The sequence below is a fragment of the Diceros bicornis genome, chromosome 11 (assembly GCF_020826845.1).
Source record: "Diceros bicornis minor isolate mBicDic1 chromosome 11, mDicBic1.mat.cur, whole genome shotgun sequence".
In the NCBI taxonomy this organism is placed as follows: domain Eukaryota; kingdom Metazoa; phylum Chordata; class Mammalia; order Perissodactyla; family Rhinocerotidae; genus Diceros; species Diceros bicornis.
The window spans coordinates 43542454-43664349 of NC_080750.1; the positions used below are offsets into that span (position 1 = coordinate 43542454).

General features: G+C 36.7%; 1 protein-coding gene across 1 annotated transcript; it reads left to right on the forward strand.

Moving 5' to 3' along the window:
* Nucleotides 1-60228: 60228 nt before the first annotated feature.
* On the forward strand, nucleotides 60229-121693 carry GUCY1A1 (guanylate cyclase 1 soluble subunit alpha 1). Its single transcript, XM_058550244.1, has 10 exons — nucleotides 60229-60518; nucleotides 60666-60739; nucleotides 91906-92273; nucleotides 97591-97652; nucleotides 101082-101140; nucleotides 102722-103431; nucleotides 104818-105303; nucleotides 108840-108983; nucleotides 113793-113947; nucleotides 121469-121693. The coding sequence occupies exons 3-10, from the start codon at nucleotides 91953-91955 to the stop codon at nucleotides 121668-121670; spliced, it is 2139 nt and encodes a 712-aa protein (XP_058406227.1). The 5' UTR covers nucleotides 60229-60518; nucleotides 60666-60739; nucleotides 91906-91952; the 3' UTR covers nucleotides 121671-121693.
* The last annotated feature ends 203 nt before the right edge of the window (nucleotides 121694-121896 follow it).

A 121896-nucleotide genomic window follows, 5' to 3' on the forward strand; every position in this document is an offset into this window, starting at 1 on the left:
CTATAAACATAACTACAAAAATTCATCTTATCTGCTAAAACCTCTAAACTATTGTGCTAAAGCTACTATGTGTTGGTGTGGATGTAAGTGTGTGTTAAGACTTTATTTTTTAGAGCCATTTTAGGTTCACAGCAAAATTGAGGAAGGCACAGAGATTTCCCGTCTACTCCCTACCCAAACAGATGCATAGCTTCCCCATTATCAACTTCCCCCACCAGAGTTGAAATGTTGAAATGTTTTTTCTTCTCTGACATAGGCATTTAAAGCTGTAAATTTCTCTCTAAGCATTCCTTTTGCTGTGTCCCACACATTTTCATATGTTGTTTTTTATTCTGTATCAGTTCAAAATATTTTCTAATTTCTTCTTGATTTATTCTTTGACCAACTGGCTATTTAGAATATTTCAAATATTTGGGGATTTTCCAGATGTATTGCTGTTATTAATTTTTATTTTCATTCATTTGTGCTAAGATAACATACTTTATATGACTAGAATCTTTTAGAATTTACTGATAATTGTTTCATGGTCCAGGATACATGGTCTACATTGGTAATGTTCCATGTGTACTTGAGAAGAATGTGTATTCTGCCATTATTGGTTGGAGGATTCTATAAATGGCAATTAGATCAAGTTGATTAACAGTGTTGTTTAAGTCTTCTGCGTCTTTACTGATGTACCATATCTGTTTTATCACTAATTGAGAAAAGGGGTGTATTAGTCTTTGATTAAAATTGTGGGTATCATTAGTTCTCCATTCAATTCTATCAGATTTTCTTCAAGTATTTTGAAGCTGTAATATTAGGTGCATAAACTTTTAAGATTGCTATGTCCTCCTGATGAATTAACACTTTTGTGATTATGAAATGACCTAGTTTGTCCCCGACAAAATTGCTTTCTCTGAAATCTTCTTTGTCTGATATGAACATAACCACTCTAGCTTTCTTCTGATTTGTGTTAGCATGGCATGTATTTTCATCCTTTTATTTTTAATTTATTTGTGTTTTTATATTAAAAATGCAGGTCCTGTAAGCAGCATTTAGTTGAATCTTTCTTTTTCATGTCATCTAAAAATCTCTGTCTACTAATTCAGGTTTGAATCTCTCAAGTCATTTATATTCAATATGATCATTGATGTGTTTGTGTTTAGATCTACCATGTTGTTATTTGACTTCTCTTTGTCACATCTGTTCTTTGTTCCCCTTTCCTCCTTTTGGACTAATAGACGTTTTTAGTATTATTATGTCATTTTTTCTCCTTTGTTGGCTTCTTCCCTGTAACTTTGTTTTTCAAGTAGATTCTTTAGGGTCTACATCAGGAGTCAGCAACCTACAGTCCATAGGTCTAACTCAACTCACTCTCTGCTTTTGTAAGTAAAGTTTTAGTGGAACACAGACACACTTTTATTTACTTATATTGTCTTTGCTACAATGTCTTTGCTACTCAGAGTTGAGTACTTCCAACAGAGACTATATGATCAGAAGGTCTAAAAAATTTGCCATGAGGCCCTTTACAGAAAAAGTCTGCCAAATCCTGGTCTATATTACACATCCTTAACTTATCATAGTCTACCTTTAAGTAATAACATACCACTTCACTTATAGTAAAATTCTTGCCACAAAATACATCTATTTCTCGTCTCGACTTTGGGTTAATATTGTCATATGTTTTATTTCCACGTGTTCTAAAGCTCCCAATGCATAGCTATTTTATTATTTTTATGTTTATTTTTTTTTCTGAGGAAGATTAGCCCTGTGCTAACATCCACGCCAGTCTTTCTCTATTTTGTGTGTGGGACACTGCCACAGCATGGCTGACAAGTGGTGTATGAAGCCAAATCCATGAACCTCGGGCTGCTGAAGTGGGGTGCACCGGAGTTAACCACTATGACACTGGACTGGCCCTGCATAGCTATTATTTTCCCTTTAAATAGTCAATTATATTTTTAAAAGATTTAGAAATAAGAAAAAATATTTTATTTTCTCCCATATATTTACCATTTCCACTGCTCTTCTTTTCTTTGTATAGATCGAGACTCCATCTCATATTATTTTCTTTCTGCCTGAAGGACTTCCTTTACCATTTATTGTAGTACAAGTCTACTGGTGACAAATTTGTTCAACTTTTATACATCCAGAAAAGTCACTTTTTTAACATTCATTTTTCTAAAGATATTTTTGCTGGGTATAGAATTCTAGTTTGACACCTTTAGGTTTTTTTCCCTTTCAGACCTTGAAAGATGCTGTTTCTGATTTACATTGTTTCCAATGGAAGGTGTTGTCATTTTTTGTTCTTCTGTACCTAATGTATCTTTTCTCACTGGCTGCTTTTAAGTTTTTCTCTTAATCATTGTTTTAAGCCATTTAATTATGATATTCCTTGAGATAGTTTTCTTCATGTTCCTTGTACTTATGATTTTGAACTTCTTAGACCTGTGTTTTTATAGTTTACATTGAATTTGGAAAATTTATACTACCTACTCATCTCTCTCTTCTCCTTTGGGGACTCTGATATCACATATTTTAGACTTCATGAAGTTTTCCCAAAGCTTATTGATGCTCTGTTCACTTTATTCACTCTTTTTTTCTGCATTTCATTTCAGAAACTTTTTATTATTATGTCCCAAGTTCACTAATCTTTTTTTTTTTTTTTTTTTTTTGGTGAGGAAGATTGTCCCTGAGCTAACATCTATAACAATCTTCCTCTATTTTATATATGGGATGCCACCACAACATGGCTTGATGAGCAGTGTGTAGGTCTGTGCCCAGGATCCAAACCTGGGAAGCCTGGGCCACCAAAGTGCACCATGCAAACTTAACCACTATGCTACCGGGCTGGCCCCACCAAGATGACTAATCTTTTATTCTGCAGTGTCTAATCTTCTGTTAATCCTATCAAGTGTATTTTCATCTCACATATTGTTTTTTCATCTCTAGAAGTTTTATTTGGGTGTTTTTTAATTTTTCTGGTCTCTCTCGAACATATTTCCTCTACCTTCTTGAATATATAAAATAGTTACAAGTCCATATCTACTAATTCTATCATCTGGTTGTTTATAAGTTTATTTCTATTGATTAATTTTTGTCCTAGCTATGGGTATTATTTTTCTGTTACTTTGCATGTCTCTTACTTTTTTATTTGATGCCACAAATTTTTAATTATACCATTTCCTGTGTAAATATTTTTGTATTACTATTAATATTCTGCAGATATGTTCTGCAGTGCAGTTAAGGTTCTTGGAAACAGTTTTATACGTTCAATTTTTGTTTATGTGGGCCCAGAGTAGCCTAGAGTCTTAAGCAAATTTTACTTTACTATTGAGGCAATCCTCTTCTAAGTAATATACGCTGTGAATTAAAAAGTCTTTCTACTCTATTTATTGTGTTGAAAACACAAACAATTCTCAGTTCTTTGTGAGCTCTAAGAGTTAAAAGTGGTTATTTCCCTAGCATCCAGTAAAGTGTTCACATGCATGAGCTGATCAATACTCAGCTGAAAATGAGGAGGGGCATCTGCAGTTCTCTGGAATTCTCTCTCTCTGTGCAGTTTTCTTCTTTCAAGTACTCTACAAGATCTTAGAGCCTCCTTGTCATTCCCAGATTCTCAACATGTCTCCTCAGCTCAGGGAGACCACAAGGCTCTCGGTTCTTTACCTGGGTTCTCCCTCCAGTCAGTACCCTGGAGCAATCACGGAGTTAACCGTGTTAGTTTCCCTTTTTTCAGAGATCACTCCCTTGTGCTGCCTGATGCTAATCTCTGAATACCAGTATTTCATATATTTGGTTCTGTGTGTTTTTTCTGAAGGGAGAGTAAATCTGGCCATACCACATATGGCTTTTAGAGTATGTTTTTAACATTTTGAAGCAATCTCTATATATTTTGCTTTTATTTTTATATCACCTCTATAAGGTGTTTAAAGGGAAGATAATTATGTTCACATTTAACCTTGGAGGAAATTTATACTTATCTATGATCACCCCATTCCTTTAGTGGAAATGCCTGCCCTGTAACCTGGTACCCTGCATCTAACTATAATTTTTCTCTGAACAACCATGTCAAAAAATGGCCCTTTTACTTTTAAAGGTAAATACTTGGGGATTTTTAAAAATCACTCATATATGAAATAATTATATGCATAACTTTTTCTTTAATGCTTTGTTAAATTATTTCTTCTAAACACTGTTCCCATTTTCTTTTCACATCAAAGATTGAATTATTTTCATCTGGAGCTAAAAATTTCCCAAGGAGTTGAAAGATATATAAAGGTAGAATTGACAGTATATTATTAGTGTCATCTTATCAAACACATCTTTCAGTCTGAACTTTCTGCAGCTGACTTTTGGTGTACAAATTTACCGCTAAGTTGGGGTACAAATATCAGACAAAATTTCCAAGGTCAATTTTAAAGGAGGAATTGAAAAGCAAGTTGACAAAAATATATCATCAGTAATGTTTCAGGAAAAGTGATGTGATTTTTTTCAACATAATTTTTAAATTTTTTATTATAAATATAATGCATCTTACTTGCTAAAAAGATTTAAAATACAAATAAAAAAGAAAAAGACTAAAATTACCCATAATTTTAGAATTTCTGAAATTTCAGAATTTCAGAATCAGAAAAAACTACTACTAGCATTTTGGTGTATTTCCTTCTGGTCTATTTTTCTCTATTCATATAGAACTTTATATGTTTATTTTTATTATAAAATAATGTTGTAGTTAAATTAGACATGTTTTGTAAACTTTTTTTTCTTTGCTTTAATATCAGCTGATAGGCTTCTAATAGCTTCAGTTCTTCCTTTTTAGAATCTAATACTTATGTTATACTTGTGCAAACATCTCTTCTGTTTAAAACCCAGATGTTTGTCACTTGCTTGTATTCCTAAACCTGACCCTAAAAGGAGCGAGTCAAAAGTTTAATAAATAGAAAAGTAATTGTTACTTAGAAAGAAAAAAAAAAAGACATGCTCAATATCCAAAATTTTAGTCTGTACTCCAAACAAAACATTCAAGATGAACAATTATCTGTGGTTAATCAACTATTTGTTGAACCAATCTTTCCTTCGGAGGGGACAGTTTTTCTAAAGCTTTGTTTCAGGGATTTCCCCTATTGGATTTTTCACAAGGGACTCGTAGAAATATGTTGGCCACACCTAGACCCCAAGAGATGTTATTCATGGACTAATAGCCCACTAGCCCATTACGCTCACAGAAGGTGCTAAGGTGAAAGATGTTACAACGGCAGAGAGGGAATCAAGGTGGCAGCAATAGCCTGTCAGAACTCATAAGTGTTCTGACCTTATAAGAATGAAGAAAACTCTCATTACCCAATAATGTGTAAAGAAGACAGTACTAACAACATACTTTCCAGCATGGATGGAGAATGAGATTTTCTAATAAATAGAGATGCATTTTTTTCTTCTGTGTTTCCCAATCAGCCAGACCAAAACAATCACCTGGGGCATTTGTTAAAAATCCAGATCCTTCTCTCTACCCCAGAACCACTGAATCTACATCTCCAAGGAAGACTCTACTTTTAACAAATTCCCCTCCCCCAGGCAATTCTCAAAGTATTAAACTTCAGCAAATAATGTGGTCCTAAAACTATATTGAATGCATTTGTCTCTGCTGATTCAGAAAAGGCATTTCACAATCTTGCTGGATCCTAGCGGAAGCACTAAGAACACACATTATGGAAATTGTCAAAAGAGTAAGCTTTATGGTATGTGTTTTTTTTTGCTACAAAAAAAAAAGAACATATATTATGATGGAATTATGTAGGTTATAAGAAATAGAGTGTCCGGTTTAACAGATGATTTTTAATAGAAATTTCATGTATGGTTGATATTCAGGTCATTTCAGGGTGTTCTATAGCACTCACACTCGGTTTATGTTGGTTAGCAAAGCACAGTTGTTATCAAACTCTAAGTTGTCTCAGATAAATTTATTTGCAGCAGTGGTGTGAATCACGTATTTTGTTTCACCATCTCAATGATTTGTGCCATTTCTTACAAAATGACTCATATTACTTTCCTGCTAACCTGAGCCAAAACTCCTTCAGGGAAAAGCCAGTTTCTCTATGAAGTAAGTAAACTCCTCAACAGAGTACCATAATCAGATTTATTAAGGGATGAGGAGAGTGGCAGCTAAAAGCAAATTAGATCTACCCATTGGTGTAAGAGAAAGATACAGAAATACCTCCTGTGGTGGATCATCAGAGTGAGACGAATGCCTCACAACATCAGAGATGTAAAGTAAGAACTTCAGAAAAAAATTCTTTCTTATGATAAATTTGCCTTCTTCTAGGTTCCCAAGTGGTAGCCTGGGAACAGTGCAAACGGGCAGCCCTAAATCTTGACCAGCTCGCTGCTATTTTGCCTGGTTACTAACAATTCAAGAAAGTCCAGGAATTACTGATTGCAATTCATTACTTTTCCTGTTTGGGGTTTTTTTTTTTTTTCCCTTTTAATAACCTTACCCATTCCTACATTTTAGTTCTTACATAAGATTGTTTTCCATTTCAATTTCTTTAATAATTATATAAGTCAATATGTAATATAGTAATTAACAAACCATTAGTAATATAAGTATCTATTAGAACTTGCTCCTGTTTATCTTTTAAAGTGCATTTTATTTCATAACACTGAAAGAGGAGAGTACAGCCTGTGAAGCTGATTTTTCTTCCAGTAAGGAAGTAGCAGGATGAATAATAGCATTGGTGGGTTAGCAGGGCAGAGTACCGTCTGTGCTACAAAATGAGTTGCCAAATTTGGGGATACGTGTTTTGAGCGTCTGTATCTTTGGCTTTCCTTCCTCTAATCAGTAAACTGACTAAAAGCAAGTTGCATATATTTTCCTTGAGATAAGGTACATGCTTTGATACTCTGCAAAAGAACAAGGAAGACAAATTCATTATATGTCGTTTCATTCTATCTGGCATGCAGATGATAAGACTCCTGTTTTCGTGAATTATAAAGCCTCAGTTCTGCTCTTGGTTTTGGGAGCCTTAAACAGTCAAAACTTTATCTCCATGACCCCTAACTCATCCCTATCCTTGAATAGTTATTTTCATTTTCTGTTTATTTTCTTTTATTAATTCTTTAAGCATAATAACACCAATGACCTCAGTAGCTATTTTGTATATATGCCACATTGGCACATCTTATTTTGGTACATTGTATATATCTTGGTACATGGTACATCCTCTCCTGTTACTTTGGGGCTATGAATTAAAATGTGCTAAAGTTTTCAAAGAATTCTTATTTTGTCTGGTATAAGATGAAAACTTGAATGTATTATTGTGATGTGTATTGTCTCTATCAGGAAAGGACTGGATGGGCATCTAATCCATTATTTCTACAAAACTATTCTGAATAATGTCCATTATAAATCACTACAATAAGTAACTCACCAAACTCAAATGAAACTAACCACATTATTGAACCATATCAGTCCCTGGTATGCCTTACCTAAGTCTGACTTAGGGCAGGGATGGCAGTGCGAGTAAGAAGAGGCGATGATGGCAGGCTCATACAGGATGAACTGTAGAAAGACTTCTAATCACGAATTTACTTTAGTAGAGGTCAGCCAAGCTCTGTCTCATTTATTAAGGAAAAATAATCCTGAGAGATAGATATTATCATTCCCATTTTACTGATAAAGTTACTGAGGCTAAGTGATGTCAAAGGATTTATAACAGTTCAGATAACTACTTTGTGAGAGAGCTGGGATTGGAACACAAATCTGTCTGCCAAGCACTTACTCATTTTTTTAGATAAGACTTAAGAAATATTGTTTTCTTATCAAGTCACAATTATTAATATCTAATACTGTCCTTCAGTCTACATCATAAAACAGCGTCATTGCCGTTCTACTCTCAAAATGTACATTCGTTAATTTCCTTAATTATGAAGTGACTTATCCTATAATATCATCACTTACAAAATGAAAGTTGGATTTTAAATCCCCAGAAGCAAAAATTTATATTTCTTATCATTTTTTAAATAAAAAAAGAAATTAATGATATCATTATATTCCATTCTATGTGCAAAACCTGTATTGTTACCTAATGGACATTCATATGGAGTGGCATGGTAGAATTACCGTATATTTTGAACTTTGTAACTAACCTTGAAGGTTGTTAGTAATTTATTTCTCTTAGGAAGTTTTATGCAGTAAAAAGCAACCAAGTTAAAAAAAAAACAGACTGGCAAGAATATATCTCTGATTTTCTTTAAACGAATTCTTCTTAGAGAGAAGGCATTAGGGTCAACTTTGGATGTTAAGTCTTTTGAGAAATCAGCCTGACAGTGTATCACAGTATTAGAATACTAGGGGCTATTTTTGGAGATACTGCTGGTGAACTTTCCTCCAGATTTAAAGAAGCAATCTCTACCCCTGCCTCAACTCACAGCTCCTTCAGCTGTTGGAGAAGACAATCTCAACCACATCTGCCCTGGCCCACCATATGACACTGGACCCTCTGGAGCCTCTTCTCCTACTGTCCTTTCCCCTGTTACAATGTTTCAGCCAGAGTTGTCCTTATCATTCTCCAGTCTGTTAACCTCCTTCTTGCCTCAGAGCTTTTTCATAGGCTGTTTTCTCTGTCTCTAATGCTCTTCCCCAGATTTTAGTAGAGCAGGCTTCTTTTTGCCATTTTCAACTTAATATCAGCTCCTCAGCAAAACCATCCCTGAACACCCAACCTAGAGAATCCCACCATTATTTGTATTACATTGCCCAGTTCTTTTCCTTTGTCATGCTTGACTTTTTAGATTATTTACTGCAATTTTTCAAAAGATTTCCCAGAAGTAGTGAAAAGTCATCATCATATCACAGAATGTAAGAATTGGAAGACATTATCTAGATCAAAGGCCTCGGTTTCAGATCAGTAAACTGAAAGGCCTAGAAACAGAAGTGGATCATCCAACATCACTCTGTTGGTTAGCGTCAGAGTCACTCAGTCCAGCAACCGACCTTCTGTCTCATCTTTGTATATAGAAAGAGCCAAAGAAACTACACTTTGCTGCTTAAAGGAAGAAAAAGAACGCAATCAAGTAGGTCATTGCATGCAGTCCTGTCCTGGGAGAGTGAGGGAGATGCAGCCTTTGATGTAAACTCTGCTTCTTCTAACACCCACTCAAAGCTCATCAGAACCTAATTATCCTTGTTAGATATCATCTAACTCATGGGCTACAAGGGGAAAGGGAGAAATTAAAACTCTCAGAAGCGTTAAAAACTATGGATCACGCAAATGAGACTGAGAGCAAAGAGAGTATGAGAAATATGAAACAGACAGCTGTTCCAGATCTGAGGGCTCACAGACATTCAAGATTCAAGAGTTACAGAGATCTCTCAATGTCAGGCTGATGGAAGAATGAAAGGGTTGTGACCAAGACGGGTGAGAATGTTCCTTCCTTGTCAATAATCAACCAAATATTATTTTTAATCAATAGAGTTATTGATTCAGGGAAGAAAATATATTTTCAGAAGTATATTATGTTTATAGATGTACATTATGTATCATAATCACATCTATAGCTTCAACTTTTTGTGAAAATAAAAATGAAACTCAGAATTAGCGCACATGGAAAAATGAGCATGCTACATCCTGTCATTCTATACTTTCCTAGTTAATTAGGGTAAATTGGAATAGCTAGACCATTTTTCATTTTCTTCTCCTCTTGTGCTTTCTTCAATTGGGTGATGGCTAGGCCTAGGGTGAATAGACAGGTGATTTAAGGGGCTTCAGGTGATTAAAAAGGAGCAGCTAAGGTAGAGGTATGCAGAGGGGTCCAGGTCCCAGGGCCAAGCAGAGCAGAAGGGCCCAGACTGGAGGTAGGGACAAGTGTGAAAACACTCTTTGGTCTCACTCACTGGTGTGTGGGGCAGAGGGGCGGGAAAGGTCATGAACTTACTGTTCTCAAGTGCTTATTATGTGCCAGTGGTTATGTTGGGTGCTTTACAAATTCTCTCTCATTTGCCCTCACTACAACTCTAAGATGTGGAAAACTCAAGGCTTAAATCACATGCCTGAAATCCCACAGCTTGGAAGTGATAGATCTGGTATTCAAATCTAGTTATGTCTGGCCTTGTGCTTTTCTCTATTCAATACTGACTCTCAATAACAAAACAAAGAATGGATCTTGGGTTTTTACATCCTCAATACCAATTCCAACCTGGTCTCAATAAGCAGCTTTTAGAAGAGAGAAGGAAGGACAGAAGGGAGGAAGAAAGGAGGGAGGGTGAGAAGGACACAGATATGCAGTGAAGAGACTTAAGAAGAGAGTAGGAAAACCTTGAGGACCCGACAACCAAAGGCAGAGCCACACATGTCCAATCAGTTTACACTTGCTTTCTCATGATGAGGATCTTCTCCTCTGGGCCTTAGCTTGGCAGGTTTCTGTTGTTTCCTATATCATTAATATCTCTAGAAGTTGCAAATTAGTGATTTTCTCATTATCTCAATCTTTTCACAATTATTAGTTGGAATACTTAAAAAAAAAATTTCTGTCATTAGCTGGTACTAGTTGGTTACTCTGACACTCTTTTGAAAAGGAAAAGCAGGAAAAGCTTAGAATTATCATGCTTTCTAGGTGACTGGGCTCCGAAAACTTTGTGCTTTCCAGATCTTTTGAGCAAGCAGACCATTATATGACCACCATCACCTCAAGGAAGCCAGCCACAGCCCTCCTGGCAGCCCTAGGATCTTATGTCTCTGACTCTAAAGCCTTTGTTTTCTTAGAACACAAACCACAGTAACGTGGGCATTTTCCTAAATATGTCTTAGGTTTTAAGGCATTGCTAGATACACTAAATTATTTTATGTAATTCATAGAGAGTGTATAATTATGAATTTGGCAGAGGCTTATGGAAGAGTTAAGTAAACAGAGAGGATTTTTGGTTTTTTGCTGAGGAAGATTGGCCCTGAGCTAATATCTGTGCCAATCTTCCTCTCTTTTGTATGTGGGTGGCCACCACAGCATGACCGCCAATGAGTAGTGTAGGTCCATGCCCAGGAACCGAACTCGGGCTGTCAAAATAGAGCATGTCAAACTTAACCCACTAGGCCACAGGACTGGCCCCCCAGAGAGGGTTTTTAATATGCTCACTTCCTGATAGTGAACTGCCTCATATTCTACAATATATTTATACAAAGGAGTCCCACAGTTTGGTGACCACTTAGGAGGACACGTCCACCCAGTTAAGCATTTTCTCCTTTGCAGTCTAGCCTTGAAAACCAGTAATTGGATGTGATTTCTCCATCCCACCCCTACTCTCAACGCAATGGGAGTCTCCCACGTTCCTGTCAGGCAATGTGTTTGCTCACAGGACTTGCCAGATTGTTTTCCTTAATCAGTGTTTCCATTTGTTGCAAAAGTAAATCAGTGTCAGCACATTGACAATGGAGACACGCTCTTAAATTATTTACTAAAGGTTGCTTAATTACAACAAGATCAACATGCTCTCTGAAATATATGCTCTAGAAACCAATTTCATCGTGGACACTTTTTCCATTTGAGTTGCTGTTGTGTGTGTGGTTGATAGTTTTCCTGCTGAACACAATTACAATATTTTTAATACCATGTTAATTCTAAAACAATACGTCATCAATCTTGAGTGTATAAAGATTCAGTGTTGGATGTTAACTAAACTTATTGTGGTAATCATTTTGTAATATATACATATATCAAATCATTATGTTGTGCACATAAAACTAATACAATGTTATATGTCAATTATATCTCAATAAAACCAGAAAAAATAATTTAAAAAATGATGCAGTGGAATATCTACTCTTACAAACATATCCACTACCATTTTTTGCCTCATATTTTCTCCTGAAACTCTGGTAATGTAAAAATGCCAACATAATAAATGAATTCTATGTATATATGCATTGAAATAATCATCATGTATTTATACTTTATTTTAAAGAAATATCTGCTTTCAAAAGGGACCAAACTAACCTTATTTACATGTTTTTCTGATTTTTTGTGACTTAAACAAATCAAAGCAATGGCTATACTCTGAGAGATGCTGGTATATTCTGTCATGTTTTATAAGTATTAAAATATGTTTGGTTTTTTTTTTTGGTGAGGAAGATTGGCCCTCAGCTAACACCCATTGCCAGTCTTCTTCTTTTTGCTGAGGAAGATTAGCCCTGAGCTAACATTTGTGCCAATCTTCCTCTGTTTTGTATGTGGGACACCACAACAGAATGGCTTGATAAGTGGTATGTAGGTCCACGCCCTGGATCTGAACCTGCGAACCCCAGGCCACCGAAGCAGAGTGCATGAACTTGACTGCTACACCAATGGGCCAGCCCCTTAAAACAGGTTTTTATGGATGTGAAATATTTTGGGATTGTTTATTTAAATTATGATGCATTTATAAGATGGGATACTATTCAGACAATAATAATGGTAATAATAACTAATTAATATAGCCCTTACTATGTGCCAGGTATTGTTAACACATGCTTTACATATAGTAACTTATTTACACATCACAGTAACCCTTTGAAGTGAAAGAACTGAGATGCAGAAAGATTAAGAGACTTCCCAAGGTCATACAACAGGTAAATCATGCATTGGGATTTGCACCCAGGTAGTTCAGCTCCAAAGTCTAAGTGGTTAAGCACTACATCATGTTGCTTCCCATCTGAAAACACACTGCAGGTAAATGAGGAACCATGTAAATATATTCACGATCTCTTGTTGAGGGAGCAAAGCAGTTTACAAACCAGTATCAGATCAATTATTAAATACACAAATACATCTATATATTTGTATATATTTACACGTATATATGTATATACACATGCATAAACACACATACACATACATAGATACAAAAAGAAAAAAATTGGAAGATTATATTATATACCAAAAGTTTAACAGAAGTTGACTCTCAGTGATGGGATTATCAGTGATTATTTTCTTTCTTTAGAATTTCTGTATTTTCCAAATCTTTTAATCTTTTATCATAAATATGTGGTTAATTTTATGATTTTTAAAATGCTATTAAAAAAAATTTTCCATGAGAGGACCACATACTCTTTTGTTTGTATTTTGGAGGTTCAATTGTATGTTACTAAAATAATAAAATAATATACACATAGTAGCCCCCAAACTTAGCAATTTCCTCTTCAAACCTCTTATAACTTGCTAATGCAATCATTGTATGGCAGCGTCCAATGGGGAATTCTTAGTTCCTCAAGGCTACTCTCTTCTAATTTTCATTAAATGCCTTAGCCTTTTCGCTTCTTCTTTCCATCTGAGGCTGCCATTATCCTTTGTTTCTCTGGCGGTTAGCAAGCTTTCAGCCCCCTGTCATGTCAAAGGAAACTTCTCAGTCTCCAAAGCTACATTGTACAACATGTTAGCCCCTAACCATTCATGGATATTTAAATCTAAATTAATTAACACTAAATAAAATTAGAAATTCAGTTCCTTAGTCACATTAGCCACATTTCAAGTGCGCAATAGCCAAATGTTACTAGCAGCTGCCACATTGAGCAGTGCTGCTCCAGTGGCATGGTGAATCATGAGTCTTCTCTTCCCCTCCTATTTATGCTGGCTGGTTGCAGAAAGTGAATTTTCAAATCCTGGAATGTGCTTCCTTCCTTGCTCTTGGAGCCACAAATTGCTTCTTTTTTTCTTTCTGCTTTTCTTTAGCCTTGTCCAAGCATCTAGAAATAACAGAGCTCTTCCACTGCAAAAGATAATGTCTTGCCAATGGTCCATGTGGGATTTACAGATGAGATTTTCATTCCCCTGCAAGCATAATTTCTGCTATTTATTTTGCTGAAACACCATATGTCTCCTTCTCAGTTTTGAACTACGTTACAGAGCACTATTCACTTAAACCTTGGAGGAACCATGCCCAATCACGTCAAGGAGACATTCCCAAGGTTTTGACTTAGGCAACTGGAGAGATAGTGTCTTTGAATTGGATGTACCTTGGCATATCAAAGTTAGTAAAGCCAGAGACCCACATTAGAGATAGCAGAGATATCATTTGGGGACTCATCAGCTTACAGCTGGTAATGGCGGCAGCTGTCATGGATGTGGTCATCTGCAATAAGGGGAAGAAAACTTACTTTGCATGATTTTTATAGAAAAGAAATGAAATGATGTATGTAGTTATATGCCTAACACATAGTTTAAAAGATGGCAAAAAATAAAGGGGGGGGGGCTGGCCCCATTGCCTAGTGGTTAGGTTCGGCACAGTCACTTCAGTGGCCCGAGTTTGTGGCTTCAAAACCCAGGCGTGAACACACACCACTCATTAGCCATGCTGTGGCAGCAACCCACATATAAAATAGAGGAAGATTGGCACAGAAGTTAGCTCAGGGCTAATCTTCCTGAGCAAAAAAAAAAAAAGCTAATCCCTGAATTAGTAAAGAATTATGTTCAATAGGTAATGACAGAGATAGAAATATGGAAGTTTATGCAAATTAGAGTTTTATTTTCTCATGTAACAAGATGAGAGGTAAGCATTGGTTCAGCACCTTGATGAAGTCCTCAGGGACCCAAGTTTGCTATCTTTATCATTTAACTCCCATCTTGAAGATCACAAGACAGTTGCGGGAGTTATAACCATCACACACATTGTAGCAGCAGAGCTTCAGGTGACCCATCAGGAGCCCTGTGTTCTGGTGTTCACACCCTTATACAATCCCCTCCGGTGAGTGTGTTTAGGACCTGGGACTTGCTTCTAACCAATAGCATATACAAAGGAGAAGGGGTGTCACTCCCATGATCACGTTACCTTAAATAATGCTCCATCTGGCCAGCAGACTGACTAGAGTCTTCCCCTTCACCTGCCTTGACGCAGCAAGCTGCTATGAATTAAGCAGCCACATTGGAGAAACCCATATGGAAAGGAATTGTGGGCAGTTTCCAGCAAGAAACTGAAGCCCTCAGGCCTACGGTTGCAAAGAAATGAATTCTGCCAACAATCTGAGGGAGCTTGGAAGAAAATGATCCCCTTGTAAACTGCTAGTGAGATTGTGGCCCCAGCTAATACCTGGACTGAAGTCTGGTGAGCCTCTAAAGTTGAGAACCCAGCTAAGCTGTGCCCGGACTCCTGACCCAAAACAACTGAAATAATAAACGTGCATTGTTTTAAGGCACTGTTTGTGTTAATTTGTTATACAACAAAGATAACTAATACATCCAAGGAGAGAGCATGGAAGGGAATGAGACAAAAGAGGCAAGCACCATATATCTTTACCTTGACATCTCACTGAACAACTTGTGTAAGTCACATTAGCCATAATTAATTACACTATCTATGAGTATCTATCTATGTGTCGATCTGTGTATGTACGTATGTATCTATCTATTTATCTATCTATGTTTTTATCTGTCTACCTATGGTTGCAAGTGGTGCTGATAAATGAAATCTTACTAAGACACAATCCCTCAATGAATACATTCAGGATTCTGTTATCAAAGAAGAGAAGGGAAATATATTGGGGGGAGCAAAGAATGAGATGGCTCCACAGAGCCTTCCTGTCTTAGGTCCCAATTTGTCTTCTTCCTTATAAAACTAGCTCCCCATCCAAAATCTCCACACAGACAGAGATGGGAAATGGTAGTATCCTCTCCCTGTAGAAATATGTTTTCATATTGTCTTGGCCCCAAGTATCAGAAAAAGTAAGACTTTATATTCTAATAGGGCCCACCCTCGCTTCCTGACTCTGATTTTAACTAGACTGCGCAGCTCACATTCTCTCTCATTCATAACCACCAATTAATATGTACATGGAAGACCACTGAGTAGATGATTAAAAACTTTTTCTGAGTAGTGCTTCTGACAGGAAAGAACATAAACCTGACATCTTACTAATGACACAAGAATCTTTAAGTCAAGTTCCACTCCTCCACCTCTCTCTCATCTTCTATCTCTGCATCCATCACTGGCTGTTTTGAAATAATGCAGTTAATACAGCGGGATTCGTTCTCAGAGGTGACACTTCCCGTAAGAGATGAGTTTGAACATAGCTTCTGCCTCCTCATATTAATAAAAAAATAAGCAATTTACAATATTAAATATAATCCTAAGCTTTTAATTTTAATCCAAATCTCAGGTGTGGAATCTTACTAATAATCAAAAGAATATACAGGCATGTATTTTTGGTTAACAGTCTATCTGAATTTTTAGCAACTCCATGCAAAATTTGAGGACCTAATCTAAAATCATGGAGAAATTGTGGTTCAAAGAAGTTTAAGTTTTTTAACCTCTGTAGTTCTCAGTTTCCTCATTTGTAAAATAAAGAATGAGAATCCATATTATCTAATGTAACCGTGAGTCTGTGATCAATCCGATTTTATGAAAAGCTTATCAGAACCTGCATTTTGTATCTGGGCTTGGATGACAACCATGAAAGGAATGTGAGGTGTCCATTTCTGTGGTCTGTTCTCAAAATTAATGGGAAAGACTGAAGGTAGAAAAAGCTCACATCATCAGTTGGAAAGCAAAGGGACATGTCGTCTGATTTTTCTGTGCCTGTAAGCATACACAGGAATGCATGCTGATGCTAAAAGAAGAGGGTGGCTTGAAAGGACAGGGAGGCAAATCAGAACTTGTCAGTAAGATGATTTGAAGGGAAATGATTTTTGGAAGATTTATAAGACTGGATAAATATCATTGAGTTTAGGAGACACAAACAAAATTCCCTCTACTATGAGGTGTCCATGGAATCTAGATAGCTATGCTGAGGTGGGATAGTCTCCGCTGTCTTGCTGAAGTTTGAACACTGGCACAGACCAATTTCAACAGCCACTATATATTCCAGCTGTTCTTTTTTTCTCTTTAAATATACATGTCGTTTAATTTTTCAACAAATTATTTGCTTGGTATTTATTAATTTAAAAAAGCCATAGTGATGGCTATAATTTAAATGTCATTTTTTATTTTTTTCCTGATAAGATCTAACTAGTGTGAGAAAACTTTTGTTAACGCGTATCGGTAAATCAGACTGGGAGAAAATGTCATTTTTTTGCCAGTGCCAAAGTTCTTGATCACAGATACAAGACAACTCTTATGTTCTTATGCCAGAGTTTGAAAATATTCTGTTTATTTTTTGGCTATGACTGATCAAGACCAAGTTTTTCATACAAGAATGAAGGCAACTTGCCGATGAGGATTTTGGATCAAATTTAAATGTTTTCTTAAATTTGGAAAGATTTTTTATGGGCATTGTAATGCCTATAGTATGCCACTTCAGGGTAGAAACTATAGATATCAATAACTATGTTTTCAATTGTTTATTACTAAATCCTTGTAAGATGATTATGGATCTGACGTTAAGCCACAGTACAAGTAAGCTGCTTTACTGCTCATGTGCAATTTCCTTCTCTATTCTTACTCAGAATAGGATGCCTTATGTGTGTGAAGGCAAATCAGAGGCCTCAGATCTCAGCTCATGCTTCCCCTTAGCTATAGGGAGAATGTTCTTTCTCAGCAGAGCAAGGTTCCTGGCAACTGAGCCACAATTTTTTAGTTGTGCTGTTTAGTTTGGAAACATACCTGTTAAGTAAGTGCCCGGACCCACATACCCAGGACAGAAGACACTCTGGGAAGCCTGCCCAGTCACAGACACCCAGAGGATTGATGAGATGGTTCTCTCATCCTCTCCTCTCCTCACCTCTCCTCTCCCTCTCTGTGTCAAAGCCACAAGGAGTGGCACCATCCCCAGTGGGAAAGGTGTCCAGTTTCCGTCTTCTGCGATAGCTTCAGCCAACAAAGTTCTACAGACAAATAACTACTCATTCTTCTAATCTCTGCTTCTTTTATTTATCCTTTTTCTTCCTTTTTTTTCTTTTCTCATTTCCCTTTCTTCTGTGTATTTTCTTCTTTTGTTTTCCTTCCTCTTTTCTCATTTAACATTCCCTTTCTCCTGTTCTCTTTTCTCACCACACATTTCCTTAGCTCTACTTTCTTTTTCTACTCCTGCTCTCCATTTTATCTTTCTTTTTCATAACGGACTTCCCTTTTCCTTTCCTTCTCTTCTCACTCAACCACTACAGTAAGGCGGATGCCATTTAAAAGACTCATGGTCTCAGCCAGCACGCACAGAAATTCCAAACGAACTGTATTTAGAGAATTCTAGTTCTTCAATGGTGGTTACTAAAAATTTAAGGTATATCAGAGAATGTAAAGGATTGGGTGGCAAATGCTATGTTTTACTATGAACTTGCCTAGCTCTTAGTCCAGTAAGGTAACTAGATTTTTCTCCACCTAATGCTGTGGTACTTAAGCTTAGACGCAAACCTGTAGAACATTGGCCATGATTGTCTCTGACTGACTTGAGGCTTCCCACCAGTAGAAAAGTCCCAGAGACCTGTCCTGTCAGAAGAATGGTGAGAATATTTGTTAACTTTAAATTGCACACTGCAATTTTTACCTTGGTTTAACAAGTGGACACATTCTAACAACAATCACCAGATAAATAAACTATGGTAGTTCTATCTTGCATTGGCATTGGAAAGAAGATTGGAGAGTCAGGTCACAATGAGATTCCAGAGCCTGCAAGCACATACCTACTAATTACATAGTTTCCTTTATCTGCTTCTCTGTATTCAGTAAGAGCAAGATAATATCTTCACGCTAGTCTAAAATTTTCCACTGAAGGAATTTTCTGTTTTAGCATTGTTAACTGCCTCTTTATAACACCTACTTTGTGTTGTTCTAAGATTTTTGATTAAAGTTAATGTTTATTAAATCTTTTTCATGGCAAGGATTTTAATGAGGGATAGATATTATTCAGGTGGCAAAAAGTAGTTTGCACTTCCTTCTAAAGAAAATGTATTTTTCACAAGAAAGAAGTAAAAATTCAAACCACTTAAACTAATTTTATTTTCTTTTACTATCATTCAAAGCACATTTTATCTTCTGAAGTTTAAATTCCTATACTGACTGAAGAGTAATATTTTCTATCATTTCAAAGTTGACAAAATTAGAAGTCAGCTATCTTTTAAACCCTCTGTCTGAAGTGTATATACATGAAATACATGAATTACACAAAATCAACATAGAAAAGAAATTGTGTCTCAGATTCTCTTGTGAGTTTCATACCTGCTAGAAGAGTCAGCAACCTGCTTTTAGAACGAAAACAGTTGCAACTTCTCCATTTTTCTATTTGGTAAGATAAACACTGATTCTAGACAGTTAACTATAGATTTCACTACTTATTAATTTTCTTCTCTTCACTCAACTACAATTTTAAGTTTCTTCTGTTTATCCCAACTGAAGTTATTAATTTTATCTAAAAAATTCTTTAGGGGGCCGGCCCAGTGGCGTAGTAGTTAAGTTCGCATGCTCTGCTTTGGCAGCCCGGGGGTCGTTGGTTTGGATCCCGGGCACGGACCTATGCACTGCTTATCAAGCCATGCTGTGGCAGGCATCCGTATATAAAGTAGAGGAAGATGGACACAGATGTTAGCCCAGGGACAATCTTCCTCAGCAAAATGAAGATGATTGGCAACAGATGTTAGCTCAGGGCTAATCTTTCTCACCAAAAAAAAAAAAAAAAAAAAAAATGTTTATCAATAAGTTAATCCTGAAATTGCATTATTTCAATGAAGCTAACACATATTATAAAAGACCTGATCCTTTTGCACGTTTTTTAGAGCAGCGACGTGTGAAGCCTAAATAAAACATATTGAAGGAAGATTTTTTAGTAGGAAAATGTGCATGGCTTGTTCATTCTCATTAAATTGTTGACTTAGGATCTGATCTGAACTACACATTCACTGCCATTTCTGTTTGCTTTCTGTCAGAGGACAAATAACAGCAAAGGAAAATAAATATATCCAATCCTTTCCAGAAACATCCTGAACTTCCTAAAATAGGGTGAATGGACTATGGGGAAAAATTATTAGCTCTTGGTCAAAGGAACAATTAATTCAAAACAGATTTAAATAAGGGCAGCCATAAGGCATTGGGTTGGGAAGAGGAAAAGGAAAAGAAAAAATTGTTTTGTGTTTCAAGAGAGTTTAGGAGATTTCTTTCAAGTCTAAAAATCACAACCAAAAGAACATAAAGCTGAACCAAAATAACAGCACTATGGTTCTTGGAAAAGAATCAAGACTTTTTTTCAATAAAATCATCAGTACATCTGAAGGATCTACTATAGCAACAATCCTATAATATTTATATTGATGTTGCAATATAAAGCAGTGTATAAATTGGACCAAAGTCATGCTAAAATAAGGTAACACAGCACATGGTTGACCACAGGAAAGTCATTTTACAGTGTAAGCTTTTATTAATAACAATATAAATACATATCATCAAAGTGACACTTTATTTAAGACGGAGCAGTTATTCCCACAGTTTGGTTTCAATAATTTACATGGTTAAGTGATTCCATTTTGAGTCATTTTCTTAATAAACAAGAATGTCGAATTAATGTAGTTCATATTACAACTAAAAAATCTATGTAATTTTATAAGAAATGGTCTATTCCATTAAGAACCTTTCCTAGGGGCCAGCCCAGTGGTGCAAGCGGTTAAGTATGCGTGCTCCACTGCGGCAGCCCAGGGTTCACCAGTTCGGATCCCAGGTGTGCACAGACACACCGCTTGTCAAGCCATGCTGTGGTGGGGTCCCATATAAAGTGGAGGAAGATGGGCATGGATATTAGCCCAGGGCCAGTCTTCCTCAGCAAAAAAAAAAAGAGGAAGATTGGCAGATGTTAGCACAGGGCTGATCTTCATCACAATGATATTGTGCATGTACACAAATGCATTAGGTGCTAAATGCATAATAGACGTATTACATTTCATCTGAAAAATATGATGTCTGTAAAACCATACAAACATCTATGAAGAAATATATTATTTCATTTCAAATATATGATCTCATTTACTTTGTAAATATCTAAACCATTTGTAAGAAAGGATACATCTTTGGGTTTTGATAACAATCTATATTAGAATTTCCAAATTAATGGAACAAAATAGAAAAAAGTACTTGAAACCATAAGTTATATTTAGGTATTTGTCAAGAAGCCAGATTCCATGGGTTTTGAATATCTGACCCTTTGGCATCTTCCCACATAATCAACCCTTTAACCCAGACTTGGAGTAAAGGGAATACAGTATTTTTTCCCTTCTCTGTTTAACTTGGCTTAACTTTCTGTAGAAACTCCTCTTTCCCACAGCCTAATTCCAAACAAACTGTAATGTTAACAATACCCTAACTATGGTTAATTCAGTTATTTTGCCAGTTAAGCTAATGAAAGGCCAACATTATATATTGTTTCCTTTTTAAGTGAGAAAGTAATTAAAAATTTCAACCTAAGATTGAACTGTATTCTTATTAGTGAATTTCCTTTTTTTCCTCTCCCACTGCACTTAGGCAAAAATTCTCAGTCATGGGGAGATCCTAACAAAAAAGCCATGAAGGAAATAATATCATATGATCTAGAAAAATATATCTTTTCCCTTCATAAGTAACCAATAGGTAATAGAATGCTATAAAATGGACCACGGACAAACTCTTGAAATTATCATTTTTCCAAAGTAAATTTGGAAAAGTTAAATGCCTTGTTGCTTTTCTGTAGGCCTCAGAGAGAAAATATAAGAAATAATTATATTTCCTAAATCAGGAGAGAAAAAAAGTGAGGAATTTATCTGTGATGCTTTTGATAGAAATGAAAGAATAGCTAGGGGTTGAAGAAGCAAGACAGCCTAATCCCGCATAAGGTAATTGAACAAGACACTGTTGGAGGATGGGTTATTTCAGCTTTGCTCCAGATTTGCTTTGTTCATTTGATAGAATAGCAGTAACCAGAAAATATGTCAAAAGTCTCCCTTAATGGGGCAAGGGTTTGGGGGCGGGGGAGTTCTGGGATTGCAGATCTGTAGACATAACACTAGGCAAGCAGCTGGCTAGTCTCTGTGTCAGCATTTTCCAGGTTGGGGGTCAGTGGAACACTAAAGTCCCGTAAAACATTCAGATGTGCCCACAGTGTGGAGGAGGGAGGTTGTGGGTAACAGTGTTAGTGATTACATACGATTTAGAAATGCTATTAATTTATTAGTGGTTTGAAATTTCACTGTGCTCAACAAATGGTTTAGCTTTGTTTAATCCAACTTTTCCCAAATTTACTTCAGCAAAGAACTTTCCTCTCTGTCCCTCCCCGTGCACACACACATGCATACACACACCAAATCCTTAACAGCCCACGGGACATAGGTGTCCTACAAAAATACATTTCAGTAAATGATGATTTTCATCATTGTCAGTTGTTTGAACCAAAGATTGGATGTATTGGTGGAGAAGGAGGTAAATACTAAGGACTTTGGAAATCTCAGTATATATTCAGTGGTCTACCACTATTGATGAAGGCTAAGGAAAACTCAAAGTCTAATTCCCATTTTCAGGAACCTAAAAATGAATCATGTAGAAGCTTAACGTTCAACCATTTAGAGTACTCTATGCTGACTGGCAGAAAAATGGAATCTTTTCCATCTTTCTCTGTATCCAAAGCAGATATCTAACATTCTTACTCAAGCTTGGGTAGTCATAGAGACCACCATTTAAAGATTTTTCTTTCTTTCTTTGCTTATCTAGTTAATTGACTTTAAGACCTCCTCTAGGGCATTAGATATTTCCTATAACTGTAGTCCCTCTTCTTTCCCAGAGAAAATTAGTTTTCCCAGTTTTGATAGGATCGTAAGAGCAAAGCCTGATCCTTATTTCAGTCATGAACATTCCTAACTGCAATTGATGTAAGTGGCAATTCTGTTTCATATAGAACATAAAAATGAAAAACAGACCCTGGAAAGATTTATTTGATAAGCCTTGTCTCTTCCTACACAGTGTAATATGGAATAAATGTCTGGAGAGGGCAGAATTGGAAGGATATTGAAGATATGATACAGGAAAGAGTGTAACCCATGAAAGCTTTTGTAGGACTCCTCTGACTTGGAATTGAGGTATTTTATTGCTCAATCCTGTAGTTTCCAAGAGAGTTATAAAATGCCATAATTATAAGCCATTGTTTTTGGTCATTTTGTTTTCTATATTATCGCTATACCTTGAAGATCCAAAATGTGGCTGGGAAATGGGCAATCCTGATACTAGTAACAAAAATATCCATTTTTTATTGCTGTTGGAGGAGGCCAGGAGAACCACATTTAAATTAACATAATGACCGGAATATAGCAATTATTTAATGATGCTGTTAAAATTTTATTCATGTCGAAGTTAGAGGAGTCCTCACTCTCATTACTGGAAGATACTAGAAGGCTACAAAGTAGAAAAAAAGAAAATAAGGTGCATGTAATGAGCATTCATTTAGTAGACAGTATACTGAATACGAGTTCCTGATTTGTTTCTTCATCAGCTCTATGACTGTGGGATCAAGTCAACTAATCCTTCTGAAATTCTGATATTTTATTTCTAGACTAGAGACAATAATATCTCCTATCTTATGACATACGGTTTTGCAGAAATTTCACCATGATGAAGCATATTTTGAAAAACACAGGTTGCTATATTTCTTTAAGATAGTATTAAACCATAGCTTTTTGACAAGTTTAGAACCATACCAAATGGCACTTTTTCCTTTTTACCCTCATTATATCCCCTTGACTTAGTTTGGTCAAATAGCACAATGTTTAAAATATTCAGTTCTCAGAAGAAAGCTTTTAAAGGAAGTGAAGAATTTGTTTAGTCTCAAAAGTCTTCAAACTTATTTCTATATGTGTAGTATCTTGGGTCATTAAATGATAATTGTCATGTACAAAAACAATTTACCATTACAAAAATTAGGCTTTTCCTAAGCTACTGAAAAAGAAAAGCATGGCTAGTTTTACCAACTTATTATATTCAGAGCAACTACAAGACCCTTAAAAAAGTTTCTTTAGCATCAAATATATTTAAAATTTTGTGTGATAGTATACATATATACACACATATATATAAATTATATATTAAAGCTAATATATAGATGCTAATTAAATATATTACATATTAAGCTAATCTAATGCTAAAAGCATCCCACTGAAAGGTAAACATTCCATATTAGATGCAGAGATTTTTAATGTTAGTCTGTTTAGTAAACTTCAAATTTCACAATTTGTAGAGGTGAGGAGATTACTACTTATTCCATCCCTGGAATTTTTGTGTAGTGAGTTGAAATTATAGAAACTACTTACATATAAGTCACATAATTTATATATTTTATATAGGTATCATCCATCCATTCATTCCTTCACTTGCTCACCAGTATTTATTGAGGATTTACCATGTGCCAAGCACAGTGCCATGTGGTAGGAATAGAACGTTGAACGAACAGACAGACTAGGAGTTCCCGTGAAGCCATGGAGTCTACTCTGCGTATATATCCATGTATGTTGACTTTTCCTGTCAAGAAATTAACTGAAAGAATCAATGTTCCCTTTTAGTGTTTGCTTGATTTTAAATTCTATAATTCGATAATGCCATTTTTTAAAATCTTCTTTGAATTTACTTCAAATTAATTCAAAATATATTTGAAAGATAAAAGCAAACAACAAGTCTTTTATGGAACTGCTAAAAGCAATGTTTTGTGAATTTGTTGACAACTGTGAAATTTGCTAACCATCCCCCACACAATATGGCTGATCTATCTCTAGTAATGGCAAAGGAAGAAAATTAAAGCTATTCTATATTTATTCATATTGCCTCTAAAGCCCTATATGATCAAAACATGATTTCTGATGCAAAAATAAATGAGATCTGCCAAAATATGTCAAGAACACTAATCAGTACACCAACAATGATTTTCACGGACTAGATCAGCATATTTCTCGTATATATCTCTGCCTAATCCCAGGCAGAGTTTTCAGCTGTCAAAACTGTTTCACAATTTAGGTATCTAGAAGAACCAGGAAAAATTGCCCTCTTACACAATAATCATGGGCTTACTTTCATTGATGTTTGGGTTTATGTCAACAATAGTGCTGATCAGATAGGTTAACGGCAGCAATTTGTTGATTGGTTTTTCCTGGTGTAATATAATTTATCTCAATTGTGGGATCAGTACAAATGAGGAAGATAATAGTAAAAACCCATGACATTGTTGCTTATGAGGGAAATTCATTCTATTCATTTCAGTGGCTATAATGCTTTCCTTCTCCACCTTCAATCATCCTACCCCTACTAACACACTTTGTTACGTATTTGGTTGATTTACCCTAACTGTGCCATGTTTGATTTTCTCATATTTCTCCCCATGACATTTGTACCCCACCTCTCACACATGTACATTCTATCCATAACCCACAGTAATTTCAAATTATTCACACATGTCTGTATCTACAGCATCCTTTAATTCACCAGATACTCATTCCCTGATCCCCTATAATGTAATGTCTAATCTTCCATAGGCTATTGAACTTGGCCCCTCCAAGTTCATCTTCATCTTTAAATATAGCTCCTCGTCCAACCTCTTCATCTTTAAATATAGCTCGTCCTCCATCTTTGCCACCCCCAGTACTACTTGCAGAAGCCAATACCTGTCTAGGCTCCCAGAAATAATATGAAATCACTCTGTGTGTCAGACAAGGTGCTTTGCTGCAAGCAACAGAAGCTGGCACTGGCCATTTTAAATAAGAAAGAGAATTTTTAGCAGAATGAGGGACCTCATGGTCAATGGGAAGCTGAGGTCCTGGCCAGAAAACCATCAAAAACAAAGGGATCTTGGCACAGAGTTTACTTACTGACAAGTTCTTGTGACTGGAGCAGTCTGATATTCTCACACTCCAGACGCTTTGCTTAGTTCAACCTTCAAGCTTCTGTGTGTAGGAGTCAAAGTCTTACTTCTTCAAGTAAGAGTCAAAGTCCTAGAGAGAGCATGTAATTGGACAAGCCAAATACATTTCCATGCTTCCCCCGACCTATAGTCTTGACTGTTTCCACAGAATCTCTCCACTCGTGGTTTCCAGGAAGCTATGCAACTGTTATTCAGAGAAGGAGAACACCTTTGTATGCATCTCTTCTGCTTCTTTTGCTAGAAGTGCTAATCGTAGGCATAGCTTCATCTCTCTTGCCTGTCTCCACGTTTTCTCTTCAAAGTCAGACTCAATACTTCTAGAATACCTCTCCCAGTCTACATCATTCATTAACTCTTACTTTTCTTCTTCGTTTTTTTTAATCTCCACTTCCTTCTGGATATTTCCACGTGGATGAATTACTGTCACCCCAGATTCAATAAGTTTAAACTTAAGTTTATAATCTTCCCTCTCCTCCCTCCTAAAAATGTTAATACCACGTTATCCCAGGCGCGTATGTACAATCAGCCTTCTACCAGGCTGAAAACCTTAAGTTATCTTTAATTCTCGGTAAATTACTGCTATAGTTCCTATGCTCTCTTCCAACTTGTCCATCTGAGATATCAGTTTATTTAATTTACTATCCATTAGTGACCCCATGTGCAGAATGCCTGGGCTCTGCAACAGGTCCACTGATGGGCTTCATTTAAAATGTCAACAACAGTAAATCCAATGAGGTTCAGAAACTATTTGAGAAATGGGCACTGTTAATAGAAAGAGAGAAAAAGAGAGGAAGGAAGGAAGGAAGGAAGGAAGGAAGGAAGGAAGGAAGGAAGGAAGGAAGGAAGGAAGGAAGGAAAAAAGAAAGAAAGAAAAAAAAGAGAAACAGAGAAAGGATAAACAGAGAAAGAAGGAAAAAAGAAATGAGGGAAGGGGAAGAAAAGAAAAGAGAAAAGAAAAAGTAGGATGGTGTAAATAAATGAGCATTCAATAAAAATTTGAGAGACCTAGGTTCTACTTCCATACTTTTCACTAACTACCACTAGTAAACCATTAAACATCCCCTGGCTTTCAGTGTCTTCATCCATGAGATGAGTCATTAGTCTGTGTGGCAAAAGGTCTTTTCTAGTCCTAACACTTTAAGACTTTTCTTCAGAAGTGCCTGTTTACCAGAGTGTGACATTCAAGCTAAATTATCAGACACCCCTAGAGTCAAGTAGAGTTCTCAAAAGGCCCAAGTGGTGCTCAAGATTGCTGGAGGGGAGCGAAAGAGCATGTGCTTTTCCATTCTTCCCTTTCTAAGAAATCAGCATCTGAAATACTGAGCCAGGGCTGGGATGCAGTATCTGAAAGCCTGGGTCAATTACAGGATAGGGCATCTCTTGCCCATGGGCTACAATATGTGGCACAGAGGGGTAATCCAAGATATCATCTTAGGAAGAATTTGAATCAGAAACCAACTAGACCATCCAAATGAATCAACAATCTAAAGGGGTTAGGCAGAAAGGAGAAAAATATATATGAGGTGGACAGAGATTCTAGGATATTTCTTTTAATAGAATTTTGTCACAGGATCTTCACAGCCTCAGGCTAAAATCTTTAACCTGGCTCTGTGTGTGTGTGTGTGTGTGTGTGTGTGTGTGTGTGTGTGTGTATGTGTGAGTTTGGGTAGAGTATTAAACATAAAGGCTAAAAAGTGATGGGCTAAAATGTTAGAAAATGAAGGTGAAATATATAAATTATTCTTTTAATGCTTTCAACACACTTGATAGCGAAGGGAAAAAAATATAAGTATTAGCAAAAGGAAAGTATAGATTGGAAATAAATATGTATTGAAAGCCTATTGTATCTATGACACTATCCTAGAGAGCCAGCAATATACAACACAAATATGGACCTAAAACTATGCTGTGATTTTAATGTAAAACTTAAATTATCATAATTCTAAACCAAAATTATGCTAACATCTTTGATAAAAATATATGTAATAAAGAAGAGAGTGTGTACATCAGCCAGGTTAAGGAAAATGGTGATTTGCCAAACCTCCTTGTAACACTGAGTTATAGGTCTGCCTGAAATTGACTGACCTCCTTACTATCTCACATCTGTGACCCAAGGATAAGTTGTCCTTCATGGCTCGTAAAGTTGTTACTGGGGCATGACAACCACAATGAAATTGAACACAGTCAAGGGACTCGTAGGACAAAAATATGGCCTAAGCTATAGTTTATGACTAAAACTTTTCACAGAGCTGTGTAGTTTGCAAATGTGTGATAACAGAAAGTGAGACTGATGCATGTTAGAGGTCAATGACAGCAAAAATTTTTCTTTTAGTGTTCCACCTGTCACCATAGCAAAGAAAATTTCCAAGGACGACTGTTGTTCACACAGCTCTGAAGCTGAAAACTTTCCACAATATTTGGGGATGTGAGAACTGATTTGACTACTTTTTCTTCATTTATTTATCATTCATTCATACAACATAGCTATTGCATAACATTTATGCACTAGGTACAAAGAGATAGGAATAAAATGATGAAGAGGAAAGACATGGGCCATGCCCTGACAGAGTTGACCATCTAGTAGGGGACACAAGCAATAACCAAATAATTATGATGCAGTGCATTGAGTGTCATTATTATGGAAAGTACAGAGTTCTGTAGAAACACAAGAATTGCACCCAGTCAAAGAGTTAGAAATGGATTAGAAGAGCGTAAAATTTCAGCTGAGACAATAGATAGGAGTTAGCTGGGCGAAGAGGGAGAAGAAGACTCTTCCAGGCAGATGTATCAGTAAAAGTAGGCTACGTTATGCTGAGATAACAAAAAAGGTCTCCAAGTCTCAGTGGTTTATACCTACAAAGGCTTATTTTGCTTTCATTCTGTGTGTCCTTCATGGGTTGGCTGAAGCTCTGCTCCATGTCTTCTTTTCTCCAGGACACAAGAAGTTAAATCATCCTCCATCTAGGAAACTGCCTGTGTTATGACACAAGACAGATAAAATGTTGAAGCACACAATGAATGGCTCTTAGAGCTATTACCCAAAAGTGACACATGCCACTTCTGCTTACATTTCACTGGGCAAAGCAAATCACGTGGCCAAGTCCACAGGGCAAGTATGTATAATCTCCCAATGGGCAGGGAGGGACACCGTATTGACAAATGGACTTAATAGCAGAAGAATGAAACCATTTATCAATGATATAAACAAAGGAGTAGACCCAACACAGAACTTGGGATAGTATAAGACTTGAAATGATTTCAATACAGCTTGAGTTTCGATGATGAGGCAGAAAGTGATCAGGCATGAAGCTGGGTCAGCGAGCATGAACCAGAGTAGGCAGTCTCTACAGGCTACATTATCATAAACGTTTGGGTAGCCCTTGATGGTTGACTGATGTGTGGAAACTGGATTGGAGAGACAGCAGATGGAAGTAAAGGGGGCCAGTTAGAAAGTGTGGACCTTAATCCAGGTGAAAACTCACGAGACCTGAATAAAGGCAGTAGGAATTGAAAAAGCCAATGGGATTTAAGAGGTGTTTGGAAAATTGAACCAGCAGTGATTGGAGAATGCCTGGATACGAGGGATTAACAGGGAAGAAAGTAAGGATGCTGCCCAAGTTTTGTTCAGTTCGGTAAAGGGTGGTATCAATCCCAACACAGAAAACACAGAGAGGGATCAGGTTTAGGAATAAGATGGTAAAATCCATTTGGGGCATTTTGAGTCTGGCTCTCCTGCAAGGTATTCTAGTAGAGGCATCCAGTAGGTAGGTGTACATTTAAAGTCCAAAGTTATGGAAGAAAGGAAATCTGATGTAGATATAAATACGGGAGTCGCAGAATATAGATTGTAAGCTAAGCTAAGGAGTGACTGACGTCACCCAGGGCCATGGTATCAAAGGAGAAAGGATAAAAAGATCATGCAGCACAACACTAATATTTTTCCTGTGGAGATATTTTCTATGGCTTTTATTAAAAGCATATCTTCCCATACTTTTATTACTCTGTTGGTAGAGGAAGGGCATTCATTCTTAAAGAAGAGTCATAGGTTTTACTTCCTCAGGATATCCCACAGCACTCAACATGAAGTGGTCAGAAGAACAATTAAGCAGTGAGTCAGACAGTTCGGGTTTCAGTTCCCAGCTTTGCTCATGGCAACCATGTGTCCTTGGAAAATCCCTTAATCAGCCATGTCTTAGAGGTCTCATTTGTGAAACAGGACCATGAACACCTCTGCTCCATACTAAAGGAGGTCCTCAGGACTGCAAAGCTGAATAATATAGGTGAAAGCTCTTTGGAAACTGAAAAGTGTCTTTTAAATACAAGTTGGTATTATAGTGTTCACTCTAGGAGGGGAAATTCCTAAATCTATTTTGAGGTCTCATAAAATATGGAGAAAATAGAAAGTCCTTTGCCAAACCTCATGAAAGCAAAATTGACAACATTTCTGACATGACTCATTCTTCCTTTGAAAACCAACTATCAGATAAGGGTCAGCTCCTTTAAAATAGAAACTTAAGAAAAATAAAACTTTTACTGAGTTTTTTCAGAGTGAGACTATTCTTTTTCATGTGGCTCATTTTGGAGGTGTCATAACTTACATATGAGTTAGCCCTTGGCCCTAATTCTAACCCTAATCTTTGTTTTTTTCTCTTCAGGAAGATACATTTGAATGGTGACAAAATAGTTAAATTTTCTAATTATGTCACCAAATTTTCAGTGACCTTTCTTGTAGAGCCCTCGGTATTAACCAAAAGCTTTGAACTTCCTTATAGTTATAAAAAAAACTAATTCCAGAAGACTTGTCCAGAGACAAGAAACCAGGAGTTAGAGTGTTTACACTGCCAATGGCCCAGTGAATGTGTTTCCTATAACTTACATTTTCAGACAGTAATTATGATCTCCTTTTCAACAATTTTTATTTATTTAGATTACAGCCAAACTTCACTGTCATTATTTATATGTTTTGTCCTTTTAAACTCCAATTTAAAAACACTGTAGTACCCACTATCCAAGCAGTTTATAAAAAATTTTGGACTCCTGCTGGTGTGTTAAGTTTTATTTTAAGCATTCTGTCAAGAGTAGGACTTATGCGTTCAGCTTACTAGAATCTCTTCATTTTATTTTCACAACCAAAAAGTGCACCAAACATGAAAACATTATGAAAGTCATCAAATACTGAAGAAAGTACTGACTATGATTTAGAGAGAAAAAGAAATAAAACTTTCCCTACACATTTAGTTAAATTTAAGTTTTGTAGAATAAAATGTTAAATATATATTCAGGGACACATAAATAGTAGAATTTTTTTTGTACTTGCAATTAATTTCTAAGCTTTATTACTCTAGGGATAATAAATATTAGGTACATGGGCTATCACTCACCACCCCCACGCCAAACATCACTAATCTATCATTAGATACTTTCTAAATGAATCCTCAGAATCTTTCTCAACAGAATGCCCCAGGCAGCCACTTCCAATCGCTTAGAATCGGCAAAGAGGATGAAATCTATTTGCCACCTTGAGGCCAACAGTCTAGAGAGGTGATAAATAACAATAATCAAATGTATTTCATCCTACTTTATCTATAGTAGATATATCTTGTATGTGAATTTTATCTTCGAGTGTAAAAAAATCTTCCTTGTAACTTAATTTATGCTATAAACACTAAACCTATAGGCAACTGCCTATTTTTGTTTATAGGTATTAACACTACTTATGGAATAATAAATTATTACTGTCCTACCAGTACACTCTCTGTCACCCTTCACTACCATCCAAAAACAGTGAAGTGTTTGCTAATTGTTAATCACTAAATGCTCATTTAGCAATTATCACTACATTCATTTCAAATAAACTGTTCATTTAGGAAGGGAAGAGTATATTGACTTTAAGTCTTATGCAAACTTTGTTTTATCACTTCCATGACTACAGCCTATTTTTTTATATCTCAGCTAATCTTTTCACTACTATTTGTAAAGCAATAACAAAATGGACATTTATTATGCACTAATGTGGAAAGTTATCATTATTCTTCTAGACTAAATCCTTTTGCCTCTTATTAAAAGGCATTTTCCTCTTTTTTACATCCTTTTGGACTCTTCCAAATGAAACTCCGCTAATTGCATTGTCAAGTCACACCATGTAGCTTTTGAGATCGTGCAGATGTGTGTTGACAAAATAGTTATTTCAAACTTTGTATGTGGCTTTGAAAAAAGTGTTTTAATGACTAGGAAAGATTTGTTAAAGAGAACGAGTTGATGGTAAGCAGCTGTTTCTGTTTTAAACATTCCATCTGTTGGACCACATTTTATCTCTCTCCCTTTTCAAGTCAAACTTCAACAGATTCATCTTAGTCATTGTTCATTTAATAGTAAATGTCTGGTGGGGTACAGTTTTGATATTTGTAATAAGCAGGTTGGTGAGAATTATATTGCTCCTCCCGGCTGAGTGCCTTTGGCAATTTTATTGTAGTGCACAGTTCTTAGTTGACAGCATGAAATAGACTTCCAACCGCTATGGAAAAATGCAATAATATCTCATTGTCTATAGCACTATAATGTGAGATCTTAAAAATGCAGTTCCTGTAAAAACACATCTGAAAATATTGGCTTCAGAAGTGTGTTTTGTACCAATACATAATATGTCTCTTTGTAGAGAGTCCACATTTAAAACTCATTTTGAATCAATTTAACAAGTCCTGGCTAAGAAAATCTTTTATGGCTACTTATAAAAGGATCCTTATGTAAAAAAAAAAACTAATAATAATAATAATTAAGATAAATTGTTACTTGATTTTTTTGTCGTACATATGTTTGTGATAATATAGTAATTAAAATATATTTAGTCTATTTACATAAATCACTACTTAAACATCTTGAATAAACAGGCTGATACATTAATTACTTCACTCACTATTAAGTGATTTCTATCAGCAATATTTCCTAAAAATATACATGCTTGTTCTCACAAATACCCAACACTTCAACCACCTAACATATCCCTCTTCTCTCACCAGATTTAGAGATACAAAGGCAGTAAGACACAGTCTCTGCTTTCAAGGAGTTTATAGTTTGGTGGAGCTTAAAGTCAAATAATCAATCTGTCAAAATACTTATTTTGAGCAAGATTCATTCATCTATTTAATTTGTTTGTTGACAAAATAAATTAAACAAATCAGCCTGCTATAAAGCATTGAGTAGAGAGAATTTTATAGATTCTACTATAGAAAATATTCTACCACCCCAGAAAGGTTCACAATTCATGAGCTGGATAATAGCACTTTCAATCTCTCTTGAATAACCACATATTTCAAATGAGAATTAAAATGACTTATGCTATAATTGTGTGGCATTGATCGGCACCAGAGAGCTTAAGAGGTCTCACTTCCAATATTCGAGCGTATTGGTCGGGGAAAATGTCTGTTCCCTCTCTCAGAACCAGAAATCAATGATTTGAGGTTTTCTAAATTAATTATATGACATGCTGTCAAGATTTTATTAGATAACAATAGAACTAGTAAAATGTCAGTACACAGCAATCATTTCAGCAAAGAACTATTTAAAATTTAGGTGAAAAGTTTTAATATGTTCACAGATATATATGAGTAGACCACAGTCAATAATTTGATTTCTTCTCAAATGATATTCTCATCAATAGATCATAGAAAACTAATCTAATGAATGAACTTAGAACTGTCTGGGATCCAATACTGGTAAATCAATGATCAGTAACTTGTTATTGACATGTCACATCATATCCTAGGAGGGCCTACAGAGACTCCATGTACAACTATGAATTAAACTGCACAATTGAATGGTACATGTGACTGGTACTCCTGGAGTTGTGCAGTGTACAACTTTGTACAATACTTGGCATCCCTGAGAGCCTGTAAATGGCTTGATATTAATGTTCTGATCAACAGTTTTGATGATAGAAAACGGGATAGAACAACCATGATACTATTTTCACTTTTATGTCAAGATTGGCCCTAAATAAAATATCCCTAAGTTTGCTAAGAGCAGATTTACTTTGTCCCATGTCTGTCCCATTCAAGGTGACTGCACTAAATGAGATAAAAGTTCTAAATTGTGGTTGTCAAGATCAGTAGAGAAGTGTGTTCAAAATTTTAGTAATTTTAGCAAAAGACTCAAGTATGTGCAAGATTTGCTTGAAAAATTAATTAGAGTAAATTCAAGGTTATCCCTACAACAGTATCACTCTCATCTTCATCTCAAAGTGTTTTCTTGAATAGGAAATGAGGAATGACATCATAGTTAGCACCCTTAGGACTCCATTGACCTGCAACCTCTCTTGTCTATCCCTCAGTCCTTAACAGAGGTGGACCCATGAGAATGCGTGGCTTGGTGCACATCATTTTCTGCATTAGGCAGACAAAGGAAGACCAGCTCTATTCTGAAGAATGCATTGGACCCTTAAATACAGAATAGTCAACGGAAGTTCAGACTTTTGTTTGAGAATGAGAAAGTGAAAAAAACTTTGAGAACCAGAGTAAAGGGCAACAGATTTGCATCGGCAGCTGTTTCTGGCCTGACTCAACGCTCCCTTTGGCCACCTTTCCATGATTATTTCAAAGTGAGACCCCAGACAACTGGGCCGCTCACCTCAGTTAAAGCCTAAAGGGAATGAATTCAACGTCAAAGTTCTAATTCTTGAGTGACTACATAAGCTTTATTATACTCATCCATTCAATAAATATTTATTAATTCCTAATGAATAAGACATAGTACTTATCCTCAAAGACCTCATAGTCAAATAGTGAGGACAGAGGTAAACAAAATATTGCAATATTTTATCTTAAGTCCTAAATACATATATGAGCAAAACAGACAAGCAACATGCTCAACTTTTGTTCAGGATTTAAGCATAGAAAGGGAAGACTTCATATATGAGAGAAGGTTAGAGCAGGCAAGGGAATGAGATCCAAAAGAATGTCAATACCCCTCTTGGCCTCTCTAATCTCTGGAGTATATGAAGAAGAAATCTCCATAGAAGGATCTGCAAGAGGCTGAGGCTGGGCCTTCCTCACAACAGAGTCAACTTTACCTACATCCTGGAGGTGGCAATGCCTTCTGGGAAGAAGTACAGATGTATAAGAGAGGAGAGTGCAACAGGGGTCCAAAGGGGATATAGAGATAACAGAATGTATCTCTGATTCCTCCCTGGACCACTGTGCTTTTAAACACAGATCAAAGTCGGAGGAAGTTGTTCTTATACATTGCCAAGGCCACTATTTCTTGCGATCTCCACAATAGCTACGTGCATTTCCTTCAGTTCTTCCAACATACTATATTTCCTGTGCTCAGGACTCTTGTATATACTGTTCCTTTTGTCAGAAACACTCTTTCTTCCCCAACACTCCATTCAATTCCCATGTGCACTTCACATCTCAGCTTCAACTTCACTCCCTCTGGGAGGTTCCCTCACTACATCTCCACCTGTGAAGATCAGAGTCTCCTTTATAAGTTTTCATACTTCTCTGTATTTTCCTTTCATAGCACTTAGGATATTTTTGATTATATATGGCTATTGTTTCCCATCTTGTTAACTATGAAGCAGCGGGCAAAATATTAAACTGTTTTGCTTACCATTGCATTTTGTTAATGTTGTATTTATTCTAGACTTTATTTAATAAATAAAAATATACAGTTGAATCAATTTGAAAAAGTTATCACTGACATGCTCCTTTGCTGTGTCTCCTTCAGTGATATCCTCCATTTCTGAATCTCAAAGTGGAATACTCAAACCAGATGTTTTAGTTCTTTTCCATTGCACTCTCTATTCTATAATCTCAAATACCCAAAGGAAATGATCTTTGCTTTTTCAAGAGTAGGACTTAAGGGAAAAATCCTTAGTGTCTACTTTTTCATCTTTGCTGTTGTTTTGATATATCTAACTTGGCAGTTATAAAAATTTTCTTCTGAGAAAGAAAAGACCTCTGAGCCACAGGCCCTTCTAATGTGGGATGTAGGAAATTTCTGTTATAAACAGAGGAAGTCAGATGTTTCCTTTTCCATAACTTCTAAGAAAATTATTACTGCTAACATCTATTCCCACCTAAGAATAAAAGTAATTTAATACAAATCCAAGAAAATTTCTCATCACAGAAATTGATTTGCTTCATCTAGAGAAACAAATGTTAAACAACATTCTCATCAACTCGATGGGGATATTTGCTGTTTGTACATAATATAGATAAGTATACTTAAGTTACTGATGAGTCTATACCATTTTCTGCTAATGCAAAGACATGATTTTATGTTTACCAAATATTTGAATCTTGTAGTGATAACTAGATAGTGAATCTTTGTAGAAGGAACGGAAGGTAATAAAGTCAAACATTTGCACGGGCTTTATAACTGTAGGTGTTGAGTCTTCCCATAAAATTTGTAGGCCAAATTTAGCACTTTTGAGAGTATAAGAGGATACTGAGTAACTGTATTTGTATAACTTTTGAAATGTAATAAGACAGTTTTAGCATATTATGAATATATATTTCTTTTCAAAATATATCTATTTTCACAAACTTTTTCTTTATGATTTAAAGGTAACATCTGTATAAATTAAAGCAGAATGATATTTTAATCTTTTTTATATTGATTATCTTGAAAATAACGTAAGTAGAACTCTCAGTTTCAGCTCTGACATATAAAGAGCTTGGAAGTTTTCACTTCCATCTTTACAAGAAGAAAACGTTGAACAAATTGAAAAACAACTACCTTTTTTTGGTCCCACCAGAGAACTGAGGTGGAATGGCAAAACTACAGTCCCCAAATATAGAGAGAGAGGAGAATCCAGAGAATCACAGCTAAGATCTGTTTACCAACAGCAGACGCCACTGGAGACATAAACAGGTAGGAATATTTAAATGGTAATTTTGATGAATTTCTGGATGCTGAGAATGGACTGGGTTGAGCTTGAGAAACTTCTGCAGGCCACAATCTTAGAAGGGTCCCCACACTTTGGTGAATTTTACTTCTAGGAATCCTGCCAGGTCATGGTGAAGATCCAAGAAAAATGTCCTTCTGGCTCTGGTAGGGGGAGAGAAAAAGAGATCATTGTGAAATATGCCTAGTGCCTTCTCCATAACAAAAGCCTACTCTCCAGGAAAAGGGCTTTACCAGGATCTTATCTTTTCTGGGGGAAGTGCATTCCTCCCACTCCAAAGTTCCTGCATAACCTAAGGGAGGAACAAAAGCTATGCCACTGGAGAAACACTGGTGAAAGTCACATCCCAAAGCCACAGGCCCACTAAAGACTAAGATTTAATCATAAGATTATAGAATACTTCCCTTCTGCCGTATCTTACCACCACACCAACAGGGTTCTTGTAGAGCAGTAGCAGATTACAGCTGAAATTGCTGCAAGATGCTGACTCTGAGAAGGAGTACTTAGGGAAGCCCAGTCAAGAGAGGAGATTAAAAACAAGAACACTAAAGAAACTTGAAGCCTTTGGCACCTACAGTTAAAGCAAACACTAATCACAGTCCAATGCCTATCATAACATAAATCCTCACACTAAAGGTCTATTTTCCTCAATTTCTATTACCCAATACAACTTGTCCAGGTTTCTGCAAAAATTATAAGGCATTCTAAAAGCTGAGAAAAAACAGTCTGAAGAAATAAATCAAGCAGACTCACATATGACACAGATGTTGGAATCATCAGACCAGGAATTTACAATAATTAAAATTAATATGTTAAGAGCTGTAATGGAAAAAGTGAATGACATACAAGAACAGATGGGTAATGTAGGTGGGGAGATGAAAACTCTAAGAGAGAATCAAAAGAAAATGGTAGAAATCAAAAACAGTGTAATGAAATGAAGAATGCTTTTGACTGATCCATTAGTAGAATAGGACTCAGCCAAGGTAAGAATCAGGAAACTTGAAGATAAGTCAACGGACTCTTTACAAACTGAATGTAAAGACAAAAAAGAATGAAAAAACAAACTAGAACATTCCACAACTCTGGAAAAATTACAAAAGGTATAACATATGTATAATTGGAATACTAGAAGGAGAAAAAAAGAGAGACCAGAGCAGAGGAAACATTTGAAGTAATAATGGTAGAACTTTCCAAAATTAATGACAGACACCAAAACCATTGACCCAGGAAGTTTAGAGAACATCAAGCTGGATATATACCAAAAAATCAACATCATAGAATGAGTTAGATGTTCCTTCTGCTTCTATTTTCTGAAAGAGATCATGGAGAATTGCCATCATTTATTCCTTAAGTGTTTGGTGGAATGGATAAACTGTGGTCCACTCACATAATTGAACATTATTCAGCAATAAAAATTAATGAGCTATCAGGCCAAAAACGACATGGATGAATCTTAAGTGCATATTGCTAAATGAAACAAGTCAGTCTGAAAAGGTTACATATTGCATCATTCCAATTATACAACATTCTATAAAAGGCAAAATTATAGAAACAACACAAAAACATCAGTAGCCTTCAGGGGGAGGGTTGAATAGATGAAGCAAGGGGGGATTTTAGGGCTGGTCTGTATGATATTTTAATAGTGAATAACATGACACTATGCATTTTCAACACTCAGAAATTTACAGCAAAAAGAGTGAAACAACACATGAAAATTATAATAAAATCATTTAGGAAAGTGAGAGAATCCCAGAATGAAATGCACAAAGTGACAAAATAATCTAACTATAGAATAAATGTTTGAAAATACCTCACTGAATGAGATCAGGGAAACATGCTGACCTAAGTAACTGTTGAAGTGAGTGGAGTCTGTAAGAACTGGCAAAAGAAACTACATAAGTATTATACTTTAACTGATAAAGTTGTTTCCTATGGAGATTAGGATTAATAATTCTGATTCTGTTATATATGTATACTGGAACTGAGCAATAAAGCAAATGGATGGCAGATGGAAGGAGCCAGGTTTCTCACTGTTGGAGAGGGAGGTTACAGGTGAGGAAAGGGAAGAGGCTAGTATGATCCACATGGTAATGGATCAGAGCCAGAGACATCAGTATAAACTCACGTTTAGCTTACTAAAGATACAGATGGCTACATATGGAAATATTAATAGATATGAGTGTATACAGTGGTTAGTATGCACATATATATTTCCTCGTTGTGTCAGCTGAGGGGCCTAAAAACTGGTAATACCCCAGTACTAATGAACAAACCTAGCACCAGATCTTGGTTCTTAATATCATTCTTGAATAAAAGGAATCGAGTCTCCTTGAAGATGACTGAATCCAGGACTGAGGCAAGAAATATACATGACAACATTAGCTTGTAGTATCTTGTACTGCCAGAAAGTAAGAAAGTACTCAAAAAACAAAACAATGGATGTATGGCAACAGGACAAATGAGTCATCTAAAAAAGTTCCCGATGGCCAAAGCTGGAAAAATTCGTGCTATAAGATAAAGTAGTATAGGATTATAGCCCAAAGTATAAAATAAATGTCCGTGAGTCAACATTGGTATACATAATTTACCTAATAAATTAAGAGACAAATCTCTCATATAGAAGAATTTCAAATAATTGCTGTAGATACTCCAGCCTCAAGGAAGTACAGCATAATTCCCCACTACTTAAGTGTGGGCTGCACATAGAGAATTCTTCCACACTGTACAGTGAGGAAAGGGGGTTAAAAGTGTACCTTTTAAGTGGGTAAACCTGACAAACACTACCTCGACCAGGTGATCAAGGTTATTATCAACAGTGATGTCATGTTGATAGTATGTACCCTTGATATAATGTGACAATAATGGCACTTTGCTTCTGTGGTCTTCCTTCCAAAAACACATAACCTCAATATAACCATGAGAAACACACCAGACAAATCCCAATTGAGAGACATTCTACAAAATACCCGGTACTTTTCAAAACTTTCAAGGTCACTAAAATAAGGAAAGTTTGAGAAATTGTCACAGCCAAGAGGAACCTAATGAGATATTACTGAACGTAATGTAGTATCCTGGAACAGAAACAAAAAGACAGTTAAAAGCCAAGAAACTCCTAATAATGTACAAACTTTAGTTAGTAAGAATGTATCAATATTAATTAATTGTATCAAATGTGCCATATTGATATAGAATGTTAATAATGGGAAATTTGATGTGGGGTATATCAGAACTCTGTACTATCTTTGCTATTTTTCTATAAATCTAAAACTGTTCTAAAATAAAAATTTTATTTACAAGAATAGCGTAACCAATATGCAATATCACTGGTATACAGTCACAAGCTTTAGTCAATTTTGTGTCTATCTCTGTTTCTATTATCATGTTACTGGATAGCTTGTGAAGAATTTGTCTTTTTAATATGCTATTTATTACATTTAATTCTTTATAAAATTGTCTACAATCTTTTTCAAAGCAGCAGTTTATAGTCTGGGAACACTAGTTGCCCTTCATGCTTTCCTTAATAGGAAGATATCAGTTATACTGCATCTGAAAAGAGAGATGGATTATCACTGATCGTCTTTCAGATTATCCATGTTAAAATGAAAGGTTTTTTTATTGCAATAGGACACGTAGTACTATAGGGCAGCATAACAGAAGCTGTAAGCACAAAGTAAGGGCTGTCAAACCTATTCCTGATTATTATAATGCAACTATTAATAATAATACTACATGTTAAAAAATTAGAACACCATACTAATGCTAATCCAGTTGTAACAAAGAGATTACAGGTATAAACAAGAATAGTCACAGGTCAAGTGGGGCACTCCTGGGTAAACCAGCACTTGTGATCTCTCTACTTTTTAATTATCATAATTAGTGCTGGAAATGGACTCTCATTGGCAAATTCTATAGTATTCAAGATATGTGAACTGTTTAAAATATTATAGGGACATTTTCCACTCTTGCCTGAACAAACCCTAGATTCTCTAAGGTGGTGCTTGAAACTTGATCTCTAAATGGCTCTGTGTCCAACACAGCATCGGATTCTGGTCGTCTAATGCTGACTACAAGGGGCAGAAAAGTCTGCCTGTAGAATAAATTTACAAACGTCTCCAGTGAAACTTCCAGGCAAGGCGAGGTAGTATCTCATAGGAGTGAAGAGAACTGGAACGTCATCAAGCTTTTATACCAGTTTATATAAACTGTTTTGTGTTTGTTAGCTAAGAAACATTTGTTTAATAAATATATGTTTGTGTCACAGAATCTGGATGAGATTTGATTTCATTATAACCTGTGGTAAGGTTGTAGAAAAATGGCTGACCTCCACCTACCTCATAAGAGAACCTACAAGGTATGCATGACCAAAATGATTTAAGTAGTTTACAACAATAATTTTTAATGACATTTCCCTTCTGAATAATTAACATATCAATATATCTGAATATGGGATTTATTCATTCAGCTGAGCCTTAGAGATTATGCTGTCAAAATGCCTTATACAGAGTTTTAAGAATAGAATTATGAATATCATTGGAATAAAATCTCATCCACTCATAATGTAGTGCTTCAAATCTTATGTATAATTAATCCTAGTAAAATACTTACAATCTACTTACAATGTATGTGCACAACTTATTTTTTGCATTAACTACAGTAGGATATACTTGGATATTCTTGAATCCTTACCTAGAATTGTTATGGAGCAGTTTTCACATTTTCCAAATATGGACTGGTGTGTGACTAGTACAAAAGGTTATAGAATTTTCAAGTGCTTAAAATTTTAATTCTTCCTGCTTCAAAACTCTTTTATTCCATTCTCAACAATATCCCTTGGAAATTGGCATAGTACATTTTCAGATGTTGGTGCTGCAGGACCTGCTTAAAATGGATGTCTAATATCTTCAATTGTCAGCACAGAGGATTTTTAGGGCAGTGAAAATACTCTGTATGATACTGTAATAATGGATACATGTCATTATACATGTGTCTAAACCCACAGAATATACAATACCAAGAGTGAACCCCAATGAAACTATGGACTTTGGCGGATTATGTGTCAGCGCTGGTTGATCAGTTGTAACATATGTACCACTCTGGTGGTGGTGGGGAGGTGTTGATAATGGGGGAAGCTGTGCATGTGTGGGGGCAAAGGGTATAGGGGAAATCTCTGTGCCTTCCCCTCAATTTTGCTGTGAGCCTAAAACTGTTCTAAAAAAACGAAGTCTTAAAAAGTAACTTAGGGGCCAACCTAGTGGCCTAATGGTTAAGTTCGGCATGCTCCACTTCAGCGGCCCAGGTTCAGTTCCCAGGCACAGACCCACACCACTCACCAGTGGCCACACTCTCATGACGACCCACATACAAAATAGAGGAAGAATGGCAACAGATGTTAGCTCAGGGATTATCTTCCTCAGCAAAAACAATAATAATAATTAATTTAAAAAATTATCTGGGCCAGCCTGGCAGTGTAGTAGTTAAGTTTGCACGTTCCACCTCAGTGGCCCAGGGTTCACAGGTTCAGATCCCTGAACCTATGCACCACTTATCAAGCCATGCTGTGGCAGACATCTCACATAGAGTAGAGGAAGATGGGCATGGATGTTAGCCCAGGGCCAATCTTCCTCAGCAAAAAGAGGAGGACTGGCAACAGCTGTTAGCTCAGGGCTAATCTTCCTCACCAAAAAAAAAAAAAAAAAAAAAAAAAGAAAAAAGAAAAAAAATTGTCTATCATTCAAATTCTAAAATAATAAAATTTTCATTCAAGATCAATGATTAGCTAAACAAGTATAGGTTAAATAACATTGCTAAACATAAAGGCCTCTTTGTTTAAACCTTCAGTCAAAATTAAAAATATGAGGTAAAGGCATTTATTACTCTGAAAACAAAATTATTTATATTTTAAGAACTGACTTTGAGATGGTCTGTGGAAGACATTTTTTGGATCTAGCAATATATATAATCTCTGAAGATATGCTTTTGGTATAGTGATGTCCCCTTCACATCCAAAATGCCAGTTTTTATAAATGGATATGACTGCCAATTCTTAGGGGATTTGTCATAGGTCCATTTAAAATTCTTCCAATAGCATAAAACACATCAACTTTGGATTTTTTAAACCAACTGAAGAAAACCTATTTGGAACAAAATTTATGTCAGGAAAAATAAGTATTTTATGGGATTTATTTTTTTCCATTCAAAATTAAAGTAGTATTTTTGAATCTCACAGGAAAAATTACATTTTAATGACACAGACTACTCTTACTCGATTATATAATAGCATGTCAGTGATAAAATGTGTGCTGCATTTTAACCAGACAACAGAATGTTAACTTATTCTCTTTTTGAGAAGTGACTCCCGTGGAAGCTATTTTCTCATATATCCCTTATTTAGAGTTCCAAAGTTCACAAAAATATCTTTACCAGCACTATTTGATTTTAGCCTTGAGGTAATCCTTTGAAATAGATGTTATCATGGTCTCCACTTTGCATATGGAGCAACAGAGGCTCAGATGGTGACTAGTTCACGGAACCTGCAGAATGAAGGTGCCTGCTAGTGTATTGTCCTCTACACCACATTTACTGAGTTCCAATGGTGTACTCATGTTGTGCCAGCAGCTCTAGGGATCAGAGATAAACAAGACATGCTACCAGACCCTCCCATGATCCAGGCCTTTCCATCCCATAATTAAGGATACAGTAATCTCCCCTTGTCCTCAAGGGATACGTTCCAAGACCCCTAAGAGATGACTGAAACCATGGATAGTACCAAACCCTATATTTACCTACTATGTTTTTCCTTATGCATACATATTTAGGATAAAGTTTTATTTATAAATTAGGCACAGTAAGATTAACAACAATAACTAATAATACAATAGAATAATTATAACAATATACTGTAATAAAACTCATGTGAATGTGGTCTCTCTTTCTCTCTCAAAATATCTTATTGTGCTGTACTCACCCTTCGTCTTGTGATGATGTGAGATGATACGTGGCCTACGTGATGAGATGAAGGGAGGTGAATGAAGTGAGCATTGTGACAGCGTTATTTTCCAACCCGGGTTGACCAGGAGTAACTGAAATCATGGAAAGCAAAACCGCGGATAGGAGGGACTAAGATATTCTTTACACTGAGCTGGGGCAAGCAGAAAGGACATTGTGCAAGTAGAAATAACACCAGCTCCTTCAGTGATCATCAGGCCAGGCTGCCAGAGCAGGCTCGCTCCTTCACTACTGCCCAGTGCGCAGGCTTCTGCAGTGCTGGTGTAGCGGCCCCATCATTTCCATGTGGTCATCCTATTTTCAGGCCTTAGTCCTATGCCTGGAGCAGGTAGCCATGTGGATCCCATAGGACAGCCTTTGTCCACAGTATTCCGTGAGAGATTTAAGCCCTCTTCTGCCATGAACAGCATAACTAGTATCATTCAAGATGCCTAGGAAAGAAGAGAATTCATTATATACAAAGGATAATTTAGGGCCGTACAGCTGAATTCTCTCCCAGCTCCAAATGAGAAGAGCGACAAGTGTAGATTCTCTGTTCTTCAGGCGAGGGGGTGTCAAGACAACCTTGGGTTTATCTTTTTCTTTTCTTTTTCTTTGTACACGTTAGCACAGGCCAAAACAAAAAATGATTACACATTTTTAAAAAACTAGACTCGACTTTGAAATGGCAAGGTTCATATGAAGGAAATGAATAGGTCTAGAGAGTTTTACAAACCTATTTTATTTCCTTTTCAGCTATCATGTTTGACACATCCTATTTTATAAGTGTTCCAAAAGCGTTGCACGGAACTATATTTTGTTCCAAAAACATTGAAAACTCCCCTTGGGCAGGAACTAGCTCTGCTTCTTTATACCCTCTAATGGCATATGCAGAGCCACACTGCAGCATTTTACATAGCATGGGTTCTGAACAACTGTTGTTCACAGACTTGCCTGATTTGGTTTTATTCCAAAAATTGGTATCAATAATTAATTAGATATTTATAATGGCAACATTATTATAGCTAATAATTGTGCTTCAATTTCCCCATGAGGAGTGTTGCTAATGCTAGAAGAAATAGTTCTTTCGTAAATATGTAAGTTGTTTAAAAACAACTATGGCTTAAAAACAATAGCAATCTTTGACGCAGCAATTATATTTCTGGGAATTTATCCTTAGTAATTACTCATGAATGTTTTTAAGAAATCTTTAGAGCAATTAATAGTAAGGAGAATGTGATCCCACTTTTTTAAAAAAAGAAAACATGTTTTGATTTTTTTTGTATTATTTGAAGTTTTTACTGTAGGCACATGCATGAATAAAATAATAAAGATGTGTCTGCCAAAATATTACACAGGTTTGCTCTAAATGGTGAATGTTACACGAGGTTTTAATTTTTATCTAGAGTTTCTCTATACTGATCATTTTTTTCTCTGATAAATGTGTTACATTATTATTAAATAATAAATAGATGTTATATTGAAAATTTGAGGTTATATTGAAATTCTGAGATGGTTAAATTGTATTATCACAGTTACAGAATCTTAGAGATGAATGGGGTTGAGTTAGAGGTCACCTTTCCTAAATTCCTTCCCAGCATGACTCAGCATCCCTGACCCAAGGTGAGCCAGCATCTGTTGGAATTACTGCCAGTGAAAAACTCAGACGCTCTGTGCTCATGGATTATGATTTTGATTATGATTTACTATACGAGAGATTTTCACTCCGGTAGAAACCACTTCATCTGGAGAGGATCTCAAAAACTGATTATCCCAATAAAATTTGTAGAATTGAGGTTGAAATGCTTTCATATAGACCAAAAGATATTAAAATAATCAATAGCAATTTTAGTAACCCACTTTTGGCTTTTCCACCAAATTTAACCACAAATTTTCCCTCATTGGCATATAAAATTTGCTTGATATTTAAAAGAGTTGATATAACTACTTAAAAGTTGAATAAGAGAGGGTTCCAAAGTTCACTTTAATAGAAATGGCCAATTTACCACAACTCTGATTATAAAATCAACTGTTTGACAATGACTGCTATTTAAAGTGCAGAGGAAAATGTTGGTAGTCTCAAAGAAAATAACATGAAAGAAATAACCCATTAGTCTGGCTGCCTGGTAATACATCGAGGGAGAACATGATTTTAAACAAGAACTATTAAGAAAACTATTGGAAATAATTGTAACCAGGAAAAAAAAAAAACCTTACTTCAAAGAGAGTTGCAGAAATACACTTTAAGAAATAAATGGCTGTAGACGAGTTTGGCAAAGTTTTGGTGAAGTTGATTATTTTATTGGAGAAGGTGCTAATTAAACAGACACACATACCTATATAAAATACATATATGTTATATATAATGAAGTTGTATGTATTATATAGGAAGTTCTATATATTTACATATATTGAATTATGTAATGTATACATAATATATTGTTTTACATAGTGTGTGTGTAGAGAGACAGATACAGAGACAGAGAGAAAGAGAGACGGATAGAAAGACAGAGACAGAGACAGAGACAGAGAGAGAGAGAGAAGAGACAGAGAGCTGTGAGTCCAAAAAGAGTTTTACAACAAGTGGTTTGTGAAAGAAATAATATCGATTAGTCCATGGTGAACACAGTACCACTAATTTGTTTATACTGTTTAAAGAACAGCAAATATGGTAAGAGTATATATATATATATCTACACAGATGCATGAAGAAACATATTAATATAAGTGGAAGTATAAGAATAAACCAAACTTTGTTATAGACAAATTCTTTTTCCAAGATTTCTCTGGTTCAGTATGGCTAATTAGAATTTTAGGGATTTTTAAAACAGGAACTTTATACCTAAAAGAAATATATAAGGAAATTATTTATTTTTAAATTATAGAAAAACCAACGTATTCTGAAAAATAAAGTTTAGTGCCCAGATATGACATCATCATAATTTTTTACATTTTAACAAAGCCACTGTATAATTATTCCCCATTTTTCACTTTGAGTATTTATTTTTGTATAAGAAATATATTTTAATAATCAGCATATTCATTTTTAAGGGAAAAACTGGTCTTTTAATCATTTTTTTACTTCTGCTACACTTGTTTATGTGAAGCTGATTAATTTCTTTAAAGTTATACTCTGTGCAATTAGACTTCTTGGGATGACATTGACATTTTCAATGAAGAGACAGACTAAATGAATTGAACAGGAAAAGATAAAAATTAGGTTTTATTTCCATTGCCTGTGTACAGCACAAAATGAAGGGATAATTTTATAACACTATCAATATTGCAAACGGCATAATGGTTAATGTGTTTATGACAAGACAGTCCTGAAAGCCTTCACCAAAACTTCAGGCAAAATGGAGTTTACATAAAAACTGTCCAATTGTTGAAAACTATGATGTAGTGGGTTGAACTGTAGCCCCCAAAATATAGATCCACCTGCAACCTCAGAATGTGAACTTATTTGGAATAGGGTCTTTGCAGATATAATTAAGGTATGGATCTCAAGATGACACCATCCTGGAGCGGGGGGGAGCTAAATCCAATGACAAATGTCTTTATAAAAGAATTAAAAGGACAAGACGTGGAGACACAGAGGGGAAAGCCTTGAAGATGGAGGCAGAGAGTGAAATGATGCACCAACAAGGTAAGGAAAGCCAAGGATTGCTGGCAGCGAGAAGTGAGGAGAGAGCCATGGAACAGATTCTCCCTCAGAGGCTCTGCAAGGAACCAACCCTGCCAACACCTTGATTTCAGACTCTTGGCCTCCTGAACTGTGAGAGAAGAAATTTGTATTGTTCTAAGCTACCAAGTTCGTGACAGTTTGTTATGGCAGCCCTGAGAAACTAATACCTGTGGTGATTCTCAGTAGAATAGACAGTCTATAGATTTAAGATTCTATAGCACTTATGTTTAGGTTGCATGGAATACCAGTGAAGTTGAATAATCATTATCTAAGAAGAGGTCAACTGACATTTAGCTTGTTCTCTTTTTAAATATCTAAAACAAGAGGATGTTCTAAAGGAGATTTCCAGTTATCTTAAGGCTAATGCTCATTTGATTAAATTTAGTTGACTAAGATGAATGTTGGGAATCTGAGTGAGTCAGTTTTGCTCTCTGGACAGCTTAAGCCTTTGAATAATTGTTATACCTCCCTGTTTGTGTTATGATGAGCAAGCTTTGCCTCTCAATACGGTGAAATTCATGTCCTATGACCTAAAACAAAAGTTAGAGCATTCTGATAATTGTTTTATCACCAAAAACACATGCTCGGTGCCAAGCACTCACTCAAACCTTCCACAATAATCATAGATATTCATATAACACCTTAATATATTCACTATGAATTCCTGACTGTAGGAGGAGGAAACATGAGGAAAACCTGAAATTAGGGAAAGCACTGGAAAAGCTGAGCTACGGCCTTTCCTGAAAATAACAGAAAACCTTTCTTTCTTTACAGCAGTTAAGACATAAGTAGAAGATGAATTTCAATGCTTTGTATAACTGTTCAATTTACTAGGAAATTTAAATAATCCTTAAGAGAATACAGCTGTAAGAAGGTTAATGACTTAAAAAGGTTCATTCTACTCAGTTATGCAATAAAACCAAGGTTAAATTAAGCAAGTTCTAAAAGTAAAGTTTACACTGAAAGATGGAAAAAAGAAAATTTAGACTGAACTAAGAAACTTATTTGAATTATTGTTTAATAATTCAAGTTAACAATTGCCCCTTGTTCTTTTACTGAAGTATTGCATTGTTATAGAAAATGCAAAAGTGAATTTAAAACATGCTTCTTCTTGAATTACTTAATGTTTGTAATAATCACTACTCTTTCCCCTCTGAAAGAGAAGCTTTAGTGAAGACGTACAACGTATTATCCTGTACTGTTGAAAGAATGTCTCGTGGAAGAATTACCTACCCCTGAAAAGATTGAATTGTAGAGCAATTTTTACTCCATCCACCTTAGCCGTCCCAAATCGTGCTTCCAAACTGTCATGGAAACTTGACATCCCATACTCTATTATAATATTTATCTTATAGAGTCACATTTATTTTCTTATAAAACTCACTTTTAACAAGGAGAATTATTGTTAAATATTTTCCTACTTTTAAAAGACTCTGCATCATCTTTGTATGCTGGTTGAGTTCATTAAAACAAGATCGCTTGGTTAATAATAAGTATGTGAATTGTCACAAAGTTGATGAGTAAAATTTCCTTCTTATGACAAATGTGATTTATAACTGTAAGTAAACAAGTAAAGTTTTCTACAAAAAATGTATATTCTTAAAATTATATCTCGATATCCTTGAAAATATTGAAACAAATACTTCATATAATAGGAACATTCTTTGCCTCTTTTAAGGAATGCAATTAAAATGGAACAGCTTTTTGACATAAAATACAGAATAAATATAAATTAAACTTGTTATATGAACACAGGTATACAAATGCTTTCTAGCCTAAACAAAGGGTAATGCTTATCCAGTACTTTGCTTTACTTCTTCTCAAAGAACTGTCATCAATAACCCTCCCCTTACAGTCCCACGCCCATCATCCTTCTCTGCTTTATTTTTCTCCATAGCACATATCACCATCTGACATCCTATATATTTTATTTGTTCATCTTCTTAATTGTCCATCATTGTAGGAGTACCGTGACAACAAGGATTATTGTTTTATTATACTATTGAGGCCCCAGTTTCTAGAACAGAGCCTGATGTGTGATTGGTATTCAATAAAAATATTTAATGAATGAGTGAATCTGAGGGAGAGTTTTTTCATTTTGCTTGAATGTCGATAAACAGGAAAAAAGGGAGGGGGCTCTAATTATGGTAAGAAAAAAACAGAGCATGCATATTTTAATTTTGAATAAGTCCTTATCCTATTTGACTATTCCTCCAACTGTGCTCTTCTTTCATTGTCCTGCTATGGTCACCATAAGCTTTAACTAATTTGAAAAGGGCAATAATCAGCCCAGCACTGAGTATTATTCTCTCTCAGGGTTTCTCATTAAATTCCATTGTGATTTATAGCTTCCATAATTTTAATCAAGAAGAATTCAATTTGGGAGTTGATAATTTTGATATTTCAGGCGAATAGTCTAAATATATAAAAAGTTCCTTCTGGGCTCGCCCCATGGCTTAGCGGTTAAGTGGCACGCTCCGCTACTGGTGGGCTGGGTTTGGATCCTGGGCGTGCACTGACGCACCACTTGTCTGGCCAAGCTGAGGCCGCGTCCCACATACAGCAACTAGAAGGATGTACAGCTATGACATACAACTAGCTACTGGGGCTTTGGGGACAAAAACGGTAAAAAAAAAAAAAAAAGAAGAGGAATGGCAATAGATGTTAGCTCAGTGCCTGTCTTCCTCAGCAAAAAGAGGAAGATTGGCATGGATGTTAGCTCAGGGCTGATCTTCCTCACCAAAAAAAAAAAAAGTTCCTTCAAATAAACTAAGAAACAACACTAATACTTCAACCAAGGGCAAAAGACATAAACTGACTTTTCACAAAATAAGGGGTAGTGGTAATGATAATGACCCAGTAAATACATAAGATATTTAAAATCGCCTATAAAACTAATGGAATTTGAGATTTACTTTTCATGAAAAATGTCTAACATAAAATAAATCTCTAACAAAAAATAATAGCAAGCATGTGGGACATCCTTTGTACAAAGTTGTTAAGATTATAAATTGATGAAAACTTATGAAATGACCTGACAAGTGGTATTAGTAACCATAAAATAATTCATTTTCTAGGATACAAATTCCTGGGAAGGTATAAAAGAAAATATAAGGCATGTGAACAAACCCATTTATTTACAAAGTTGTTTATTCATTTTTAATTATCTGTTGCAAACAGCTTCAGTTGGTTTGCAGCCTGCCTCTTTACTCTCCTTATAGTGTCTTGATGAAAATAAGTTCTTAAATTAAAAATAGTCAAAGTTTAGCAATCAATTCCTTTGTTTATATTTACCCTAAACATATTACATATTTACTATTTTCTCTGCTCACTCTTCTATCTTGGCTCTTAGATCATCTCACTGGAAATACTGTTTTTCCAACATTTTTTCTACATGTTTAGAAATTCTTTTATTGAAGATACGTCGGTTGTAAAAGGTTTAAGATCACCATTTCCTCACCCACCTGCCAATTCTTGAAAGTCAATTTTGCTGAATATACAATCCTAAATTGACAGCTATTTTTTTCTTGGCACTTTCTAGCACTTTGAGGATAATAGTCTATTTTCTTCTACCTTCAATTGTTTCTGTTAAGAAGTTAGCAAAATTGGCAATCAATCTAATTGTCATTCCATTGTAGATGATCTTAATTTTTTTCTGGTTGCTTTTAAGATCTCTTTATTTTTGGTTTGGTCATTTTATCAAATACGTTTATAAGTGGATTTAAAAAAAAATTATTTATATTTCTTGGGAATTGTTGCACTAACAACAGGATGAACGACTGAATTAAATTCTGCAAAACCTTAACTGTTGTGCCTTTTTTGTGTGTGTGTGTGTAAAGAAGATTAGCCCTGAGCTAACATCTGTTGTCTATCCTCCTCTTGGAGCTGAGAAAGATTGGCCCTGGGCTAACATTGTGCCCATCTTCCTCTACTTTATATGTAGGACACCTGCCACAGCATGTCTTCATTAGCAATGTGTAGGTCCACACTCGGGATCCAAACCTGCAAACTGCAGGCCACTGAAGCAAAGCACATGGACTTAACCACTATGCCAGCGGCCAGCCCCTTGTTGTGCCTCTGAATATTGTCTTTACTAAATCTCTACTCTTTCTTGATAGTATCCTTCATAGTTAACCACATCTTAGCCTGTCCTTCATATATTCATCCAACTCTTTGTCTAAATTCTGGTTATTTCTTTAGACCTATTTTCCAGTTCATTAATATTCTCTTCACTTTTATCTAATCTGCTATTTAACTCTTCCATGAGATTTTGTTTTTTCATTATTATATTTTTCATTTCTGGAAGTTCTTTTTTGTTCCAGTTTCAAACTGGTCAAGTTTTATAGTCTGGTTCCTTTCTTATACTATGAATACATTTTATTTTAAAAAATATATTAAACATACTGATTTTATATTGTTTTGAATAATTTTTTACTTTTACAGTCCTCTTAGGTCTGACTTTTAAGTTACTGAGTTCTTCTTCCTATCATTTATGGTGGCATATTTCCTCGTGTATTTGATGACTTCCTTCTTACAGGCTCACTTTTCCCGGGACTTTATCTGTCAAAATTATTTGAAGCCTTTCTTTAAAGTGGATTCCTCCCCATGAGGATTTGTCTTTGCTTCTGCCAGTCTCCTGCAGCATTCTCAACACATGACCACTTTAAAATAAATGTTCTGCCTATTGATTTTTAACCCACTGAGTTTGTATGAATTTCCAATCCAAATCTGTGGAGGTGCAGGCTTGGGATCAGGAATGCACGGAAGAGACTTGCTCCATTCTGAGTCAACTCCTAAAGAAAGAAAGTACCTAGTGTGAAAATACCCCCCTCCAAGATTTCTAGTATGTTGTCATTTCCTATTCTATTTGGTTTTGTCTTCTATCTCTCTTACATGTCTTACCCAATACCCCAAGCTCCTGCCCGCCAGTTACTGGCAGATGACCTCAGAGCAATTGCCAGCTACCGTGCTTGCTTACCAGTGAAGCCCTTCTTTCTTATTGTTTCTAGTCTCAGCTTATTACTCTTTCTGGCCATCCAGCCTGGTTAAGTCTTAAAATTGTTTTTAAATTTTTATCCAGCCTTGTCAGATATTCTGTACTGGGAAGGGTTTCTCTGCACACCTGCCATGGTGTTGGAAAAGGAGGGCACCTTTTATTACTTCTTTACTTATAATCAGACCAAAATAGAATACTCTAAAAAGTAATAAGAAAGAGATTTGGTCAGACACTATTTCCCTTAGGTAATATTGTCAACTGTTTAAACAAAGTATTTTATAAATATAAGAGCAGCAGCCATAACTGTCCTTTTCATAAAATGAGATTTCAACAAGTTTGCCTCTGCAAAATTTGCCTTTTCTTTATGTCAAAACAGAGTTCTCTTTACTTTGAAACTTGAATCAGTTTCTTTTTTTAAACCACGGTAAAGGATATGCTTTTTGGCCCCGCCTGGCAAGACTATCATTTAAGGGTCTCCTTGGCTGCCTTTTGCAATTTTGAGATGTATGTCCTTCGTGCCTCACTTTTCCCAGAAGGAGAAGCATACGTGAAACACAATTATGGTAAACTCTAAAAAAAGTCTTGGCATCAGAAGGAAAGTGAAAACCAGAAGCAAAATTGATACCCATTCACTAGTTGTTTCTGGCACAGACTCATTAGCTCGTTAGTACAACACATCACCAGTTGATGAGCGTGCTGCATTAGAATAATGGAAATTACCAGGCCTTACTCTCACTGGGCTGCTTAGTGAAAGGAACATTATTTTTCTCATACCTTACTTTGAAGTTTTAAATTATAAAAGTATAACACAGGAGGCAGAAAATGTTTTATCTGTTACAATATTTAAAAGGAGAGGGGCCACTTTACTAATTAAAGTATACTTTTCACTTCTTTTACTATTATTTAAAAATTTACAAACATCTCTTTCCATACAGACAGCTGTCTTACCTATAGGTCAGTAGGTTACATTGCCTTGGAATGTTTCTCTTAAAATTTAAGGCCTCATAGATGTTCACGTATTTATATTCACATATAAAAATTCTTCTCATTTTGATTAAATGCTTTCCTCTAAAAGTGATATTCTATTAAGGCTGTGATTTTTTTTTTAACTCTATTTCAACTCAGCTATGCAGGAACCTTCTGAAATAGTAGATTGTCACCCTGTTGAGAAAGATGCTTGGGAGCTTCAACTACAGGGGCTCTGGAGCTGTTTATAAGCCCAGTGGCTAGAGATAGAAAGTGTTAAAGAATTTTCAACTTTCTGTAAAAGGCGTTCATTTAATCAATTATTACTTTTTAACATGCCTTTCCATGAAAGGAAGCATGAACAAGTCAATCTTCATGACATTCAAAGAATTGGGAGAAAGGTACCTGAGTGTATTTTCCTTAACATTTTCTTCTATAAGTAGCTTTATTGAATACACTTCCAGTTCTTTGCCTACCTGTTTCATTAATCTTCCTTGCTTCTTCCCTTCCTCCCTCCTTCCTTTCCTCCCTCCTTCTTTCCTTCCTTTCTTCTTTCTTTTATTCCTTCTCTCTCTGTCTCTATATTTCTCCATCTTTCTCTCTCTCTTTCTATAAATGCATAATTAAATGGAAACAGACTACTTTTATTTAGTTAACCATTCTCTAGGAAATAAAGCTACTGAAACTCATGTGCTCCACTGCTCACTTGGTAGCTTAACTAACGTCAAGCAAAGAAATTAAGAGAAGATATAAACAGTTTAAAATGCAAGTGTTGAAAACCCAAGCTTATTATGTAATGGTGTCAGGAATGTGTACCTGCCCAAGGACTTCTTTAATAAGACAACTTTACTACCTTGAAATATTTAGTGTTTCTGAGTATTATCTTTAACCATCAGAATGATCTACAGATGCTTGTTAAAATGCAGGTTCCTGGGACCTGCCAGATTCCAAAGAATCTGATTTAATAAGTCTGAACTGGGGGTCTTTATTTTGCATAATTAAGAAGTTCTTTGCAGAATGACCAGAGTGACTCATACCCCAGGGTGATGAGCCAGGTGGCCTGAGTTTGAATCTTGCTTTTGCCACTTGCTAGCTGTGTGATTTCAGGAAAGTTACTTAATCTTCCAATACCTCAATTTTCTCATATGTTAAGCAGATATAATAATAGCTTACCTCAATAATATAAGCTTACTTCAAAGATTACTGGAGGAAACAAATGACCTAATGCATATAGTGCTTAGAACTGTGTCTGGCACATATTTAACATCCTATGTTAACTATTATGATTTTATCTGGACAATTAAAATGTTAGGATCCCAGAAAAGAATTCACTCATCATTCTTTTAGTAACTTTTGTTGTTGTTGTTGATGTTGTTTTCAGCTCTTATTTTAAAATCAACTTTATTGAGATAAACTTACATACAATAAAATACACCCATTTTAAGTGTGCAGTTTGATGAGTTTTGATAAATGCGTATACTCTCATACCCATACCACAATCACAATATGGAACTTTTCCATCACCCAAAAAGTTCCTTGTGCCTCTTTGCTGGCCATTCCCCACCCTGGCTCCAGGCAACTATTGATCTGCCCTCTGTCATTACAGATTAGTTTTGCCTTTTCTAGAATTTCATGTAAATGGAATCATGTAGTATGTACAGTTTTGTGTCTGGTTTTTTTTCTCAGTATAATGTTTTTGAGGTTGACCTGTGTTGCTGTGTGTATTAGTAGCTCCTTCTCTTCTATTGCTGAGTAGTATTCCATTATATGAATGTACTATAATTTGCTCATCCACTCATCTGTTGCTGGACATTTGAGTTGTTTCCAGTTTGGGGTTATTATAAATAGCTCAAACAACTTCTTTGTTGGCAGCTGGCAATAGTTTTTCTATTTAAAAATCAATAAAGTAAAAAACTCAGAAAATAGAATGTCTTTATATGGCTAACTATTTTGGAAAGCCTAGAAATCTTGTAAAAGCAGAATGGGAGGTAGGGACTAAGCTAGAGAAGAAAATGCAATATTGAAAACTAAGTGTGTTTTTGAGCTAAGTCAGAATAAGAACTTAGCCCATAGCTATGGACTCTTTTTTACAGACATATCTTTGTATGGCTGAACTGTTCTTTTTAAATTTGTCAAGTTTTATTCATGTAAAAAATCTTTTACTGGATAGAGTAGACATAGTTACCTTTGAACAAGTTTCTCAAATTTTTGTTTTGCAGTATCTATTACCTCATTCATCGTTGGGAATTTTTATGTTATTGTCTCCACCCTATGTTTTCTTTTCAATTTCCTTAAGTCAATGAAATTGTAAGTTATTCCCATGAGGAAGCATTTTTAAAGCAGCATTAAATATACTGAGGTCTACAGGGCACCATTTTGGTCTCCTCTTGAAGCACAAACAATTTATGGAATACTAGTGCTATGTAATGATAGCAGAGCTAAGAGAGTCAATATAACTATTACTTCAGAACATAAACTAAGAATATGTAGATCTGTTGTATCTACATATTCTTACATTTAGCAGAATTTTCAATATGAGAATCAATAAAATCTCTCAGTATCACCAAAACACAAGGACATTAGGTTTACCCACAAAAGAATGGCATGGCATCTTTCGCAATCTAGATAAGCTGAGGATTTCCTAAATCGCCAAGTCCTGGTTCTTTTTCTGCTTAATAGTTTTTCTTTCAATCTCTCTTTCCTCTCACAATTTACAATAAGCAGCAAGGAGAAGCCAGGCCATGCCTTTAACACTTTGCTTAGAAATTTTCTTTACAATTTCTGCATACTGGCAGACTACAATTCAGCTAAGTTCTGCCACTATATAATAAGGATATCTTTTCCTCCGGTTTCTAATAACTGTTCTCAGTTTCATCTGTGCCCTCTTGTGCAGCACTTTTAACATTCATATTTCTACCAGCAGTCCCTTCATGACATGTTAAGTACTGTCTAAGATGGTATAGGTTTTTCTCTACCAAGCTTCAGATTCTTCACTAGCAAAGTTAACATCCATATTCTTTCTAACAGTGCATTCAAAGCACCCTAAGCTTTCTAAAAATCATGCTCCACAAAATTCTTCCAGTCTTCGCCATTTCCCTGTTCCAAAGCTACTTTCACATTTTTAGGTATTTGTTACAGCAGCACCCCACGTCCCAGTCCCAAAATCTGTATTAGTTTCCCATTGCTGCTGTAACAAATAACCACACATCCAGTTACCTAAAACAGTACAAATGTATTATCTTAGATTTCTGGAAGTCAGAAGTCTGAAAGGAGTCTCACTGGACTAAAATCAAAGTGTTAGCAGGGCTGCTTCTTTTCTGGAGGCTCTAAAGGAGAATTGGATTTCTAGTCTTATCCAACTTTTAGAGGCTGCACACATTCCTTGGTAATAACCCCTTTCCATCTTCAAAGCCAGCAATTACTGGTCAAGTCTTTCTCACATTGCATCTCTCTGACTCTGACCTTGACTATCTTGCCTCCATCTTTCATTTATAAGGACCCTTGTGATTACAATGGGCCAGCATGGATAATCTGGGACACTCATTCCATCTCAAGGTCAGTTGATTAGCAATCCTAATTCTATGTGCAACTTTAATTCTCCCTTGCCGTGGGGAAATTTCATATAACATATTCACAGGTTTCTGGGATTGAGACAAGGACATCTTTGGGCTGGGGGTGGAGGGCATTATTCTGCCTACCACTCTATTTACCACTAACAAACATCATCTGTTTTGACAAAATATAGTGAACAACATTTCCGTCACCATTAAAATCTCTTAAAGTCCAAGCTGTTTCATGAATGTCTATACGAGGACCAGAAATTTAGGGACTCCAACCTCATATGGTCGCTTTTCCTAATTAAAACTTCACATTCCACAAGACACATTTTGGAGTGCTAACACAGTCCCAATAATTATGAGTTACCAGTGTAAAATTTTCTAACTAGATGTGCTTAAAACAAATTGAAAGCAAACAATCTTAAGAAGAAGAAGAGGAAAAAAGAGTAATAAAGAGGAAAAAAGATAATGAAGTTTATCTTAACTTTCTTGTGTTTGACAAGTTATCCTGATTTGATAAATAGTTCAATCAGTGGTTTGTTTGTTAAAAAATAAAGTGAAGTTGTGCCCCCAACATATTTAAAAAAAAAAGGATACAATAGTGTGCAATGTTCCTCTCATTTCTTCCCTCCTGCTGCATTGCCCCCTCTCCCTTTCTCTCAATTCCCTTTTGTTTATGAACTTGTGGTTTTGGTTTTTGAACTGGACCAAGAAGCCAGTGGAAATGAAATTGTTAGTTCCATTACTTTATTTGAACTGATAAGGCAATAATATCCCAGAAAAAAGAAAGATGCTGGTTCTAAAAATTCCTAGGTTTAAACAGATTCATACAACCCATTTCCAGGTCTAGTATACTTAATGAGTTGATTGTAGATAAATGTTTCCCAAACTTTACTATACATAGGAATCAACGAGGATTTTGTTAAATGAATATCCTGATGCAGTAGGTTTCGAGTGAGGTCTGAGGTTCTGTATTTCGGACAAGATCACAGGTCACGCTGATGCTGCTGATACACAGAGCACACTCTGAGTAGCAAAGAGTCAGAACACATCTCTGGTTGCCATTGTCATTTGCAAGTATAAAAAGAATACATATTTGAATGCTTTTTGTCTATGGCCATACCACTCTGAACACACCCGATCTCCTTTGAATGCTTTTGTACTGTTGTCAATTGTGGGTACAGGAAAAACAAAGCATCTTGAGAAGAAAAACTTGAGCTTTCCTGTCAGAGCCTTTCTGCTGGAGCTTTTCTAAGAAGACAACCGAGGATTGCTTTAAACTGAATACTTATCCTTGTTAACATTTTTAAGTTGTCATGACAACTTTATTATTCTCAGTAAAGTGGAGGCAAGTAGATTTTAACCTACACGTCATCTATAAGACAGAAGAACGGACCTGGAAGACGATGAAATAGTCAGGTATTCATTTATCCATGCAATAGTCACTTTACAGAGTCGCCATTATGAACCATGTTCATTGCTAGGCACTTAGGCTAGAAAGATTACTTCCCTAACAAAAAGGAACTCTTAGTATTTTTCAGCAGGTATCAAACATTCAGATTAGAGAATGTCTCTCACAATCACTGTTTGGTGGTTCCAGCACCCTAGATTGGTTGATTTCCCCATATACCCCAATGCCTGATATTAACAAAGGATGGGAGAAGGCAAATACAAGACACTTTCTAGCTGAGAGTTTATCCCTGGTAAAACCGAATAGCCCCTGGTACAAATTATTGAGGTTAACTGCAGTTCTTATCAAGGAGTTTGGTGTGCTATAGGATTTAAGGATGGTAAAGGCAGAAATGAATGCGTTAAGCAAGTCATGTTCCAGGATGAAAGGAATACTGACAAGAGCAATGCCAGTAGAGGAAAACAATAACAAAACAGTTTTATCCAAGCCTACAATGCATGACAACTAGAGGACAGGCAAATGAGGCCATTTGGACCCAACTTATCTTTTCACATTAGCTTTGTATACTTTTTTTTAAATTTACTTTGCGTTTCTACCAAATGACATCCCTCTCTGTCTCTTGAATATCAGTGTCATGCCATCCCACCTCCATGCCTTTGCTCACAAGTTTTTTTCTGCCTGAAAAAAACAAAACAAAAACAAAAACTTCCTCAATTTCAATCTTTTCCCAAAGATCAGCAACATTTTAAGGCCTAACTCTAACACTGCTTTATTATGAAGTATTTCTCCTATCAGAAGATAGCTCTTCTTCCTCTGTGCTTTCTTATCATTAAATTTGTTTTTTAAAAAATAGTAAGAGATCCTCTTTCAATTATGCATTACTGAGTATTTTTTTCTAATTTTCCTTCTAGGTCTTAAATTCTCAGTACTCTGAGGACAAAAGCCCTACTGACCTAGGAGATTATCATAATTTGGTAGTAGAGAAAAACAAGGTTTCAGAGATGGCAGAACCAAAAAATGCAAACTTAAAGCTCTGAACTTTTGCCTGATACTAAGGTAAAGTTTAGTTAAATGCCTTTTTCCCCCTTATTTAAATGTCTTTTTTTCTGCTTATTCTAATTGATGTTTGCCATGAGGAGAACATAGTAGGCAAGGCTGGAGGAAAAATTTGCAAGTGTCATGAGCCTAAAATGGGACCAGATTTGGTAGGTTTGGGGAGAAATATAGGAATTGGAGATAATCATGGACAATTTATCTGAGTACCTGGGTTTGAAGAAGGATCACATAATAACCATGATTAATTGCGAATTCACAATGAAATAGCATAATGAAATTTTTTTTTTTGAAGTCAGAAAGGTGAGTCAGAAACATTAATAACAACTTATTTTCCTGTGCTGGAATACACACATGCACACACACCCAACAAATAGAATTCAGTGTACTGAACCAAGCAGAATCAGGGCCTTACTGGAAAGAGGTAAATGTTCTACAACCATAGAATTGCATTTGCAAAGGAGTAGATTTGCTTTAAACCTGAAAAGCAGGATAAGAAAACCATCAGTGCAGACATAACTTCCCAGCAGGAATGGTGGTGTTTTTAACTACAGAAAACTACAATTTTTCCGGACCAATGCATACTAGAGAAGATTTTTTTTTTTAAGTGGGCCAAATTTTCCCTGAGTTCCCTCCCTCTCTTTTCTTTCTCCTCTTTTGTCCCCTTGCCCTCATCTCTGCCTCCACGCTGTAAGTACTGGGATGGCAATTGGGTAGATGGAGGGGCCAGGACTCAGTTCCCCTGCTCTAGTCTGGGCGTAGTGGGTGGGACCCAGCAACGTGCTGGTTTGCCACAAGCAGGTTTCTATGCAGTTTCCCTACACTTTCGCTGCGTGAGACTCGAGGCAAAAAGCCGAGAGAGGCCGGGGGAGCAGCCCCAGGCGAACGACACCTGTGGGAGACGGAGCCCCGCTAGCAGCCCAGGGCCCCGGGCCCCGAGTGACTTCACCATGGTGCGTTTTAGCCGCTACTTTCTTTTTCAGTCTCTCGGTGCAGGGAAGAGGAGGGTTCTGGAAAGAAGTCGGATGCAGTAGGGAGAGGAACTGCAAGGGATCCTTTGCGGGTCACCAGAGAGAGAGATACGGAGACAGAGAGAGACCACGACGAGAACTGATTGTTTCGAAGCAGCGCGGGGACTCCGGTTTGCGAGGCACGTCGCGTCCCGCCCAGCCTGTTGAGCAGGTAGACAGCAGTGAGGCCAAGTGTGAGCGTCGCTGCCGCGTGTGCAGCGGGTGCACTCGCGCAGGGACCGACAGGTGCCACTGCAGGGTCCGTTCTCCCACCCACCGCCTCCCGCCGTTGACGCCCACTCTCTTTCTGCGTTCGCAGTGCGGATTTGCGAGGCGCGCCCTGGAGCTGCTGGAGATCCGGAAACGCTGCCCCGAGGTCTGGCAAGCCACCGAGTAAGTGGTCGCTGAGTACCCAAGCGGGTCGGGGATCCCCAGAGGGACAGCCCCTCTCCTCGGGCCCCCGGCCCGGGCTCATCCGTCTCCCCCCGTGGGAAGCCTTCCTTGCGCTCCCAGCTGCCCAGCCCCCGGGGCCCGGGGCCCGGTTCCCACGCTGGGGAGGAGCAAGGGAGCAAAAAAGACGGCGCCCGGGGTCCCGGCTCGGGGCCCCGGGGACCTGCGGCGCCCGAGGGAGGAGGACTGACGCAGGGTGGGCGCCGGGCCGCGCAGGGTCGTCGGCTGCGCTCGCAGGGCCTGGGCGTGAGAACGCGGGGGGCGCGCCGGGGCCGCTGCTCTCCCACGGCCCGGGCTCCCGGGCAGCGGCGTCGGCCAGCCCGGCGCAGCGCCGCGGCCTCCGGCGCGCGGGAGGGCGAGCTGGAGCAGCAACCGGACGCCCGGACCGTGGAGCCAGCGGGGCTTGAGGCCGCGCCCGGGCTTTAGCGCAACTTCGTCCCGCCGGCTGCTGCGTGGGTGAGTGATTCGCCCTCCTCGAGAGCAAACAGCTAGGCTCGCTGGATTGCTTAGAGAAAGCAGCCAGCAAACTTACAGTGGAGCTGCTCGGGGGCTCGACCGAAGAGTAAGTGTGTATGTGTGTGTGCGTGCGTGTGTGCACGCACGCGTGTTAATTACTGCTTGGCGATCTAATTTCTGTTTTCATTGTGACTGCCGCACTTTGGGAAACGGTGAGCAGAGGTCACTACCATCTTTACGCGTCGGATCTGTGCCGGTACTCGGTAGGCTGAGTAGCCTCGCTGTGACATTTGTATGAGGGGCTGCGTTGCAATGTGGTCATGTGATTTCAGGCTATGGATTTCGTGCGTCTTTCTTTTGCTCACTTGTTTTCACATGGTAGTTCCTTCATTTTGCACTTGACAGTTTACATCTTCTGAAGTAAACCAGAAGGTTGTACATCTCACTTAATGGTGACTGGTCGAAGGCATCTTGATTTCCAACATTTTGGAAACCCCTCTGAGTTTGAAATAGAACAGATCATATATATAGTGTATTTTTAATTAGAGCTTCATTTATGACCTATTTAGTAGTGATTTCTCAGAGTTAGTCCTCTGATGGTGATCTCATTAAATGTCTACTTACTAGAACTAGTCTTAATAGGAACATGGTTAACTCTCTGGTTACATGTAGACAAATGTTGAAGCACTTTAATCATTGATATAGATTTTTAAATCTTGGTTCATAATGTAGAACTAATCTGTTGCTTTTCCTAAAATGGCTATATTTTTTTTCTTCATCAGTGGTCATTTCAGGTACTATATTATGAAGAAGGGTAAAAATCATTAACAACATAAGGTTATGAATATCTAAATTTCCAAAAGAAACCCTTAGTTTGTCAAGAAGCCATATAAACTTTATTACTCTTTCAGTGGAGGTTGTCTAGTTCCAGACAACTCGGTCTGTGGATCTGCTTCCAGAGGCCATGAAGTCCCTGAAATTGTATTCAAACTTTTGAGTGGCTGCATTTTTAGGGAAATAGTCCAGAGTCCTCAGATATCCAAAGAGGTCTGTGACCCAATAGAAAAATAAGAACCACAAAGTTAAAATATATAAGCTACACTTTTTCTTGTCAAAACAATAGACTCTCTATATAAAGCCTGCAGGCATAGAATAGTGGTAGGAAAAATTCTGGAATAATTAAATAGTGTTATGATAATGAAACATTTCATATAAAATAGACCCACTTATATGTTTTTAAATGTATTGGTTAGGAAACCTAGGTAGGTGAAGTTTTAGTAAAAATTTGTAATGAATAAGTGGGAATCTTCTGTTTCTTCTTGTACTGTAAGATTTCTGTCGAGTTTGACAGAGAAAATAAAAATTATATTTTTCTTTCTTTGAAACCCAACATAAATATAAAGTACTTATGCTTGGTGTGGTGTTTCATAGTGTATGAATATAAATAAATCCTTAAAGGCTCTGTTTCTGGATATCCAGGTATAAAGTAACATCTAAGACAGTTTTCTATCCCTTAGAGAACACAGAAAGAACTGTAAAGGTATTTTATTTATATCTGGCAACACCAAAGGAAAACGAAATGTGGAAAAAGAAATGAAGGAAAACTTCACAATGGTTAGTACTTATATCTCTTATAAGTATGGTTTATTAAATAATCTTGTTTTAAGGCATTATTTTGAAAAACTGTTTTAATTAATATTGTACTAAAACCTAAAGAAGTAATTGATAACTATAATTAAATTATTTCTATTATGAATAGGGCAATAAAATATTTTTGTGACTAAATGTCAGCAGTTTTGTCATCACTTTTTTTTGATAAAGATATTGCATAACCTTGAATTTTGTCAGAAGCCATACAAGGGAAATTAAATTCTGTATTTATAGTTGTAGGTTGCATTTGCTAACAATTAATATGGGTGTAGAGGGGAGAATATTTATTTTTTACAAGTTAGTTTAAAACAACATATGTACCCAAAAAATCTCTAATTAACCTTTTTCCAGAAATAAATAAAAATCAATTAGCCTTAAGAATGAATCTCTCCAGGTAAAGAGAAATGGAAAGGTAAATCAATATTTGGATAAACCAAACCAAAAAGTATGTTACTGATGGAAAAAAATTTTGGAATAAAGTAGTTATTCAGAATATTTTCTATATGTCAGATTTGCCAGGAAGTTGCTGAGCTTTTCTTTTACTTGCTAGAATATACAGCTTTTATAGCACTGATTTTTATACTGCTTAATTACAAATATTTACCCAAGCGACTTTTCTTAAACATTACTATTTATTACTTTTGTATTAATTGTATAAAAGATTTTTTAAATTGTAACAGATATTTTTCTTTCTAAAATATTAATAGTTTCAATGGTTTTTAGTCTCTAAGCCATCTAGATTTCTTCAATATTCATTAGGTGCCTGTGCAATAGTTTTAAGTATCTCCATCTTGACTTGATGCAAGAAGAGCTTTTGGCAATTTTTAGGTCTTTAGATGAACAAACTTAGTTGCCTACAGACTAGTTGACTTATTTGGGGGTGGAGTAATTTTTTGGCTATCCTGAATCATATTTGCTTCTTTTATTTCTCTCGAAGCGTTTAGAAGTGTCTGACCTATTTGATATTTTTTTCTCTCCCCTGAGTTCAGGCCAACAGGCTTCATGTTCCTATAGCCTTGAGGCTTATAGAGTATGAATAGAATTATTTGCAAGGAGTGAAGAGTTTAGGCCAGCTCCCCTCCCAGCCGACAGTAGGCGAGAATGACTACCTTATAAAACTTGAGGGGCTCAGGGGCATGATCTCCCCTTGCCACAAAAATGTGATTCTTACTGCTTGTAGTTACTAACTTCGCTTACCTGGAATGCTTTCTAGCCCTTTATAATCTTTTATCAAAATGAAGCCTCCCTGTCAGAATATCAAAGGCAACTCTAATTAATTAACTCACATACCACCACCTCCTTCTCACCATAGCAGGAATTAGCAGGAAGCCAACAGAAGACAGTTGCTTTGAGAGTGAAGTTGGACAGACCAAGGAAAAGTTCTTTTCTCTTTTTGTTACTGAGGAAGATTTGCACTGAGCTGACATCTGTTGCCAATCGTCCTCTTTTTGTATGTGAGCCACTGCTGCAGCATGGCCACTGACAGAAGAGTGGTGTAGCTCCTTGCCCAGGAATTGAACCCAGGCCGCCGAAGTGGAGCATGCTGAACTTAACCACTAGGCCACTGGGGCTGGCCCAAGGAAAACTTCTTAATCCTGACACTTCTTCCAGGTCGGAGCCATCTACATATCTCCTTCGCTATGCCACGTTACATTGCAAGTACCTGTTTAGATGTGTGTGTCTCCTACCAAACTCAACTCTTCCTCAGGACATTCATCATTGGATTCACAGTGCCTGTCATATAGTGTCTAATCAGCTTAATTTTGTTGTCTTTGTAATTGATCGAATTAAATTTTTTTATGCCTTGATGTTATAGGTTGTTCTATTCAAGAGTACAATTTAAAGAGTGCTATTTGTTTTGCAATGACCCTACATGGAATATTATGGTCTTGTCATACAGAGACACTTCTGTGCTCTTCTCTCATATGGCTTGCAACCTGTTCAGAACTGCTATTATTTCTGTCACCATTGCCCAGTTACCCTTTGTCTTTCTAAGTTTACATCCTTCACTAGTGTTACTCTCTCTCCATTACCAGTGTTTATTGACCACCTGAATATTCCTCTTTCCTTGGAATCTAAAATAATGGAGGTTTTTCTTTCTACACTTTAATCGGCTGTCCTGAACAGGACTTCGTTCAGCATCTACACATTTGGCTTTCACGGGAGCTTAACCTGCTCTGCTTCCCCTAGGGAATCCACTGGTGTTCACCCACCTGGGCCTTCTTGTCACTCAGAATTGCCCCAATGGAAAAAGCCGAGAATCTCATATTCCCTTTCTGACCACCACCTCCTATCCTTCCAATAATTCCACTCGCTCACTACTACCCAACACCCTCTTCTTCTATTATTGTTCCTTGGCTACCCTCAATTTTCTCATGTCCTCCTCTCTTTACTTACCGCTAATCTTGGACAGCAAAATCCAAGCAACTCTGCTCCACTCCTCAAATCTCTTGCCACTAGACCTACCAGAAGCTGCCTTCCTAATCTCTGCTTCATTTTTAATGTCTACTTTGCCTTCCTTGCTGTGGAATTTAGCTGGACAAGGTGATACAACTGCATCTTTTGGCCAACTACAAATTGGTTCACTATAACTTCAGATTAAGGAATGGTTAACAGTGATAGGAAGTTTCTTTATTCTATCTTGGTTAATGCCATATCAAATTCTTCATAGTACATGTTCTAGATTTTTCCAGGTTTTCCAGTCCACCCAAATTACACTTAACTCTTTTCATTCTTAGCAGATGACCTTATTTTCTAATTCACCGAGAATATTAAGATCGCTTTAGGCAAACTCTCAAGATTCATCTTGAACATAGGAGGCATTTCTTTATCTGACCTGTTTTGAACATAAGAACTCTTCTTATATTGAACTACACTATTTGTCTCTATAATACTCATATCTTGATTTTTACCTTTTAGAGTACTTAGACAAAATGCTTCTTTATATAACAACTCTTGTAGTCTCTATGATAATATTCAATTCCTTCAACTCATCCTTACTTGGGATGGTTTGAGAGTCTCATTATCATCAGGGAATTTCTCCTTTGGACGCACTCCTGTTTTTCTTAAAATGCGGTCCAGAGCTGAACGTAGAGGAGTGGACTAATATCATTGGGTATATCGGGTTGTCCCTTCTGGATACCATGTAGTAAATCATCCTAAAATCTAGTCTGCTCTCCCCTCACTTTTCTTTTTTCATCCGTACTACACTGTTTAATTATGCATCTTTTTTGCATGCTCTTCTGCAAATATACTTCTTCTCCCTAATTGTAAATTTGGTCACTCAATTTGGGATTTTTAAAAATACTTACTGCAATTAAATTTAATGTTTACCTTTAGATAGCCTGTAGTTCCAGAAGGTCAAGATATTTTTGGATTCTGATTTCATGATACAGATTAACCATTCTTCCCAATTTAGAGGCATTAACAGATTTGATCAGGATACAATTAACATCTTCATCCAGGTAACTGTGTAAAATGCTGAACTGGAAGGACATTCAGCATGATCCTAGACACTTCCCTTTTGCTTTATGTGAGTCGGTGAATTAGTCCTCTTTATAAGGTTGTTCAACCAGTTCTATAGTGAAGTAACTCTCTTTCCTGGGAGTTTACATTCCTTTGTGTGGCCCAGGAGTATGCTGTGACAGACTTGCTCACATTCCTTGCTGAAATGCATTTCCACTTTCTGCAGAATAGATATCAAGTAACCCTATTATAAACAAAAGGAAATAACACTAGGTTAGTTTATAGTGACATGTTCCTTGCGACCTCTCACTGGCTTGCAGGTGACAACACTTCACATTTTGAGTGCTCACATACCATAGTTTTAGGAATCTCTTGGGAATCGTGCCTGGAGTTAATGTCAAACTTTCTAGGCTAGAGTTGGTGGAATCCACCTTCTCTATTTCAAAAATTGAGACAATGATTGGGTTCTTTGTTCTCTATCAACCCTTTTCTTCATCATATTTTTAAAGATGGTTTTAACTATGCCCTTATCTCATCCACAAATGCTTTCAGTACTTTGTAATGTAATTTCTCCAAATAAATGGATTTAAACTCATTTAGAATATTTAATATCATACTATATCTTGGGCCTTAAATTTGTTATTTTGACTTTTGTCTTACTTTTGCCAGTGTGAATATTATTTTCTTGAGGAATGGAGGTGAAACAAAACAAGAATAGAGTAGTTCTGCCTGTCTAGTCATGCACTATTATTTGAATTTCTTCATCCCCCAGCAGTCAATGTAGTCTTCTTATACATAATAAGAATGCCATTATCACCACTTTGTCTGGCAATAATAAGAAGTAAAAGAACATATTTTGAATTTATAATTTTTGAAAGCTTTGGCTTATTTTATATTTTATGACACTCTTCTCAGAGGTTCAGTCACTTTTTTGTGCTTCTCCCAATAAAGTTTATTATGGATTATGTTTGTCACTGAGGGAGATCCAAGCGAAGTTTATGACACAGTCCCTGACTTGAGGGAATTTAAAGTCTGCATGAGGAGATAACAGAACCCAGAAATAGTCTCAGAATTATACATGTCAACACTTAACAATGCGCCTAATACTTGTGGTGCAGTTTTTATGAGTTCTAAAGAACTTGAAAGAAGGGAGAGAGTACTGCTGGATGGAAATATTGAAGAAGGCTTTCTAAAGAAGATCTCACACTTAGTTGAGATTTTGTAACAGGACCAGGATGTCGGACTTCACAGGACCTGTAGGATTTAAATGTAGAGAATAGTGAGAAGAGTGTTCTAGGCAGAGGAAAGGAGCACTGCAGGAAGCAGGTGAGTGTGTGTGTGTGTGTGTGTGTGTGTGTGTGTGTGTGTAACCAAGATATGGAGGGAGAAGGGGTGACACCAAGTCTTCTCAGGCCGTAGCTTTGAAGTATTCCTTTGTGGAGGGTGTGATTGCCTCTCCTTCCTTTTCTAGATTCCCTTTCCCCTTGCTCCATCTTTGGGATGCCCATACCTACTCATCCTTTAAATCTCAGGCAAGGCTCTACTTCTCAGAAACTTTCCCTGATCTTCCAAGTCTGAACTGAGTGTCTTGTTATGTTTTCCAGCAGCTCCTTGTATTTCTTCTATCATAAGATCATACCATACCACAATTGCTTGCTGAATTTTCTGTTTTCCCCATTAGACTGATACTCTGTGGGAGGAGGTACCGTCTCTATTTACTTCGCATCCTATTCACAGACACCTAGTAGAAGTGCTCCATGGATCATAAGCACTCAGTAAAAATGTACGATATGATATGGGCCTGCTTGGAGCAATGAGGCTATGTTGGGGAATATTTATAAAAAGATTTAAGGTAGAGTGGGTTTAGATTACAAGACCAGCATGTCAAGCTGAGTCTTTGCTTTTTTAGGTAATATGGAACCTTTTATTGTTTATTTTGAGTTTGGGGAAAGAATATGCGACATATGTATTACTTTTAATTAGACCTTCATAAATCAATTCAAAGTATTCAGTTTGATATGCATTTCCAGACTTAACTAGGACATTACTTGGCTTCTTACCTTACATCAGGTGTTTCCATCTTTGAGGTTGAGAAGCTCTATAACTTTAATACTGTGTGTTTTTGTTAGAGAAGTTTTGTTATTTTACTAGTCTAATTTTGTATGTATGTACTGAAATTGTTAGGTGCTTATTGTTCTCAATTTGCAATCATTTTGCAGCTTCAAATATGCTCTATTATAAGTAGTTAAATGATGTGTGGTTTGTATTACATATTAAATTAATAAAACGTAGGACAAGGAATTTCAGTGTTTCATTAGTGTAATATAAACTTTTAAGTTGTGTAATTGTGAGCATAAAGTTTAATAAAGATAGCACCATGGGTGAAATATTTAGAAGGTTACAAATGTAACATGGAAAAGATTTGGATAAGCAAAATAACGTTCTCAATACTTGATATATCAAGATTTAGAAGAAGATATTCTTACACTGGAGAAGCACTATAAATTTGTAAATGTGATTAGCAAAAGGCAGTCCTCCCAGTGAAAACTCTTTGGGTAAAATTCCATTTTATTTAATGTTTCAAAATATTTGCAACAGTAGCGTTCCTCTTTGTCGACCTCTACTCCAAATAACAATTTCATATTGCACAGCATCTGTTTCTGGTTCTTTTCTGTGGTAACTACTCAGAGTAATATTCTTAAGCTCTTGCTGTGTTGTCTTAGGCCAAAAAATTCAGCAGTGGTATGTAGGAGAGCTGTGGTATTTCTTGATAGAGTTGGCTAGCAAATTATCCTAATTGAAGTTACTGCCTTTCCCCTCTCCTTTTTTCCCCACTCCGTTGGACGCTGTAAGAGTTTATCTTGACTTAGACTGGGTTACCACCCGGAGCTCACCTGCTGGCTTGGCCAAGGGCAAGAAGGTCATAAAGGAGGGGTATCCCAAGGCCACCCTCCACAAAAGTTTCTCTCCCACTGGTCCTGCCCCATGGCCTAAAACTCCTTTGGATTGTATCTCTTGGAGGCCATGGGATAACTGTTTTGTCCAGAGGAGCAGCACAACCTTGTTTGCCCAATAGCAAAAGGCACTTTTATTATGTTACCTTCTGCCTTCAGTCAAGAGCATGGTACGTGGACATAACATTTTAAAGTTGAGAGAAAAAGGTAAGTGAAAGACCCAGCATATGGGGCATAGATAAGAAAGGTAGATATAAATAGGATACATTGGGCAATAAAATGGTGCTCAAACAAGAAAAAGAAGGTCAAAAGAAAATAGAGAATGTCCTGAAAAGAGCTGTTTCTTCACACTTTTGTTCCCTATTACTAGTTTTCTTCATTGCTAATGTAGAAATGTCCTAACTGGGGGTGGCTAGGACATTTTTCCTCACCAGCATGTTGTGGCCTTGATTATCTGTCTAAATCAAACCAGAGTAAAATTGGTTTAGTTATTTTTATCTTAATATTGGATCTCTTTCAGTGCATAGTAGAAATTGGTAGCTGCATGTTGTCACAGTCATTTTATACACAGTTAAATGATTATGATTCTTTGTATTAGCTTCCCTTGATGAATAATCGTTGGTCAATGTATCAAAAATTTTTGCTGCATGCCACGTGTTAAAGACCATTTTAAGTGGTGTAGGAATCATGGGGTGTGCATAACCTCAAGCGGGGAATCTGACAGCCATACTTTACTGCCCTACTCTGCCGCCCAATGTCTTGATCATTCTCTTGTTTGAATACCATGTTACAGCCGTATTGTCTTCACTATAATTTGTCATCATGCTCTATTTTGCTTCTTGTGTTTTTGTCTTCTGCACATATTTTTCTGTGCCTTGGAAAATGAGCTTCGTCTTGTTTTCAATGCCTTGCTATTTCCTACTTTTTCTACAAGACTCAGCTTAAGCGTCATTTTTTCGAGGAAGCATTTACCATGTTAGGGTTAGAGGCAGATTTTCTGTGTCCCCATGACAACGTGTCATGATAGATCACACTGAACTGATTTTGTGCATTTTTATTCTGTCTACCCCTCAACCCCTGCTTGAGACACTCCATAAGCATCTAGTGTTGGCTTGTTTTTATTTGTCTGTTTTTGTTTTTAATTCCTGAAACCTCATCCCTTCGAATGTAGTAGTAGATGCTTAATAAATATTTCTAGCATATATGAAAAAATGAATGAATGAATGGTTGGATGGATGGATAAATTCAGGAAGGAAGATTAAAGAGTCTAAGGGACAAACAGGTATAGTAATTATAAAGAAAGTTCCTGGAGAAAGCATTTTGTGATGGAATCCAGAGCAGAATATAAGCTTTAAAGAGGAAAGACATTGTCTTGTCCAATATTGGAGAGAAGGATGCAATGGCAGATATAGAATTGGTGTGATGTTTAAGGTAAAGCCCGCGGAAGAGCTAAGTGATGTTATCCAAATGATTAATATATTAAAACTCAAAGTATATAGTCTGAAAGCAGTAATTATGCATTTCGTAAAAAGAACCCGCAATCATTATATAGTTGTTGGAAATAAAAAGTAATGTTTTTAACATTTAACAAAATTCAGGTTGTTTGGGTTGAAGTATATAAAAAAATCCAGTCTTAAACTGATATACTATATATATAGTTGAAAAGGGAAGAATGGCATAATAGTGTTTTCGTAATTGTTGATATTTTTGTTATAAAAATTTCAAAATTTGAGAAATGATTATTTCTTAAAGGTTACTTGCAATGTGGAATCTGAAACCATTAAAATCTTTTGTCCTGTGAATGGATTCTTTATTCATTCATGATTTTGTAGCTTCATGGTCATTGAAAAATGCTGGTTCAGTGAGCTTTGCAGATCTTCCACATGTGACACACTTCACACTTTATTATACAGTATCAAAAAATCATAGTCATTAATATCGCCACTGATCTCATCAGGAAAGTTTTAAGTGTTTCAAAGTTGTCAAGCTCACCATGGTAGACGTAGATGGAGCATATGTTGGTTGATAAAGTCTCCCAGTCTCTTCTTTTTAAGCCAAGAAACCATGCTTAAATATAAGAAAAATATAAATAAATTTTTCTTTAAATTAAAATAGATATTATTAAATTCTAAAATAATAAGAGTTTAAGTGAAATGTTAAAATTCAGAAAAGTTAAAATATTTAAAATTACTACAAAACAAAATAGCAAATTGTGGTTACTTCTTGTGTTTGCATGTAGGTGCAAGAAAAACTTGGGAATTTCAAAATAATGGTTTATTGGACAATAATGAGGTTACAAAGATTATATAGCAAGTATAACCAATGATAGCTAGGAAGAGCACAATAGAAGATCTGAGAAGAAACTGAGTTAATGCCTGAAAATACATATATTTATACCCTAAACCTGCTACCTTACAAAATTCTACATAAGCGCACATTCCATTAGCTGTTAGAATGATGACATTGTTAGTGGTCATATAGCCGCTGGAAAGCTGCATTGTATACTTCTGAGAGAACAGAAGTGAAAAGAGCACATCATATCTGAGTACTGTTATGACAATAGTTCTGACCTTGCACATCCTATGAAAAGGTCTCAGGGCATCCTCAAGAGTTTAGAGACCACACTTTGAGAACTACTGCTTTGGGTCAACTATGACTTGAGCAAAGTAACATAAAGGTGCTAGAATAATTTTATATCTAATATCGAGTAGTAATAGTCAACATTTATTAAGCACATACTGTATTCCAAGCATTGTTAAAGCTGCATTACCTTTATTGAACTCCTTGAGAGATGTTCTACTCATCACTTTTGCAGATGAAGAAACAGAGTCACAAAGCAGAAAAGTAGTTTGCCTAAATGTTATACATTGAGTTAGTGCTGGAACCAGTGTTTGTAGCCAGGCAGGGTGCATCCTCTTAAATACTCTGCTTTACCACCTTTTCTGCTTATATACAAGTTTTTCTGATGGTTTGTAAATGATTTTGTATATGATCAATAGCATTTGTTTATGCAGTAGCTGAATTATACTATATAGCATAATGAGTTTGAGAGTTGGGTTTCAAGGGCCTGTGAACTTCCAAATAAAACACATAAAACAAGAAAAAATTAACACATTTGGAAAAATTTTGATAGAAATTCAAAATGAAAATAAAGTATCTCTAAATTTTCCACCAATCTGAAGTTATGATTGTAATGTTTAGAAAACGTGTGGGTTTTTTTTTTTCTTTTTTTTTCTGTATTAACTCTTGAAGAATATTTTGTTGGATATATAATTTAAGATAGATGGGGGTGCTTTTTTGTTTGCTTTTCATTTTTTCATTTCTGCCTTAAGCCCTTAAATTTTTGTTTCATTATTTGCTAGTTTCCGTTGTTTGGGTGAGAAGTAAAAAATAGTATTATTTACCCCCTCTTCATTATGTTCCTTTTTTTTTCTGGCTGTTTTTTTTTTTTTTTCTTTTTATCTTTGAATTTCAGAAGTTTGATAACAATACCTCTAGCTGTGATTTTCTTTGTATTTATCATGTGTGGGGTTTGCAGAACTTCTTGGATCTGTGGATTAATGCTGTTATCAAATATGGAATATTCCCAGCTGTTTTCTGTTCAAATATTTCTTCTCCTTCCATTTCTTCTCTCTTGTTTTTTTCTGGGACTCTAAATACATGTATGTTAGACCTTTTGATATTATTCTACAGATTTCAAATGCTCTTCTCTTTTTTTGCTCTTTATTTTCTTTGTGTTTCTGTTGGGGTTATTTCTATTAAACTGACTTCAAATTCACTACCTCTGATGTTAAGCCAATTAAATGAAATTCTTTACTTCTGATATTATATTTTTTATTTTTAGCAGTTCCGGTTGTTTCTTTTTCTTTACTTTCCGTTTCTCAATGCAAACTCCCTGTTTGTACACGCTATCCAACTATGCTACTAGATTCTTTAATGTAATTATCATAGTTATTTTAAAGTTTCTGTCTGATAACAACAACATCTGGGCCATTTCTTGGTCTGTTTCTATTAGCTGTTTTCTTGACCATGAATTCCTTTTTTCTTCCTCTTAATATGTCACATATCAGGGTGTGTGTATCATGTACCATACATATATATTAGGCTGCAAGCGTGGAAGACTGAATCAATCTAAGTTTCAGGGCTCCTCAAGATTGTAGTCTATCGTGCAGCAATTAACAGTTTGATAAAAGTTTAACCAGCTTATCTTGACCCCTGTCTGTGGGAGATTCTGTCACCTTACACCACTTCATCTGGGATAAAAATAGCCATGGGTGTCATCTCTCCTGGGGCTTGTTATTTTTTTGTTTATTTTGGAATCTAGTTCATTTAGGTTTCTTTGAGTCTTCAACTGAGTTGATTTTCTTTTTTAAACAACTTGGTAAGGTATAACTTATGTACAATAAACTTCACATATATAAAATGTACAATTAGATAAGATATGACAGGTGTATACACCTGTGAAACCACCACCACAATCAAGATTAAAAACATTTCCATCACCCATAAAAGTTTTCTTGTGTCCCTTTCCAATCAGTTCCCCCATCCTCCTCTGTCCCCAGGCAGTCGTTGATCTGCTGGTTTCTGTATTTATAGATTTGTTTGCAATATCTAGATTTTATATAAAAGTAATATTACAGTATGTGCTCTTGTATGTGTGGTCTCATTCACTCAGTATAATTATCTACTTTATTGCACATATCTGCTGAATAATAGTCCTTTGCATGTGTAGATGTACAACGTCATTTTTATTCATTCACATGACTAAAGATATTTGAATTGTTTCTGGTTTGTGGCTATTACACATAAAGCTGCTGTGAACATTTGCATGCAAGTCTTTATTTGAACCTGTTGTTTACTGTTCTCTTGGCTAAATACCTAGAAATGAGATAGCTGGGTGTATTATGGGGCATATTTAATATTTTCAGAAACCACCAACTGTTTTCCAAAGCGATCATATGTTCTTACATTCCCACCAGCAGTATATGAGAATTCTCATTAGTCCACATCATCACTAACTCTTGGCATTGTCAAACTTTTAAATTTTAGACATTTTAATGGGTTTTGCCTCATGACTAATAATATTGAACATATGAAGAGATATTTATTGGCTATTTATATATCTTCTTTAGTGAGGTGTCTATTCAGATCTTCTGTCCATTTTTTAATTCAGTTGTGTGTTTCTTTATTTAGTTGTAAAACTTTATATATTCTGGATTTAATTCCTTTGCTGATATATGTGTGGCAAATGTTTTCTCCCTGTGTGTAACTTGTTTCTCTCAATGGTATCTTTTGAAAAGCAAAAGATTTTTAAATTTTGATGAAGTTCAGTTTATTATCTTGTTTTATTTTTCATGCTTTGGTTTTCCTATTTAAATATCTTTGCCTCATACAAGGTCACGAAGATTCTCTCCTGTTTTCTTCTAGAAGTTTTATAGTTTTAACTTCTACATTTAGGTCTGGTGCATTTAGAATTAATTTTTGTGTATGATATGAAGTATGGATTAAAATTAATTTTTTTCCATATGGATATTGAGGTGTTCCAACGTAATTTATTGAAAAAGCTTTTCTTTCTCCATTGAATTTGTTGATACATTTGTTGAATAATTGAACACATAAGTGTGGATCTGTTTCTGCACTCTCTATTTCATTGATTTCTATCATACTCCTTTCAAACCAATACCAAAATTTTTGATTACTGTAGCTTTATAATAAGTTTTAAATTGGGTGTATAAATCTTTTAGTGTTGTTTTCTTCTTTAGTATTGATTTAGTTATTCTATAACTTCCATTAAATCTTAGCATCATTTTGTCAATGTCTACTAAAAAGCTGGCTGGGATTTTGATTGGGATTGCATTGAATGTACAGACTGTTTAGGGAAAACTGATACCTTAACAATACTGAGTATGATATATTTCTCTGTTTATTTGGCTTTTTCTTAATTTATCTTACCAATGTTTGTAGTTTTCAGTGCAGAAGTCTTGCAAGCCTTTAGTTATGTTTATTCCTAAGTATTTCAAATTTGGTGGCATTATTATAAATGGATTTTTAAAACTATCATTGCTCAATTGCTTGCCATCAGTACAGAAATTACAGTGGACTTTTGTATGTTAGCCTTGTATCCTGCAACCTCACTAAAATTACTTCTTAGTTCTAGTTGTTATTTTGTAGATCCCTTGTAAATTCCTACATAAACAATTTTATATACATATAACAAACAGGGACAGTTTTACTTCTCTGTTTCCAATCATTTTTCCTTTTGTTTCTTTTTCTTAACTTATTGCAATGGCTAGGATCTAACTTCAGTATGATGTTGATTAAATGTGGTGAGAGGAGGCATCCTTGCCTTGTTCCTGGTTATAGTGGTAAAGCATTCAGACTTTCACCTTAAAGTATGACTTTAACTGTAGCTTTTTGTAGATGTTCTCTGATAGATTTTTTAAAACTATGACTGTGTAACCTGTCAACCTAGTTCTCATTATTAGAGTTGGAGTGGGAATCTTGTGATTTTCTACAACCTAATCAGAAGTGAAAGACTCTGTACTTTGACTTTGTTTGAGCTACCTTTGTACACTGTGTAGTATTTCTATTTACAGAAAGATGCCAATATACATAAATAAAGAACAAGAGACTCCTATCCTCAAAATCCTTCTTTCAAACTTGCTATTTCTCAATCCATTGGCCTTAATATAATCTTTACCATTATACTATAGTATTTCCTCACCATAACTCTTTATTTCCTTTCATTTTACTCCACTATTCTTATTGAAATTTTTCTCATGAAAGTCATAAATATCTTTCTAATCTAAAAGTCAAATGATATTTTCTCAGTCCTCCTTCTATGGACTGATTTGTGCACCCCCCCACCCCCCCAAATCACAAATTTATATGTTGAAGCCCTAATCTCCAGTGTGATGGTATTTGGAGGTGGGGTCTTTGGGAGATAATTAGGTTTAGATGAGGTCATCAGGGTGGGACCCTCATGATGGGATTAGTGCCCTTATAAGCAGAGACACCAGAGAGCTTGCTCTCTTTCTCTCTCTGTGCCATGTGAGGATACAGCAAGAAGATGGCCATCTGCAAGCCAGAATGCTAGACCTCACCAGAACTGGACCATGCTGGCATCCTGATCTTTGATTTCCAGCCTCCAGAACTGTGAGAAAATGACTCTCTATTGTTTAAGCCACCCAGTCTATGGTATTTTGTTATGGCAGCCTGAGCTAATACACCCCCTTATCCTCTTCAGATTCTCAACATAGACTTTTTTTGAACATGTGTCCTCTTCTGTTTTCAGTCTCATCATATTCTTCTGATTGCTGCTTCTCCATCTTAGTTGTAACATGCTTCTCCAATTCTTAAATATGAATTTTCCCCTGAGTACTAAGTTTGGCCATCTTCTCTCTCTACTTGCAGCCCTTTGACATTGAATAGTTTGAATTAAACTCTTGACTTTAATAGCTTCCTCTATGTAGAGGACCACAAATTCGTATCTCAAGTCTGCTATACCCTCCTTAATTAAAGACTCCAGTTTTCAAGTGCATCTCTATCTAGATGTGCCACTAACAGTTCAAGATCCGTGTATGCAGAACAAAATTAACATCTCTTCTCGCAAGCCTACTTCTGTTACTTCTTTCTATTAATGACACCATTATCCTTCCAGACAAACCTCAGAGTCATCTTGTTCCTCAGATCTAGTCAGTTGCTACATGAGGCCAACTTTAATTTTATAATATCTCCAGTACCCATCCTTTCCTGCCCCTTCCCACAACTTCCTTCTTTCCTTCTATTCACTTACACTGTTCTCCCTCTGTGGCATGCCCTTTTGCTAAAGTCATTATGTCCAAACTCTTGTCATTTTCAAAAATAAGCTCAAATTCCATACATCCCAAGAAGCTTTCCCTGACCATCCTTTTGCTACGTCTGTCTAAAAGTGATATTTCATATAAACAACATTAATCCTCTATCTCTACCTATTCTCCACTTTTTATTATAGCCATTTAAGAAAATTCAATATGTGTATATCACCCATGCTAGACTTTGAAGACAATTAAAGAAATGAATAGTTTTATTCTCTTCAGAAGCTCAGCAAATATTGATTGAATTATAAATGAATTTATTTATAACTTGGTATAAAACTTTTTTCAAGAAGCAAGACATTTTATATACTCCAATTTAGCCTCATTTTACTTGTATCTTATAGGTTTTTTTTTTCTTTGCCTGTGTTTTGCCCTGTATATTGCTTATAGTTAATAGCCTAATATTAGTGTATTTTATTGATGGTAGTTAATAATATATTTATTGAATGCCCAATAGTACATGATACTGTGCTCAGTGCATCTGATAAAACAACAAACTATAGGAACCATATATGGTTTTTCATTTAGTTAATTTCACAGTGAAGTGGAAAAGGAGGCTAGGGAATTACGTGAGCATTGTTGGCCTCCTCAGCAGGCCTCAGTGAACTTCATACATTTCTATGTATAGTAAGATTTCTCCCTTCCAAAAAAGATGAACAATAAACAATAAAAGTAGTAAAGTAGAAAAGGAAAATAAGTGATAAAAATAATAAAAATTAAGTAAAATAGCTAATAAAATAGAAAAGGGAAATATATAAGAAAACTTTTTGAAAAATTTTCTTCTCAAGTTGTGTATCATTTGCATATGTGTATTTGTGTCTGTGCATACAAAAAGTCCAGGGAAAATAAAGGGAAAAGCTTGAGTGAATTTGTTAATAAGAATTTAAGCTATATATAACCCTTCCATGTTTATACCAGATGACTTCAAGCCAGTAGTTCTTTTAATTTCAGCATAAAATAACTTATTGGAAGTCCAAAGTTGGAGAAATTGTGATCTCCATTGGCTGGCTAGTTTAAGGCTGGAAACATACCTAACTTTCAATTAAGTGACAAAGACAGGACATTGAATAAGGTTATTTAGAAAATATGTTTATGGAATTGCAAAAGGACTAAAGAAAGCTTCTTGAGAAAGTGCAAACGGTGATGAGCAAATCCAGAAAAAAGCCCAAGGAAATATTTTAGAAACTGTAGACAAACAAGACAGTTTTACAGTGTGTATTGTTATTAATGTGATATGTAGATGACATGTAAGCCTCTGATTGGACTAAGGTGAAGTATTTATAACTTTCAAATGATTAAGTGTGGAACTTGAATTAAAAGTACAAGGGTTAAATTTTTCTCAGAGCGGTCCCTGTGGTTCTTGGGGGTCCAGAAAAGGAGGAGAGCTTCCCAGCATTTCAGCTGAAGAAAGTGATCAGACTATACTGGAGTGAATTCTGGGCTGGTGCTAAAACTGCCTGAGTTCCTGTCTGACCACAATACCTCACGAGTGTTGGGGTTTGAGCCAAGTCACTAAAATCTGGACTTCTGTTCTGTCATCTGCAAGTGGGAAAAACTGCAATAAATAATCTCTAACATCTCCTCTAGTTCTAAACGTCTGTTATGTAAATGCCTGTGTCTTTATGTTGACTTTTATGTAACAGAGATACTGAAATGAAGAAGAAAAATTGTTTGGGGTTTACTGGGAGCAGGAAGGTTTCTTTTAACTTTCCCTGTTTGAATCAACTAGAGGTGAGAAAGCATTGAAACAATATGGTTGTGATTTTCGATTTAATGGGAAAGAGCTCAGCCTTTCTCAGCTTGTTCTTGTGAGCATCCAAATATACACCTGCAAAGTACACGTTCAGAAGGAAAAATTCATTTCTGGTAATGATTTTTTCTAAATTAATCATTATGTAAAAATTCAGAATGAATTAAATTTGCGTTGGACTTTGCTGCATTTCTTTCGCTGGTGTGGTTCCAGTATAAGCATCAAGGATCTGTGTCCCAATGTCGGTGACAAAAGGTCATTTTCTCTCTCAAGAATCAGAAAGGTCTGTGCTGCCGAACTGAAAACTCAAGAAGGCTCCTGACTGCCCATCAGCCTAACCAGTCGGTGGCCTGTGACCCCAGGAGCTTCCAGAGAAATATTTTCCCCTGGGTCTTCAGGAATGGGAGTGTTGGATGAATTGTAGAAGAGAAAATCTTCTTCAAAATACAACTCTCTTCTGTGTTAACATTAATTTAGCTCTTTTCTTTCACTTTTATTAGACTTTTCCCTAGGATTTTAAAAGAAAATTTCTCTGAAAAACATACTTTCTCATAATTTATTCCTCCACTTTACCATAAAGATCCTTTAAATGTGTCAAAGACACCCACAGCTTTTCTAGTTGTCTTCTAATTCTACTTTGGTTCCTAAAACCAGAGAGCCTCAAAGTAAAATTTTGCAAAATAGAGCCTCCTTAGAATTTACTAGGACCCTGAAAGGGTCTCTCATACCTGCATTTCCAGAATATCTGGGTTTCATTCCCTCAATTGACATGCCCAACAGTCTCACCTTCTATTTTCTTCTGCCTTCTATTTTAGCAGATAAATTCAATCTTTGTTTTCCCAGATTATATTTATTGGTGGAGGAATCTGAGTAATAATCACTGTGATATATAAAAAGCCCCTCATTTCTCAAGGCCACCCCAGAGTATTGGGTCTGTAATCAGATAGGCCTGAGTTCATTTCCTGTTTCTGCCACTCACTAGCAATGACCAAGGACAAGTTACTTAATCTGTGTTTCAGATTCTTCTTGTGTAAAAAATACTAAAATACACAGACGCAGACACAGACACACACACGCCTTTCCCCAAAGGATTGTTGTGCACATTAAATGAGGTAATATAGGGGCCGGCCTGGTGGCACAAGCGGTTAAGTGCACGCGCTCGGCTGCGGCAGCCCAGGGTTCGCCGGTTCAGATCCCGGGCACTCACCGACGCACCCCTTGGCAAGCCATGCTGTGGCGGCATCCCATATAAAGTGGAGGAAGATGGGCATGGGTGTTAGCCCAGGGCCAGTCTTCCTCAGCAAAAAAAAAAAGAGGAGGATTAGCAGATGTTAGCACAGGGCTGATCTTCCTCATAAATAAATAAATAAATGAGGTAATGTATGTGATGTTTTGTGCAGCCCTCTAAAGCAGAGGTCAGCATACTGATTCTATCAAGGACAAAACAGTAAATATTTTAGGCTTTGCTGGCCACGTGGTCCTTGCTGCAGTTACTCAACTCTGCTGCTGTAGCTCAAAAGCAGCAGCCACAGGCTATACCTAATGAGAGAACTTGCAAACGTAAAAACTCCTGTTTTCCTTCTACTATCAGTACTTTACTTCTGACACCAAATGTGTGTTTTTTCCTCACCAAGCAATTCTCCAACACCAGTTGAATGTCCTACAATTTAATTCAATTCTGACACCTACCTACCTAGAGTTAGTGTCAGATCCCATAGATTAAGGGCTCCATTCCACAAGACTGTTCCCACTTGCGACACCAGTCACAAGTCTGGGCCCCCAGTACTTCTGACCGACCAGCTCTAAATTGAAGGTTCCCATGACCCCCTCCTCGGTTGAAGAATATGCTGGAATAGCTCACAGAATTCAGAAAAACAGTTTGTTTAACTAGATTACCGGTTTATTATAAAAGGATATAACTCAAGAATAGCCAGATGGAAGAGATGCATAGGGCAAGGTAGGGGGAATGTACTCGGAGCTTTCGTGCCCTCTCTGGGTATACCACCATCCCAGCACCTTCATGTGTTCACCAGCCCAGAAGCTCTCTCCAAAACCCCTTCAGTTAAGGGCTTTTATGGAGGCTCATTATGTAGGCATGATTGATTAAATCATTGGCCACTGGTAATTAACTCAACCTCCAGCCCCTCTTTCCTCCCCAGAGATCTGAGTGGGACTCAAAGTTCCAACCCTCTAATCACAGGGTTGGTTCCCCTGACAACCAGCCCCCATTCTAAGGCTATTCAGGAGCCCCCAGCCACCAGTTACTCGTTAGCATAGAAAAAGACACTTATTCGGTTTGGAGATTCCAGGGGTTTTAGGAACTGTGTGCCAGGAAACAGGGAAAGGGAGAGGGTGGGCAGAGACCAAATATATATTTTGTATTATGTCACACCATGGCTGCGTTCCAATGAAAATTTATGTATGGACACTGAAATTTGAATCTCATATAGTGTTCATGTATCATGAAATATTCTTTTGATTTTTATCCAACTATTTCATAATGTAAATCCCATTCTTAGCCTGAGGGCTGGACGAAAACAGGCAGCAGGCTGGATTTGGCCCACAGGCTGTTGTTTGCCAACCCCTGCTTTAAAGAGTCCTGAGTGTGTAATGTTCTCCTCATTACAGTCCTGGCCCAGTGTAGACATCTCCTTCACTGCCCACACCTCCACCATTGATACATTTGTTCCTGTTCTCCTTGGTTTTCTCTCTTTGTTGTTTTCTGTGTGGTCGGGCCTACACTTCTTGATTAATTTGTTCTTGCTTAGCTTGGGTATCCATTTCCAGCAGGGCTTACAAGTCTTAAGTTTTCATGGCTCTATTAGTTTGTGGTCTTTTTTCTCAAGGATCTTGAGAAAAATTCCAAGGGCTGGATTAGAAGAATCATGAAGGTCATTGTTGTGTCTTCTTCCAGAATCTTCTTTCCAAATATGACAGGTTAGAGCCCAGATAATTTGACTTTCCTCTACCATAGAGTGAATTCTGTGCTTATAATGTCACCCTTCATTCCCATTAAGGATGAGGCCACCTTGACATCTCCTCATTTTTCAAAATGTTAATTCAAATGCTCCACAAGTGTGACAGTCAATCCCAGAATCCATTTAACCCTTGTCACAAACCCCTACATCTCCTGTTTTAATCAGACTCTGGGTGACTTACTTTGATTTCACAAATATCCTAAAGTTAACATGCCTGTTAGTGTCTCACCTCTCTGAGCTCATCACCTAAACCTTTCTAAAAAATAAGTAAACATTGAGAAGTTAAGTAGATAAAAGGGTTGACCTTTAATTAATATTGGGAAGAATAGTTAGCTTTAAAAGTAGTGATTGGAGACAAGATTCTTTGCATAACAAATACTAATCATTTGTCAATCTAGCATTCTAGGAAAAGAAAATCATATACCATAGAATTTCTATTTCAGCTTGGTTGTTACGAGTTTACTTTGTTTAAAAACTTTCCACATTGGGAATAATGTGGAGTTATAGAAAATAGTATGTACTCCAATGACATAAGGCTTGCTTGATTTATATAATAGATTTGGATTAATGAGTAGAAAAAGAGATTTCCAATCTAACATTAGTCTCTCGATTTTTATTCTAATATTTTATTAAAGAAATCTGGCATGCAACTTCTTAGCTAATGGGATTACATAAGATAAAACCAAAATAGAGTCTTACTGCTCTGGGCTGTGCTGTAAACTCTATTATTTTGTAATTCAATAAAAGGCACCCTAACTATTGACATAGATATTAATTTCTTGGTATGCATTAATGTTCTTCAAGTGGAGAATGTTTTCTATATTTGTAGGACACTGAGCACCTGCTATATATCAGAGTTCCCTTGGCTTTGAAAAGTGATAAGAAAAAGTGTCATAGGTATAAAACATTACTGGATCTGAGAAGATAGAATAAATTTGTTAATCATTTATTTAGTGAGTCCTGTTAGCATGATTCTCTTAGAGAATGACTTTGCATATATTTTCTCTAATCCTTCCAAATCCCTGTTTCATCACCATTTTACCATTTTACCAGTGAGGTAACAGAAACCCAATGAAGTTAAGAAACTTGTCCAATGTCACACTACTGCTTAAGTAGTAAATTTTTTTTTTAACAATTCGAAACTTTTATTCATAGGAAACTTATGCTAAGAGAGATAAATGATCTCTCCATGGTCACATAGCTAATGATTGGATAAACCAGATTAACTTACTTATAGTATTTTTACATGTAAACAACATGATATATGCATATCATCTACTAAAATATGCTAAGATGACATTAGTGAGATTTCAGTTAAACCTACTTTACAAGAATATCAAGTTGATAACCAATTTTTGTAGATACAAATGGGAATATATATCAAAGGCCTTAAATATTTTCTTCCCCTTTTATTATTTATTTTGTTTATTTATTTATTGAAGTATAATTGACATACAATATTCTATTAGTTTCAGGTGTACATCATAGGGATTGGATATTTATATACATTATGAAATGATCACCATGATAAGTCTAGTTACCATCTGTCACCGTAGAAACTTATTACAATATTATTGACTATATTCCCTGTGTTGTACATTACATCCCCATGACTCATTTATTTTATAACTGGAAGTCTGTACCTCTTAATCCCCTTCTCCTGTTTTGCCCACCCCCCAACCCCTCCCCCCTCTGGTAACCACCAGTTTGTTTTCCTGTGTCTCTGTTTGTATTTTGTTTTGTTTGTTTTATTTGTTCTGTTTTTGAGATTCCACATATAAGGAAATCATGCAATATTCATCTTTCTCTGTCTAACTTATTTCACTTAGCATAATACCCCCCAGGTCCATCCATGTTGTCACAAATCGCAAGATTTCATTCTTGTTTTAATGGCTGAGTAATAGTCTACTGAATATATACCACATCTTTATCCATTCATCTATCATTGGACACTTAGGTTGCTTCCATATCTTGGCTATTGTAAAGAATGCTGCAATGAACACAGGGGTGCATATATCTCTTCAAGTTAGGGTATTCAACATTTATTTATCACATATTGGGCGCCAGGTACTTTTTTCAGTGCTTTATATTTATTGATGTTTACTTTCACAACACATTTATGAGAAAATCGCTGTGAGTTTCCCTGTTTTTCAGATGAAGAAAGTTGAGGTGAAGTTAGGTTAAGAACTTGACTAGAGTCACAGAGCTGTCAAATGATGGAGGCAAGAAGCAAATGGTCTGTACCATCTGGTCCTGGAGCCTGAGCTCTTCGTGCTACACTAACTCCACTACCTCAGGGCATAACTGCCCATGGCCCCTACACTTCTGTGGACTGATCTCTCCAAATCATGAAGTCTCTCATACCAATCATCATCTGCAGGTGTATGTACATATATGTATGTCAGCTACTTAAAAAATCATCATTGCAGAGGAGGGAAAATAAGTGTGTGTGTGTGTGTATGTATGTATATGAAGTCAAAGTGCTTCCAGTACTTTCTAACTGGCCAAAATTAACAAGAGGAGAAAATGGAAACTTGTAAAGTCATTAGTCATCAGTTTCATTATGCCACTTAAATGAAATTTATCAGTTAGCTCAACTGTTTAATCCTCATGGATTTGTTTTCATTTTAAAAGTTTCATCAGGTTATATTACCTAAATCATAATGAAGTCTGAAGAGTCTTAGAGAATGTGACCTTATTGGGTGTTTTTCCCAGGTAGTTAAGTAGGCTTTTTATCTTACTTGCAAATTTAAATCAAACATTGCTAAGAGTACAGACATTTCTGACATATCACAAAATATGTGTTTCTGAAAGACCTTATAGGCTGCAAAACCATGCACTAAAAATAAAAGGACTTATGGGAAGAAAATGTGTTAGAGTGAAACCAGTCAACATGTATGAACACTAATGAAAGCAATAACAATCTTAGAAAATACACAAGCTTGGTTAAAAAAGACAGGTTGAATTCTATTGTATACTGAGCTACAGAAATTATAGGCTTGATTTAAGTGGAAAAAGGGATGGTGGCTTGATGAGAAGGGACTATAAGAAAGTGCTGAGCCTTCTGAGTTATGGAGACAAGGGAAAAATATAGGAAAACTGTGTAATAAGAATTTCCAAGACGGGAAAGGCATATGGTCAAATTGAGCTAAAAGGAAGAACATAGGATGGATGGGGATCTAGCATAACTGCTACTTTATACTGACATTATTCTCCTGTTTATAATTGCGTATGAGCCAAATTCACGTTAGAGAAATACACAGCATTTATCTGAAAATAGATAAAAACAAAATGGCCTTTTATAGGGTAAAAAGGAATTACATTTCTCCCTTAACTCCTTTCATAATAATTATTATATTTTTAGTAAATATATTTTTAAAAGATTAAGTCTCTGTAAGGAACTATTTTAGCAATACCACATGATGGGAATTATAGAAATGGCTACAGCAAATTGTTTTATATATTTCAGGAGCAAAATATTGAAACATTTATCTTATTTCCTCATGACCTGCATGAGCTACTATAAGAAATAAGGATATTTAGGGGGCCGGCCTGGTGGTGCAAGGGGTTAAGTGCACGCGCTCCGCTGCGGCGGCCCAGGGTTCGCCGGTTCGGATCCCGGGCGCGCACCGACGCACCGCTTGTCAAGCCGTGCTGTGGCGGCGTCCTATATAAAGTAGAGAAAGATGGGCACGGATGTTAGCCCAAGGCCAGTCTTCCTCAGCAAAAAAAAAAAAAAAAAAAAGAGGAGGGTTGGCAGAGTTAGCACAGGGCTGATTTCCTCACAAAAAAAAAAAAAAAAGAAAGAATGATATTTAATTTAAAGAGATCCTAACTGCATGTGTTCAAATTTCAGTGATTATCATACTGGAGAGGTTTAAAAACATTGATATTTAGGATTTATAGTCCCAAAGGTTTTGCTCTTTAATAAGTTATAAAACGTTCTGTAAACATTTTGATATAAGAACTGAGAATCATGAAATGCTAACTCTTAGAGTTAAAATCTCCCTCCTACAGAGCATGCTAAACTTTGCTATTACTTCAAAGATGTCACAGAATTGCCCCCTAAATCCAATAAAAAAGGTTGTGGATCACATTCACCTTATGTTTTTTATTTTTATTTTTTTGGTGAGGAAGACTGGCCCTGAGCTAACATCTGTGCCGGTTTTCCTCTATTTTGTACATGGCATGCCGCTGCAGCATGGCTTCATGTGTGGTGTGTAGGTCCACGCCCAGGATTCAAACCTGAGAACCTAAGGCCGCCAAAGTGGAGCACGCGAACTTAACCATTACACCACCAGGCCAGCCACTCATCTTATTTTTAATAAAAAATTAATGTAGTTTATTAAACATAATTTTTATCCAGTACTGTAGCTTTCGTGAGGCGGTTGCCATCAGGAGAAAGGAGGATCCCTGGCGTTTGTGGTCCCTAGAGGGGACATTGCCATTGCCTTTAGTGTTGACCTCTTTGTTTTGGGAGGGTTACCTGTTTGGGAGGGGTACCTGTTTGGGAGGGTTACAAAACCTTAAGATACGGACCCTCCACTCTTCTCAAAGACAGCTGGAGACACCTTACACTTGCATACAAATGCAGTTTGTTGGGAAGGTGCATGCTCTGTTCTGTAATATAAGTTGGAATCAGCTTTCGCATGTCTGGCCTTTTGAAGAAGGAAAAATTGCTTTCCAGAAGGATATTCTAACAGTAGAATTGTAGCCCTCCACCTCCTACAACGTGTTGTGTAATATTGAAAACCCAAAATCTGGGCTTAATTATGGCTAAATAACCAAAGCCATGGGAAATGTATTATGGTCTGTTCTGATTGCTCTCCGTGGACCCTAGTCTTTCCTTGGCTATGATGTTGAGAAGTAAAGTCAGAGGAATGTGCTCTCCCTTTCCTTCAGCCTCATGTCTAGGCAGTAGCCAAGGCCCGTGGATTCTCTCTCTGAAATACTTCTGGAATTGATCCACTTTTTCATCCTTAGGGTCAGTATTTTAGTCCAACCCAGATCAGCCACCTGTCCAACTCTGACCCATTTCTCACGCTGCATTCCAAATAATCTTTTAAAAATACAATCTAATCTGTTCACATTCTTACTCCTTGGTCATTCAGTTGATTGCCCTTGGAATAGAGTTTTAGTTTGTTTAACGTGGTTTAAAGAACCCTCCAAAATCTGGACCTCTGCGTGTCTCATCTCTCACCATCATCACCTTGCTCTCCCTGACCCCATGCTCTAGCCAGACTGGAATTATTTCAGTTCCTAGAACATAACTAGGTCTGTCTTGACTTCCAAGTTTGTGCTGTTCTCTCTGGAACTCTGTTCACCTGGCTCAGGGTCACACGTCAGCTTGGATGTCTCTTCCTTCTGGGACTGGGTTTCGATCCCTGATTTGCGCTCCTGGAGCACTGTGTGCCTCCTACTTTTGTAGCACATATCACATTTTGAGCTGATGTGTCAGAAATCATTTCCCTACTGGATTGTAAACTCAATGAGGGCAGGCAGTGTCCTTTATTCATTGCTCTGCCCTGCATCTAGAAGAGTGCCTGAAACATATAGGCCATCCATAAATCTTTGTTGAATAGAATGAAAAGTGACTAAATAAATGAATGAATGAAGTAGAAGGCAACCCAGTATATCAAAGAATCTATAGGAGTGGAGACTATAAAAAAGAAAATGCAAATGGCAGGGAGAATTCAAGTATGTTAAGAGCCAAAAGATTCTTGAGCTTTAACTTTTAGGAACTCGTGGTTGAATTTAGCAAGGAGAGTTTCGGTAACATAGTGGAAGCAAAAGCCAGAGAGTTGTAGACTTAGAAATAAATATTGTTTAAGGAAGTGACCACAGCACATAAGGCCTGATCTTGCAAGAAGTGTGACCCTAGGGAAGCAGAGATAACGGTAAAGCTAGGGAGGATGATGGCAGGAAGGGGTCTAAATGTGCTTGCCTTTTTTTTAAACTTAGTACTGGAAAGACTTGGATGTTCTCGTCAATTTTTCTACCACTTTGTCCTGCTTTCCTGATACGTCACGGGGGAAAGTTCTATAAATATTTCCTACTGCAAAGTGAAAAGAAACACGTTTTAAAAGACTGATTTATGGAATTTTATTTAATATTTTTTCAATTTTTGAGGAACGAAAACTTTCTAGATTTTCAGTCTACCTGAAAGTTAAGCTGTTGTCTTGACATTTGTTTATGAAAATGGTTGTTCCAGTTTGTACTGGAGTATGAAAACTGCATCTTTAACTAAGGCAGTTGTTTTGAAGTTCTCTCCTCCTTCCAGCTACTCTTAAAAATCTAGACTTTGGAATTTAATCTTAAAACACTTATTTCTCTTAAATCACAGATTTTGGCATGGCTAGGTCCGAGGTCTGATATTGGACGTTGGATATAGCTATTTGCTTTTACTGTGGAGACTTCATTCTCAGGCTTCCCCCCTACCCCCACTTCTAGTTTGAAATCTGCTCTTTAGGACCTGCGGTTGTAAGAGAGGCTTTCTGTGTTAGAGAATACCTATGGAGTGTTTTCCTTGGGTCTTTTTACAAAAACAAGGTTTTTGTGCTTAATTCACTCCTAGAGTTTAAATGATGGAGCGCCCCTTAACCTGAAAAATAATGCATCCTGGTTATTAATATGTGGCCAGTACCTGGGTCATTATTCTCACTATAGCAGAGTTAATCACTTACTAGTAAAAGGGACAGAGCATTCAGTATATTTAGAGGCTGTTTAATCATCAACTTTGGGGATGATTAAACTCTTTGAGTTTCCGAGAACATATATCCTACTGCTTGCCAAGGCTTTGTCACCAAGTTTATTACTTTAATTAATTTGTTTTTCCCTTACCATGTTAGTACCATTCCTACAACCAGCTATGTACTGAATTCAGCAACTGACCAAACCATTTCTGAAGTTACTGCTAATGTTACACACAAAAACCATCACGAGGTTAGTTGAAGAACATATTCTGTATTCCTGGCTGACAAACACAAGACAAACATAGGTTTCCGAGGTATCAGCACTGTGTGCATCTGTTTCATAGTGTAATTTCATCAGTTGAACAGATGAAGAATGCTAATTAGTTTGTTTATGCATATGTGATTTAATGAGACTAAACACTTAACTGATCTTCAAGTAAGCACATCTTGTTTCCTGTTGCTGTTTTTACTTTAATAAAAAACAGTGTTAGGCACATTTTCTGGAAATCATAGTGCTGTGCAATACAGAAGAAAGAATTTCAAGGAAGAGTGATGAGTTCTGTCCTGCTGCACTGAGATTGAATAGGAAGACGAGAATAAAAATATTGGGTTTGGGGACAAGGGTTGAAATCCAATGTTACTGAGAAGATTAAGCTTAATGGAAGACTTTTATCATAAACTATATTATATCAAACTCCTAAGTCCAATACTAAAATTCTAATATGTACCAGAATAACGAAGCAATTCTATAATTTCATTAGATCCAACTATAATCTTGTATTTTTTATTGCCTTCCTTTTTTTTGAGTACCCTCAAAAAAAAAATTCTAGCTTTTCTTCTTCTAATTTCTTCTTCTTCTAATTATTGTAGTTATATTTTGATATAATTGAAATCATGACATTCAGTTAATACACCTCTTCATCCTGAAAATTAGTATAAAATAATGGCATTATAATTTTTATAAATAAATAGTTATTCAATATTATCTACTACACTCTCTTTTATTACTTCCAAGTTGTTCAAAACTGGATCCACAGGGGCTGCTATATTTTGGGGGTGGGATGGGTAGAGGAAATGAGGAAGTAAGTCTATCCCTGTAGTCAAAATTATATTTGGATTAAAATGCTTCAGTTAAGTTGCTCAGCCTTTTACAACCAGGGGTCGGCAAACTACAGCCTGTGCGCCAAATCCTTTGCCTATTTCTGCAGATAAAGTTTTATTGGGACACATCCATGTCCATTCTTTCGTATATCAGCTGTGGCTGCTTTCATGCTGCTATGGCAGAGTTGAGTCATTGATAGAGACCTGCCAGGCTGAAGAATTCTACTTTCTGTTCCTTTACAGAGAAGTTTGATGACCACTGATCTAAACCATATGTGAGGACAAGAGTTAGAAAAATAGTGATAGAGTTACGTCGAGATGTACTGAAGACTGAGAAACAGATATCTGTGGAATTGAGTCTTAAAAGATATGTGGTTGAGAGCCTTAGATGGTTAGGTCTTTCAGTATCCAAGTAACCATACTGCCTATCAGTAGCCTCCTGAGCTGGACAGCTTCCTATTCTATTCTGGCAGAATGTTTTCTGCTCATGAATATATAGGATCTTCCTTGTACCTTCTTGAAGATTCATAAATAACCTGTGATCACAGGTTTTGTGTATGACTTTAAATAATAGAGAGTAGCAGCGGGTTCTGCTTCTGGCCTGTCAGCGTCCGTAATCTTCCCCCATACCTAACATCCCACGAAACCCCAAGGGCTGTCAGCTGTTGATTTAGCTTCCTTATTTGTTCCAGTTAAGAAGATTAATTGTCCATTGTTCTGAACTTAACTTATTTGTGACAAATTACCAACTCCTGCTTATACATATTAACAACATATTAAGAGTTTTGAGGCTCATAGAAAAGAAAAAAATAGTTGAACTCCAGTTTTAAAGACTGCAATATAAGGCTTTATCATGGATGATTCAAATACCACCAGCCAATGAGCAGGAGAATTATGTTCTTGTTTGCTTTTTAACATAAACTGGAAACCATATCTTTAAGCCTGATTCTTTAGAAACTAGTGTAACTTGGTGATATGAGTTTGGGTTAATAGAAAACGCATTGGTTCTGGAGTCCTGTGGACCTACATTTGAACCTCAGTTCTGTCATTTTCCAGCATTTCAAATGAAAGAAAATGACCTAAACTTTTGAGCTCTGGCACATTGGGGATACTAATACCTGTGTCATGTGGTTGCCACGAGGACTAAACAATTCCTGTGAGGCTTAAATGTAAATACAGAGTGCCCAGTCCTGTGCCAGGCACATAGTAGGGATAAGTAAATGGGGCTTCTCTTGCACTCTTTTTTGTGTTTTTTGATTTTCCAAGAATGGAAATAGTTGTTTTGGACCCAGTTAATCAAAATCGTTAACATTGTTGATAAGCTGAACTCACAACCAAACAGTTCCGGTGACAAATAACTAATGATAAATGGGTTGTGACATCGACAAAACAAAAGTACAAGAGAAAATTTGTTGGAATGGCCTTGTGTACAATTTCAGTGGGCCTCTGGGAAGAGAGACCTTCTTGATTTACTCCAGTGTTGTCTGAATTCAGATTTGGAGACCCCTGCAGATCCAATGCATGTTCTTAGGGATCAGGAGTTCTTTGAAAAAAATATTTTTTGTTTTTCATTTTGACACTATTTTAAAATTGTTTTACTATTTATAGAGACAAGTATCTTCTTTTGCAGTAATCATTTCAATTAAATGTTTTTTCATCTAAAAGTCAGTATTTCAGATCTGAAAACATATACTTGGGCATTGTTATATATATATTTGTTTCTTTGGGTATGTTTGGGAGACAATTGGTTTATGCTATTCTGATTTTTCGGAAATTTCGGAAATTTTCAGCATAATTAGAATATAGTAGTACTAGCACTAATAAAACTCAGATTGAGCCTTAGCTTCTTTCATAAAACCATGGTGTTCCACTCATGAAACAATGTGGAATCAAACTAGACTAAATGGGTTATAAAAATGGAAATCAGTAGTTTGTACAAAGGACATTTTGGGGAAAATTATATTCCATTTGAAAAATATTAAAGTATTATAAGCAAGTATTTTACTGGTATACTAAAATGCACACATGTTAAATAAAGATCTTTACCAAATGTTCTCCGCATTTTATAATTGACATTTCCACCAGAATTTTTTTTTTACTTGAAAACGCAATACGACTGCATGGTCTTTGCTTTCTCACACCTGTCTTTGTTTTCATAAGTGTACAAAGTCATTCTTCTTTCTGTTCTGACTTTCTGCTGCCCTTAGTCACCTCAGTCACCAGTGTCCTTGATCTGATAGTGGCTTCTGTTTGCATGTCCCATGTAAGAAGAGCAGCTCACCAGGAGGAGATTGCAGCAAGGTGGGAGGCCGTGGACACCATGTTCTGCACGAAGCTGAAGGATCTCAAGATCACAGGGGAGTGCCCTTTCTCCTTACTGGCACCAGGGCAGTTTCCTAAAGAGCCAGCAGAAGAGGTAGCAGGAAGCTCAGAGAGCTGCAAAGCCGCTCTCCCCATCTGTCAGGACGTTCCTGAGAAGAATGTACAAGGAAGTCTTCCTCAAAGAAAGACCAGCAGGAGCCGAGTCTATCTTCACACTCTGGCAGAGAGCATTTGCAAACTGATTTTTCCAGAGGTGAGTACTTCCCCTTTCAAGATTTTACTGAAATTTTGAAAATTGTAAAATAATGTTTTCTAAGGAAAATGTAAACTTTTGCATTCTTACTTTCGTGGCTAAAATAGATGTAGACTATTTTCTGGAAATTTATAAAAACATTCCTTTAAGGCAATCATTTTTTTAAATTGTGTTTATCTTAAAATGTTTAAGATCTTGAATTCTTTTCAAAAGGGTCCTGCACTCTGACAAGCCTTATGACTTAGAGCAACTGCTTAACCCTCTTAGTCTCAGCTTCCTTATCCATAAAATTGGAACAATAACAGTACCTACCCCCTAGAGTTTTAATGAGCAGTAAGTGTAGTAATTCTATATAGCTCTTGCCATCCCCTAAGTGCCCAGTAGTTGTTAGCTATTATTTTAAAGTTAAATTCCTTGAAGAATAGTTTATTTTCTGCTGTGCTTTCTTCTTCTAATTCCAAAGAGCATCATATATTCTCTGCCAGTTTGTTGAGGTGGGAAAATCTCCCTTTTGGTGTTGGCTTTGAGTCTGAAGTCTCTGCTCAAGCCAGGCCTGACCTGCTCCTCTGGGTCAGTCATGGGCCTGTGATTGCTAATATCTATGTGTTATTAGCTCAGACACTTCTTGATATAGCTCTGAGAGCTGCGTAGCCTAATGCCGTTTTGAGATCTGGAGCACTTTTTTGCTAATCCACCTGTAAGAGAACTCTGGGGACAGGGCATGTACCTAATTAGGTCAAATATCTTATGAGTAGAGGGGGCATGTAGAGAGCTCCTCTCCTTCTGCAAGGCTAAAGAGAATAGCAGCTAAAAGTCTTCGTGAAGTCTTCCTCTCTCGGTCAGTGTTCACAGTTTTGTAGACACTGTCTTAACCTATGAAATTGGACGTTGATATAATCAGACTCCAGCTATCATGATCCACTGATAATTTTTAATTGACTCAACATCAACTCTCAGCTTTTTGCAAAGCACTGAAGAACCACAGACTTGCTGACTTTTTAAACTGAATGGAACTTCAGAGGTAATCTTGTTTAATCCCAAGAAGGACTAGAGAAGTTAAGTGACTTGACCAAAGTCACATGGCTTTTGAAGAGCAGAGCAATTACTGCTATCAACAATATGGGCTACAGTGATTGAGAAAGACGAAACTTGAATTGAAGCTTGAAGGATGGATAAAGTAAAATCAGCAGAATGTTGAAGGAGCATATTTCAAATATAATATTAGCACAATAATGCTTTGGTTAATGGCCTTTGAAATGGAAATACTTAATTATTCTCACCCTACTCTCGTCTCTAGACAGCCGGTTTGGCTGGGATAAGGGATGTAGCCCTTCTCAGGGAGTTGGTTGACATCAGTCTGGGATGCAGTTGGTACTCTCATTTCCAAGGACAGAGTGAGATGCCCAGAGATGAACAGATGGTGATGATGGAGAAGCTAGAGAGCTTCCATGCTTTCCCTGAGTCTTGTCATTACCATGTTGGCTTCGTTATTTTGTTTTATAAATTTTGAATTCCTACAATAGAAGTCACACACATGTTGGAATCTCTTTTAAAAACATTCTGAATACCAAATATAGATGATATTTTAGTTTTTCTCTCTCTTTATTTAGACTAATCTGTGTTGTTCATGAACTCATAGTAATAATCATCAATATTTGACGAGAGTGTCATGTAGCAGAGAAGGCAAGGCTATAAGAATTCTAAGGGGCGGAAGGGGGGTACATTTGGCATTAATGACTAGAACTCCTCCCCGACAACTGAGGCCATTTGCCTTATCACAGGAAGCCACAGTTGTAGCACACCAAAACCCAGTTACTGCATTGAATCTATTGAATCAGATATCCTCGTATAAATGATAGTACCCCAAGTTGAAGACCTCATGAGGCTAAGAGGAGATGAGGAGAATCATGAAGTCTCTGAATGTCTTCCAAGATATTTTGGTTGCAAGAAGAAAAAAAGAAACTGTATTATAATTTATCCTTATGAATTGAAATATCCCTGGTCTATAAAAACATTAGAAATTGTAGAAAAGTTAAAAATAACTGAAATAGCAACTTATCCATAAACCATACCAGTGAAATTCTATTCAGAATGCTTACAGCAATATTGCATCAAATAGCAGTTATTCCTAATGTATTACTATATGGTGTACTTGCGAGAAAAGTACTTGTTTTAACAATGAGTATATATCTATCCTTTATCAAGTCAAGAGATAATTGTTAAGTAAAGAGAAGCAAACTTGAGAGTAACACTTTGTTTACTTCTGTGGACTGGTGCCCCCTCTGTGAATCAGAAATTCCACGGTGTCCAAGGATTGTGGATGTCAGCAGAGCCCCTTCCTCCAAAACTCATAATGGAGGCTTTCCCAAATAAAAGAAAGTTTGAATGCTGAGCAACTAAAAATCTATAGAAGGCTGCTACACAATATTTATGTATATTGAAATGTAGGGAATTAATTTTGAAGGAAATATTGGCTTTAGTCCTACAGTACCATACTAAACTAAAAATCAATATGTAGACTTGTTGGGATATGGAGTATCTGACCCCCCTAGAGCAGTCCTGCAGTGGTTGATCTTATGTCATGAGGCCTTGAGGTTGACTGTGTATGACAAGTCTCACTTAAAGTTGGGTCCTACCTATGGCTTTATTGTGGACCTGTGTCATCCCAGGGTCTAGGCTCAGGACATATTATAGGAACTACAGCGACAAGGTAGGAAACTCTATGCACCGGCAGTCTTTACCAGTAAATGTCTTTCCTGGAAAGCTTGTGGAGTTTGTTTTGAACTTATAGTAATTTTCCAGAGGAACAATGGTATATGATGAAAGTAGGTACTCACAGAAGTCTGTTAACCCATAACATCACTAAAGTATGCCACTATAGCTTTGCTAGGACTGCAGCACTTTTCTGTTTAGAAAAACAAGTTCTGACTCAAAATGGAAAGTCAGGAATACATCTACTCTACCAACCCCAGCAATGGAAAGAAGGACCATTTCTCTTCCCCTCTTATGATGACAGCATATGTGTTAGGAAGAAAGGACTAGAAAAAAGAATTTCCTGGTGACAGTGGAAAGGACATGAAAGACCAAGAAGAATCTTGACTGAAAAGAGTAAAAGAGTGTGCCTGGTGGTTTAATCAGAAAGGTAAAGAGGAAGAAAATGATGTCTCCACTAGTGTTTGGGAGAAGGAAGGAAAAATTCTTCAGTGGCAGAATAGGATGGATTTTCTTTCCTCATTGCCTATCAAAAGTTCCTGGTCAGAGCAGCAATTCATATATAAACAAATATAATTCAAATTATTTTAAATTGGAAACAATCAAAATTTATTTGTAAGCAAGCTAAAAGAGTAGCACCTCTGTACTTGGCTATATATCGCTTCACTGATAAAATTTTATATAGTAAGCCTTCAAGACGTTGAATAGCTGACAGGGGGAGTGTTGTTCCTTCATTCATTTATTCCATCAATATGTTTTGAGCATCTCCTATAGCCAGGTCCTCTTCTAGGTGCTGGACATACAGTGATGAACAAAACAGGTATTTCCTGTCCCTTTGGAGCTTCTGTTCTAGTGGAGGAGACAGATAATAAGAAAAAAAACTCAAGTAGCAAATGCATGAAGGAAAACTGGAGCTCATGCACAGAGTCAGGGACCCTCATTTTATTGATGACCCCTTTTCCCATATGAATATGTTTTACAGGAAGAAAGAACTTACAGCAACCTGTGGTTTCATGGGTTTTAATCCACACTAATATTCTGGTGTTAGTCATGTCAGAGGAACTGTCTACCAAATGAAAGATCCTTGAGAAATTGAAGCTTTTCAAGCACCTTGGCTATCTACCTCATTTACAGTCTCCAATGTAATGTTACCTTTCTCTTTCCTTGATATAAAAGACTGGTAAGAAACATGCCCATATTTTCCTACCTGAACATGTTCCTCACTTGCCAGGCTTCCTGCCCTTTGCCATCATAGAGGTCACCAGGACGTTGCTTGGAATCTGACTTATCCAGTGATAAGTCACTTGCCAATCTTTCTTTCATCCTGAGACAAATGTATCCTCCCTCTCCTTATTTGAACAGTCAGAAATATTGTATACATTGCATATTAAATTTTCTTTTATTTCTTTTCAGCATTTGTGTTCTCTTTCAATAAATTTTAAATTTCTTTTCTAAGCTCTATATGCACTTTAAAACTGAAAGTCTTTTTCATAACTCATTTCATTAAAACAGAAACTTGCTCTATTTTGCTTAACTCGACTACCTCACTTGACCAGTGGAAACTCTAAGATAGATATAAATAGTTCTTAAGGAAAAAGGAATTTCCCGATTTGGAACATAGCCAGAAAATTCTTCACTTTCCTCTGGGCAAACTACAGAAGGAATCAACGGTTACATAGACACAGATAGATACATATGATTTTTATATGGAATGCAAAAAAATTGGCAACACTGCTTTCCAATGCTCTACTTCCCACTTATCAACTAGTTAGAGACAATGAGCTGCTAAGAGAGATTAAGAGATAGTCAACAAGTATTTATGAAGTATAGAGGCTTACATACAAATATCTTGCAATACAGGAAAGCTCATGAAATACTCAGAAGTCAATAAAAGACAGTAAAGCAATAAGTATTTAGTGAAGATTATTAGTTCAAAGAAAGAAAATTAGTACAAGATAGAGTAAATCCAAGATTTGTTTCAAATCAACAATCCACTGACCTTGGTGAAAGCTTGGATTTAAGGGATAAAAGGAAGAGTTAAGACAGAGATAGCTCCAGAGTTTTCTAGACCGGGAGTCATAAATGATATATGAAACATAAATATGCATTTGTAGTTAAGGGCAGAGATTCCCTGGGTTGGCTGGGTGTAGAGTTTGTGAAAGGAACAGAAATTTGCTTGGCTTAAGCTGTGCTGAGATTAAAGTATTGGCAGCTCATCCAAGGGGATTTCCTGACCCCGAGGAAGTGATGCCCACGATTCCTTCATGAAGGCCTGACATTATCAAACTGGAGTCTTCTATTGGGATTCCAACTCAGCTCCACCTTGTTTTGTGGCTATTAGTGAGACCACCCACCAAGCAAAGCCAGTGGGCCACAACCCACATCCAAACTCAAATTAGTCTGAGCTCATTGTTTCTTCCCAAGCTTGAAAAACCCACAGAAAATCAGTCCCCGTTTCCGAAGTGTAAATTCACTACACTTGTCATTAAAGTAATGATGTTTCTGCTTCGTCATAAGAAACTTTCAGAACAAATTTTTGAAATATATATCTTCAAGTAAACTGCTATTTAAGGGAATATCTAAAACATTTGTTTTCAATTTTCAGTTTGATTTGCTGAACCTTGCACTTCAGAGAACGTTGGCAAAACACAAAATAAAAGAAAGCAGGTAAATTGAACCTCTTTAGCTGTGTGAACCTCTTATTACAATCACTGGTACTGTTACTAATAACCAACATTTATTGAATGTATCAACATTTTTTGAGTTATTATGGCATGCCAGAAACTGGACTAAGTGTTTTAGCTGCCACAAATCTGAAAGTAAGTGCATTTATTTTTCATATTTTATGTGTCAGTAGGCTCAGGTTTATATAAAATGTTTAGGATTTCACAGCTGTTTAGGAAAAGGCAGAACTGAATTTCAAGCCTGGGTTTTTCAGAGTCTATGATTTTAACCATGTTGCCAAATACTGCAGCTATTAACAAGCTCCCATAAGGCCTATTCTTTCTACTAAGGGGTGATTTCGAAAATATTTAACAGGTAGGGCATGGATCCCAAACAATCAGAATAGACTCCTTGCCTGAAGACTACTGCCAAAAGGCCCAAGCAGGGTCTCAGTGCTCCCGTCCCCACCTCCCCGCACAGATGAAGCTTTTAGCTGCTGCCTCAGGAGGAGGTGGAAGGATCAAGAGGGTAAGAAGAGGGTGGTGACCCAGGGGGCTTGGCGTTGCAACTTTTTATTAATCCTTCGGAAAGTGTTTCTGTATTTTCCTAACTGGTTTGGTTATATGAGTGTGCGCTGGCTGAATATCAGTTCTGTTTTTACTCTCTTCTTGTATTCTGTCTTTGAAATTTTCTTTAAGAAAGCTTTCCACAGAGGCTTAATATATAAGGTGATTTTTTTAAAAATCTGATTTATGTAGTTACTTTTTCAAATATATCTTGGCACATTTACTGCTGTAGATCACTTGATTGGCCTTGTCTTTAGTTCCCTGATATCTCAAGGATTATTTGAGTTCTAAGTAATAGAATAAATGCTTGAGTTCAAATTTGCAGAATTGAACATTGAAGTTTTGCAAACCAGTACCACTGTCAGGAATATTTTATAAACTCACTCATCTGCCTACTACTCATGAGTGGATAATCTGTTCTGTGGATTATCTGCGCTTAATTTTCCTTGCTGACTAACTGGCCCCAGACTGCAGGCAGCAGGCAAGCCAAGAAGGGTCACAGACAGGTCCAGAAGGAGACAGTGTGAATCTATGTGTCTGAGGAAAGCTTTGTTTACATGAGTGATAGGAAAAGCATTCCAGAACGCCTCTGACCTTAATTCTCAGTCAAGCTGATAAGATAGCCACAGCCATTGTAGCTGTGCTACTGTGTCTGTCTGCTTAAGTCTTTGGCAGCCAGTTTACTGAAAATGTATTCTCAGGGCCTTGTGTTCTGAAACGTTCCTAAGCTAGATGCAGACTTTCAGTTAGGTTGTGTTCCCAGCAGTGTATCTCTTTAAAAAAATCTCAAAACTTAAAAAAAAAATCACTTTGTTTGGAAATCTTGAAAAATCCTTGACCGCTTCGCTGATTTCTTAAGGTTCTGATCATACTTTTAAATTGTCCTAGTGATAATTTTTCAGTTGTTGAAAGATAAGGGACCTTTTTTCTCATAAGACTGCCTGCTGATGTGCTGAATAGCTTCTCTCCACTTTGGTTTTTTAGTTCTTGGGTGTATTCTCTGTTTCTGGTTTTTTCCCCCATCTGCTTTTTGGCAGGTCGGCTGCCATTTCTGCTGCTCTCAGTTTGCCAACTGCTGAACACGCCTTAACTCCTCTTTGTGGACTGCTTATTATCTTATGTGACTTGAAAAGAAAAAAATCAATATATTAAACAATAAACTTGGGCCGTGCCCTGTGGCTGAGTGGTTAAAGTTCTGCATGCTTAGCTTTGGCGGCACAGATTTGCGGGTTCAGATCTCGGGTGCAGACCTACTCCACTCATCAGCCATGCTGTGGTGGCATCCCGCATACAAAATAGAGGAAGATTGGCACAGATATTAACTCAGAGCAAATCTTCCTCACCAAAAAAAAAAAAAAAAAAAGTCAACAATAAACTGGCCCTAACTGAAGGACTGGAGTCCCGCTCTCTCCCCTCCTTTTTTCAGGTGAATGAATTTTAGCACAGTCATTATGATATCTCTCTGGGTTGTTGCACAGAGAGGTTCTGCTTTCTTTCTTTTTCTAGGACCTTTTGATCACATCATCATATGTATGAACTCATGACTGGAGTGTGTGTGTGTGTGTATGTGTGTTATGTAAGACACACACACACATTTCCTGGTGCACTTATAAGCTTACACTTCCTTTTTTTCTTTTGAAGGTAAAGATAGGAAACTTATTTTGAATTGCACTATGTGCTGTTTGGACTAGCAAATCTTTGCTCAGGTCTCATTTCATGGGTGCTGGGAATTGGCAGAATTAAGAGTTCTCTGAGCAGATTTGCTCTCATCCTTTAGAAAAAGAAAATAGAAATTGCTTAGTTGACAAAAAGAAGCAAATCTAAAGACTGATTAATATAATATAATATATAACAAGAGGTTTGGGGATCTCTAGATTAAAGCTAGATGTAATATCATATAGTGATCCTCAACCAATTTAGATAAGAAAATATTTCTACCTAGTATTTTAAGTAATTATAAGCAAAATACCTTTATGTGATCAAGTAGTGGACTTAGCAATTTTCCTTCTCAAGCATACTTTTGTACATGTATCATGTTTTGTTGCACTTGGTTTAAAATTTTAGATTTATGCCTGTTTGAAAACTTGGCTTATGTAAGGGCAAACCAAACCACAAATAGAACTTGGATGTCTTTTTAATATGCTTAGTAGTTTGGCAAATTTGGTCATAATCAGTCATCCCTATCAGAAATCATAAAAAACAATTAGGCAAACATAAATCAACAAGTCTTCCTGTAGAAATTACCAAAACCTTCTATCAATCAAAATGTGTGCTGTTATATTATCAACTTCCATGCTATAGAAACCAGTGCAGTAATTGAATAAAAAATAGATTTCTTTAGTTCCTAATTTTTATACAAGATCAAGGATAAAAGTTTAATGTAATAATGTCTGAGAGTTAAATATATAGAATGTAAAACTCAAAAGCAGAATATACTATATATTTGCTTTAGGAAAAAAAATAGTGATACTTAAAAGTGAAATCCATCAGTATGTTGATTTTTCTTCTTGGTTGAATTATGGAAAAATCGTGGGCTAATTTATTACCACCCCTTCTGGGCCATTTCATACTCCTGGTTCCTTACCAGTGCAAACCTCTATAGTCTTAGCCTATGTAAAGTTAACTTAAAAGATAAAAATACTTCGTAAAAAACGAGGAAACACTCTATATCAGGTATATTTGGGGATTTTCCAACATTGTTTTGGGTTTTATATGTCATTGCTCCTTTCCTGTAAACTTGATAGTCAAGATTTGCCTCTACAGAAAAGGTAATTTAAATTATTTTGTCTTCACTTCTGTATGTTCTAATCTGAAGTTTTAGCATTCATTTGTCAGTTTATAATTTAAGTTATTGAAATAATTTCAGGAAATCTTTGGAAAGAGAAGACTTTGAAAACATAATTGCAGACCAAGCAATTGCAGCAGGTAATAGAATTGTTTCAGTATGCAATTAGGAAATAATTATACTTGTAGAACTAATATTTTACCTGTAAATTAATATTTGCTATTAGTAGAAAATATTTACCTGTAGAACTAATATTTTCTTCAAAAGTATTCGTATTTATTTGTTGGTTTCTTCCAGGGTGAAGTGTTCAAACCATGTATCATGTTAACGTAAAGAATAGCTCTGTTTTGTACTATACATTTTTGTTTGACCTAAAACATTTCCTCTTCTTCTAATGTTTCTTTGCTGAGAAGTAGGTGAAGCTGCATGGGAGCCTGACTCATAGACATTTTCATGCTTTGGCCTTGAGCTTAGAACTAAGTGTTCCTAGTTTATGCGTGAAAAGTTCTACTCAACAAAGTAAAATAAAGAATTTTTTTAAAGGTTGTAAACAATCATGAGAAAAAAGGTTAACAGTGTTCTCATATTAATAATTAGTTTGGGGGAAACGAGTAGATGAGTAACTTTGTCATACTGTTTTTTTCAAAGTTTGAGTACGTGGACCAACAAGTCCAAAAGTACAAGATATTAATAATTTAGTAGTAATAATAATGATGATGGATAACTTATATTGAGCCCTTCCTAGGAGCCAGGCCCTATTCTAAACATAATCCCCACACATCACAACAATGCCATGAAGAGGGCACTATTGTTTTTCCTGAGTTACAGATGAGAAAAATGTGGTACACCGAATTGAAAGAATAAAGATTAGGGAAGACATTGTAGATATATTTCCAATATATTCCAAACACATATTCATTCAGGTAACATTAAACAACAAGAATGCAATTTTACTCAGGAAAAAAAAGAATTACTTTATATCATCTTTAAAGAAAAATGACAAATTGAGTTTCATGACCAGTGATTTCCAATTAATTCCTGTATTGGATGCTTCTACTCCTGGAGGCTCTCCAAAGGGGACAGTGCCCCTTCATCAAGATGTACTGTTTTTGTTGTTAACAAGGTGGGAGAGCTTTTTATGAAATGGGCTTGATCCTGTAATTCCAATTTTTCTTTATGGTTAAGTTTAAGGCAAATAAAAAGTTGTATATTATACTCAGTTGATCATTCTTTTTTAATTAACTGATTTGGGATCTTTATTCAGAGTTACAAGAATTTTAGAAACTAATCTGTGTAGGTAATTTGAATATAGGTGGTTTATTTTGGTTGGAACTCCTATTACCAGATATAAAGGGAACTAAATCATCAAATAAAATAATGTTAAAAGTAGTAGTAACAGGGCCGGCCTGTGGTGTAGTGGTTAAGTTTGCAGGCTCTGCTTCGGTGGCCCGGGGTTCACGGGTTCAGATCTAGGGCACGAACATACATACCGCTCATCAAGCCAAGCTGTGGCAGCGTCCCACATACAAAATAGAGGAAGATTGGCACACATGTTAGCTCAGGGACAATCTTCCTCAAGCACAAAGAGGAAGATTGGCAACAGATGTTAGCTCAGGGCCAATCTTTCTCACACACACACACGCAAAAAATTAGTAGTAGCATCACAGCTCTACCTGTGATGACGTATTTGATATGGCAGAAAATGTATTATGTGCTTTCAGGAGTTCCAGTGGAGATCATCAAAGAATCTCTCGGTGAAGAGCTTTTTAAAATATGTTATGAGGAAGATGAATACATCCTGGGTGTGGTTGGAGGAACCCTCAAAGATTTTTTAAATAGCTTCAGTACCCTTCTGAAACAGAGTAGCCACTGCCAAGAAGCAGAAAAGAGAGGCAGGCTTGAGGATGCCTCCATTCTATGCCTGGATAAAGATCACGACTTCTTAAGTGTTTACTATTTCTTCCCTAAGAGAATCACGTCCCTGATTCTTCCTGGCATCATTAAGGCAGCTGCTCAGATATTGTACGAAACCGAAGTGGAAGTGTTGGTAATGCCTCCCTGCTTCCGAAATGATTGCAGCGAGTTTGTCAATCAGCCTTATTTGTTATACTCTGTTCATGTCAAAAGCACCAAACCATCCCTGTCCCCGGGAAAACCCCAGTCCTCACTGGTGATTCCCGCTTCTCTCTTCTGTAAGACATTTCCGTTCCATTTCATGTTTGACAAAGATATGACAATTCTGCAATTTGGCAATGGCATTAGGAGGCAGATGAACAGGAGAGACTTTCAAGGAAAGCCGAGTTTTGAAGAGTACTTTGAAATTCTGACTCCAAAAATCAACCAAACGTTTAGTGGAATCATGACTATGTTGAATATGCAGTTTGTTGTTCGAGTGAGGAGATGGGATAACTCTGTGAAGAAATCTTCAAAGGTAGGAAAAACATAATCGTATTTTGAATAGGAAATAAGTTATTTCGTATTTAAGGACTAGAAACAAAAACGGTAGAATGTGTTCAAATGTGTTGATAAAATATCTGTGTTTAAAACAATTTGAAAATACTTTTAAGGCTGGAATAAATTTAAAACAAAATCCTTTCTGCATTCATTTGCTTGCTTACTTGACCCATTACTTCACAAATATTTATTGAATGCAGTCTACCTTTTAAAATCCTTATGGAGTTTTATAACTGAATTATATAAATATTTATTAAAATCTTTGTTTTCAATCATCATCAAATAGCTGACTTAATTTGGAATAATATAGGGTATTGTTCTACAATAAATAAACAAAAAGTATTTGATTCTTATAGAAGGCAACTAAATGGATTTTTTAATCAATATTTAATAGACATGGAAAAATCAATAACTTGTTTGATTAATTGTTAGAGAATGTGGGGAGAAAATGTTATGTCATCTCATGGTAGAATACTGGTTCATTGTTTAGTCTTAGGAAGGAAAGTTTGCTAAATCATAGCTGATAGTACAAACAAAGCTAATAGAGAGATACTTTTAGATCCGCCTAACCCCAGCAGACACACAATTTGTTCCCCCAGATGGAAACAGCTTTATTACTTTTTATCATAAAAATAATATAGCTAAATATTTTAAAAATAGGTAATACTTTAAGATGTTCATTGCAGCAAAAAATTAAAAACATTAGTTATATACATTTTTGTTTAAAACAAAATAAAATGCCATTTACAACTTCTTTTTTATCACTAAACAGTGTATTTTGAGCATCCTGCCATGTCATTAGATGTAGGTCTGTTTCGCTTTTTCAAAGGCTGTTTGGTATCCCATTATATGATTATTCTTTACTTTATTCAACCAGTCCCCCATTGAAGGATATTTGGATTATTTTTGACTCTTTTGCTGCAGTGAACACACATGTACATATTTGTCCGCACTCAGAGAAGGAGATCTTGTGATCCAGAATGATCGCTTGAAGCCCCACCTCTCTCTAAGCTTCCATGGTACACTCCTTTCTGCTGGCTGCTACTATCCAAAAATTATAGTAACAAAAGCATCAGGACGCCACTTAGTGAGAAAGGCTTGAAGCAAGAATTTTTTGCATTGTTCATTGAAAAGCGTGATTTCTGTGTAGTGTGTGCTCAAATATATTTTTGAAAAGTCTGCATGCATTTTAGAACTCATAGGAAATTGAAACTCTAAGAAAGCATATTGTTCTTTTCCAGCAGGTAGAAAAAATAGAGTTTGAATACAAAGAGATTATCACCATATCTACTTCCTCTCCTTTCGTCTCAAAAATGTGTTGAAAACTTGAATAAACCAAAATTGGTTTTCCTTTGCCTCACAGGTTATGGATCTCAAAGGCCAAATGATCTACATTGTTGAATCCAGTGCCATCTTGTTCTTGGGGTCACCCTGTGTGGACAGATTAGAAGATTTTACGGGACGAGGACTCTACCTCTCAGACATCCCAATTCACAATGCACTGAGGGATGTGGTCTTGATAGGCGAACAGGCCAGAGCTCAAGATGGCCTGAAAAAGAGGCTGGGCAAGCTGAAGGCCACCCTTGAGCAAGCCCACCAAGCCCTGGAAGAAGAGAAGAAGAAGACAGTCGATCTTCTGTGCTCTATATTTCCAAGCGAGGTTGCGCAACAGCTGTGGCAAGGGCAAGTTGTACAAGCCAAGAAGTTCAGTAATGTCACCATGCTTTTCTCGGACATTGTTGGGTTCACTGCCATCTGCTCCCAGTGCTCGCCGCTGCAGGTCATCACCATGCTCAATGCGCTCTACACTCGCTTTGACCGGCAGTGCGGAGAGCTGGATGTCTACAAGGTAGGGGGGGAGCAGGGAAATGCCCATTTTACAGGCAAAAGTTGCTGAGAAAAAGCACTGCAGCTAGAATCTGAGTTATAATGTCAATGGAAGGCTTTCTTTGCAGGGCCGTGCAAGCCACATCCTGGGAGCAGGCATTGTGCATTAATCCTGTGGGTGTTCTCCAGGCAGAAATAGCTCTGAATCTGCTCAGAAATAGAGATAATTATTCCATGAAAGGACTGCCACATTGTCTTCTCAAAGAATAAGCACAGAATGGAGAGGTGATAGACTGAGTGGAGGAAGGGGTATAGGACCCATGAAAAGGTAAAGTTTAAAAGTCAACGAACTTGACACTTGACTTGGAAACTGAGTTGTTATTAAGCACGAGATAATTAAAGTGTGAGTTGTACAGGGAAAATTCATCCTTTGTTTCGGTAAAAATAAAGAAACGTGTATTATACAAATTGTCTTTAAATAGATTAATTCAATACAGAGTTAACATGATACTTTTCATGGCTGGTTAACAGAAATCTAAATCACCTACTTAAGATATTATTGGAGAGAGGACAAGGCCAGACACATCTGGATGAGACAGGCCCTTCTTTAAAGCTTGTTCTCTACTTTACTTGCTTTGTAAGCTGAGAAAGTTAAATAAACGTTCTCATTTCTGAAACAGAGAAAATAATATCCACCCACAGTTTCTATGCATGAATAACATACATTATGTCCCATAATTTTCATAAACAAGACTGTGATAAAGATTATTGTAAATAATATCTGTTATTCATCAGGCAGCAGGATTTATGTGCTGAGTACCCATGATGTACCAGGCATCATTCTAGGCACTAGGGCTGCGCAGTGATTGTCCCTGACATGTAATAAACTATTCTTTTTTCGTGTAACTATTATCAGTAAGAGAACTAATGAAGAGATTTTTGTCTGCTTGTTTCTGTAGAATTAAAACATTTTTTACTGGTTTAAAGTATTTTGCATTATTTTAGCTATTGGCATTAAGAATAAAGCATGCTTCTCATTTGTGTGGCTTGAATCATCTTGTAATTTGCCACATAACAACAATGGCATTTCGGAGCTTAACCCAATCTGAAATAAATAAATTATTGAGGAGGAAACAAATATTATTTATGGGAATACATAAGCCCCTTCTTTGTTCCAGTCTAGATGCTAGAAGTAAAACTTTCCTTTTTCAAATTTCTAACAGGAAATTCCAGACAGAGCTATGATTCCCTTGGGAAAAAAAGAGGTCCATGTATAATTACAGATAAAATAATTGGCTTCAGTTAGGTTAAGCTTGATGGCCTCTTGTGGAATTTACTATATTTATGTGTAGATAGTTTCTATCTTGAGAATGGCTCCTGTCTCAGAATTGTGAGAAAGAGGTCTTGCCCTCCTTTGCAAACTGCAGTGATTACTAGCAGAAGAAGTCGCCCTCTTCTACAAGTTGAAACTTTTACGAATTTGGTTATTCCTATCAAGTGTCAGACTCTACGCTCCTTCCTACAAGGATGGTAGCCACAGAGTTCCCTGAATAATCCAACCAGAGCTCGAGCTAGGTAGTGAATCATCTTCTCCACCAGTGCTCATTTCCACCTTCTCGTCATTTCTGATTTTGCATGAAAATACCGGGAAACTGTTACAAATAAATAAGGAAGGGTCTTAACCATGGAATAAATTTAAGATATACAGAATGTATAACCATAGGCTGACCTATGAGTGCAGTGGCTTCCAAGAAATGGTCAAGTTTATTTATTCCAGGACCTGATTGTACCAGGACTCTATTTAATTTTCTTTTTTGTCTTTCAGTCTTTTGGTCATTTTTCTGTTTGTTCCAGTATTTCTTTATCCACTGTTTTAGCAAATATTTACTGGTCATCCAGCATTTGCCAGCATGGGTGGGCACAATTCCAGTGAGAAGGGTTTACATGTGGGGGTGAGGATGGTGGCACTGAAAAGTGCCAGATTTCCATATGGCATGCTGAATGCCTGATTCCACTCACATCTGTACACAGTGCGACAATGACACAGAGAATAGGCACCTAACACAAATTGGGGGGAGGGTACCATTTCTCCTCATTCATAGCATTTATTGCGCACCTGTGATAACGTTAGCTATTATGTGAAGCACTTTTTATGTATTCATTGCTGAGGAAAAGCTTATGGGAGGCGTTGCTGCCTGGTTCATTTATTAACAAATATACTGGGCACTGATGATATAGGGGTTAATAAAATAGATGAACTCAGAGAACTTACATTCTGTTCTGCTGGGGGAAAAAAGGACAATAAACAAATGAGTAAATTTATGGTATTCTAGTTGGTGTGATATTCTGATTAAGGCTAAGGGAGAGAAGTGCGGAGGGTAAGGGGTGATTGCTATTTCAGAGAGTGGTCAGGATAGCACTGTCTCATAAGGCGAAGTTTTAGCAGGAACTGAAGGAAATGAGGGGCAAGCCAAGTGGTTATCTGCAGGAAGATTATTCCAGGCAAATGAATAGCATGTGGGGGCATGTTTGGTATGCTTGAGGGATAATACGAGGCCAATGACATTGAGATAAAGAGAGCAAGGGGGAGAATTAGGAAATCAAGCCAGGAATTAGCAGAAAGGTCAAGAAGAACTTTGGAAACATTAGAAGGGCGTTTATTCTGAATGAAATGGAGAATCACTGAAGGTTTATCTCCCTTTCTCTTTTCCTCTCTCACCTCCATCCCTCCGTTTTGGAGGCTTTGGATAAGACGAGAGATATGATCTGATAAATTACAATAAATAATTAGGGAAGAAAAATGCCCCAACTATTACAGTTTGGTGAATTACTTTTGTATTTAAATTAGCTGTTAGCTTTCTGTAGTCAGTATCACAGATAGATAAAAATCGCCTGTAACAACAACAATAATGACAATGATAATAATAATGCTTGGAATTTATATAATAGCTTGATTTCCAATAGGCTGCCAAGCACCATTGTGTCTCTCTCCTGGTTTGACATCTGATTTCTATACTTTCTAGTTAACACTCATGTAGACACTTCTAGTTGCTATGGGAACCCCAAAAATCCTTTTGAAAACCTTTCGATGTCTTAGTTTTACATTGCACATTCCTACTAAATTCATATGAAATTGATTGAATAGTGACTTCATTCAAATCACTGTGTTTTGTACTGAAAGGATATAAAATCAGTGAGTGATCCCAACATCTTTAAGCAATTTATTATAAATCAAAAATACATCATTTACTTCTACAAAGCCATTTTATATGGTGAAAAAAAAACCAGAAATGAAATGATATAGTGAGTCAGTGGCAAGCCTGGAGTGGAAGCCACCTCCTGACATTGTGTTCACAGGACCGTGCTGCCTCTCAGTGCGGTGCCCGGATCTAAGGTGTCTACACTTTGTGATTTCCTGAAAGGGAAAGCCATTTCTGAGAGTATCTGATTTACTCTGATTTTCCGTAAGGGCCGGAACACTTAGATTCTTGCTATATGATATATGCCATGATTCTTCCTGAGTTTTTATTTGTAATATGGAAAATCTGTTACGTGTAGGTGGAGACCATTGGCGATGCATATTGTGTGGCAGGGGGATTGCACAGAGAAAGTGATACCCATGCCGTTCAGATAGCGCTTATGGCCCTGAAGATGATGGAGCTCTCTGATGAAGTCGTGTCTCCCCATGGAGAGCCTATCAAGGTAAGGCAGATCATGTAGTCCAGGAGATGTCATGAGAGCAAATGCTTATTAATTAGTTATTGAAAGAATGATGTATTCATCAGGGTTTAGTTGCAGAGAGCAAAATCTCTAACTTGTGTAAGCAGGAAGAAATTTACAATAGGGTGTTAAATGGCTTACAGAATCATTAAGAGGACTAAAGAAGCCATCTATAAGTTGAGCTTTCAAAAAGTGGCTCCCAGAGAGAACCACTGCTTTTTCCAGGATCAGGGAGCTGGCTCCTAAACTATACCACTATAGCCACAGTCAGGAAACTGCTGTGTTCAAAAAGCTGCTGCTTCTACTACTGGCTACAGAGCAAAGCTGCACCTACTATAATTTGAATCAGCAACATGGAAATCCTGCATCATGACCCTCGCGAAATGAGTGACGGAAACCGGGCTCTCCGCTAAGCGTGCCATAAAAAACCCCAAGGCTTCCACAGTTGTGCTTACGCTTGGAAGCAACAGAAGGGTAGTCACAGCAGAAACCCTGGCTTCCAAATCTCCTGCAAGTGTGTCTAATTCACCAAACCGGGGCCGGCCCGATGGCGCAGGCAGTTAAGTGCACGCGCTCCGCTGCGGCGGCCCCGGGGATCGCCGGTTCAGATCCTGGGCATGCACAGACGCACTGCTTGTCGGGCGATGCTGTGGCAGTGTCCCATATAAAGTAGAGGAAGATGGGCACGGATGTTAGCCCAGGGCCAGTCTTCTTTAGCAAAAAAAAAAAAAAAGAGAGAGAGAGGAGGATTGGCACAGGGCTGATCTTCCCCACAAAAAAATAAAAAATAAAAATAAATAAATAAATAATTCACCAAACCTAAATCCATCTAGAAACTGTAAAGGAATTTGGAAAATGTAATTTTTAATTTTCCAATCCCTGCAGGGGAGAACTTTACACTAGAATGAATGTTGACTGCTAAGCCTTCAACATTTCCCAGGTCACATAACATTCCAAAAGTTTTAGATGAGCCAGATCCCAGAATAATGTCTGCATATGAGAAAGTAAAATTAACATGCTAGGCAGATAGAGCATGAGCAGATTATCTTTGCCCCACTTAATTTTTATACAAGTCCTCAATTGATAACCTTCAGAAATGGGCCTTTGAAGTAATGTAGGATCCTATCTGGTATGCTACAAAATATATAGAGAAGGAAGAAAGAAAATATAAAAAACAAAACTATAATATTTAGAAATTTAGCTGTGGCTCTCTTCAATCTTAATAGAAGCCGTATGTCTAAGCCTTCACAAGTATTTTCTAAGTTGACTGTTGCAGTTATGTGTTGCTGTGTGGCAGACTTCCTTAAATTTTGTGGTGCAAAACCATAAACCTGTTATTATGCATGGATTCTGTGCATCAGTAGTGTGTTTTGTTTTTTGTTTTTTGTTTTTTTTGTGAGGAAGATTAGCCCTGAGCTAACGTCTGTTGCCAATCCTCCTCTTTTTGCTGAGGAAGATTGGCCCTGGGCTAACATCCGTACCCATCATCCTCTACTTTATATGTGGGACGCCTGCCATAGCATGGCTTGAACCAGACCGCCACAGTGGAGTTTGAGAACTTAGCCACTACGCCACCGGGTTGGCCCCTGCGCTTCAGGAATTTTGATGAGGCTTAGCAGGGATACCTTGTCTTTACTCCACAGTATGTGGGACCACAGCTGGGAGTACTCAAATGGTTGAAGGCATTTGGAATAGTTGGGATTGCACCACTTGGAGCTGGAGGATCCCTTCCAAGATGGCTCTTCTCTTACACGCCTGGTTCCTTGGTGGTGATGGCTGAAAGACTGGGCTCAGCTGGGACTGTCAGCCCAAGTTTTTACACATGGTGCTCTTGCACCACAGCCTCAGAGTAGTCACGCTTCTCACATGGTGGCTCATGTCCCAGTGAACAAGATCGGTGGAAGCTGCATGACTTTTTATGACCTAGCCTCAGGAGACACACAGTGACACTTCCATTATATTCTATTGGTCAAAGCAATCATAAGCCCACCCAGAAGGGAGGACACTTAGACCCCATGTCTTAATAGGAAGAGTGAGATAATTTGCGACTGTGTTTTAAAAACATCACAGCATCTGACTTTTCCAAACTTAGTTTCTATAATTGCACTTTTTTAAAGAGGAGAATTATATATTTCTTTCTCTTTCTATTTTTTTTCTTTTTCAGAGGGAACTCATAGCATCAAAGTAAATTTTTAAAATATCCAGATTAACAATAAAACCAGTGATTTCCACATAGGCATTTATAATTAAAGCATGTATGTTTGAGACAGGAGGATTAGTGACATGATTTTTGTTATTTGTAGAAATGTATTTTTAGAGTTTTGCAATTGGGAGGATTATTTATAACTAGTTTCAAAGATAATTACCTGGTTAATAATAGTCTAGCTTTAATGACCTGTAAAGTGAGATGTCAAACATACCTTTTTATTTGTGCTAACCTACAGTCCCTGGGAAATCTGATGGCCTTAGGAGCTACCCATGAAATGTCACAGAGGCGGAAGTGAAGAGTATTTTTTGTAGAGAGAGAAACATTAATATGTGTCAGAGGGAGCATATTGTGACGTAAACATCGTCTCATTTAATATTTACAACAACATTATAAAGAGAAATCCACAACTCACAACGGACAAGAGCAGTCAAGTCTCTCATGCATCCGGGTTTGGAGTCATGTCTATCCGGCTTCACAGCCCAGGCTTTTACTACTTCCTACCCTGCTACCCCATGGAATGAAGCCAAAGTGAAAGTATATAAAATATTTCTTTTTTTCTTTTCAAACTCTATATATTTTTCTACAACATGTAGTATGTACAAATCATCTATTCGCTTTCCTTACCAACATCCACCCACTCAGGCTTAGAAAACTGTAGTTGGACTGATGACAGAGACCAGAGGGCTGAGTGTGGCCGTGAAAGTCAGTAAGTGCAAAGTGAACTTGGAAACAAACGTCTGGCGCCCCAGCCTTCCCATCCCCGGAAGCCTGTGATGAGAAATGGGCTACGTCAAAAGTGGTCCCCAAATAGAAGACTCCTCCAGCAGGTTTCCATTCAGGGCATGATATGCATCTTAAACTTTGGATTTTCTTGCTAGTGAATTTGAAAAGTTGTCTGATGAGCTGAGAGTGACATTCAGAACTAGAGAAGGGGAGGGAGAGAGAGCAGCATGGTAGGAACCAAAAGGGCATTTGCTTTATCGTCATTGTTTGGATATTTACGAGGAGAAAGTATTCATTTATTAGTATTGAAACAGAAAAATAAAAATGCTATGATAAATGTATCATAGAAAAAGCTAGAATAACTAAGTACAGAGAGAGAAACTGGTTTAACCAGAGGAGTCCCCAAAGGGAGCAAAAACTTCTCAGTTTAAATGTGCTAAAATTGTGGCTGGTATGTATAGGCAGAAGATAGTCTTTTCTCATTGTTTTTGTTTGTTTGTTTTTATTATTCGGTTGTTATACATGTAAAACCTTATTCTCCTAAGGAAGAAAAAGCCAGATGTAATAGACATGCAAGTTTTGCTGCTTAGAGTAAAACTGTGACAAAGAAGGGACTTTAAAAATAATCCAATTCTGCATTTTATAGATGAAGAAATAGTAAGAGGGAAACAAAGAGACTTATAGAAAGTCAGACTACCAATTATTAGCAGAGTTTGGTTTAGAACGTAAATCTCCTGATTCGTGATATAGTGCTTTTGTTTGAAAATTTTGCAGAATTTATGGTTTGATATCTCAAAAGCCAATGATTCTGGAAAGTTTCTAGCAGATGTCTGAAATTAGCTATAAAACTAGGCAAAACAGGAGTCTTCTGATTTCTGAATTACATCTAAGTTACTGAGTCCTTGGGCTTTGTTTAAAATGCATATATCTAATAAAACTCTTTATAAATGGTCAACTGAACATGAAAATAATGAACATGGTATCTGACTGTCATTTAAAGTATCCTCACTTTAACGTGCTTTGTTCTAGCAGTAATTTAAGAATTTGTGTATCCTCTAAGATCATCAAGTATTCAGATCTTCTAGAAGATCCCAGTTTAAGATATTCTGTCTTAATTGCTCTCCAAATCATTGATAACTTTCAGAATTCCCAAACTTTTACCCAGACATATCCTAGACTGCCTCTTATTTCTAGACATGGCACAACTCTGGTTTCCCATGGGTTCAGATGTTTCTGACTAAAGTGTATGAAGTCATTGTAATCTGGGCCTCAGTAGCTCCAACTTTCTGCTTCCTCTGTCTTTTTCTGCTTAACTGTTACAATTCCCTTTCTCATTTGTTAGTCATTTGAATAGTGGAGTAATGTTTGGCATAAAGTTATTTTAAAGTAAAATGCCTAAAAACCCACACTTTGTGTCCTGAGCTAGCTTCTTTTGCCCCTCTCTGGCAGTGCTTTGGGAAACAACTCGTGGAGTCCAGAAATTATCTCTCTTTCACTTGACGGACAGAACAGGTTCGAATAAACAGTCCATAGATGCTTTGTCTTGTCACCATGGTAACTATGATAGGTATGCATGGAAGTTGATTTCAGATATTGAAGACAGGTGAAATAAAGATGCTTTGTGTAATAAACCTAATTGCATAAATGTAGAAGAGTTAAGAGGTCTGTCTGATTCTGCACTAGTAATTCTTAATTGGATTTGAGGAGTAGAGGGAAATTGGCTGGAGGTTTTGAGGAAGGGAAGAGTGGTGTAGTGAGAGCGAATGATAAAATAATTTAGACAGGGCATTCAAACAACACTGACAAGGGGAAAGTGTTTTACCAATGACTGGGAACATTGTGTTCCTTTTTGCTTTCAGATGAGAATTGGACTGCATTCTGGGTCAGTTTTTGCTGGAGTTGTTGGAGTTAAAATGCCCCGTTACTGTCTTTTTGGAAACAATGTCACCTTGGCTAACAAATTTGAGTCCTGCAGCGTGCCACGGAAAATCAATGTCAGTCCAACAACTTACAGGTACGGATTGCACTGAGCACCTGAAATCTATTATTTTTATCGATATACAATTGTCATATTTTTCCCATTGGTTTGTTTCTTTCTCCATAATTTTTTCTTGCTTAGATAATCTTAAAGAAATAAGAAAAGCAATAGCTTTTATCATTCTCACTTGAACTTTTTTTAAACTACTCATTAGCCTCATGAGAAGGACTCTCCTGAGATATTTGTAGCCCAGCTGTAATCTTGACACACATCTGATCTTCCTCCATTATTATTCTTTTCAAAGCATGTGTTAATTTTCACAGTACTTTGGCAGGTATTCTGACACCAACTAGCGTCCTGCAGTACAATTCTGGCACTAACTACCCAGTGTTAGCACAGACCGTACAACTTATAGTGCAAGGTTCTCAACAAGACTGCCTTTAATTCAGATGCCAGCTATGTAAAAATTTTATGTTATTTTAAAAATCCAATTATAATGGAAACCCTTGAATAACAAAAAATGTTTTCCAGACCTATATGGTAGCTAACTTATACCCAGCGAATTAACTTTCTTATTCTCAGAGACAACTATTTTAGAGACAACTATCTTGTTTCTCCTTAAAGCTCCAATAACCTTTCCTTTCCAGCCCTGACTCTAAATTGATAACCTTACTTCATATTTCACAGCAAGAAACATTGCAGTCAGATAAGCACTACGCCACCTTCATGCCATCCATCAGCGTGGCTACCCCAGTACCCTTGTCTTGGGCCTTTGTTCTTGTTACAGTGGGCCAGCTGCCCTGCTCCTGTTTGAGATCATCCCCTCCAGTTTTGCTCAGAGTACTGTTTATTTTCACCTTCTCAAAAACTTTTCTCCTGAAAATAGGTGCACTCTCTCTGATCAGTTTCTCTGATGGAATGATTATTTCTGTAATACAGACATATCTTTCTATTAACCTATTAAAAATATGTATCTTCCTTGTTTCCGAGTCTGGTTCAGCTACCCCCTGTATTTCTAATCCTTTTTCCAGTAGAACTCCTTACAAGAGTTGCCTATGCTCATTGTCTCTGCTTTCTCACTTCCCATTAGCTCTTCAGTGGACTCCAATCAGTGTTTGTCCCTTGCACTCCACTGAAATGGTTCTTATCAGCGTCATCAGTGGACCTTGCTAAAATCATGGTCGGTCCTCTCTCCTTATCTTCCTCAGCGTCTCGGTAGCAACTGAATGGCTTGAGCACTCGCTTCCTTAAACATTTTCTTCTTTAGGCTTTTGTGACACCACACACTCACCTGGTTTTCTTGTTACCGCATGGCTACACCTTCTCAGTGTCTTTAGTTGGTACTCTTTCCCTAACAGACCTTTGAATGTTCTAGTGCCCAGATTTCTGTCCCTATTCTCATCTGGGTCTGAAGTTTTATGACTCACCTTTTTTATCTCTAGCTCATCCCATAATTCTCCACTGAGCAACAGAGGTATATAGCCTATTCTCTATTCTACTTGCATGACTAATTAACGTATTAAAATTAATGTGATCATAAGTGATTTCCCACACACACCAACCCAATGAAACCCACTGCCCACCCAGCCAAGCTTTATCAATCTCCTTAAAAATGGCACCACCATCTACCTAGTTACTTAGACCATGTACCTCAGAGTGATCATTCCTCTCTCACCGTCACAGCCCACCACCTCCACCTACAAATTATATCCTGCATACAGAGCTGTTCTCACCTCCTTCAGTACTACAGCCCAAGCCAAGCGACCCTTATCTCTCCTGCCTGAGCCAACCCAGTATCATCCTCATTCTTCTTCCTGCTTGCTTTCTTGTACATGTCCTCCCTGCAGTTCATTCTGCACACAATAGCTGGATTATCTTCCTAAAGTATAAATGAGATCTTGTCATTCCTGCATTAAAAACCCTCCATTGGCTCCCATTGCAAGCAGAAGAAAATGTAAATTTGTTACCACAGGTTAAAATGTTCTCTTTGATCAGTGTCCTGCTACCCTCTGCCACCTCATTTTCTCCCACTGTCTCCTTCACTCACTGATCTCCTGCCCCCCGGCCCCATTTTTATTCATTGGACTTGCTAAACCGATTCCCGAATCAAGGATACTTGCTGTTCCTCTGCTTTACACTTCTCTCCCGGGTCATCCTATGTCTTCCTCCTTCTCATAACTAGACCTTAAGTCAAATATCACTTCTCCACAGAGATATTCCTCAACTGCCATAGCTAGAGGAACAACCTTCCCCTCACACACCCTCATATTATCATCTTCTCAGCTCATATCTGTGTCTGAAATGGTCTTTTATTTATGTGTTTATTGCTGCCTCCCCTTGTAGAATATTAGCCGCTTGTGGTATACATTCTGTGTTCCCAGCTCCTAGATCAGAGCCTGGAACACACTAGGAAAGCGATAAGTATTTATTAATTGAGTCTTTGATATGAAGATAACTCATGAGAACTGGAAAAGTCCCTAGGGATCATTGTCATGGTAATAACCTATAGTCTGACCAGCTATGCCAGTTGGGATAAGACTCAGTACCCTCAGAAGATATGATTCTGCTCTCTTTGGATGATTTGAGAGGAATCATCCTATTAAAACATAGGAGTCAGTCTGATGCCTATGCTCCTTTCTCACTTTTCAGTAACATAATATGTGTCCGTGTGCATGTTGAGGAGTCCTTGTATGTATATCTGTCTTTTGCATACAAAAAGTATGTCTTTCTGCTTCTTCTATTTTAATTGTTTTAAGCAGTATAAAACTCAACTCTTTAAAAAATTGTCTTTTGTTCTACATCTCAAAGTCTGGTAGTCTTGAATCATGATAGAATACATTGATGTTAGCTAATCATTTTACTCCCAAAATATAATTCAGGATCTCGAGTCTCCCAGTGGAGGAGCCTGACATTTGAATGTCCATTTTTGGCAACGGGACAAGGCTCATAACTTACATCCTTAGATTCACTATATTGGCAATGTTACTAGAAATGCACATACAGGATTTTACACTATAGTGTTAACCTTTTTTTAATAAAATATTTTTATTACAATAGCAATATATGCCCACTTTAGAAAATTTATCAAATCAGAAAGTTATAAAGTAAACAAAAATAATTCATAATCTCACTATCCAGAGACAGTAACTATTCACATTTTTTGGTTTTCTTCATTATTTCTTAGTATATGTTTATATACACCTAAATGATAATGAAAATTTTATTTATATTGAAATTTCAATGCATTTGCTAAAGTCATTTCTACTTTTTTGTAGACAAGTATGGTTTACTGATTTTTTCTTTTTTTACTGATTTGAGTAATAATTTATTTACCTTTTATTCTCACATAAGAAATATTTATATCTTATCTAAAGGGCAAGTGATGATCAAAATGCTTTAATTAGGCAAGAAGTAAATAATGTGAAATGCTTTTAACAACGTTTTTAAATGGTTTCTTTAGAAGTACTCTTATTTTTTTCCATATGATAAGAAAATTTGAAAGGGAACAGATAATTTGAATTTCAGTCAAAAGTCCATGCTTTGCGAAATTTTATTAATAATTGGATTATATAAAAAAGACAAAATTTTAGTTTTACTCAAAGTTCAGGACAAGCAGTAGACTCTATTAGAAGTTGTACAAATATAAAAGGTAACTATTTCTTTGGAGAGCTTTATTGGTAATACGTTGAATTCTGAGATGGCATTTCTCAAATAATAAAGTAATAACAAACACAGCTTCCTTGATATATTTATGAAACGTGTAAATTTAAGACACGAAATCCATACCCACACGCACACACAAAAGCCTTACCTTCAAACTTCCACTTCCAAACTCTAATCAATAATTTAGAATGCAGCAATGTAATGACAATTATACATTTCTTCCTTTTAAACATCATGAGGAGTTTTACTTTTATTTTAGGGAATAATTTTCTGCATTTTTGTTTGTTTTTACTGAAGTGCAGAGAACTAACAGAGACTAGATTAGATATTGTTTGTTCTAGGTTGGCAGATTAATGAGAGGTTTATGTGGCGATCCAGGGATCATTAAAGACAAAAATGGTTGGTGGGGAATATAAATGGATGTTGTCCAATGTGGGTGGGTTAAGTTGACCTAGGAACTCCTATTTGCGGGAGGGGTCTGAGGACATAGTGACAGAGAAGCAGGACTTGAATTCCGTAAGGAGGAAGAACAAACAGAATAGGTGAATATAGGAGAGATGACAAGAAATAGGAGAGCTGATGCAGCAATTTGGAGGAAATGATATCTGGTCAAGAGGGAGGAAAGAAAAACTTCCACCGTGTGTGGACATCTGCATTGGGAGTGTCACTGCTATTCTTGGGTCTTACTACCATAAAGCTTTCGTCTAAATGGCTTTATTTTTCCAATCTGTTTTTCTTATAAACTCTGATCTTTTTTTAAAGATGATTTAATGAACATTTCTAACTCCATGACGTTCTAATTGTGTTTATCTGTAAGTTTCTTTAAAAAGCATGGGGATTTGTATTCAGAAGACGTGTCTTACAGTCCCAAATACAGGGCTTACCAGAGGTGTGATCTTGAGCGAGGCACTTAATAAATTCAAATGATATACTTTAAAGCCACTTCTAAATGCTGAATATTTTATATAAATTTAAATACGAGATTAGGATTATAATTACCATATTTAACCAGAAATATTGGGTTGATGTGGATAGAAAAAAGAAATCCTTTATCTATCACCTATAGATCTATACATTTTTATTTACTAAACCCTTATAGTTTTATACATTTTTATATTTAATTTTTAAACATTTCAAACATACAGAAAAAAATAGAAGAAAATATGACACCCGTGTAGCCAGTACTAATAATTAACAAATGTCAACATTTTGCTATATTTCTTTCAGATCTCTGTTTTATAAAAGAAATAAAATGTTACTGTCCTGTGGCCCCTATTCTCTGACACACTGGACTCTCTGCCCCTTAGGGTTTGTGAGAGCAGCTGAGAACGTGTACTTCCTGCAGACAGCCAGGATCCCAAAGAGGGAGGCAGGAAGGCCCTGAGTAGAGTATGAGTTTAGCATAATGTACAAGTAGTTAGTAGCAAATAATAAAATTTGGTAGAACATATGAATTCCGGAAGGAAAAATACAACATGTATTTACAAATACTAGCAGCTTCTCCCAAACTTACTGCTAAGATGTGTTGCTTCTGTTTACCAGGAAGGAAATTGGGCAGAGAGAGGCCAGGAATGTCACTCTCATTTAGGTTCCTCCAGACAGAAAAACAAAGCCAGAGAAAAATAGATTCCCATTCAACTTCTCCATATCCGTTTACGACTTGCCTTGAATCCACTCAATATTATGTTTTTGAGATTTCTTTCTCTTTTCTTTTCTTTTTTTTTTTTTTTGTGAGGAGATCAGCCCTGTGCTAACATCTGCCAGTCCTCCTCTGTTTTTGCTGAGGAAGACTGGCCCTGGGCTAACATCCGTGCCCATCTTCCTCCACTTTATATGGGACGTCGCCACAGCATGGCTTGCCAAGCAGTGCGTCGGTGCGCGCCCAGGATCCGAACCGGCGAACCCCGGGCCGCTGCAGCGGAGCGCGTGCACTTAACCACCTGTGCCACTGGGCCGGCCCCAAGATTTTTTTTCTTGATGAAGTGTAAATCTAGTTCATTTATTTAAACTATTCCTAGTGCAGTGGTATGCTGACAAACCAGCTTCAGGGAGAATCCCTGATTTCTAGCATTTGCCAGTTTCTGTGGTATAAATACTCCTGCCATGGTGGGTTTCAGGCTACTGATGGTTTGAATGGCCTGCAGAATTCTTGAATGTTTAACAGTTGGCTCACACAAACCAGTAAGAGCCAGATCTAGCGTAATATAATATGTATTCTAGAGTATGAATAAGCCAGAGTCCAGGTTCTACCCATGGATAAATATTCTTCTACATATGTTTCTAGATAGTGTACATATAAGTGATATTCCCAGACCATAGGCTATACCCAGTTTCAGCTTTACGAAGCATCAATTAGCTTCCAAATTGGTTTTACCAATCCATATCCCACCAACAGTATTTGAAGGTTTCTCTTCCCCAATGCCTGATAGTATCAGACTTACTAACTGTTGCCAGTATAATGGGTGTTATGTGATATCTAATTAACACTTAATCAATTTTCTGTAGTCAATTTATTTAATCTTCACAACTGTCCTAAGAGACATGTACTATTATCCTCACTTTAAAGGCTAGAAAACTGACATTTTTGCTGCTATTCAAACCTAGATCTACCATACTTTAAAGCTTATACTTTTAATACTATGGAATTCTGTAACTTTTCATTATATATTACCAAAGACTATGCCTTATAAATAATAGGCACTCAAAAATATTTATGATTTTGTGACTATGCCATCATTTTATTAGTTTTGTTATTTTGCAGATTACATATTTATTTATTTATAACATATATATAGTCACTGATAAAAGTTAACTAGTTGAATTCTCATGTGTTGTATTCTCCTGGAGGTCTGTCACTCTTGAGATCCGGATTTCTGTTCAGTTGGTTTCTTTAATACATAGAAGGATGTCACAGCGCCAGATCTAATACAGCATCGCCATTCTATTTCATTTAGATGTGGCATTGCAGATGTGTGAGTAGAGGGCCATGGTCTGGTTGGGGAGATATGATAGTGATTTTTCTTAAAAATTGGTTTGGAGCCCAGAACTATTGCACATTTTTCATCCGTTGCCTGAATAATGGAGTAGAGAGATGCTTATTAAGTTTGTATTCGATAGAAAGCTAGAGAAGCAAATGGGAAGAGGAGCCAGTAACTTAATCAGTAAGATTGGAATTTAAAATTAGTTTAACATAATGGACAGTTAGTTAGTAGCAAATAATAAAATGTGGTAAAACAGATGAATTTAAGAAGAAAAAATATTGCAAATACCAGATAGTAAGTAGAGTGTCAGTACGTACAACGAGATCTCATTTGAGTCCTACTAACCTAGAATTCATAAAAATTCTATTGAGAGACCCAAAAGTTATTCTTATATTATTTTATGTATCTTATATAGAACTTTTCTTCCACAACTTCTTGCCCGTGATTACTTCTCAGTAATATTTACAAAATGAGTGAATTGATAAATGGATGACGTCTTACCTCTTTCAAATTAGGAAGCCTTATTCTATAACATTTATTTGTTTTTTGTTTTGTTTTGTTTTTTTGCTATTATTAGACTTTTGGATTATTTTGCATTTTTCTCCCACTACTGTGAATTGCCGTGTTAGGTTATAGATTATATCTTTACAAAAATATTTTATAATTATTTTTTCGTAATATGAGTGAAATACATTATTTGGTAGTATTCTTTTGTTGTTGTGAATTGATCCTTCATTGTTCTTCTGTGAAGATGTTTGTTAATGTCATTAAGATCTTTCTGTCAATCACACTGAAAATGGTTGGTTTATTAATATTCTCAGGAATATTCATTTAGTTATGTTGCCTTCTCTTGAGTAGACAGTTATGTCAGTATTAAAATTTAATATTAATATGTTTAATTTAATCTTTTCAGATTACTCAAAGACTGTCCTGGTTTTGTGTTTACTCCTCGATCAAGAGAGGAACTTCCACCAAACTTCCCCAGTGACATTCCTGGAATCTGTTATTTTCTGGAAGCTTATCAACCAGGAACAAATTCAAAACCGTGGTTCCAAAAGAAAGATGTTGAAGATGGCAATGCCAATTTTTTAGGCAAAGCGTCAGGAATAGATTAGCAATATATACCTGATATTAGTCTTTGGGGTTTAACTCCTTCACACATGTGTGGAACCTCTGACAGCACTTTAGGATTGCAGATGGCTAAAGAGCAGTATTAAAATTTCGGGAGCTAAGTCACAATCTACTTTTTCTTCCACTTAATATAACAAAAATGTATTCACTTCAATACTTCAACTCTTCAGTGAAAAAAAGAAAGAAACCTCAAAAAGTGACTTTTGGGGG

What these genes read in the sequence shown, in the direction of transcription:
- GUCY1A1 (XM_058550244.1), top strand. Translation starts at nt 91,953, where the DNA reads ATGTCCCATGTAAGAAGAGCAGCTCACCAGGAGGAGATTGCAGCAAGG. An exon ending in GCAAACTGATTTTTCCAGAG is followed by an intron (nt 92,274 to 97,590) that starts GTGAGTACTTCC and finishes TTCAATTTTCAG; the next exon opens with TTTGATTTGCTGAACCTTGC. An exon ending in GAGAGCTGGATGTCTACAAG is followed by an intron (nt 105,304 to 108,839) that starts GTAGGGGGGGAG and finishes TGTTACGTGTAG; the next exon opens with GTGGAGACCATTGGCGATGC.